Here is a 144,179-nt window from a genome sequence, read left to right on the forward strand (position 1 = left end):
CTGGTGTTTGCAAGTTCACACAACAATGTTGCAATTGAACTCTGAACTCTCAGTGCACCTCATATCCAGTGCATTCTTTCATTTAATGATTTTTTCTTGACCACTCAAAATACATCTTTCAAACAACTCATCCATGCACCCTAACTTTCTGTTTTCAGCAATCAAAATCCACCAATCACTGTTACTGCTTCATTAACACAGAAACTCCACAGTTTTTTTCATTTTAAACTCTTATTTTTCAACTGCCATTTCATTGCCACACTTCATCTGACTGCAGGAGAACCTTCTCTCACCATGTTTTCTGTCTGGATTGTTGGACATAGTTACATCTATTGGGCTCAGAGGTATGCTGAGAACAGAAATTTACCTAACCTCAATTTACAAGATGTGGAAATTAAGTGGTTTGGCCACGGAGGATTAAAATGTCACCAATTGATACCATTGGTGAAAACCTTTATGCATTTGCCAAAACCTGACCTGTTAATTGTGCACTGTGGAGGTAATGATTTGGGCACTTTGACTGGGGTAGGTCTGGAAATGCTTTTAAAGGACACCTTTGAGCAATTGATGGCACTTTTTCCTCAGACTGCCTTGGTATATTCAAATATATGCCAAAGACAGAAATGGAGGTGGTCAAACCAATTTTGTCCACAAATTGAGAAGTCGAGGAAGCATGTAAACAAATCTGTTTCAGCTTACATGAGAGACCATGGAATGGGCTCCGTGTACAACAATAACTTGCGTTACTACATGCAAGATATCTACAGAGGAGATGGAGTTCACTTCTCAGATGAGGGCAACAGAATTTTCATTCTGAATTTAAGACTGTGCATTGGTACCTACTTATAAGTACCTAAATGTACCATAAACCCAAAAGCTCTTCTCAGAGCTACCCTACATCTGATCACTCACAATTATTATTTTACTCTAACATTTTTCACTAATTTTCAACAAAGTACGCTCCCTGGGGCGCTACCCAGTACGCGAACCGGGAGCTAACCTCGCTAAATTTTTAAAAAAATCTTTTTTTTTCCGCACATATGGGCCTCCTCAGCCACCCTCAGAAAACCTAGGGGGTCAAGATAAGTCTACCGTGCCCCCTTCTACCCATTCTGAACATTATTTGCCCTCCATCTTGTATCTTAATTCGACCGAAACACAAAATGGTGGACTCCCGTAACGCTTAAGGTTCGCGAACCGGGGCGCTCGCCAGTTCGCGTACCGGGTCGCTCCCTGGGAAGCGCATCATCAAAAAAGGTGGGAAAGTAGTTTACAGAAAAGCGACTGGAGACAATTTCACCAAATATAGATTAGCTCATACTACATACCAATGCCTACCATTTTCACAAATTTGATTGAAATTCCATTTAACCATTTAGCCTGTAGACCTCTCTAAATACCCTGAGGTAAATTACTTCACAAAACACATCTGAAGTGTTGGAATTGACAACCAATTAAAATGTTACTTTCATTTTCTACTTTTTTTACCGGACATTTGATTGGTTATGTACCTGAATATATATAAAGGAAGAGAGAGAAACACAGCCATTTTGACTACTACTTCCTGAACTACATTGCAAGATCATTTTCACTCACAACTTAAACTTGTTTTTAGAAGGTGAGATATTATTTTATAAATTTGAAAACATTTTCAGATAGTTATATACTATCCCTCTGTAAGAGTTAGACATTGAGAAAGGCTTCTTTATTATAATTATGGATTGATTTAGGTTTCTGTGGTATAATTATGAATTTACTTAGGCTTCTTCACAGGCACTTTTTAATAGTACTACTTCACGCCTGAAACCATACAGTGCCCATAGATTACTTCTCTGTTATAAACTCACAAGTACCTGTCTGAACTTAAACCCAACAGTGCCCTATCTCTACTGATATATTTATTTTTTATGCAAATTACAGCAATAAAATGGAAGGTGAGCAGAATGTTTCCTTCGAAATTGTTCTGGAGAACAACACAGAAAAAGATATTGAGGACAATGATGACTCAGATTTCATGGATGAATCACGGGACCATGAATTAGTTCAATGTGTAGAATCTGTGGATCATTTACTTCATTATGATGACGGTCAAATGTGGGAACTTATGTTCACTCAACAAGAGGACATATCGGACAGTCAAATGCTAGACGTTCTATTAAATTTTGAAAAACAATCCGAAAAATAAAATTGTATGTAATATTAAAAAATTGTTTCAGTCTTTAATCATTTTTATATGTAATTCATAAACTAGTTAAATGTTAGAAATGTTATTAAATTTTGAAACACAATCACAATAATAAATAATTGCTTACAAAATAAAAAAATTAAAAAATAATCAACAAAACCAACAATCAATTAACATACAGTATTTGAAAAGTCTATCATTCTTTTTTCCTTATAGTACGCTGCCCAGAACGCTTCCCGGTTCGCGAACCGGGCGCTACCCACGCAAAAAAACAAATTTATTTTTTTATGTTTTTTTGCCCCGCGGGGCCCTTTTAAAGCCTCCACATTAAACCTAGGGGGTCAGGGAGGATCTACTATGCCCCCTTATGGTCATTTTCCCCTTTGTTTTGGCCTCCTCTTGTCTCTCAATCCTACCGAGAGACAAGATGGCGGCCGCTCCGGACTGTTTAGAATGTTGACAGACACCGGAGAGCCAATCAGCTTCGCTACGCGAAGTTCCGTTACGCGTAAAGTCCGCGAACCGGAGCGCTGCCCGGTCCGCTGTTACAGATATATATCTTTTTTTGAACGTTAATTTCTCAAAATCCACTGAAGCACATATATTGAGACCTAGCAAAGGCACATCGGGCTACCAGTCCCTACAATTTTGCCAAGTTTCGTGGAAATCCATTCAGCCGTTCGGGCTACAAGTGAGGCCAACCGCCCTATGGAAAACTCAATGTTAAAAACACGTTTTGGGACCCCCCTTTTTTCTCGGCCCCCCCTTGACGAACCCCCCCAAATTTCCAGGGGATGCTCAGAAACAAAATGTTCCATTTTCCAGAAAATTTCAGCCAATTCCGTCCACAAACGCCAAAGTTATTAGACATAGAATTTTCAAAAATCCCATAGGGAAAAAATCCTAACTATATATACCTACTGGCGACCGCCAGTAGGTAATACATATATTTCCACAGCGGTTCAGTTTTCCCGGCCAGTTCAGCGCTCGTTCTGGGTGCCACTCCCTCCGGCAGAACCACGCAGTTACATATCCCACATTTCCTTCGACTCGCAAAAGAATTGGGGCACACTCCTTCAGAAATTCCACAGCAGGGTTTTATTGCGATCTTTTTAACATGAAAGCGAGTGATCTTTCTTCCAAAGAAAAGCGCCGAGCCCCAATTTTCATTAAAGCTTTTATTCCATGTACAAAGCTTTGGCAAACACTGCACTTTGGGCAGTGTTTGCCAAAGCTTTGTACATGGAATAAAAGCTTTAATGAAAATTGGGGCTCAGCGCTTTTCTTTGGAAGAAAGGATTGCATGGTTCTGAATATTTAAGGTTTGCGGCCTTGCTGGAAGCCCGCCGCCACTAAGATGCAGAGGACATCGCGAAAAACGGTTTGAATATATGTATATATATATACTAGCTTACCCATCGTGCAATGCAGCGATCTCCGAAAAAAGGAAATTCAAGGAAACTCGTTATGATAACATTACAATTTACATTGTGTCATTTTTATAGAAACTTATTCATTTTAATATGGAAAACATTTCAAAGTGTTGTTTTAATTCTATTTATTTATTCGAAATGTTATGCCAGAAACCTTCCCGGGAGTGTACTCAACAACTTCCAAAAGTTTCCTGGCGATCGGATGAAGGCTGTTTTAATTCTATTTATTTATTCGAGTGCTTGTGGATACACAATATTTTGTTTTTCCGTCTGGTGCGTACATCAGTATTCAAAAGATTAGGAGGGCCCTGGGGGGCGGATATTTAAAAAAATGTTATGCCAGAAACCTTCACGGGAGTGTACTCAACAACTTCCTAAAGTTTCTTGGCGATCGGATGAATGGTGTTTGAATTATATTTATTTATTCGAGTTCTTGTGGATACACGATTTGTTGTTTTTCCGTCTGGTGCATACATCAATATTCGAAAGAATATGAGTGCCCTGGGGGGCTGATATTTAAAACAAAATTATGGCAGAAACCTTTGCGGCAGTGCACTCAACAACTTTCCAAAGTTTCATGGCGATCGGATGAATGGTGTAGTAATGCATAAAGGACAAACAGACAGACAGACATACATTCGTTTTTATATATATAGATGTGTGTGTATGTGTGTGTGTGTATATGTGTATTAACACAGTGAAATCCGCAGTTTATATAATGAAATCAAAACAACTAACATTTTAGCTCTAACGCGAGGTGGATTTTTAACCTGTGCACGCCAGAAAAAGCTTGTTTTGGGTGTGTAATTATATTGCTGCTGCTACGGGAGAATTCCGGATTGGGAATCTTTTTTAGGCCCTTATTGCTGCTGTTCATAAACATTGTTTTTAAAAATAATATTTTAGATCCCACTTACTTGCACCATAAAAACAACGAACATTTGCACTTTATTACCGGGAGGGAGGTAGCCCTACCGGTGCTTGTTCCCTTTAGTCAGCGCCATCTTGGGTCAGCGTGCTAGTTGTTGGCCGCTTAGCACACTCCTCCCTATTTAGGAAGGGTGATGCGGAAGGGTGATGCAAGCGCGTAGCGGGCGCTCCAATGGCGTGCCGGAGGCATGCCAGAGGCAAGCCCGTCTGCACCCGTCCGCACACCGGTCACGCACAGCACAAGTCATGCTGCCAATTTTACATCAGGAAGCAGGAGACTATGCTACTCTAAGGAACAACTGCTGTATATTGGTAAGAGGAATGACAGGGGGGATGATAAAATCATGGCTACAAATGCTAGTATTTCTGTAAACGTCCAGCCCCTCTTTGAATAAAAAATTTGATTGCTCAACAGCAGGTCTCTTGTGAAACACTACGAAGAAGTGTCAACCATAATAGAAAGCGCCGACTTGGATGCACTGTTCCTAACCGAAACGTGGACCACTACTGATACTACAGTATAACTAGGCTTCGCCTGCCCAGAAGGCTATAACATTTTTCATAAGCCAAGGCTATCGGGGAGGGGAGGGGGAGTTTGGGTGATCTTTAAACAGATCTGGGACTTCACTACACTACATATTGATGATGTTGAGGCAGCTGGTTGTACAGGCTACTGTCATCTCGCGCCTGGATTATGCCAGCTCTCTTCTGGTAGGGGCTAACCTGGCAGAAATTACCCGTTTACAACGGGTACAAAATGCTGCGGCCAGAGCAATTGTAGGCCTGCCCAGATTTTGCCCTGTGTCAAGTGTCCTCCGCTCCTTGCACTGGCTCCCAGTGAGGAAGCGAATTCATTTTAAAATCCTGTGTCTGGCCTTTAAAATTTTGAAAGGCATAGGCCCTCAAATTATGTCTAGCTTCCTGTCTTTGTATGTACCTACACGTACTCTTCGCTCTCAAGGCCAGGCTCTCGCTGTAGTCCCCAGATTCAGGCTCTGTCGGGCGGGCGGACGCTCCTTTAGTGTCAAAGCTGCAATCCTCTGGAATTCCCTCCCGGTTGAAATCCGCCTGTTGGAGGACCTTATGCTTTTCCGGAAGGCTATTAAGACTTTCTTGTTTTAAAATGTTCTCCAGTGGTCTTATGTTCAGTTTCTGTTATGTTGTGTCCTACCTTGTCATTGCGCCAGGACGCTCCTTCGCTGAAGCTGCTGTGCGCATAATAAAAATCAATAACATAACATAACATAACATAACATAACATTGCACTATTAGGTTTTTCACTACAAGAGGCAAGAGGAAAGATACTTCCAGGGATGATGTTATAGGCCCCCGGGCCTTACTACTCAATATCAAGCTCTGTTTGATACTCTTACTAACTTGACCTTAACCCACTCAAGGGTGATCATACTGGTGGACTTTAACCTCAGGGATGATGGGAATTTACGGTCTCACCTCGCAGATTTAATACATGTTTGTGAGAGCATTAATCGGTTCCAACTTGTGCATCAACTAACTCCCCAGGGAGGCCATACTCTGGATTTCCTGTTTGCAAATGACAGGTAGAGAGAGGTGATTGAGGTATTACCTCAACATTGGACTGATCATTTCCTATTCCGTTTTAAGATCACACTGCCTAGCTCAGCCAATAATAGTAATAAGGTAATAACATATCGGAAGGGTAGAGAATGGATCAAACTACTGAGAAATAGAGCATACCCGACCTTCCCAGTACAGAATCTCTTTGCTCCAACTAACTTGGTAGAGGAAAACTATCAAATGTACTGTAATCATATCATTAGCACATTAGATCAGGTCATTCCCATAAAAAGACTGAAGAATAGGAAGAAACCCTCGGCCCTTTGGTATAGCGAGGAGCTAAGACACATGCGGGGAAAGCGCAAACAAGCGGAGAGAAAATGGAGGAGGTCGATGCAGAAGCACATAAAAGAGAATTGAAACTGCTACAGGCCTCGTATAAAGAAGCCATCGCTAACTCTAAAGTGGAATATTATGCAAAAACTATTGCACACGTACCTAATAGTACAAGAACACTATTTCGTATTATAAAGGATTTAGCCAACCCTGCTTGAATGGCCAACAAGGTAACTGCAACACTGAAACTCTGTGATGATCTTTCTGCCCACTTTGAGGATAACATCAATAAGATTGTTGGGGGCCTGACTGTAGAAAACAACAGTGGTCTGGAGGAAAAAAAGGGGCCCTCTGAGACATCCGCTGTGAAGCAACAGACAGAGACATCGTCTAGCCATCAGCCGACTGCCTTAGAGCATTTTCAAACACTGACTGAGGACACATTTAATAGCCTTGCTCACGGTATGTCCTCAGGCTCCCCTTTAGACCCTGTTCCACTTGAGGTATGGAAGGAGTTCCAATTGGAACTTTTCCCATGGCTGCAAAAGATTTGTTGTCAGTCACTGGAAAGTGGAACTGTCCCTGAAGCCTGGAAACAGGCAGTGGTGCCTCTACTGCTTAAGAAGCCTTCACTGGACCCCACAAGCCCTTTGAGCTTTAGACCAATATCTCTTCTACCTTACCCAGTAAAAATCCTAGAGAGGGCTGTCAGCAAATCCCTGTCCTTATTTTTAGAAGAAAACCATCTACTTGATAAGGACCAATTCGGATTTTGACCAGGACACGGAACCGAGACGGCTTTTGTGACTGTTTTGGACAACTTGAGAATGCGTGCCGACAATGGTAATTCATCTGTACTAGTACTACTAGAAATGTCAGCCGCATTCGACACAGTGAACCATAGGATACTGCTTGAAAAATTAGAGAACATAGGAGTAAGAGGGCAGGCGCTGAAGTGGCTGCAATCATATTTGATGGGCAGACAACAGGCAGTGACCATCCCGCCTTTTACATCCTCCAAGACTGTTGTGTTCCATGGGGTGCCACAGGGCTCAGCAATAAGCCCCATTCTTTTCAACATCTATCTGCAGCCTTTGATTCCCATTATTAAGTCCTTTGGAATACATACGGTCAACTATGCAGATGACACACAATTGGTGTTCTCTATGGAAGGAAGTCAAGCAGTGTCGTTCGAAACGTTCCAGGCATGCATGCAACAGATATCCAACTGGCTCAGGACAAACTCCCTACACTTCAATGGTGGGAAAACGAAGGTTATAGACTGCTCCACGGCTAAAGTGCTGCGGCCTCTGCCATCTGAGTTTAGTTTTTCCCCAATGGACGAACCACTGGTCCCAGTGAAAGCGGTTCGTAACCTGGGAGTTTTAATTGATGACAATCTCCAAATGGAGTCACAAGCTAACAAGATAGTCAGCACTTGCTTCTGTTTGTTAAGAGCTCTGTGTCAGATCCTCCCACTTTTACCTAGTGTTACTAGACCCTTAGTAGTGAGGAGTATTGTTTTAAGTAGGTTGGACTACTGCAATTCGCTATTTTTGGGAGCACCACAATCAGTGCTACTGAAATTGCGGAGGATCCAGTGTATAGTGTAGTGTAGTTCCTATTATCCCAATAGGCTCTGCGCATTGCAATAATATCTTTAATAGTATAGACATAGGACAGAGGTTAACTAGGTCTTCTACTGTCGATATTAGACTTAAAGTTTTGTGTGTGCCAGCTAGCTCAGAGTTCACTAGAAACTTTCTCGAATAGGCAAGGAGGAGTTTAACCTCCCTGGATAGACAAGAAGGGATTTAGTTTCTGACAACCATAGAACATGACAACTTTGCTCTCCCTAATCAAGAGTATATCTCTAGAGTCCTGTGAAAACAAAAGACAACTATTTTACTCAGTCAGTACGTGCATACTTAGTTCCACCAGATTGTAGAGAAAGAAGAGATAGGCGTGTTCAATAAAAGGTGTTATTTATTGATCAGTCTCTTTTTCTCATACCAGAGAAATGAACCGCTACAATTGCAATACTTAAGGTTAAGTAGAATGCATACAACAAAAGCAGGATTATAAAATAATACTGTAAAAGCATTGATATGGTTTCTTAGCCATATGATACTTTAAAATGGATAAAAGATATACATACATATATACATTGACTAATCGTACTCAACTGGTGCTTCTAACTACGCCTACCCCGGTGTACCTGACCTGAGCCTAATACGAGGGAGGGAGTAAGTAAGTAGCAGTTTAAGTTAAGTTTGGTTTGCCAAGAATCTGACTCAAGAATTCTCTGTAAGGGGTTAGTCAGTTCAGTACCTGGGATTTAGAAGGTAGGAGGGCTGGTATCTCTTTCTCAGGACTCGGTATCCCAGTTACCCGCGAGGGCAAGCCGGAAACGCCGGAGGCTGGATTTCTCGGCAGGAGAAAAGACAGCGTCTCTCTCAGCGCGTCAAAAAGGAGGGGCAGCGTCCGTGGGCTTCCTGCATCAGCTGGGCTCTCCGGCAAGTAGCACTGCTCCAAGCTCATCACCACCGTGTGTTTGCTTAGGGCAGCGTCGGTATATTTATACCTGAAAGGTGCCGAGTTTGACGTAAGGATGGACATAAGACGTCAGTAAGAATGTCATAAGGACTGGTCGTTCTTACATTCTTTTCAGGAGTTCTCGAGCGAAATCAAAACAATAGCTGCGGGGGATTTCCCAGGTCTGCTGGAGGTTTGGTTTGTTTTGAGAACTGGGTGTGCTTTCTAGGGGGCTGGAGGAATAGTGCTTGCTTAATGTGACAGCATGCGCTATGACTTAATCTGAAAACGGGTTTCTGTGCCGTTGTATGGACACTAGTGAATTAATATCCGGGCAAGGGTCAGAAATAGGAGTATCAATATAGGTACCTAGATAAACACACTACACCCACTCCACGATTTTATGTACATATTTACTAACCTAAGCAATAGTAAACATAACTAACAGTGCATGTGTATACCGAACCACCTCAAAATACATTTTGTATTTAAAAAATGGCGTATGCGAAATACACGAAATGAGTATAGGTACTGTATGCATTCAAGCAGTGTAATCATTCAAAAAGGAGATGCACATTTTATATCAGCATGAATGATTGGCGAAATTACACATGAAATGGCTCTTAATACAGAAGAAAAATTGCGAGACCATCTAATCACATATAAATACAATTATTTGCATATAAGCTAGAGTTTGAGGTAATGTAATGTCTCTAGAGTTCCTAAGAATAGAAGTTCTGTTCTCTAGGAATAGTTTTACTTTAAGCAGAAGATAAGTGCCAAAAAGGTAAATATTTTGGATTCGGGAAAAAGTTTTCGCTTTTCCGGGGAGAAGAGAAAAATAGTTCACAGTCACTTTGTTTTCAAAAAGCTGAAGGCCAAATTCAGAGTTCAGGGAACGCTGTGTGCAATTTTGTTTAAAGTTATTCTCTCTGTTCTGGTGAAAACATCATTTCAGACAGAGTCTCGAAAAAAACAGTCTACAGCTTCTGCTGAAAGTTCGACTAGGTTGGAAAGTGTTGCTACCATGCAGTCATGTGCATGTTCGCTTTCAAGGATGGTTTGATCAGAACTGCTCACAGAAGGTCGTACCTGGTCGATGCTGCTTTCATCATGTACTTCACTACCCTTCAATCATAGTGGTGAAGTCTCCACGAATGCCGTCATCAGGATAGGTAGCCGCTGGGGACAGCACAATGCATGAGCCTTTACTGGACCCAACAAAGTATCTGCATCCAATGGTACTTCTGATTGTAGTGTAAGACAGGGATGTATGACGTTACAACGCATACTTTTACAACGCATACCGTTACAACGAATTTTATACAACGCAAAAACTTTTACAACGCATACCATTACAACGCATGTTTTTACAACGCAAATACCTTTACAACGCATACCATTACAACGTAAGTATTGGTAAGTATATAATATTTTTTTATTTTAAATTAATTGTAATTAATATAATTTAATTTAATGTAATTTAATTAATGTAATTTTTTTTTACCCTGTACCCCTGTACCCCAAAAAAACCCAAATTAACCCAGAACCCTAAAAATACCCCTGTACCCCAAAAACCCAAAACTGTCACTGAACCCTAAAAATACCCCTGTACCCCAAAAACCCCAAACTGTCCCTGAACCCTAAAAATACCCCTGTACCCCAAAAACCCAAAACTGACCCTGAACCCTAAAAATACCCCTTTACCCAAAAACTGAAAACTGACCCTGAACCCTAAAAATACCCCTTTACCCAAAAACTTAAAACTGACCCTGAACCCTAAAAATACCCCTTTACCCAAAAACTGAAAACTGACCCTGAACCCTAAAAATACCCCTTTGCCTAAAAACTGAAAACTGACCCTGAACCCTAAAAATACCCCTTTACCCAAAAACTGAAAACTGACCCTGAACCCTAAAAATACCCCTTTACCCAAAAACTGAAAACTGACCCTGAACCCTAAAAATACCCCTTTACCCAAAAACTGAAAACTTAAAAAAAAAATAAAAAAAAATATTAAATATAATTATATACTTACCAATACTTACGTTGTAATGGCATGCGTTGTAAAAGTACTTGCGTTGTAAAAACATGCGTTGTAATGGGATGCGTTGTAAAAGTTTTTGCGTTGTAAAAGTTTCGTTGTAATGGTAGTGCGTTGTAAAAGTTGCATTGTAAAGGTTGTTTCCCGTAAGACAGGTGTCCAACACGCATTCTTCGCCGCATAGCATGCACCTCAATACAGGCATAACACAATTCTGCCACATGGGTCTGAACGAAAGAAACCAGGTCATATTCAGATCTCTTAGCCGGGCTAGTCCAAGGACTTTAGTTATGCGGTCCCGGTAGCGTATAGCTAGGATCGTTTCGCCAATGTTGCTGGAGTCTTGTCTGTGACATGGTTTGCCATAACGAAGCAGGAGTAGCAAAAATATAATGCCTGCTACGAGTCCCAACAGGAGTGGAAGTCCGCCAAAGATGGAATGGACGAAATTTGGAAAAATACCCAGGACTGCTTTGAATGGGGTTAACAGTCCCGAAAAAACTGTCTTAAATACACTTGCGATACCACTTGTATCAGAAATATTTAAGATTTCGTTTAGCATTTCTGCGAAGTGTAGGGGGCAATTTGTTGATAACAATGCATGTATCTCACCCGTTGTCCTTGCAACTTGGAGATCATACGTTTCTTTTGATGACGTCAAATGGTTTGGCGTCTGTAGGAGCACAGTCTTCATTCTGCTTAAAGTATCAATTCGAATAGAAGAGATTTTCAAACTGGGCCATAACCTTCCCTCCCTGTCTGGGGTCTCATTCGGGAACAATACTCGCTCACAGCAAATGACCATGGAAGTCACGCTTACCAGATAAGGTTTTCCTGGCAGCAAGCCACAACATCTGTGATCTACAATTAGAATGTAACTCCCGTTAAAAAGTCTTTTAAAGAATGGTTCTATTTGTGTTGCAGGTGTGCCGAGTTGGTGACATGAAAGGTTATTTGAAGTTCCTTCACAGGCCCCATGCAAACTTATACCTTTACACAGAAGTATACCACTTAGTGATGTCTCACAATTATTACCACTAAGAAATACACTCTGTCCTTTATTACTATAACATGTGTGTGTATAAGGTAAGTTCCATGTCAACTTAATGTATCTTTTACCCAACCTTTCATACTGGCCTGCCTGTATATATTTTTGGGAGTATCGAAACTGGAAAGTCGTTATTGGAATAGTTATGATTCCGTGTATTATCCATTCAATGACAGGGCGTTCTGACATTGTCAATGGTAATCTCTCAAGTTTTTCAATGCTCAGAATTGTATAATCAGCACCCTTTTGTGCAAGCTGATTTGTGTATCAGTAAGGTTAAAGATACTGAATAATGACATTGTGTTGATTAAACGCCAAGGCACATAGCCTGAACGCAGATTTTGTAACGTCCAGCCAAGCTGTACAATAGAACGTAATTGGGACTGACCGTGTTGCAACATCAGTAAGTCTTGCTCTATTATATCGATTGCAGAAGATACAATACTGTCCAGTGAATATATTCTGGAAGACAGAGTCATTAACCCATTGTCCACAACATAAAGTGATTTTTCCAAATTAACACGGTCAATTTCCCGTATTTTCTCTGCTGTCTCAATTTGAGTTTCTTTCCAAGCTTCGTTGTAGGCTGCATATATAGAGGGCTGCATATATAGAGGCCGCTATAAAATGTTTTTGACGCTGTTTGCGTGGTCCCAAAATGAAATCACGCAAGTCAGCACCTTCTTTAAGTAAAGTCAAGTGTTGCTTAATTTCAACCAGTGTGGATGTATGTAGCCTTTCGAGGCAGAGTTTCCCTACACTGTAAGTAGTTACAATCCCTGGATGTTGTCTCTGGGAGTATCTAGGGTCTGGCCTGGTCAATGTGAACCCCTGGATTTGGTTCAGGAATCAATCTTGACAGTTATTTGTGTCTGTGGGCCAGATCAACCATTTTTTCCAATCAGGATGTGTTCTGTTTTGGTTTAAAATATGGGATACGTCTATTGCAACATTTGTAGTGCTATTACTGTCAGGTGTTGGCTTTGGAATAGACGGTTTGTTTAAGTCTTTAATTGTGGCTAGGCCAAGACAAGTTGTCTGTAGAATTGTATCATTCAAGAATATAATTTGTTCTGGGATCATGCAGGCTCTAAATAATGATTCTATACCTTGCACCTGCCAATCTCTTGTACCCCAGATTGTCTTTGTTTCAATATTTTTGTTCCAGAAATCAAAACCGAATGTTTTCATATTTTCAAAAAATGTTTCTGAATATATCAATTTTGTGTTTGTAAGCATAGTTTTCAATCCTGTCTTTTTTTAACAATTTGAAATAAAATGTTTCTGCATTACTTGTGTTAAAACCTGAGAAATAAGAAAACTTTTCATGAAATGTTTTTGAACTTCCTTTTGGTGGAGTTGCACAATGTTCCCATTGATTATAATTAAAAACATTTCTAGGTTGAGCAGATTTATGCAGATAATGGTGACCATAGTGGTTGTAACAATACATCTGGTCATAATTAGATGAACCCTGTAAATAATCATGCTCTGTAAATTTAGCTGACATCACTAGATCTAACATCATATCATTAATACTTTCAAAGTCCCAATCATCAGCGAATGTGCTTGGTTTTACAAAGTCACTCAATGAAATCTTGAATTGATGAGGATACTTCAGGAGCTCAACCGGACCATAGATTTCGTAATCCCAGGTCGATGGATACAACTCGGTTCTCCTTTTTACCAGCAAGGGGCGGTAATACTACTGATCTTGTCCCATTGACAGACAAGACAGGTACTGCTTTTCTGTAAGAAGGCCCAAATTCCTTCTTTACCGCGATCTTCTCTCTGACCAGATCCCGGATTTTTGGAATCCAGACAGGCCTTGCTGGGACAGGTGGTTTCTCTTCAGTGGTTGTTGGCTGTTGTTTCGACTTTATGGTGCTCAGGTCTTTTCTTGTTTCGTTTAAGTCCTGTAAAATAGCCAAACGATCTTTGATATCAAAGCATTTTTCTTTAACCACTGAAGTCTGACTATCGAGGTCCTGGATTAACATTCTAGTCCCAAACAATAGTTCGTACGGACTGAGACCTCTCAGAGAATTTCTTGGCAGATTATTAAGACTACGTTGGACACTTATTAGATGTTTGACCCACCCAGCTCCCGAACCTAATACCTTCGCCGTTATAGATTGCGCTATGCCTTGGTTTTTTCTTTACACCATCCCGTTTCCCTCAGGAAGGAAGTGAGAAGAGTCCCGCAATGTAATGCCCATTCCGGCCATGCCCCCCCTCCCAGCTCGAGAGCTAAAGGCAGGACATTGGTCAGAATGTAGCATGCTCCTAGCGTATATGCCATTATAGACTCGCAAATCTTTTTATAACAGTTCAGACGTCAGCCGAGTGCTGGGGTCTACATCTATAAGTGAAAATAGTCTCTACATGTTAATATGACGCATTATTCACACTGGGTGTTTTCTTTTTATTGTTTAATCCAATCTGGAGCGAAACGCCATGGTAATACACCGTCTCGGTCGCCACTGCGATCTCTGTTGCAGTCTGGGCAGTTTTTTACAAATATGTGATGTTCCAGGCTCATTCCTGGCCACCAGTATGTTGATTGTAATTCTTCCAGAGAATCCTTAAGCTTAAGGTGTCTAAGACCCTCACCCATATGTGCGTCTGCTATTAACAAGACTCTCCTGTTCGTGTTTGGAATCACTCTATCCCCCACTCCAGGGATTTGAGCAAAAGGAACGGAGTTTGCATCGATTATGTATGTATAATTGAGTGGCTAGTTGATGGGTAGCGCTGAGCAGTCGCCATTTGATGACGTTTTCACCGCCAGCATTGTTTCCCCGTCAATGTATTTTCCTGAACGCTTTTTTGTAGCTACGGAAGCCGATTTAGTTGCTTCCGCTGTGGCTGTCTTAGCCAATGAATTCCCTGCAACGTGAATGCCATCACGCTGATGACTCAGTGAGTTTATCACGTGAGTCTTTGGTAGTTCTTTCTGTAAAAGAACTACTTGTTCCCAAAGCGATTTTTGCTTGATTGTGGCACCTGTGTCATCTTTGTAAACGTTTTGAATCCATTTCTGTAAATCGTTATTGTATGATTTGACGCAGTAATACGAATCGCACACTATTAGTGTCGGTAATTCGCGATCGGCATTATCTAGCGCCATTTTTAACGCTATTATTTCAGTTTGTTGTTCTGAATTTTTTTCCACTGAGTGTGTTTTCGTAAACAGAGGTCTCAGTTTACCTCCGCGCCACACCTCTTTTATAATCTCGCATGTGGCGTTATATGCTTGCTCTCCCCACACAGAGGGTTGAGCATGTCCGTCTGTATATATTACACAGGCGTATTGTCGTATGGGCAGAATGTCGATTGGCAGAGGGTATTCTCTTTCATATTCTAGATTTTTTAATTTTTTCATGTTCGGTCCAAAGTAGTAATTTACTTTGTCTGTAGCAAGGGAATTTTCCCATTGTAACCATTTTGGATTTAATGCCACGGTAGTTAGATTACACGGGCGTGTTAATGCCTCAAAAGCTGATTCTGCTGTTACAACAGTAATCCGTCTGCCGTCAGCTTGGTCTTTTTCTCTTGCTACAACTGTTTGAACCGCATGAACAATGTTTTCCCTAATGCTGAATGTTTTTTCAGCTTCTGTGTACAAATGAGATTTATATGCTATTGGTACCGTTTCTCCCTCATTAGAGGTTAGGTATGTGAATCCGCATCTTCCTGGGATGACTCGAATCACAAGGTTGCGTGTGTTATCGCGTGTTTGCAATTTTGTTTTAACTAACATGTCTGTTTGTAAAGATCTCAAAATTTCTGTGTGTTTTTGAGTCCAATTGATTCTTTAAAAATCTGGTTTTATTAGTTCATAGAGAGGTTTAACCCTCTCTGCGTAATTTATAATGTAAGTTCTTCCGAAATTCAGGAAACCTAGAATTGATTGTAAGTTTTTCAGCGTTCTTGGTGCTTGGTTTACAGCACATTTCTCTCGGAAATTGTCTGCCAGGCTTTTGCCTTCACTTGATAGTTCATATCCTAAAAATAGGACAGTTGGATGGGCAATTCTTGACTTTTTGAAGTTGAATTTGTAACCCTCTGCTGCGAACCCAAGTATTATGGTGTTCACTCTTTTCAAGTGAGTATCCAAGTCATCATCTGTTAGATAGATGTCATCGACATAAGATAATGCCTCATCATCATATATTTGTAGTAACTCTGTTACTCTCGCTGAGAATAATCCTGGGCTGTTCTTGAACCCCTGTGGCAAACAACAGAAATTTTTCTGCGAGCCGTTTATTGAGAACGCAGTCAAATATCTGCTTTCTGGTGCTATATTTTGACAAAAGAATCCATTAGAAATGTCTAATGTTGTTTTGTATTTTTTGCGCACTATGCTATTCAATAGTGCTGCACTGTGTGAATTTTGTACTGCAAAGGTCTTGCAACATGAGTTTAAGTGTCTGTAGTCCAGAACAAGACGATATGAATCATCTGGCTTGGAGACAGGAAACAAAGGATTGTTCATTTGTGAGGTGCAAGTTTCAATCACCCCCTGGTATTCAAGTTGATCTAAGATCTCCCTGACCTGTTTTTTAGCTTCTTGCTTAATTGGGTACTGCCTCTGTGCAGTTGGTTGAGATTTTAACTGGATTTTGTGAGGAGGTGAGTCCTCATCCCATCCTACATGGTTTTTGTATAATGCAGGAGCTTGGGCTACTGCCCACTTTCTTGCAAGTGTATATTTTTTATGTATTGGAATGTGATTTTAGAAGGCAGGCATAATAATTTCTTCGCCATGAGAGCACTCCCTGACAAACTCCGGTGGCCAGTCTTTTTCAGCTAGAAGGATGTCATAACCCTTGGAGAGATTATCCCAAAATAGACCCCTTATTTTCATAGTCTTGTCTCCCTCTAAACGTAATGTTATGTCATATATTTTATGAGGTTTTCTAACTCTGGTATCTGCAGTTTCCACCTAAATGTATTCATTCGTGTCCACTGTCTCCAGATGATTCATCAGGATCTTGCGAGCTATGCTCACTTCTGCTGCGCTGTCTAGCATTGTCTGAGCCCACTCTCCGTTTTTCAGCTGAGTCCTCAGGATCCTCGGCATGTTTGATTACTTTGATGCTGGCTACCTTCTTCTTTGGCAATTGTAACTTTTTATTTTGATGAGCAGGTTCTTTGTCTTTGGACTTGACGTGCTCTTCCCTGTGTTCTGACCGTCCTCTTCTTTCCGATTTCTGTGAGGAAGTCTGAAAAGATCGAGAGGGACGTGTATCAATATCTTGATATCTATCAGGTTTCTTCAAATTATCCCTATTTCTAAGGTTGTATTTTTTTCTCGGAGGGCTCCCTCTGGGGAGACTTGTGTCCTTGATCCGGAGATCTTTCTCTCCGCCGAGGAGACCTTCCTCTGGTTTGGAATCTTTTTTCTTTGGGAGTGGATTGTTTATTTCCATCCCAGCTCTTTTTTGAAGTGTTTAGATTATTTTTAATAAATACCTTTTCATGATTTTCAATTAGTTGGGGTTTCACTGGTTTCCCACCCAAACTATCTCTTCCTAGTTCTTCATAGGATTTTTCTATGATTCTGGCAAGTTCAAATGGTTGGTCTGCTATATCTGTCTCTTGCAACCTTTGACGGATTGCCACATTTGCTGCTACCCCCTTTATGTTGGCTAGTAATATTGCTGAGACCTGCTTGAAATCTTTCAGTAATTTCATACCAAGAGTTAAAGCAGGTTCTGGATCGTATTCATTTTGAATTTGTTTTAGCACCTCTGGTATTACTTACATGGACGGAACACCATGTGTTTTTGTGTAAATGGAAGCAAAGACTGTGCCCCAAGTGTCACAGTCTTCCACATGTGGTGCGATCCCCATTGGAAGACAGATAGTCAGAATTCTGTGTTTCTCAATAGGGGTAGTATCCGGAAATACCGCCTCTATTTGAGTGATTTTTTGTGCTAACCAGAATGGAATTTGTTCCCGTTTAATGGGTACCTTACCTAGACAAGACTGTATGTTCTGTGGTGTGATTTTATTTGTGTTCCCCTGATGAGGGGTCAGCTGTGGAATTTGAATAGCTGTTTGGACTGTTGAAGTCCGCATTACATATTGGACTAATTGTCTGTGTATTTTAATCAGTTGTTTTAACTGTGTTAAAAGTTCTGGTATTGAAATTTTTTCAATGTCTGGATGCGGTGTGTAGCTGGCTAGAACCGGCCACGTTGCTCCTGGTCTACCTAGTGGACCGAGCCTGGTGATGTGATCATTATGTTTTAGGGCGCCATTAAACCAGAGCAGGTGCTCTTGGTATTTTAGTGGTATTTCCACCTCCTCGAAAGGAGTGTACTCATCCGGAGGTTCCTCTATCTTGTAATAGTGGAATTCCTTTGTTACAGCGTTTGCTGCTGGAAAGTTTATCCATGAATAGAATACCTCTGTCTGCCGATATTCATGTGCCTCAATTACGAATATGACTGTACCACCTCTTGATGTCAGTCCATTTTCTATAAGTTTAAGTGTTATAGTTTTTCTTATGCTGACCGGGATGAGTATTGCGTCCGGGTCAGTCTGCAGGAGACTTGTGTCATCCTTTAGGAGTTGAGCTGCTATTCTAGCCGCCTCCCTTTCTCCTTCGCTGTCTGACATTTTACTGACAGCAAGGTTTTTTTGTTTTTGTTGCAGATCAGGTTTCTATGGAAACAAAGATTAGGTGCACAATATTTTGGAACACTGTATCCTTCAACGGTGAATAAACCAAAAACCGTACACAGGAGTCTCCTCCTACTAAGTTTGGCGGATTTAACCTTTTACCCACTCCAGACGTCTTTGGAGTATTTATGGGAGAAAGGGTCTGTGTGGAATAGCACGACTGAGTTACTCTAATGCCTTGCGTTAGATTTATCGCCTTACCAAACCGTTGGGCGCCATGTAGTGTACTTCCTATTATCCCAATAGGCTCTGCGCATTGGAATAATATCTACAATAGTATAGACGTAGGACAGAGGTTAACTAGGTCTTCTGCTGTCGATATTAGACTTAAAGTTTTGTGTGTGCCAGCTAGCTCAGAGTTCATTAGAAACTTTCTCGAATAGGCAAGGAGGAGCTTAACCTCCCTGGATAGACAAGAAGGGATTTAGTTTCTGACAACCATAGAACATGACAACTTTGCTCTCCCTAATTAAGAGTATATCTCTAGAGTCGTGTGAAAACAAAAGACAACTATTTTACTCAGTCAGTTCGTGCATACTTAGTTCCACCAGATTGTAAAGAAAGAAGAGATAGGCGTGTTCAATAAAAGGTGTTATTTATTGATCAGTCTCTTTTTCTCATACAAGAGAAATGAACCGCTACAATTGCAATACTTAAGGTTAAGTAGAATGCATACAATAAAATCAGGATTATAAAATAATACTGTAAAAGCATTGATATGGTTTCTTAGCCATATGATACTTTAAAATGGATAAAAGATATACATACATACATACATTGACTAATCGTACTCAACTGGTGCTTCTAACTACACCTACCCCGGTGTACCTGACCTGAGCCTAATACGTGAGAGGGAGTAAGTAAGTAGCAGTTTAAGTTAAGTTTGGTTTGCCAAGAATCTGACTCAAGAATTCTCTGTAAGGGGTTAGTCAGTTCAGTACCTGGGATTTAGAAGGTAGGAGCTCTGGTATCTCTTTCTCAGGACTCGGTATCCCAGTTACCCGCGAGGGCAAGCCGGAAACGCCGGAGGCTGGATTTCTCTGCAGGAGAAAAGACAGCGTCTCTCTCAGCGTGTCAAAAGGGAGGGGCAGCCTCCGTGGGCTTCCTGCATCAGCTGGGCTCTCCGGCAAGTAGCGCTGCTCCAAGCTCATCACCACTGTGTGTTTGCTTAGGGCAGCGTCGGTATATTTATACCTGAAAGGTGCCGAGTTTGACGTAAGGATGGACATAAGACGTCAGTAAGAATGTCATAAGGACTGGTCGTTCTTACATTCTTTTCAGGAGTTCTCGAGCGAAATCAAAACAATAGCTGCGGGGGATTTCCCAGGTCTGCTGGAGGTTTGGTTTGTTTTGAGAACTCGGTGTGCTTTCTAGGGGGCTGGAGGAATAGTGCTTGCTTAATGTGACAGCATGTGCTATGACTTAATCTGAAAACATGTTTCTGTGCCGTTGTATGGACACTAGTGAATTAATATCCGGACAAGGGTCAGAAATAGGAGTATCAATATAGGTACCTAGATAAACACACTACAATAGCAGCCAAACTGTGCTTAAATAGGCAGAGCGGGTCTTCATCAAGGGCAGCACTAAAGGATCTACATTGGCTGCCCATTAAGGAGAGAATATTAATTAAATCTCTCTGCACTGTGTTTAAAGCATTTTATGGACTAGGCCCGATAGCCATGCAGGAAACATTCATCTGGTATAAGCCTGGGCGAATTCTCTGTTCTTCCAACGCATACTGCTAACCTCTGTCAGATTCAAGAAATCTAAGACGGGTGGTAGAGCCTTCGAGATAGTCGCATCATGAATGTGAAATACTCTCCCTCTGCATATTAGACAGATTAAGCTGTTACTCCCATTCAGAAAGAGTCTAAAGACATGGCCCTTCCCGAGGGTTGAGTAACTCGAGCTTTTGGAAATTGCGCATAGGATATTCCGTTTCCGCCTACTGTTAACAGAGCAAGGTGCAGGCCCAGAATACCTGCAGGGTGACAGCAGCACTATATAAGTTCCTATACTATACAATAAAATACAAATCTGAAGGACATTTTTCAAAATTATGTCATGAATAAGAGAATCAATGGTAGTCCAAAAATCAGCACATTACATAAAATAGTAAATACAATAAATGATATTGAGACATGTTGTAGGGTATCCAGATACCAAAAAAATAAACCCCAAACCGTCAATGTTTCCTAATTACATAAACTAATTACATAAGACTTGATATATGTTAATATAGGTCCTACCTTCTCCCTATATATTATACAGAACTTTCAGGTTTAAGAAGCAAGTTCTCCATTAAATATCTCCATAACTGATTAAACCATTGCTGGTGATTTTAAGCACACATATATCCGTTGAAGTAATATAATTCTAGTATAATTACCAAATATCAAAATTAGGATATGTAGAGTCTCGCTCGTTGTGTGCAATTTGTAGTCATTCCAGAAGAACTGCTAAATATACTATAACTAGTTTACAGTTATTAGAAGTACTCCCCCACAAAAAATAACATTACCTGGGGAGGAAGAAGCAACATAGATGGTTTGACGTCAAGTGCTCAAAAGCCCATAAGGCGTTAATGGCAGCCCTAAAAACTATCCTGAGAGATAGGATAGCGGTGGCCTCCCTAAGAAAGGAATATAAGGCCACAATTAACGGGAGAAAAAAGGACATAAAAAACACGGCTTGGGAAAAATTACTGTCCAGTGATGTACTTCGCGACAGTTCTCAGTTCTGGGCCACAGTCAACCAACCCTTCTTTTCAGATGTGGACAACTCAGTCCTGGATTGTGTTATCCCAGATGACAAGTGGCTTAGCCACTTTAGAGTGGTGTATGGTGACAAGGAATCTGGCGCCCTTAAGAAACCGTGGGCGGCCTTAGAGTGTGCTCCCTTATCTTTTAACTTAGCCGAGGTGTAGAGAGCAATCTTGGAGACTTCCAAGAATAAAGCCCCGTTGGGGTCCCGGACGATTTTTACAGCCATTTCCCAAAACTTTGGGCAGGGGTTCTAACCCATGTTTTCACAGCTGCAAATGGCAATGTCTTCCCTAGTAGTTGGTCTACTACAATCATTGTGCCAATCTTTAAAAGGGCCAACGGGACGATCCAGGGTGCTATAGGCCCATTTCCCTCCTAGACTCTGCAATAAAGATCTTAGGCAGAGTCTTACTATATAAACTTAGAGGAAACATCGAGAGGAGTGGAGGCTTATCAAACATTCAGTATGGCTTCAGGGAAAAGAGAGGCACCCTGGACCAGTGTTCCAACCTACATTTGTTAATATCTAAGTACACGGTTGCCAAGGAGGGGTCTTTGTTCCTGGCTTTCATGGACCTCTCCTCGGCATTCGACCTAGTGAACAGGTCGAAACTGTGGGCAGTCTTATTGGAGTCTGGGGTTGACAAACCGCTTGTGAACTTTATGGCATCTCTTCACCAGGAACTGTTTGCTACAGTGCGGGTTAACAAGGAGGGTAGGTGCACCAGCCGTTTTAAGTCGGAGAGAGGAGTCCGTCAGGGCTGCATCCTGGCCCCCCTCCTCTTTACCATCTACATAAATGGCCTGAGTAAACATCTGGAGGCAGTGGAGGGGGACGTTCCGCGTGTAGGAGAAGTCAGAATCCCGGCTCTCCTATACGCGGACGATGCAGTCCTGATAGCCCGTACCGGGCTGGGCCTTCAGTGTTTATTGGACTCATTTGGTGCCTTTATGGACCAACTGGATTTAAAAATTAACGTGAAGAAATCCCATACGATGGTGGTGGGCCACCACAGAAACAAGGGCAAACTTACACCCTTCTTCTGTAAGGGAGAGGTAGTGTCTAGGGTGACAGTTTTCCCCTATCTCGGGGTTACCTTTGATGAGAAGGGCTCGTGGGGACCCCAAATTAAGACAAAGAGCTTATCTTTGGCGAGAGCCTCCTCAGCCCTTATGGGGTTCGCAAACAGGTTAGGGGCCAGGCCCATGGAGGCACTTTTAAACATTTACAATTCCAAGTGCATTTCAATAGTCATGTATGGGTCCCCACTATGGGGGTATGTGTCACAGGAAAAAATTCAAACAGTGGAAAATAAGTTCCTGAGACTTTTTCTTTCTGTCCCCCAGTCCACCCCCACCTTTTCGATCCACGGGGAGGTGGGTTTAGACTATGTAACCGATAAACTTAGATTGGCTCCTTTAATATTCTGGTTGAAGACATGGCTTAATGATGAATTAACACTTAACCATGCTATTTTGTATGATGTTATGTCTCTGGACCATGCAAAGAGAATACCCTGGTTGGAGTATGTGAGACACACCTTTCTACTGCTAGGACGACCAGAATTATTTAATTCCCCTTCTTGTATCAGGAGGGAGGACATTAACTGGACCAAAATGCATTTTATGGATAAGGCTAGATTAGCTTGAGAGGAGCAAGAACTGATTAAACCAACTGTCAGATTACATTACATGTTATTAATTTCCCCCTCTCTTGAGCCCTACCTTAGAATTGTAACCAAGTCCTTCCACAGATACCTGTTAATTAAATTTAGATTTAATTTAATTCATTACTTTTTAGGTAGTTATCAATCCTGGAGCAAACCAGAAGGGGGCCCCCGTGTAAATGTGATGAATTCTCCAAACAGGACACCATGCATTTTATCATGTTTTGTGGTTTATATTCGGACTCTAGGAAAAAATACCTGATACCAATTTTAAGAGAAGCCGGCTTTGTTCAACTCAGGCCGGCTCTAGTTTACCTACAGTCCTTGGGCAGCACCCCCATCATATTTGGTGTAGCTAGTTTTTTAGTGGCGGCTTACAGAACAAAAACAAAAAATGTTGACACAGAGGGGCTTTCTATAGCTCTGTAGAGCCTCCACTTAAAACACTGGTTTGTATTGCATTTGTGTCCCATCACTGTATATAATGTCTTTGCCCGGATCTTTGTAAATTGATGAAATTTGTAATTTTGAATTTGTATGTACATGTTTTATGTCTTTTATGATTTTTAACAAATCGAATAAAGTGTATTTGACTGACATTACCAGATGTTTTCAGTACCCTTCGCTACGGGATCTCTGCTTGGGGATCCCGAAGGAGGGCAATCCCAAGCAGGGATTGACACATTTGACATCAGGGAGGGGGGAGTGGCCCCTTGGGCAATGGCTTTTACTTCCCCATTGATTTATGAGCATATTCAGCCTTTCTGTCCTACCTGGGGGAAGTTGGGGGCAGTAGCTCCCAATCTGTCCTCCCGGGGGCCAGAAAGCATAATAGACACCAGGGATTATTTATTTTTAATACTTAGAGGTAGGGACTGCCCTAAATGGCATTATAATGCCCCCACCCCTCCCAGAAATTGCCATAGTATGTCTGCTCCCCTGGTGCAGACAGAGGCAAAAGACCCAGATCAGCCCCCGGGGGGGCAGAAACCCCACATGCACCATGTCAATTAATATGCCATGAGTGAATAAATATGCATAAGCATAGTCAGTGTATGATCTGGGCACAAATTATGGTTGTCTAACTAGAATATAATTTGCGAATTTCAGTGTTGTTTTTGTTTTTTTAACTTACCTTCTTGTCTCATTCTAACTATAATGTCCCATTTATTATTGTTTTTTTAAGGTTACTGATATCTAGTGCCACAGGACCCCGTATTGTAATTGGTGGCTGTACTGTGAAGAAAAATGTTGTGGCAACCATTACAGGACTTGGGGACTCAGTCCCCCAAGTCCTTGAAATAACTTTTAAAATATATAGAAGGTGGCAGTGTACAGATACCCTAACCCTCTAGCTCTCATCGGAGGACCCAGAATGTCCACTCTGTGTGTTTCCATGGGACTCCCGTAGGGGTCCTGCAGTAGCAGAATAGAAATATTTAAAAAAAGAAAATGTGGGATGGGGGTCTGTGGCTATTTGGACACTCATGGGGGTGTTATCTGCCAGTGGGGCATTGGACACGGGGCCACACGGTAATGCTTTTTCAGAGATGTTTGCAAGTGGTCATTACCACAATGTAGTTATGTTTGAGGAAATGTTTCTATTGAAAAAGGATGTTTTGAATTGCCTAGAACATTTGATCCCATGCATGGATTTGAACAAAATTTGGCAATCTACTAAGTCAGTCAGCTAAGCTTTAGAAAGCCAAGCTCCGTGAAGATCTGTGCACAAAAAAAAAATAGTTGGGGAGGTGCATCAGTTTCCATTTTAGCTCTCATAGGTAATTTTGCAGAAAGATAGAGCAAAACCAGTTGAACAAATTTATACCAAAGTTGGCATAAATGTAGAACTTTTCTTAGAAAACATGCTTTTTTTTATTTGACGTAAATGAGTTCAATAGTTTTCTAAATATAAGCATTTGCAAAAATTGGACATTAAGGGTTAAAACATTGGAACATATCTTGTCAGTCAAAAAGTAATGTGTTAGTTTTCTCATAACGTTGGCACCCTTTGATAAATATGCCTTCAATCAATCAATCAATCAGGGGTTTATAAAGCGCACTACTCACCAGTGAGGGTCTCAAGGCACCTTAAATGTTGTAGGCAGTTAGGAGCATATTCACTAACTGGATTTTGTACTGTCTTTGGTAGTACTAAAATAGTACTACTAAAGAACTAAAACATGATATTCACAAACCTACAAGTGTAGTTCTCCACCTCCAACTCGCCTATTTTTTCTATGGGGAGATCCCCACACATGTAAGCTTACTAGTAGGGACCGGTCCAACCCCTGGGCGGTGGACCCGAGGGCCTAATTGTTTGGTCGCATTCCTCAATTTCCCTAAGGGGGCATGCATTACAGCCGTAAACCGGTAGTAATACATGCTCCCATAGGAATAAAGGAGGTGCCGTTCATCCCTGCACCCGGTGAGGTGCAGGGATTAACAAGGGGCACCATAGGTGCCCACTTGGTCCCCAACTGGAGATGGCGCACCCAAGGGGGCTCTGCTGGGGCCTCGCAAACACTCTGTCCAACATCGGCCCGGCATGGAAACAATGCCGGAAACCGTGCATCGTAATCCCAAAGGCAGAAAGGCCCGCCCTTTGGTGTTATGATCTGGTTCTGACCGGCCGATATGCTCCTTGAGCCCATCAGAAGCCAGCCCAAATGACCGGCTGGTTTAGTTTCCGACCGCCAGTATTGTAATGCAGCGGTCGGAAAGTAAACCGATGGGCCGATTACGATGGGGCCCGCAAGTCTCCGACCATCGGTTGGAGCATTTACGGGCTGCATCGTAATCGGCCCCTTAGTAGTACATGTGAGAGGTCCCGGCGGACGTCCTGGTAAATATGGAATACTTAATACTAAATGGGTGTGTTTTAGGGAGGAGTAAGAAGGGTTTAAGGAGGGATTTAGGAAGGGTCATGCATGAACCCAATTCCTCCACCTCAGAGCTGGAGTAATTCCTCACAGGGTCAACCATTTGTACTTCAACAGCCTCCCATGGAAAATAATGGAGGAAAGAACTTCAAATATAAACCTGTAAAAAATGTATTCATATTAAATTATTTAAAATAGTTACAAATATAGTGCTAAAATTATCTAGAAATAATATGTTTTTATTTAATTATAAAAAACTAAAGAAAAATTTAATGTAGAAATTAATGCATCAAGTATTTTTGTTAAAATATGATTACAATATTTTAAATAATTCTACGCTTCACTTTGAATATTTCCTATTGCATAGTAACAAATATTTTTACATAAGGTGGGAATTTATTTTTCCATTTAAATTTCAAAATAAATTTGCTATATGTTTAGATATTTAAACTAATTAAAGACTTAATTTAAAAAGTCAATTATTTTGTTCACCAATTAAAAAACATTTATCAAAATAATTTACAGTAATATTTAACATAAACCTTTTTACTAATTGCTTTGGTTAAATGGACTTTTTTTACTCTTCTCAATACTTTTACATAGATACCCTACACGTGGGGTGGAGATCGCCCTATAAAAAAGTGGGGACATTTAAAAAGTGTAGTAAACTTTGCAATAAATTAGTAAAATTATTTGTAATATTAACGTAAATTAACTGTATATATTAATTTTAATGAGAACAAAAGACAAAAGTGCAACAGTACAATTAACTTGATTCTGAATTAAATCTCAAATTAATTTGAATATATATCAAATTAAATTCAAAATATTTTCAAAAGTTAGAATTAAAAAATATTTTCCCAATCCCCAAAACATTATTGTCATGCATTAATAAATATGAAAAGTCATGTATATAATCACTTAAAAGCAATTTCATGATATAATAATCAGAGGTAATGTTGCATAAATATATACATTTGAAATAGGTCATGAAAATACTTTAGAATTGCATAATACATATGTTTTGTTTTTAGACATTAATATTAAATTATATGTATTTATATTTTTACCTATTTTAAAACATGTACAAATTTATTTGAACATTAGTTCCTGTGGGAGTTTAGTTTAAGTCTCTACCTCCATTATTTTCTATGGAAGGGTATTACAGTAGTTGTCCATATCTGGTGCAGTCCTCACTACTGTTTCTGTTTTTAGGATTAGTAAATTACACTTGTAAATTTAGCTCGACCCCCTTTTTCATGGATGGAGACATATGAGCCTGTTCTTTTCAGTAACTTTATACTCGGATATTGCAAATAGCCCAAAATAGTAGTTGCCCAAAAGTGTAAGAGTAGCTTACATGTGTAAATTACTTACAAATTTAAATTGCCTTTGTGATTAGCCCTGTTATTGCTCTCAGATTACTAGTGGAATTTTTCGAATGTGTGCGTATGCATTATGAGGGTCCCAGTTATAAATGAGATAGAACAAAACACTGTTCATGTGCTACTAAATTTGGAACTTTGTGATGAAGCTCCACAAAATCTGGAAGAAGCTAGGAAGCATGAATTTTCCATTGTAATGTCACATTTCTTGATAATCAATAAAGCGGTGATTGTTAAAGGTGGAGTCATTAAAATTGTATTTCGTTAGAACTTTGTTGCTGTTTGATCAAACAGTGTATTGTGTGACAAGTATTTAGCTCAGTGCAGGTATATTAGGTTTCGTGAAGATGTAATAGGAGGGCAAAGTTAAAGGGGGGAGTAAAAATATTTTTGATTTACTAATAACTTTGGTACCATCTGTATCTCTAAAGTCTCATACTTATAAAAGTGTTTTTTAAACTGCTGGGCCTTTTAAACATGGGAATCATTAACCCCTAATTCTTATGAGTGTAACTGTCGGTGTTCTCATTTATTAGTTAATCATTTAAAATGTGATACTCAATTACTCAATTAAACATCGACACAGTAACACTTGTTTTAGGGACACAATTAGTCTTCTAATATAGCGTAAATGAAAAAAAGGTGTTTTAAGCAGTACACCCTCTTAGCTGAATGACCTATAATATATTCAACAGCTTTTGCATTGACCAATTTGTAACAAAAAAAGTCTGGACTCAAAAAAACTATGGGCCTGATTCACAAATGTATGTTACACTTATGAGTAAGTTTATAGTATTTAGTAAATATGCGCAAACTTCAAGTGTATACTTACTACAAAAGTGTACGTAGCATGTCTAACCTCTAGAGTAATTTAATTGGCTTACTCTTGTGAGAGTGGGTGGTCAATTCCTAAACCCCTCCTTTAGCCTCCCTGCACCCCTTATTCCTCCCTAATCCCATCACATTGAACAGTAAGTCTTAGCTTTTTTCCACCTATTCCTCTGTGTCCCTCAGACGTTTACTACTAAAATCTATCCTTACATGTGTGGAGACTCCGCAGTTGGGGTGGAAAACTCCACCCAAAGAAGTATAAGCAAAGCTTACTCTATGTAATATGTTTTCTAGTAGTGCAAGCAGTGCAACAAAGTTGTTAGAATTGGGGTTTCTGGTTGTCAGAGTAAGCACCCTGTACAAGCAGGGACCACCACTCTAATCAGGTTAAGCTAGACACACGCTAGTAGCTTAGCACAGAGCAGTCAGGCTTATCTAAAGGGCAATGTGTTAAGTATTTGTGCAACATGCACACACACAGTAACACAATGAAAACACCACAAATATTCTCCACGCAGGGTTAGAAAATTAGATTAGAGGTTTATGAGTACAACAATACCAAAACAACAAAATTCGAATATGTAGAACAGGAGTTATGAATTTTTAAAGATTAAAGTAAAATATAGTGCTCAGAGTCATAAAGCGACAACTGGGGCCATCTGGTCACTCTAGACAGGGGTAAATCCAAAGTTCAGGCTGACCATGAGCTGGGATGGGGCAGTGAGCTAAATAACGGTGATGGATCAAGCCCTGATCTTTGGACTGGGTAAGAGGGGTCTGCTTAATTCAGACACTCTGTTCATCACCACCCCCTTTTCTGAATCGTTTTTGGCCACTATAGGTGTGGCAGGGTATACTCAGACATGAGTCCCTTGCTCACTGCTCCATCAGGATTCAAGCAAGCTGGGCCGACGAGGCTGAAATGCCAGAAACCGGTCCCCGGTAGCTTGTCTCCTTTCTGGTGAAGAATTGGCTTGGTAGTTTGGTCTGCCCTGTTCCCATGATGCACTGGGCCAGGGACAGACTGATTTGCATATAGCCAGGTTCTGAGCTGGGATGGGGCAGTGAGCTAAATAACAGTGATGGATCAAGCCCTGATCTTTGGACTGGGTAAGAGGGGTCTGCTTAATTCAGACACTCTGTTCATCACCACCCCCTTTTCTGAATCGTTTTTGGCCACTATAGGTGTGGCAGGGTATACTCAGACATGAGTCCCTTGCTCACTGCTCCATCAGGATTCAAGCAAGCCGGGCTGACGAGGCTGAAATGCCAGAAACCGGTCCCCGGTAGCTTGTCTCCTTTCTGGTGAAGAATTGGCTTGGTAGTTTGGTCTGCCATGTTCCCATGATGCACTGGGCCAGGGACAGACTAATTTGCATATAGCCAGGTTCTGAGCTGGGATGGGGCAGTGAGCTAAATAACGGTGATGGATCAAGCCCTGATCTTTGGACTGGGTAAGAGGGGTCTGCTTAATTCAGACACTCTGTTTATCACCACCCCCTTTTCTGAATCGTTTTTGGCCACTATAGGTGTGGCAGGGTATACTCAGACATGAGTCCCTTGCTCACTGCTCCATCAGGATTCAAGCAAGCCGGGCCGACGAGGCTGAAATGCCAGAAACCGGTCCCCGGTAGCTTGTCTCCTTTCTGGTGAAGAATTGGCTTGGTAGTTTGGTCTGCCCTGTTCCCATGATGCACTGGGCCAGGGACAGACTAATTTGCATATAGCCAGGTTCTGAGCTGGGATGGGGCAGTGAGCTAAATAACGGTGATGGATCAAGCCCTGATCTTTGGACTGGGTAAGAGGGGTCTGCTTAATTCAGACACTCTGTTCATCACCACCCCCTTTTCTGAATCGTTTTTGGCCACTATAGGTGTGGCAGGGTATACTCAGACATGAGTCCCTTGCTCACTGCTCCATCAGGATTCAAGCAAGCCGGGCCGACGAGGCTGAAATGCCAGAAACCGGTCCCCGGTAGCTTGTCTCCTTTCTGGTGAAGAATTGGCTTGGTAGTTTGGTCTGCCCTGTTCCCATGATGCACTGAGCCAGGGACAGACTAATTTGCATATAGCCAGGTTCTGAGCTGGGATGGGGCAGTGAGCTAAATAACAGTGATGGATCAAGCCCTGATCTTTGGACTGGGTAAGAGGGGTCTGCTTAATTCAGACACTCTGTTCATCACCACCCCCTTTTCTGAATCGTTTTTGGCCACTATAGGTGTGGCAGGGTATACTCAAACATGAGTCCCTTGCTCACTGCTCCATCAGGATTCAAGCAAGCCGGGCCGACGAGGCTGAAATGCCAGAAACCGGTCCCCGGTAGCTTGTCTCCTTTCTGGTGAAGAATTGGCTTGGTAGTTTGGTCTGCCCTGTTCCCATGATGCACTGGGCCAGGGACAGACTAATTTGCATATAGCCAGGTTCTGAGCTGGGATGGGGCAGTGAGCTAAATAACGGTGATGGATCAAGCCCTGATCTTTGGACTGGGTAAGAGGGGTCTGCTTAATTCAGACACTCTGTTTATCACCACCCCCTTTTCTGAATCGTTTTTGGCCACTATAGGTGTGGCAGGGTATACTCAGACATGAGTCCCTTGCTCACTGCTCCATCAGGATTCAAGCAAGCCGGGCTGACGAGGCTGAAATGCCAGAAACCGGTCCCCCGTAGCTTGTCTCCTTTCTGGTGAAGAATTGGCTTGGTAGTTTGGTCTGCCCTGTTCCCATGATGCACTGGGCCAGGGACAGACTAATTTGCATATAGCCAGGTTCTGAGCTGGGATGGGGCAGTGAGCTAAATAACGGTGATGGATCAAGCCCTGATCTTTGGACTGGGTAAGAGGGGTCTGCTTAATTCAGACACTCTGTTCATCACCTCCCCTTTTCTGAATCGTTGACCATGATGGAGGGCAGACCGGCTACAGGACTCATGCAGGTCCCACTGAAAAAGTACCTTGGATGGAGGAAGCGTGGACATGGAAGGTTCGATGCAAGGAGTCAAGGAGGCGCTGCACCGTTGTTGTTTCTGTGGATGGAGGTGATGCATCAGTTCCGATCCACGCAGATAGCAACATTTCATCTATGAACCTCTTTACTATGCAGGCAATGTATCCCCGTCGAGCGACCCAGTCCGTCATCGAGCCGTGCAGTCTGGCGGAGCAATGTCATTCATAAGGCACTGCATCGACATCGAAGGGCAATGTGTCGGTTCCGATCAGCGCAAAGTGGTCGATGCATCGGTTTTGTTGGACATGCACAGAAGAAATCACCTTTCAAGGACTCAAAGATGGCAGAGTCCAGGTGCGGTTGCAGGATTGCAAGAAGTCTTTGCTCTGTCCTCATCCTCGGCTCCACTCCCTCAGCATGGGACAACTCCTGGTTATTTACACACCCAGGGAGCTGCCGCGAAACCCGCCAACCACGCACGCAACCTGGGGTTCATCCTGGACTCAGCGCTCTCTATGACCCAACAAGTCAACACTGTGTCCTCCTCCTGCTTCAACACCCTCCGCATGCTCCGCAGGATCTACAGATGGATCCCCACCGAAACCAGAAGAACGGTCATACAAGCACTCGTCAGCAGACTGGACTATGGCAACGCCCTCTACGCAGGAACCACGGTTACACTTCAGAAGAGACTTCAACGCATACAGAACAACTCCGCACGCCTCATCCTCGGACTCCAGCGCCACAGCCACATCACCACCCACCTGAGAGACCTGCACTGGCTCCTGGTCAACAAGAGGATCACCTTCAAGCTCCTCACCCACGCTCACAAAGCACTACACAATGCCGGAACAGCATATCTCAACAAGCGTCTGTCCGTCTACGCCCCGAAACGCCAGCTCCGCTCCACCGACCTCGCCTTTGCCACTGTCCCACGCATCCGTTGAATGACCACTGGCTGCAGATCATTCTCCCACCTCGCCGCCAAGACATGGAACACCCTTCCTGACCACCTGCAATTGACCGAGGACCTGCTGACCTTCAGGAGACTTCTCAAGACCTGGCTATTCGATCAGTAGCTGCTTCCTCCCTCCCCTCAGTGCCGTGAGACCCTTACGGGTGAGTAGTGCACTTTACAAATGGCTAATATATTGATTGATTTGCTGGCCCTGAAACCTCAGAACAGGGGTAAAGCCAGCAGCCCCTTGGAGTCACTCTGGATTCATGTGTAAGTGTCAGCTCCCCCTCTTTTCGTGCCCGGGAAGAACCTATCAGAATGCAGATGAATGTAGATGAGCTCTCTGACACACCTACCCTTCCTGTGTTTGTGTCTGTCTAGTGGGAATGCACACAGTGTAGCTGCCACTCACCCAAGACGTGTATTGGAGACAGGCTGCAAGGCTCGCAGAGCAGTAAGAGCAGCGAAATGTCTCCTTTCTAAAAGTCTCTAACTAAATAGGGTTCGCCCCAGATCAGTAAGGCCAGGCCGTAATATACTAAACATCAAAAAAAGTGCCAGTACTGACATTCATCACACCACTTACATATTGAGATCATACACCGGAATTAATATGAATTTATTCAAAAATCTTTTTTTCAATATAATTTTTTGATGACATTTTTCAATTTTGTAAAGATACTTGATTCATTTTTTGGAAACATAGTAATACACAGTAACCACACAAATACAAAAATGTACCACATAAAGTATATCACACAGACAAATTACATAACACACATAACAGTATAGTACAATAAATATTTGTGCGCTCTAGTTCTGTACTACTAGAAGTACAATGTTACAAAAACGCCCTTAAAGTCTACCTTTATTAAGGATATTTATCCTATTTTTTATTAGGGACAGTAGCCAAATCGTGACGCTACCAAGCTCTTAAACAGTTTTTTTTAAAATTCAATATTAATTGTACATGAGCAACAGTGGTAATACATGTACAGAACACTTATTCGGCTGAAAGAAAAGCTGTCAACGTGTTTCGAACCCTGACAAGTTTCGTTAAGGGTTCTCCTCAGGACACAGAACAACAATGAGCTCAATATAATATCCACAGTGGATTAATCCATATTTGAATATCTTCTAGACTGCTAAAATTTCCAAAATGGCCAGATGAAAGTCAAAATACTAAATTTTTAATTTGCGTGCGTTGCTTTGCGGGCTCCAAGTAGAGTACCATAGAGTCCGATGCTTCGCAGGCTCCGAGTAGAGTTCCGGAGAGGCATTGCAGTTGAATCGTAGTCTGTCGCCGCCAGAGAAACAAAGTTTGAAACAGATAGGATCAAATCTTGTGGATTAATAAATTGAGTATTTCAACTTCATTAACATTCCAACAAATCCAGCGCTTTTGTCGACTGTGCTGCTTTTAAAACATCAAATGATTGTAAATGTAAGTTTTTTAATTCATTTAGTTTGAATTCAAAAGGCTACTTTGTCTGGAAGTAAGATGTCTTCTGACACCATCTCCTACTGGCAATACATTGTGAATGTAACTATTGTGCTCTACTCTGTTACGTCACTCTATTTTTCAAAAGTGTTGGGAAAAACACAAACTAATGCTCTGACCTTTGAAATCTATAAGCGACAATGCAACAATTGTCATGAACGCACAGCCTCACTTAATGTTTAATTAGCAGGCATGGTTTGACCTATAATCAATTAATCTACCCGAGATTAGGGCCTGAATAGAAATGGGCAAAAGACTCACTGGTATTTAAATCTCACCATGTTCTAGACCTCAAAGAATTGATTCTATTCACCTATACTCTTGGGAATGGTCACCAAGCAATCACAAGAAACCAAGTTAACATCTTGATGGCAAATTATACCCTTTGAAAGGGTTCCCAAGAACATTGTAAAGGAAGAATGGAACTGCCCACCAGGCACCATCAGGAAGGCCTGTGCTGCCACAGAGATTCACCTAAATAGTTTTTCTTTTGAGAAAATCTCCCCAAAGGGCCTGCCAGCATGAGCCAGAGAAACATCTCCAGTGTGTGCGCTCCTGCCATGTCTTGCCAGCATACTTGCCAACCCTACCAGTTTAGGGGTTAGGCTACTGCTTTTGTAGATTGTAGGATCGAGACTTTCACTTCTACTTAGTGTCAAGTGATTATCCTCCAGTGTAGTATGTAATGTTGGTGCAGCCACAGTAATAGGTAAGGAAGTAACAAGTCTCATCATAAATGGTTGCGGTGTTCCCTTTGTAAGTAGTCTGCACTTAATGTATGTCAGGTGTATTACATTGCACTGCATTATCGTGTAGGTCAGATTATCCTATTCCCCCATTATACACTCATCCATATAGCTCCTTGATGCATCGTCCCTACTGCTTGTAGTAGGATTTAAATCGTCAGTGGAATTCTTAAATGAACTGCTCCTATACTTGGGTTTGACTCCACTACTGACAGTTACCTTTTGTCAGTCCACTTCTTCCAGACTAGGTAATACATTAAAAAGTTTGTGAATGAGTATGCCGTATCTTACATTAGGAGTTACTAGTGGGACCTCCCTACTTTGTTTGCCATAGTCAAAATAACTGGGTTTATAAAAATATCCTAATGGAACAATATTAATATGTTGTGCTGAGATCTAACTATTTCCAGCCCTGCTCAAAATAGACTGAATAGGTTGCAGAGTTTTAAAATTTAATATAACACAATCGCCAACCAAATCCTTTGCCCCCTCCATATCCAGCTCATTCTTCTTGACATTTTAAACTCTAAGAAGAGTCTATCAGTTAGGCCAGTCTTAGTTCCAAACCAGGATAACAATTTATTTCTCAGACTCTCACAGGTTTCGACCATCCCCTGTCGCAGCCTGGGGACATTAGCTAGTACCACTGTGTAAGGGGTTGCCGCTGGTGGTAAATCTATGTACTTCACCTGGTTTTCATGGCTCCGGCTTCTTTCATCACCTTAGGCCCCTCTGCTTGTTTAACTATAGTCCCGCTGTGAGTAATTCGTTTGAGATCAATCAATCAATCAATGCATTTATAGAGCGCGCTACTCACCCGTGAGGGTCTCAAGGCGCTGATGGGGTGTGGGGGTTTGGTGCTACTGCTCGAATAGCCAGGTCTTGAGATGTTTCCTGAAGGTGAGGTGGTCCTGGGTCAGTCGTAGGTGTGCAGGGAGGGAGTTCCATGTTTTGGCTGCCAGGTAGGAGAACGATCTTCCTCCGGTGGTGGATCTGCAAAACCGTGGGATGGTGGCGAGGGCGAGGCTGGCGGAACGGAGCTGGCGGATGGGAGTGTGGAACGAGAGGCGGTTGTTGAGGTATTCGGGGCCCATGTCATGGAGCGCTTTGTGTGCGTGGGTGAGTAGCCTGAACGTGATCCTCTTGCTGATGGGGAGCCAGTGCAGGTTTCTCAGGTGGGCGGATATGTGGCTGTAGCGAGGGATGCCGAGGATGAGTCGTGCGGAGGCGTTCTGTATGCGTTGTAATCGTTTCTGGAGTTTGGCGGTGGTTCCTGCGTATGGGCGTTTCCGTAGTCCAGTCGGCTGGTGACGAGGGCCTGGGTGACAGTCTTTCTGGTTTCGGTGGAGATCCATATGAAGATTTTTCGGAGCATGCGCAGGATGTTAAAGCAAGAGGACGAGATGGCATTGACTTGCTTGGTCATTGAGGAGGAGTCCAGGATGAATCCCAGGTTGCGAGCGTGGTCCGAGGGTGTCGGCATGGAGCCCAGTGCCGTGGGCCACCAGGAGTCGTCCCAGGCGGATGGGGATTGTCCGAGGATGAGGACTTCCGTCTTGTCTGAGATCAGCTTCACGCGGCTGAGCTCCATCCATTCTGTGACGTCTTTCATTTCTTCCTGGAGGTTGTTTTTGGCGGTGGCTGGGTCTTTGGTGAGAGAGAGTATCAGCTGTGTGTCGTCGGCGTAGGACATGATGTTGATGTTGTGTTTGCGTGCGGTGGCGGCGGGGGGGTCATGTATATATTGAAGAGGGTTGGGCTGAGCGAGGAGCCTTGGGGGACGCCGCATATGATCTGCGTGGCTGCTGAGCGGAAGGGAGGTCGGTGGACTCTCTGGGTTCTGCCGGAGAGGAATGAGGTGATCCAGTCCAGGGCCTTTCCTTGGATCCCAGTGTTGAAGAGGCGGGTTATTAGGGTGCAGTGGCATACGGTATCAAAGGCTGCCGAGAGGTCCAGGAGGATGAGAGCGGTTGTTTCTCCGTTGTCCATCATGGTCCTGATGTCATCGGTGGCCGCGATGAGGGCAGTCTCGGTGCTGTGGTTGGCTCGAAATTCGGACTGGGACGGGTCGAGCGAGTTGTTTGCCTCGCGGAATGCAGTCAGCTGTTTATTGATGGTCTTCTCGATGACTTTAGCCGGGAAGGGAAGAAGAGAAATGGGGCGGAGGATTTTGAGGTCTTTGGGGTCTGCCGTGGGTTTCTCCAGAAGGGGGTTGATTTCTGTGTGCTTCCAGCTCTCAGGGAAGGTGGCTGACGTGAAGGAGTTGTTAATGAAGTTCCGGAGGTGGGGTGCGATGATGATGTCGGCTTTGTTGAAGATATGATGGGGGCATGGGTCCGAGGGGGAGCCCGAGTGGATGGTGTTCATGACGTGGGTGGTGTTTTCGGTGCTGATGCGGGTCCAGGTGCTGAGGGTGGTGGTGGGGGTCGTTGGTTCGGTGATTGGAGGCGGAGTCTGGGGTCCGAAGCTGTCGTGTATAACAGAGGTCTTGTGATGGTGTGATGTCGCTGTTGCTGACGCTGGGGTTGGAGAGCTCTTTGACGATGCTGAAGAGTTCCTTACTGTTGTGGGTGTTGTTTTCTAGTCGCTCTTTGAACGATGCCCTTTTGGTGGTGCGGATCAGCTGGTGGTGTTCGCGTGTGGCGTTCTTGAGGGCTGTCAGGTTTTCTGTTGTCCGTATGTGGCACCAGGTTTTTTTGAGGGTTCGGCAGGATTTCTTTGATTTTTTGGGGGCGTCTGTGAACCATGATGTTTTCCTGTTGCCGGTCTTGTTTGGGGGTTCTTCAGTGGGACGAGGTCGTCCGCGCAGTAGGTGATCTGCCGTGCGAGGTTCTGGGCTGCTTCGTTGGTGTTCGTGGTGTCGGCTGGCGGGTTCTGGTTTAGTGATGAGAGGAGCTGGTCTGTGGTGATTTTGCTCCAGCATCTTCGGGGGATTTGTCGTGTGCAGTGGTGCGATGTATTCTTTTCGAAGGTGAAGTGGATGCATCTGTGGTCGGTCCAGTGTAGTACGTTGGAGAGGCTAAAGGAGACGTGGTTGCTGGCGGTGAAGATGGGGTCGAGCGTGTGGCCGGCGAGGGGGTGGAGGTGTTCACAAGTTGTTTGAGTCCGAGGTTGGCGAGGTTGTCGAGCATGGTGGAGGTGCTGTTGTCGTTGTTTTTCTCCAGATGGAAGTTCAGGTCCCTAGGAGGATGTATTCTGGTGAGGCTAGGGCGTGTGGGCTGATGAAGTCAGCGATGGTTTCGCTGAATTGTGTGCACGGGCCCGGGGATCTGTAGATGAGCGTTCATCTAATGGTGGTCTTGGGGTCGGTGTGAATCTGGAAGTGTAGGTGTTCGGCGGTGGAGAGTGTGTCTTCGATATTGGTTGTGATGTTGATGGTGTTCCTGTAGACGATGGCGATTCCTCCTCCGGTTTGGTTGACGCGGTCCTACCGGGTGATTTTGTAGCCGTCCGGGATGGCTATGGCTATGGCGATGTCAGGGGCCGAGGAAGCGTTCATCCAGGTTTCCGTGAGGAAGGCGAAGTCCGGTGCTGTTGTGTCGAGGAGGTCCCAGAGTTCGACGGCGTGTTTGTGGACGGAGCGGGTGTTGAGGAGGATGTATTTGAGATTGTAGTTGCTTTTGCTGCTGTGTTTGGTTGGCCGGGGCAGGTTCAAAGGCATGTAAATTTGCAGGCTTTGCAGGTGAAGGGTCCGTGGGTTCGTTTCGGGCTGGCTCGGTAGCAGGCGGGTGGGTGTCCGGTGTTGAGTGCGTTGAGGGTGGCGGAGTCATATCTCAGTCGGGTACTCTGGGTGCGGCGGGGGTCAGGGGTTCTGGCGTTGGGCACGGTCCAGGCGCGGACGGGCGCAGACTGGCTTGCCTTTGGTGCGCTAGCGGCGCGCTAGCTGCACGGTGGCTGCCCGGCCTCCATATGAGGGGCTGTGGGAGGGAGGAGCAGCTGGGAGGCGGGAGCGGGGTGGCGAATGGGACATTGGGGGGTGGCGCCGCCGGGACGCAGCGGCGGAAAAAGGTGGCACGGAGGGGAAACGGGGAAGGGGGGCAGGGAGGCACAGAAAAGCGAAGGGGGACAACAGTGATCAGGGGCACAGAATGCAAAAAACGGGGGAGATGGGGCACAAGGGCACAGAAAAACGAAGGGAAACAACAGTGATCAGGGGCACAGAAAGCAAAAAACGGGGGAGATGGGGTACAAGGGCACAGAAAAACGAAAGGAAACAACAGTGATCAGGGGCACAGAATGCAAAAAAGGGGGGAGATGGGGCACAAGGGCACAGAAAAACGAAGGGAAACAACAGTGATCAGGGGCACAGAATGCATAAAACGGGGGAGATGGGGCACAAGGGCACAGAAAAACGAAGGGAAACAACAGTGATCAGGCGCACAGAATGCAAAAAACGGGGGAGATAGGGCACAAGGGCACAGAGAAACTAAGGGAAACAACAGTGATCAGGGGCACAGAATGCAAAAAACGGGGGAGATGGGGCACAAGGGCACAGAAAAACAAGGGAGACAACAGTGATCAGGCACAGAAGGACCTACTCAGGCAGCAGCGAGAGCACTCGCGGGGCAGTGCCACAGGAGGACCGTGTGGCGGCTGGGGGGCGACCTACCTGCTGAGATGAGTCCCCATGATTCTATTACCAGTTATCGGATACACACTTAGGGTATGGATGTTTGGCTGAATACTGGGATTGGGATTGGTACTCGCCCTGTAGGCACTCTAGGCGTCATTGGAATCAGATAAAGACTCATGTTTATTATAACATTTAGACAGTACATCTTCTATTGCCCCCAATCTTCCACTCAGATTATTTAAAGTCTCCCTAAGGTAACAATCAAGGGCGTCCAATTTATTTTTCACTTGTAATACTTCGTTCTGTGCACGTAGAACCTCTCATTATACTGCTTTTTAAAAACCCAAGCAGGATTCTGCCTTTGCTTTTTTTTAAAATATATTTTTATTAGGTTTTATCCCAATTTTTTATGCAAGGAATGTAGAAGAAGCAAAACAAACATTAATACACAATAATAAATACATAGCCATGTATTGACACCCAATCAGCATCCAAGAGGATACGTGCAATAAAGAGAAAGAAAAAAAAAAGAGTGATCAAAACATATACAATATTACTTAAATCCAATCAGCAACAGGTGTCCAAATCTTCGCTCACATAGCTCTCTTTCTTCTTCCTTTAGTTTTATATATAGCAATTTCTAAATTATACATTACTAATAAGCAAGCACGCCAGCTGAAAAAAGAGGGCGGATCCGGATTGATCCAATCATTTGTTATGCATGCACGTATCACAGCCATACATATGAATACAAAATATTGCATACCATCCGATCTTAGTTGGGCGGATACTTCTGAACTAACACCAATCATAACTAATTCACCAGTTATAGTTACTGGTACTCCCGTTATTAGTTTTAAAAATTGCTCAATTGAAACAAATAATACAGATAACTTAGGGCACAAAAAAACAAATGTATTTCATCAGCAGCGTATTGACCACACCTATTACATTTAATCCCAACTGTAGTGCTCCATTTAGATACTTTTCTCGGGGTCTCACGCATCCTCCCTGTCAGAAGTACCAGATTTGCTAACCTCAATGATTCAGCAATATTAACTTCTTCGACACCTAACTTAGTTGCCCAAGTAAGCTGGCGACTCTCGAGATCATCTGGTAATGCTGTAACAAGACAAGAATAATATTGTCCAATAGAGGTCTTTTTCCCCATACTTTCAACAAGGGGAAATTTCCTCAATTGCTGTTCTAGTCCAGGCGCCAAAGACTGCAAAAAACTAAGAATCTGAAGAAACTTAAAAAAGTCATGCCTTGCTAAACCATACTTCTTTTGCAGCTCGCTGAACGAGGCTAGATGACCATCTTGCAACAGATCACCCAGGCAAAGAATCCCCTTACGCATCCACCTACTAGCGATTTGATCTCGAAAAATGTAAGGTAATATCTCAGATGCGGTAAAAGGAGTATACATATTTAATTTCGGAATCCCCATCAGTCGTTTGGTCAATCTCCATACCAAGTAAGCTGCATTTAGAATTTTAAATCTTGTTTTTTTGAAGTAGCTAGGTTCAATTATTGAAACCAAGCAGCCCTTGATTGTTTCACCCATACCGAATTCAAAAATGGAAGTGGCATGACATGGCAAGATCCGAGCTCTGCCTCCCACTACTAACGGACTTATATATTGCAGTGCTGCAGCAACATAATAATATAAAAAATACGGTATACCCCAGCCACCTCGCTCTTTCGGCAGCACCAGTTTTTTATACGCTCTTCGTTGCCTCTTATAACCCCACAGAAATCTGGATGAAATCCTTTCTAGTTTTCTAAAACATATAGTGGGAAATGTAATAGGAATTGTACGAAACATGTACAAAAATTTGGGCAATACCAACATTTTTAAAACATTCGCTCTGCCATGCAGAGATAAGTGCAGATGGTCTAATCTCTCTAATGTTGCATTAACTTTTGTCAAGACCACATTTATATTTACTTCAGGAATATTGCAGCCGAGTCGCTAACATTTTGGAGTATAGTTTGCTATCAGCATTTATAAGTGATACAGGCCTGTATGAAGAGGGCATCCGAGGTGGTTTATCTTTTTTTACAAAAATAGTGACTACAGAGTCCCGCCAAGAGGGTGGCGCATTCCCCTTTTGGCCTTCCAAAATAACTGCCAAGAGTTCTTCCTTGAGTACAGACCGGAAAACCTTAAAAAATTCTAGAGGGATGCCGTCAGGGCCAACATTACCAACATCCAATGATGTCAGGGCAGCTTCAACCTCATCCCATATAATAGCAGTATCCAGTTCATCCCTCTCATCAGCTGTTAGTAAGGACATTGCCATACCTGCCCTAAAATCTAGTAAATTATCTTTGCCACTGCTTATCTCCTCCTCAGCATACAGCTTACTGTAGAATTGGCGGAAGACCTCCAATACTTCTACCGGTTTGTCATAAATTCGTCCTGTATTATCCTGTATACTGTCTATCCTATTCATCACCTCTCTCTGCCGTAGCCTTTTTGCCAATATTCGCCCCAAATTCTCACCCACCTCATTCATCTCTGCTCTATAAATTGCATTTTTGGCAGCTAAAATTCTGATAGAGGCTCGTCTTCTGAGAAAATAAGTCCCTCATAATTGAGTCAGCATCTTGTCCACTGGCTATCGCCGACATAAGTAGGATTTCGATATCCCGAAGTTTTTTCGACTCAGCGGCAAATGTTTCACAAATTCTTCGTTGTTTATTAATTGAAAAGCTTAAAGTTTCTCCTCGTACCCCGGACTTAAAAGCATCCCACACCATAGGGATAGAGGCAGAGCTATGGTTAATTTGAAAGAATTCGGCAATCCATCTCCCCATATATTCAATATATTGTAAATCAAGTAACAATCCGCGCTCAAAAGTCCAGGTACTCGGGGAAGAGGTAAAGTTGACTTCTAACTCTAGAATAATCAGATTATGATCACCAATTATTTTGGCAAAGATATCAAACTTGCCGTTATTAACTAGACCAGTAGTAATAAAAAAATAGTCTAAGTGAAAATGTTTTCCGGGGACGGGATGAGCATTAAAGAAGGTACCATCCCGTCTCCTAAGGATAACGACAATGTCCACCGTGACCCAGCCTCAGATAAAAATGGATTGCCTTTAGAGTTTTCTTCAGCTGTCGCGCCTCGTGCTGGGAGCAGGAATGTTAATGCTAGTAACAATGCTAGTGAGGTGTCATCAAGGACTGCCTTAATTCTTATATCCCAGCCCGGAAGCTGCCATGCTAATGTCAATATCGATAATGATACTGCAATAGAGGGGGACATGGGAATCCGCTCTAGGGAAAATATATCACTTTCTGGCACATCAGAGGCTGTATCTGAACTTCAGGAAAAGAAACTATCAGCAGACTTTAACGGTAATAAAAACCTGCATAGTGTCCGGCCTACGACCGAAGCAATGATTGAGGTGGACTCTGGAGACTCTGCTGGTCAATTTTATTCAATGTCCGATCTTTCTAATACATCAGACTTTGAGAGCACAGAAGGGGATTGGCCAGATGATAAAAGCTTAACAAGTTCCGCTCTTTTGGAGGATGAAGAAAGCAGCATATCGGCATTAGGTGGGGGAAGCACAATATGTAAGGTCAGAGAAGAAGGGGCGGTACCCGGCTCCCTCTCTAGAGGACATCCAGAAAATGAAGGGTCTCCTATATTGGGCCCTTTCTCTATTGAACTTGAGTCAGCTGAACTGGCTACAACCGAACCCGGGAGCAAGCCTTCTGCTTCTTTATTAGAGGAGCATGGGTATACGCAGATCACTTTAGCCACTATTTATAATGCAGTGATGCTTCATCGGGAGGAGACGAGAGCGGAAGCCTTGCGAATGCAAGGAGCAGTCCGGAAGCTGCAAAATACTGTACGCAGAGTGATTAGAGCTTCTAATGAGATGTTTGCTCGAATTGGCGAGGCGGAAGTCAGAATCTCCTCATTGGAGGATGAGATGGTCCAACAGAAAGCAGAAGTTTCTTCTTTGAGTGCTCTTAGAGATGACATTAACTGGAAGCTCGTCGACCTTGAAAATCGGTCAAGAAGGAACAATTTGCGTGTTCTTGGTATCCCTGAAGGAATTGAAGGCAGTGACATTAGACAATTTATTCAGGAGCTGTTTTCAGAAGCCTTCCCTGAGCTGACTCAATGGAAATGGGAGGTTGAGCTACAACAAGTGCATCGATTCCCCTTTCATAAACGAAATAGCACTAGTCAATCAGATGGGAAACCTAGAGCTATATTAATTTGTTTAAACAATTTTCTGGCACGTGAAGCTCTATATGATTTAGCCAGGCCAGATCGTAAAAGAAAGGGTAAAGGGATAGATTTCTTTGTACGCCCTGACTACTGTCAGACCACTGTGCAACAGAGGTGGCACTTGAGACAACTTATACCTTTGTTCCAAGCCAAGGGAGCCCAGGCATATTTGCTGAACCCCTCAAAGTTAAAAATTATTTATAAGGAGAAAACACAGTTTTTTGTCTCTGATATTTCTGCTGAAGATTTTTTAGGAACAATTTAAAGGTAAATCACATGTGTGTCATTAAGAGTACAGGAATTGTGTGGCTGTGTTTTCTTTTTTCTTTTCTTTTGATCTTCAGCCAGTGGGGGAAGGGTTGGTCGGGGGAGAGCAATTTAGCCTTTCTCTCCATCACTAATGGGGACTATCCAGTTCCTTTGCCTAATTTGGGTGGGTGAGGGTGTGTTTCTGGGTAGGAAGGGTGGGGAGGGTTGGCGGGTGTGTGGGGCAAGAAATAGTAGAAAAGAGGTTCTAAATATAAGATGCAACCAAAATCTATTGAATAAAAACTGTAAAAGTTTATACTTTTGTTTAACAGCTTTACGTAGCAATGTTTTTGAAATGGATGTATGACGTTACAATGCATGCTTTTACCACGCATGCTGTTACAACGCAAGTATTACACCGCAAACCTTTACAACGCATTACACTTGGGGGTGCGGGATAGTGAATAGTTTAATTTACTATTCCAACTCCAGTCCCCGTGGACACTAGGGAAGGTGTTGGATAGTAAATTAAAACTATTCCCTATCCTAGAGTGCCCCCCCAGTGTAATGCGTTGTAAAGGGGTTCGTTGTAATACTTGTGTTGTAACAGCACTGCGTAGTAAAAGTTTCGTTGTAAAGGATGTTTTCCTGTTGAAATTTATGATTTAGCTCTGTCAAGTCAGTTTGCTTTTGAGAATGGGTAGAATACGTTTTTGCTCTTCGAATATTTGTGGGCTAAATGAGAAAAAAAAAAGAGGAATAATGGCTCAATTACTCAGATCTATGCGAGTTGATTTATTATGTGTACAGGAGACCTATATTCCTTGGAACAATAGAAGTTGGCTTAAAGATCTGGGTATGGAGCTAATTGGACAAGTAACTAGGCCAAGGGGGGTAACTGTTCTGAAAAGATTTGGCTGGGGGAAATGTAAGCGTGTAAAAGAAGATGCCTTTGATCGCTGGGTCATTATAGAGCTGTTTGTGGAAGGTTCCTCATGGACAATATGTACAATCTATGGTCCCAACCTAGATGATTCAGCTATGTTGAACCATCGTAGTATTGAGCTGGCGGCCTGGCCCTCACCCTTGATTTATGTGGGGATTTTAATCTTCATTTGGAAGGGAAGGCAGATATATCTAGTGATTATTTGTATCAAGGGAAGAAAAATAAAGTCTTTAAGGCGACTCGAGAGTTAATTAAAGAGTTTGGTTTATGTGATGTTGGCCATGCAAAAGGGATGGGAACCCCAGGAAGTACTTTTTTCTCTATCCCTCACCAGGATTCTGCCTTTGCACGGTGAAAAAGATTCACATAAGCTCCTCCTTTAGATTCACATAAGCAGTAAAAAAGATTCATAAGCTTTCCTAAGAAAGAGAAGCGGGATCACAGAGCATTATGGAAAGACTGCAGGCAGGAGGCAGGTGAGAGGAAAGAGACATACATTGGGTCTAAATGCAGAAGCAAGAAAAAAAGCATAAACACATACCATTGTGGAATGTAAAGTATGATGTCTGTCTGTAGCTTTCAAGTGGCCACATTTCTAAGGTTATACCGTTTTTGACCATAATTATGATGCCTTCTGGGGTTTCAACATAGCCTTTACATTGCCAGCATGAACTGAATAATCTAAACACTCACACTGGCTAAAACACAGAATTGGCTCACGGTATCTCATGACATGGGTTTACTTCCAGCTATCCATGAATGCGACATCACAGGAAGTGACCTTACTGGAAGTGACATCACAAGAAGAGACATCAGATATTAAGACCGCACACATATGTTTATCAGTACATTTAAGTGCATTAAGAGATTTAACCAATAAGATTTGGCGTCGGGGTTGTGCCAAAAACATGGCGCAATCCAGACGCAAAATCTTGGCCACAACAAATAGATTTATTTTTTTAAACCCCACCACAAAGAAATTGGCAACACGGAGTAGCATGGTAGTAGACCTGTTCTGATTAATTGGTTGCAAAGTCTACATTTCAAAATATTTGATTTTCTTAAGGCATCTCCTGCTTAGGTGCCCAGTAAATCTCAGGGAATAGTAATAATGGTGAGAACTCTGGAGTTTAACACATTTGTTGGTGAGATATGTGTTTTGTGAAGTCCTAGATTTGAATCAAAGTAGTATGAGGTTAATGTGCCTCCTGCAAAGCACATCATGTAACATGCAGATGATAGATTTTTATTTTATGTAGATTGTAAAGAGGGTTACTGCTTTTAACACAGATATCCTTTTTGTTACCTGCAGTTCATAAATTGTAATCCTTGTAATGAGCACAGCATGCTGTGAAGGACATGTGACTCCAACACCTTGTAACCCTGTCTCATGTAACTCATCTTGTACACTGATTTTTACATGTACATGAGTTATTTTCAATGTATGAAGGGTGTGTCACATAAACTACTCCGACACCCTGCATTGGGTTTCGTAGCGCTATAAAAGAAATAAAATAGTGATATTGAAATTGTTATTTGTGTAAATACCGAGATGGGCCAATGCAAATGACATTCTTACAGTGCATGCATCTCTTATATACAGGGACTGAACAAAGGCAAATGTTGCCTCTCTTAAGTTCCTGTGAAGAGATAACAAGCTGTGAGCTCCATGGCATTTACATTTAAGTGTGAGGTTTCAGGCCACCTCCAGTCAGGATATTCAACCCAAACAAAAGGAGGCCTGATGTCCCCTTCAATTTGGCCCAGCTGGAGGTAAAAAAAAGGCTCCCTCCCTGCCTGCACGTTGCTGCTGGGAATGGAAAGCAGACAACGTACAGGCACTGCCGAACATGACCAGTGTCTGAAAATTACACCAGGACAAGTTCAGGATATTTCTGTGGGGCCAAAGTTCTTGGTAGGGGGGACAGCATCCACCCTGTGAAAAAAGTTTGTGGACTCCGTGTACCTGGGTGTACCCCCAACTTGTGCCCTGCTTCAAAGTACCTACATGTGCCTAGGGTCGGTAAATTAAATGCTACTAGTAGGCCTCATGTCATGTCACAATGCAAGATCATATCGTCAATTGCAGCTTGCTTAGTAAATCACCTCCTCACAATCCTTGACACTCACAGCATGTCAAACTGGCAATTTCCATGTTATAGCGACCGGCTTCTATACCCAATAGGCGCCTTGGCTACATAGCTTCTTGGTGCACTATAACACTGTTTTCCAAGCAACAGTAATTTTAGGCACTTTCAACCTTTCAGCACTTATCTGATTATAGCAATTACTAATTAGCTTGCACAGCAGACACCACCAGGAGGTCATCTTTTATTTCTCCTCAACCTGTCTTCTAATATCCTTTTGTTTTCTGCCTTCCTTACCATTTCTCTTTTGTTCGGCAGTGCATTATTTCAGGCTTTTATAATACCCGTCCTGATGATGATCCTAGTATTTTAAATGGGATCAAAACGGCGTGGACTTGTTTAAATAGTATGCATGTTAATCCACTGTGTTAAAACAAGTGCAGTAACTGTTTAATTGAAAGCTTGTCCTTATTATTTGTATTGGCCATAAGCTACTTTTGTTTTGCCTGAAATGTTTGTGTCCATATGTAATTGTTTTGTGTTTTTGGAGGATGCAGGACTGTGTCCAACTCTATTACAGTGCTCTTATTTTGTTTATAGTTTGTTTGATTCATTAAATTGGTTGTCCGGCTGGACATCCATACTAATATTATAAAGAGAGAGCCCAAACCTTTGAGGCGGGTAATCTCAGTAACCACAGCACCAATCACAACACCCAATACAGTGTTGGAAAGGGCAGTTGCAGCAGAGGGACATAGGCTATGCAGACGGCCACCATATTCATTTTTTTATTAATTGTTTTTATTAACCTTTCAAGAAACAGTGGTGTTCATCACAATCATACAGTGCAAGACATACAATTGTACCGTAGGACACCATATACATTTAAAAGGTAAAAGAACTGTGCCAGCAAAGTAGTCCCTTGTGAGCGTGTCTGCGTTGTGCTGTGGGTGTGGGCTGGGGGCGTGACTAATGCTGGAGGTATGTGGTACGGCCATCACATCGTGGGCTGTGGGCGTGTGCTGGGGACGTGACAAATGCTGGGGGCGTGACAAACGCTGGGGGCATGTGTCCGCTCTTCATGCCATGTGAGTCGTACATACAAGCGCCAATTATGTTGCTGCGCAGCATCAAGGGGCACGCTGGGGGCGTGACACGCTGGGGGCGTGAGAAACGCTGGGGGCGTGTGTCCAGCCTTCATGCCATGTGAACGCAATTGCGCCGCATCAAGGGGAACGCTGGGGGCGTGAGAAACGTTGGGGGCGTGTGCTACGTTCCGCCCTTCATGCCATGTGGGTCGTACATTAATCAGAAGATCGTCTGCTGTGGCCCTGTGCTGGGGGCATGATAAACGCGTTCAGCTGGAGGCCTGGTAAGTAACATTACTGCAGCCTCTCCTGCGCGCTGTTACTGAACTCTCTCATTCAACAAAATTAGACGCGCCTGCTACCATCAACCAGGGCTCTAGCCAGGCTCAGGCAGCGGATCAGTACACTAATTACACGTGCCTGATAACATCAACCAGGGCTGCAGCTGGGCCTCAAGCGGGGGGAACACGTGCCTGCTAACATCAAACAGGCCTGCATCTGGGCCTCAAGCGGGTGAACGCGCAAATGAGCGTGTCTGCGGGGACAATTACTGCAGCCTCTCCTACTCGCTGTCACTGAACTGTCTCATTAAACGGATTTACCCGCGGCTGATAACTCTCTCATTCAACGACATTACACGCGCCTGCTAACATCAACCAGGGCTGTAGCCGGGTTCATGCGGCGGATCACTACAACAATTACACGCGCCTGCTAACATCAACCAGGGCTGCAGCTGGCCCTTCTCCGTCCCTATTCTAATGAAACGAAAAATGTTGTCTACCGCGAGATTTTTAAATAAATTGCCCTTGCCAAATACACACATTACACACATTCTATTTCATACCCGGACAACGTCGGGACAGGCTGCTAGTCATCAATATAGCTCTGAATCTAGTCTATTTTTAACGCAACTTTATTGTGTTCTTTAAGGACCTTTATTTTAGTAACTAATTGATACCCAAGGTCCTTTTCTACCTTGTGGGTTCCCTTGTTTGATTTAAAAATATACTAGTAGGCCTGCAGCACCTTTTGTGCCACCCTCCGGAGGAGCCCTTTAAACATGTCTCAAGCCTGTCATTGCAGCCTGTGTATGCAGTTTTAATCTGTCATTTCAGCATGGCAAAATTAACCTTTTGTCAGACCTAAACCTTTCTTTTTAAAACACATATGTCACCTCTAAAGTAGGGGCCCTTCACAGCCCAGAGGGCAGAGTTCAGTGTAATTAAAAAAATGGGCATGTACTTTTAAATTCTACATGTCCTGGTAGTAAAAAATTATTAAATACATTTTTCACTACCTCAAGGCCTACCTCTCCCATAGGATAGCATTGGATTACCTTAATACATTTAATAAATGCTAACTTTCAATTGGGAGCAAGTAGACAGGGTAGATTAGGTGTCTAAAGAATGGTAATTAAAATACCTCTTTAATGGTAAAATCAGATTTTAAGTACCAATTCTAGAAATGCCACTTTTATAAAGTTGGCTTTTTCTTGTCCCAACCATTTGGTGTCTGCAGCCTGTTCCTGGCTCACATGACTAGGTGTACCCGACAGTTGGTCTTTCTATATTGCACCCGGACAGTGAGAGAAAGGGAAACTAGGTGTTGGCAGACTGGGTGTCATGATTAGCTCAGAATCAGTCCTAACCCTAAGGCATTTTGACTTCCCTTAACAAATAGAGCATTCTTGGTGTGCAGGCGTATAGGTGTGTGGTGACATCCCGAAGACAAGTGGATATCTGCTGCAATCTCTGTGTCCTATATGGTCTCCAGAAAAAAACACCATTGTGTGTACAAGTATGTGTGGCCCACTTGCAGGAACCTTGCTTTTGCTTGTGCTATGTGTGCAGAAATCTTGCCTTAGCCTGTGTTTGTTTGTATCCTCGTCGTATAGAGTGCACTACAGGCAAATTGAATAGTAACATTAGTGCACAACTAACTTTGGGGTTTGCAGTCTAGTTGTTTTACAGTCATGCGGCAACGGCCTTAATAACATCGCAGCCGCCATCTTGGAACCGGCAAGGCTATTTAAGTTGATCCAGCATGTGGTTCAGCACTCGTGGTTAGTGCCTGTCTGCTGGCAGCGGTCATCTACAGAAGCCATCTGAATCATGGTAAACCTTCTTCTAGACTCCAGCGCTCTTAAAAGGATTAAGACTGCAACAAAGCCTAGTTTGTATTTGTGGATGGCAACATTAGCTATAAGGCATGACACAGCTATAAGGAAAAGCACATTTTACCCAGGGCATGATTATTACACATGTTATTGAAAGTCAGACTGACAGTGGCAACAATTGAAATATACATAATTGTGAACTACTAACTGCATAAGTATTGAAAGGAATCAAGCTACAAAAATGATTTACACCGCAAGAGCTTCTTTTTGTTGAATGTGGTACCCATAAAACAACTGACTAAGCAGCTTGATAAGTGTGGAGATCTGACAACCAATTCATAGACATTATAAGATTAAGTTATAATCACAGAAGAAACTAAAAAAAGCAACCTCATCTACACAAATGCCAAAACTTGTATATTGGTGTGATATGCAGCACCTTTAATACCATACAGGTAAGTGCATGGTACTTATGACATCAGTTCAGTATTGTTTTCTGATCCTTTTGGTCATCTTCTTGCTATTTGTTGCTGTTCCAGGTCTCCCTCCCCACAGTACCCTCCCCCAAATCCCTTCCCCTTATCCGCCCACTCCAAACCTCTGTTGTCTATTATCACAGAATCCGTGCTGCCAGAAGGTGGGCATTTGAGGAACACGCTCCTGACAGAGGGCCACTCTGACTTAACTATGGGGAGGAGCTGTCACCTACCATACTTACAAATCACAAAGGCTCTGCCTGAGCACTTTCCCAAAGGGTTTATAACAAGTTGTTTTCAAGCTGGGGCCAGAACAGAGAGAAAGGGGATGCTTGATACCTCAGGGAGGTGAAAGCCTCTACAAACCTCTCCTACTTCAGTGCACAGACTCAGAAGACTCAGACTCAGAAGAAGGGCAGCTGTGTTGCTCTGCTGCAAGAAGGACTGCCACTCTGCTGCCCTGCTGTCCTGTCCTCATTCTGTCATGTGTCCAAGTTAGGCCGATTAGGAATTAGTCCTATTTCTACATGTGCACAGTCTTTTCCTAAGGGTTGCCTACTCTTTGCCACATCAACCTTTGGCATACATTTGCATTCGTGACTCTTAGACTAGTTTCTTGGAAACACTGGCCTTGCTGACATGGAACACTTTGTGAGCTCACTATCACACTGTGTTGACATGAGGGAAATGGTCCTCATATGCATGCTCACAAATGTGTTTATTATATTACAATTTCAGCCAGAAGTAAGCTAACCATGTTATATATATAACCGTTTGTTACCTGAGCTAATCAGAGGAGACACTTCTTCTGACTTCGAGGGGTCCCTGTATGCCGAAACTTTCACCTTGCAGCTGACCGACATCTCTGTGTGGGGTGTCCAGCTCGTGAACAAGAAGGGGTCTTACACTCTTACCCATCAGATAATGGGGTTTGATCATCCAGGAGAGGTCTTCTTGGCAAATCATACATCTACACCCTAGATACGTAGATATGGGTTTTATTTTGTCGGAGTGGGCTACATATTTGTACTGTTGTATTTATATGCATATATAAGTTGTGTCAACAAAATGGTCAAGCTATTTACTTTTTTAACCGTTCTGACCTTCGGTATAACTGCTGTCTGATTCTGTCTATTAATCATTGCAGTCCACATATATTCTATGCAAGAATTACTAGAGTTCAATAAATATTGAAAAAGCCCCTCTTGTGTATTCTTCATATATTTCTCTGAGCAAAAGAGAGCACGAGTAACTGAGCGAAAAGTTGGAAATCTGTCACCACGGTTCCTGAGGGAATAGAGCTGTCAAGTTCCTTGGTTGCCAGAACTGCCCCCCCCCCCCATTTAGGGTTGGGGGATAAAGATGGCACTACGAGTTAGCTGGTCTAAGGGACAACATATCATGCGGGTGCATGGAATCGGTCTGGCACCATCCAAACTTTATGTTGCCTCCAAATGCACAGTTCCTACTGATTGGTGGAAACTACACAAATTTCCTGAGTAAGAAGGACTGGACCTCCAAATTTAACCCAGGACCATCAGAGTGACTCCAAGGCTAGGTGGCTGACCTCCTGATCAGAAGCCTCAAAAATGCATCCAACTCATTTCCACATTAGTACCCATACAGATGACACCACAACAAAACAACAACAACTCCACTATTGAATTCAAGGGCATTTGGCATACTATTTGATTGACACTGGTCCCACTCCCAGTGTGTGTGTGATGCTGATAATGGACTACCAACAATTACGTCCATTACCAAAATTGAACCGTTCAACAATAAAACCTATGCCCATGGCATTATTCTCACACATTAACCTTCATCATCAGGGTTGTTCACCACAACAACTCTATCCTAGCATGGTTGTTTGTGACCTGAGCCAAGGTAAACACATTGATTAACTGCAGTGCTGCAAAGTCATTCAAACTGGTAGCCTTTGCATTCAACATAGAGCAACAGTCTCTCACACAAATGCTGGAAGATTTTGTGAAAGTGTTCCAAGGCATTGGGCACCTCAGAAAGAAAGTTGTTGAACTTCATAGAGACCCCACCATACAACCAGAAGCCCTTTGCCATAGAAGAACCCGGGCCCACATACATGTCGAGACAAATGTGAGCTAGAACACTTAGAAACTGCAGTGATCATTGAAAAGGTAGATGTCCCAACCCTATGAGTATCTCATATTCTGGTGACACACAAACCAAACCAAGCAGGAGCTGTCCATAAACGTGTAGACTAGACATGTGACTGTCTAACAAAGCAGTCAAGATGGAATGCCATCTAACACCCACTGTTGCTGATATAAATACCTGACTTAATGGAGTCAAATAGTATTCAAAGATCAATCTGAAATCTGGACTTCACCAAATCAGGCTCAGCAAGGATCCTGATAGATCACAACATTGTCAATGCACGTAGGTCCCCGACGTTATCACTGACTGAATTTTGACATATTGAGTGCTGCTGAAGTTTTTCAAATTTGCATACAGCACTAAATGTCAGATATCCTAGGCATTGCCACAACAACCATTGATCAATATAATATTGGTGCCAAACCCTACTAGATAGGATCAAATGGAGGGGACTCACACTCCATTGTGAGAAATGTGAATTTCTCAAAAACAATATTGAGTTCCATGAATACTGGTTCTCCGAGAAGGGAGTGTCTCTTGACCCAAAGAAGGTGCATGACATTCAACAGATCTGCATCTCCACCAATGTGTCTGAAGTCTGTAATTTTATAGTTATAGTCATCTACTGCAGAAGGTCTATGCAAAACCTTACCAGGTTAACCAAGCCTCTACACAACTTTCTCCATATATAGCCGCCATGGGTATTGGGGCTGGAAAAACAACACGTTTTTGACAACATAAAAGCTACATTGTCTTGCAGAAATCATGATGAAATATTATGACCCCTCCAAACAGACTGAACTGGTCATAGAGGCTAGTCTCACGGGACTCAGGGTTGTACAAATTCAGCAATAACACAATGAAATATGGGCTAACGTCACCTATACTCCACAAAGCTATTGTGGTCCTGAGGATATGTCAGAATTTCCACTTATTTTTGTATGGCAATGAGTTCAATGTGTGCACGGATTACAAATTCAGAGTGTCTCTCTCCGGGTGATCTAAGACCAATCCCCCTCACCTTGAACCAAAAAGTGGATCTTACAACTCCAAGAGTATTTATTTGATATTTTATATCAACTTTGCTGTAGCAACCCATTGGCACTACAGAGCCACAACCACTGCCAAGCAGGAGACAGCCAAGGAAACTGAAGAGTATGTACACTTTGCGGTTGACTGTGTTAGACCATAGTTAAAATAGGTTGTGTTTCTAACACACCAATGATTCTGACTAGTCAGTTGAGCCATCATCAGTGACAACTGGTGGTCCATTTTGAGACAGCAGCCAAACAAAACATCTCAGGCTCGAAAACAGATTGAAGCGTTGTACCACATTCACAGTGAGTTAATTATAGGGGAGGAAGAGATGATTATGAGAGGCAACTGCGTTGTCATCCCGATACAACTAGCGCCCATCCTTCTACACACTTTCCATCACACTCATCAGAGAGTCGTCAAGACCAAAATGTGGCTCAGACAGAATGTCTGGTTTCTATGATCCCGATATGCTCATAGAGAAGCGCAAGCGTTGGGCAATCTGACCCTCTTGCACCAGTCATTTCAAAGACAGCCCTGAAACACCATGTACCCAGCTGAGCAATGACTTCACCACTTTATCTGGGTGTCTCCACCTCCTTGTAGTGATAGATATGTTTAGAAAGCACCCCAAGATGGAGGTAATCCTTTCCACGTCATCTGACAAACTGATAACAAAGCTTAAAAAAATATTTGCTACACCAGGTCTTCTCTGGGATCGATATTGGGCCACCATTCTAAAGCCAAGAAACACCTGTGTGTTTCCAGTCCCTGGGTGTGAAGCCCTGAAAGATTATACCAAAGTGGCACCAGGCAAATGGGAAGGTAGAAATATTCATGAGAAGTTTAATAAGGTCATCCGTATTGTAGAACTTAGAAATGAACATGTAGAGTGGGTAATAAACCAGTTTCTTCTGAATTACTGTGTTAGACCTGTCAGCCTTAGGGAGGTATTCCCCCAAATATTTTGCCTTCACACCTACTATTATTGATGATCTTGTTTTTACTGGTCTTAAGTCTCTGCACAATTTACCATTGCTAAAAAAGTGCTTAAGTGCATGTGCTCGTTACTTAAACACGGTAACTCGGGCTTATCCCCAATTGGCATATTTAATTTACTTGTATGTCCCTAGTAAAGAGGTTGTACATGTGCCAAGGACATGTAAATTAAACGCTACTGGTGTGCCAGCAGCACTGATCGTGTCACCCACTTAGGCCGCCTTTAAACATGTCTTTGGTATGCCAGTGCAGCCTGTGTGTGCAGTTTTAAAGTGCCATTTTGATCTGGAAAAATACACTTTCTGCCGGGCCTAAACCTTCCTTTTTAATATATGTAAGTCACCTCAAGTATAGTAGGCCCTAAACAACCCACAGAACATATTTTCTAGACCTGTCAGCCTTACAAACCCCCAGATGTTTTGTTTTGCCTTCCTCCTCCATTTTTCCTGCTCTTGCAGGCTTTAGGCTTCTGCACACTTTACCAATGCTAACCATCGCTAAAGTGCTTGTGCTCTCACCTTTAATCATGGTAATATTGACTTATCCCCAGCTGCCTGAACCACTAGCTGTGCCACCCACTTAAGTAGCACGTTGAACATGTCTCTGTGTGCAGTTTTAAAATGCCATTTTGATATGGCAAAATAAACCTTTTTCCATTCTCAAAACCTCCTTTTTGCATATAAATCACCACTAGGGTAGGCCCTGGACAGCCCAGAAAGCAGGGTGCTATGTATTTAAAAAGTAGGTCAAGTACTATTAAGCATTACATGTCCTGGTATTAAACTCTTACATTCATTTTTTACTACTGCAAGGCCTATATCTACCATGGGATAACATTGCAGTTGCCTTATTACATTTTTTAAGTGTCATTTTCAAATGCGAGAGAAACCAGTTCAAGTTTGGTGTCTCTAAATCACAATTTAAAATCCAAACTTATGGTGAAGTTGGATTTTAAATTGCCATTCTGAAAATGCTACTTTTAGAAAGTTTTCTGACACTAAGGATTTAGGTCCTTAACCATGAAGTCAGCTGGACCATCAATTAAATGTGTACAAAAAAATTGCCAACTTCACCTTACTTGACACCTCCCAATTGAGGAAAACAAACCAGTATTACTATATGGTCTGTTTGGTATATTTACTTAATACCTTTTTGCTTTTTATTTCATTATATTCAAAAAAGTTTAGGTACAAAAAAGACACTTAAATACATTCAACAATTCCAACATAAATTTTCAAACCAAATTACATTCCACATTGCATATATAAACACCACATAAATTACATTACATATATAAACACCATATTCATTTGGATCAACAATTAGACTCACATAAATGATATCTAACTAAACAAAGGACAAAGTGAACATTTAGATACTATTATTAAACAAGTAGCAAATTAATGCATATTAAATTTGTCAAAGCCATTAAATGTGCTGCAAAAAATGCATTCCTGATTCAAAAGCCGACGCGTTTCGAACCCATTCCTGTCACTTTATGGGTTCTCATCAGGGCTCTGTCTCTTTAATTTATCTACAGGATATATGTAAAAAAGAAAAAATGAAATTCTATTTTAGTATTTGAATAGAATTCTTGTCAATCACCTCTCTACCACTCGCGAAATGACGAAACCACTACCTGAATCGTTGCTGGTCGTATGTTCTACAATGGAAGGAGTGGTCCTCGTGTTCCTACAAATTATTCAAAGACAAACGGGGGAAAGTTCTATCACCCGTGTGCACTCATTTTATATAAATGTTTCCGCATTGCTTCTAAATCGGTAAGGCATACCTGCTTTCTTTAAATGCGCGGTACCGCGCTGTATTCAAAAAAACATCTTGTTTTACTTCGCAATTGCAGTGTTCCCCTCCGTCGCTGGTCTCCTGTGATTACACGGAAACACAAATTAAGTGTCTGATGCATGTAGCTTAGTATCTATTCGCATAAATGTATCACGCATCTTACCTCTTTGTTGTGTATGCCGAGTATAAATCTGCTGTGTCCATTGGCCTCGCGGCCATCTTGTAACGTGTTATTTATATGCATGCCTACAATAGATGGGGGCCATCTTGGATCGGACTAGTTTCCAAGTTTGATGGGGGCCATCTTGGAACGGACTAATTTCCAAGTTTGCTAGTGTGTTGTCTTGCTGTACCCACTTTTTATTATTCAGTATTCCAGTAATGCCCCATACTTTTCAATGTACATATGGCAGTCTACAGAAGTTAATTTATCAGATTAGTTCGGGGGTCAGTCATTCATTATAATAGCGAAACCTCAGACAATGTATTTAGCCTGGTTAAAGCGCTGTTAAATTTCAAAATCAGATAGGCCTCTTTATGCAGAAGTAGCTTTTCTGAGTCAATGGGACATTTTAACTGATTTACAGTGTACAAGACCGGCCATTTAAAATCTGTCTCCCCATGTTGCTTATCAATAAAGTGTTCAACCATAGGGGCTGATATCACCTTGTTTTTAATGCGTTACCTGTGCTGTGTTATTCTCACATTTATTTGTTGATTAGTCTTCCCTATGTAAATGTTTGGATAGGGACATGTGACTACGTACACAACATTTTTTGTTCGACAATTGGAAAAGCCATCATGTTTCCATTTGATGTTATTATGTTCGAATTCCTTCCCCGAGGACCACTCCTTCCATTGTATAAAATAAATCCGAGACGTGCAGCACCCCGCGCATGAAGGCGCTGAAGTAAAAAGAGGTATGCCTTTAAAATCGCCTTTATGGGAGAACTAGCAGACAAACAAACTTAGTGGAAAAACTTATATTAAATTAAATGTTTCCATTCCTTCACAGTTATCGTAATTATTACGACAAAATCGATAAGGGTGCAAACACGAAGATAAAGATCGTAAAAGGTAGGCTGTGTAGCAATGCTTTTGCATACGAACTCCCGAGCTCGCAAAGAAAATAAAAATCCTGATAATGATACTTTACATTATAGATAAAGAAACACACGATCTAGAAAGTGAATACTAGAACATACGACCAGCAACGATTCAGGTAGTGGTTTCGTCATTTCGCGAATGGTGGAGAGGTGATTGACAAGAATTCTATTCAAATACTAAAATAGAATTTCATTTTTTCTTTTTTACATATATCATGTAGATAAATAAAAGAGACAGAGCCCTGATGAGAACCCATAAAATGACAGGAATGGGTTCGAAACGCGTCGGCTTTTGAATCAGGAATGCATTAATTTGCAGCACATTTAATGACTTTGATAAATTTAATATGCATTAATTTGCTACTTGTTTAATAATAGTATCTGCATCTGCACTGCTTTTAAAAATCGATCTTACCTGAACTCAGTAGCGCCTGCCTAACGCGCCGAGCAGCCCTCCTGACTTCCCCTGATACAGCGGAACCTAGCGCTGACACAGGGAAAACACCCAAACCGCCATCGCGGCTCGAAGGCGTAGACACGCCCATTACGAGGCCACGCCCACCCCCCATGCCACAAAATGTGTCGGCCATACCAGCGCAGCGGACGAGCACAGCGGGAGCGCCGTATGCGCGCCGAAGGCGCGCCTAAGGCAAGCCCGTCTGCGCCCGTCCGCGCACGGCCGGGCCCAGGGCCAGAAACCCTGCCGGACCAAGCTTCCCCTAAGGTAAGCTATTCGCGCCGGGACCTCCTCAGTCTCAGACCCATTATTGACACCGCCTGCAACTATGTTCATGATCTCGACGGACCATTTACCAGCTGCACACGCTGCCGCCCATCTCAGCTCAAACTTCCCAGCCGACCTACCATGCCCTCAGCTCTTAAATTGGCCACCTTGAACTGTCGCTCACTCCCTAGGCATGCACTGCTAATTAATCATCTAATAGAAGACCACGAGCTCGACATTCTGTTCCTCTCGGAAACGTGGCTTACTGATCATTCGGATTCAGACGTTGTTCTAGCTATTCCCCCGGGCTTCCTTATTCAGTCCCAACCTCGTCCATCTGGTAGAGGAGGAGGCTTGGCCATCCTCCACCGGGACTATCTCTCCTGTAGAACCAACGACGCGCATATCCTGGATTCCGAAAGCCTTCATTTCACTATCCAGTTAGCACCGACTAACTCACTGTCAGGCCTCCTAGTTTATCGCCCCCCTGGCCATTCGGGCCCTTTTTCCAGCGCTCTCCTGGAGGTTATAGCTTCTCAGGCCCACTCCACTACCAACTTCTCGATACTAGGGGACCTTAACATTCATTTCGACGACCCCCTAGACACAGGGGCAGCCGACTTGATTGCTGAACTGGCGGCCTTCGGTCTCCACCTCTCAAATTCCGGAGCCACACACACTAAAGGTCATTTGCTTGACCCGGTGTTCACCAACATCCCTACCCTTCAAGCCAAAGAGTCCCTCCCCCTCCCATGGACGGACCACTTCATGGTCCCTCTCCGCCTACCAGGAGCCTTCAAGAAACTCCACAAACCCACCACCTATACCAGGGACAGGGCATGGTCCAGACTCTCCACAGAGGATTGGACCAGAACCCTGAAATCTGCTACCCCTACCTCCTCGGAAGACCCGGTCACCGCAGACAGTAAATTCAGGGAGTGGATCGCCACGTCATTGGACTCCATCCTCCCTATAAAAACCTGTGAGGATAAAAACGGGAAACTAGGATCTGCCCCATGGTACACCCCGGAACTCCGGACTCTCCGCAAAAACTGCAAAAAAGCAGAGCGGCTATGGAGGAAAGACTGGCAGCACGCCAGCAAGGAAGCCTATCAGAGGTCGGTAAGAATCTATAAATCAACCCTGAAGCTCACTAAAGCCTCTCACTATGATACGAGAATAAAAAACTCCACCAACTCGGCAAGGGAATCCTTTCTCATTGCCAAAGAGTTATTGAAAATACCAGCTTCACCCTCCTCCAATACACCCCCGGCAGACAGAAGTAACGAACTGGCTACCTACTTTAACGCAAAAATCGTCCGCATTCTAGTTTCCCTCCCCCCTCCCTGCCTGCCGAACCACATGGATAATGAGGCATCCACCAACCGCACAGGAAGCAGCTTGCTTCCTCAGCTGACTGCTTTTAGGGCAGTAACACGGAACGAGGTTGACACAACCATGGCCAAAATGAAAAGCGGTTCCCCTTTGGATCCCGCCCCCATCAAATTCCTTAAAACAGTAGCCCCTGTCATCGTGCCCACGATCACGGAGCTCATAAACATCTCGCTCTCTCAAGGCTCGGTCCCCCCCAGCTGGAAGAGTGCAGTAGTTAAGGCACTCCTAAAAAAACCCCAGCTGGACCCGGCCGACATGGCGAACTACCGGCCAATTTCACTCCTCCCTTGCATCAGCTAAATGGCCGAGAAACTGGTCAATGGGCAACTGTCACAGTTTCTAGAAGCAAATAACCTCTTACGGCAGTCCCAAACTGGGTTTCGCCCGGGCCATGGCACAGACACCGCCCTTCTCGCCGTCATCGAGGAGGCAAGGTGCATTCTGGATTCAGGAGGGTCAGTGGCAGTGATCCTCCTGGATCTCAGCGCAGCCTTCGACACAGTTAACCATCGTGTCTTACTCCATCGGCTAGCTGCGGCAGGGATCGCAGGTTCGGCGCTCACGTGGATAGAATCCTTCCTCTCAGGGCGCTCGTTCAAGGTATGGCACGGCAACTTCCACTCTGCCACCCTCCCCTTCACGAGCGGGGTCCCCCAGGGGTCATCACTAAGCCCCACTCTATTTAATGCTTACATGGCTCCTCTGGAAGATGTGGTCACCCCCTTCGGGATCAAAATAGTGAGCTACGCGGACGACACGCAACTGGTCGTCCCACTCTCCCAACTGGACAACTATCCGGACAATTTGCCGAACTGCCTCAAGGAAATTCACAACTGGATGTGCGAGTCATCGCTTAAACTAAACGGGTCAAAGACTGAAGTCATGCTTCTGGGCAAGCAATGGACCACCATCCCCCCATCGGTCTGACCAGACGTGTTTGGGGAAATTCCCACCCCGAAACAAGAAATTAAGACCTTAGGAGTCTGGCTAGAACCCGAGCTGTCGATGAAAACCCAAGCATCCAAAACAGCAGGTACCTGCTTTGGTCTCATGCGCTCTATCCGCAGGATCCTCCCACTACTTCCGCCCCTATCCAGGAAACTCCTGGTCCAAGGTCTGATCCTTGCGCGGCTGGACTACAGCAATATGGTATATCTGGGAGCTCCAGAAGCTACCATGGCTAAACTCCAGCGCACGCAGAACGCAGCCGCCCGGTTACTTATGAACCTCCCTTCCAGAGTATCAGCCAAACCAGCAATTAAGGCCCTCCACTGGCTTCCAATACGTCAAAGGGTCGAATTCAAGGCCCTGTGCACTGCACACAAACTGCTTAATGGTCTTGGCCCTGCTATTCTGAGAGACCTGGTTACCCCTTACAAGGCCCCCAGGTCCCTTCGCTCGGATAATGAGTGTCTGGCCAACGTCCCCAGATACAGGAAGACACGTACCGGCGGCCGACGCTTTTCTGTTAAAGTATCCTCCGGGTGGAATTCACTTCCCCGCCCCCTGCGGCTGGAACCCAGTCATCTGATTTTCAGGAAAAAACTGAAAACGCTGCTATTCCCAAAATAAAGTCCCCTCTTTTTTCCCCTCTGGTCTCCACAAATGTTATAGCGCGGGGATGCCTCCGGGTCACCAGGCGCTCTACAAATCGCTAAATAATAAATAATAATAATAATAATCTAAATGTTCACTTTGTCCTTTGTTTAGTTAGATATCATTTATGTGAGTCTAATTGTTGATCCAAATGAATATGGTGTTTATATATGTAATGTAATTTATGTGGTGTTTATATATGCAATGTGGAATGTAATTTGCTTTGAAAATTTATGTTGGAATTGTTGAATGTATTTAAGTGTCTTTTTTGTACCTAAACTTTTTTGAATATAATGAAATAAAAAGCAAAACGGTATTAAGTAAATATACCAAACAGACCATATAGGAATACTGGTTTGTTTTCCTCAATTGGGAGGTGTCAAGTAAGGTGAAGTTGGAATTTTTTTTGTACACTTTTAGAAAGTTGGCATTTTCCTGCCTTACCCATTCATTGACTGTAGCCTGTCTCTGGTCACACGACTGGGTGTAGCTGACAGTTGGGGTTTGTGTATTCCTCCTAGACAGCCACACACATTAGGGAACATAGCTGTGACTGGATGTGGCATCACTGGCAGGATGGAAGGGAAGTGCTGGGCACAGCCCCTCTTACTCCTGAATAGTCTGTGACCTATCTCCACACAAAGGGGCTGCATACCCCCTGTAGTTTGGAGCCAGGACAGGGAAGGCAAGATGCCTAGGGACCTCAAAAGGAAACCTCTTGAAGCTTCCCCCCACTTCAAAGGAACAACTGGGTATACATTCTGGACCTCATACACAATCACTTCAGTGCACTTCTGGAACTGTGAATATTCTGCCAGTTAGAATGACTGTGGTGCTGCTGAAAGACTGCCACTCTGCTGGACTGCACTCTGCTGGACCCCTGCTTTTCTGTGCAAACCTGGTGGCTACTGCCCTCTTGCCTTGAACCCAGAACCTAGTGTGCCTCCAATGGCTAGTTGACTGGCGTCCTGATCAGAAGACTGGACTCTGCTATCTGTGGTTTTACCCTGCTAATTTGTGACACTCCTGGACCCTTGGAAGTGGGCTTAAGGTGCTTTGCCAGCCTCTGTGGTTCCAGGGCAACCAACACATCCCCTCTGCTGCCTGGCACAACCAAGAGCAGAACCACCACATCTCTACTGCTGCTTGGACTGGACGCTGCTGCAGCCCACATCGCCTTTGGGGCCACCACTGCACTACTGCATGATGCATCCTTGGTGCAGGCCCTCACATCGCTAGTCGACGGCAGCCTCGACGATGATGCCGGACTCTGCATTGCAGGCTCCTTGGAACTTACACAATGCCCTGCCTGTGCGAAATATTCTTGACTCTGGTCTTCGCAAAGCCAGCCCTCATCCATAAGATTCTCGACACAACAGGACCTTGCACTGTAGTCTTGCCGCATCTCACAACCAACGCATCACTTCAATTGAGCGACGCATCTTTGAAGTGGATCCATGCAATGCTCCTTAAACTGGGTGTTAAGGTAATTTTTATTCAGCATGCCTAACTGGGTCCCTGTAGCTGGCCTGTGCTTTATGGAGGTTGGCCTGAACTTCAGACTTTGTCCCGGTATAGCACGACCATATAGCTCTGGTTCTTCTAAATCACTTTAGCTATCTTTAGCTATCATTTAGTCGGTTCAGGCCAATTCTCTTGGAATACTCCAGGAATGCCATCCTGAAATACAAACTTGGGTCCCCCCTGAACGACTGCCTACTGATGCTGCTTGAAGAGGCCGTGGACATCATCAACCCGGTGATCAACCCCATTTTTCATCTTTTTCTTTCCTTGAGGGGTTGTGCCTTATGCCTGGAAACTTGCTAAACTGGTACTTTGCTCAAGATGATTGCATTAGACCCAAGCATCTTCTCCAACTACAGGCCCATTTCTTTGCTCTCTGCCTTTACAAAAATGCTGGAAAAGCTAGTCAACACTCAGCTTGGAGAACATCTTGACGAGGGCAAACTGCTACATCTCGGCCAATCTGTTTTTCATCCCCGTCACAGCACAGAATCAGCCGTGCTTGAAATATTTGACCATAATAAATGAATGTTGGATTCAAGGGAAAATGTAGCCTTGATCCTTCTCGACTTGTCTGCTGCATTTGACACTGTCCCACACTTTGTCCTCCAGCACCGTCTTTATGCTCCAGCTGTGGGAAGCTCTATATTGGATTGGTGCAAGTCATTCATGACTGACAGAGGCCAATCAGTCCTAGTCAGGCAGACTAGGACAGTTAACCAAGAGGTCCTGCAGGGCTTGTCATTGACTCCTCCCCTTTCTAACATCTTTATGGCCCCCTTGGTTTCTCCTGTCAACCCATTTGGTTGTAAAATAATTTCCTACGCTGATGACACTCAGCAGCTCTTTGCCTGCGAGGGTCTGCTGGCCTCTATCACAGCTCCTTTCTCCCACTACATGTGTGCTGTCTTTGACTGGATGGAGAACAGTTAACTCAGATGCAATGCAGAGAAGATGGAGATTATCTCTTTTGTATTTCGTGCTTCCAACTTGTGGGAAGAGCTTTGGCCCCCTCTGTTGCCAACCCCCCGGCCCCTTCCCTAGTGCTTAAAATCGTAGGGGTGAAGCTGGACAATACCCTCTCTATGAGGGCTTAGAACTCTGCAGTGGTAGGTCTATGCTTTGCCCTGCTCTGGACTATTGAGAAATGTCCCCCCCCTCCTGCAAGAAGATTATTGACTCATGCCTTGGTCACTTTGTGCCTGGATTAAGACAATGTTCTGTACTTAGGGGCAGCTGAAGCCCAGGTGAAGCACCCGCAGGTAATACAAAATGCAGCATTCAGGCTGCTTCTTCGTCTATCTAGACGAGATTAAACAGCAGTCACATTTAGAGTTGTGTATTGGTTGCCTGTCAAGAAAAGGAATCTATTCAAGCCCTAGTGATGGTTCCCAAAGCAGTGCTTCTCTTCAGCCCTGGTTATTTTGCGAAGAGATTCACTCGGTGTACACTGCCTCTGTCTAACTCCTGGTTAGCCCTCACTTTGAGTGTGTCAAAAGAGGCGGTAAGGTCTTCTCTTTCCTGGCTGCTAAGGCTTGGAATGAGCTCCCCAACACAAAGCCCAGGTATGCAACCCCTCAGCTGGGCACTCTACAAATGCCTTGGAGTAGCTGTGCACTCTACAAATGCCCCCATTTATTAATTTAATACTGTTATGGGCTCCTTTTTGTGGTGTGTTACTACATTGTGTTACTCTGTGCACAAATACTTTACATATTGCCTCTGAGTTAAGCCTGCCTGCTCTATGCCAAGCTACCCAAGGTTTGAGCAAAGGTTAATTCATGGTTTGCTTGTAATTTCACACTCTGAAAAATTATTGTTGCTGCTTGAGGAGAAGAAACCTAGATTGTAACAGGATTTAAAAAGTAGGGCATGTACTTTTAAATTGTGCATGTCCTTGTAGCTAGAATCTCTTAAACTCATTGTTCACTACTGCAAGGCCTGCTTTCTACCAATGCATAACATTGGAGTTACATTATTACATTTAATAAGCTAATAACTTCAAAATGGAAACAGGTACCCAGTTCATGTTTGGTGTCTTTATAATTGTAACGGTAATGAAAAATCCTATCTTATGGTAAAGTCAGATTTAAAATTAGAATTTTGAAAATGCCACTTTTAGAAAGTTAGCATTTTCCTGCCTTAGTCATTTAAGGCCAGATGTAGGTGGCCCAATACCGGTCAGTAACGGCTGAAATTACCGAATTTCGTCCGTTACCGACCGGTATTGGGCATTTGGGATGTAGGGGAGGATTCGGTAAATATCGAATCGGTATTCAGTTCATGTTTGGTGTCCTCCGGAATTTCTCCAGACACCCCTGAGTCAGCCAAATATTGAGGTTCTCTCTCTCTCTGCTTAATTTGAGCCAGTGGCTTCCAGTGCTTGGCACCAGTGCCTAATTGTCAGTACCTGCTCTAGTGACAGTCTACAACATGGTGATGCTGTCTAACTGTATGTAGAGCACAACAACTGTGTTAAATAAGTCAATATACATTTAAAAAAAGAACAATACCTGCCACCCACACCATTATTAAAGCATGTTATTGTTTGTAGTTGTGTTAGTGCTGCAAAATCGGTTTCATCGGTTTCATTGCTTCCTTTTGACTAACCTGCATTGAGTAGTTTACCATTCATGTACATAACAATACTCCAATTATTTGATTGTAATCTTTTCTCATGGGAATGGTTAATTAATTGTATGCAACCTTTGTGCATAACCGTCTACATTGTCTTCTGATTGAATCCTCCGTATGTAGTTCTCTGCTATTCATGCAAAGAACATCTCCACTCTACCGTCCCAACTATGTGGTTTCTGTACTTGATCATGGTGATTAATGTCATGTGCACGTTGTGGCTAAACCTCAGTAACTGTTGTTATTCAACTAATTGTTACTCCTTGTTAAAATACCTCCCTTGGCGCTTCCAGTTATCATAAGTTCCGTTCCCTGCACCATTACATACACGCTGTGCCAACCGCCTCACTCTCCTGGACATAGTCCTTGTCCGTCTTTCTTCCGATCTTGGCAGACAGCGGGTTGTCTGCTTTCACTTTTCATTGAGCATCACGATAACCGGCTAACTCTGAGTCGGGCAATCTCTTAGATGCCTGCGCACGGTTCCGGTTTGTTCACTACTTAAGCCCATGTGCATGTCGGTTCTGTGTTACCGACCACCGGCAAACAGACTGTGCAGATTTGCTGGAAGCACGTATCCACTGTGCACCGCGGAATGACATTGCTTCTTAGGTAAGAAAAAGGCTATACACCATTCTTAAGCACACACATCCCTGACACACGGGGCTCTTCGTGGATGCTAACAATCCGGTTCCTTTCATTATAGGAATCATTTTACACAAACCTTAAAAGTGGACACCCTGCCACATGCTGGCCCGCATTCCTCATTAGTCACGATTCAGTGACTTCACTCCGGTAAGATTCTCAGTTACTAAGCCTCTAATTCCTTGAGTTGCCTTACTGCGTGCGAGCACGACAACATGCTCCCCTTGTTCCTCTCTCTCCTAAGAGTTCCAACCTAAATCTGGACCTACTTCTCCTCTTCCTCATGGTGATCGCAAGTTCACACCCTCAACAGGGGTAAATGTCCCCACTGATCCACATGTGGATAATTACCAGAGGAGCCCTTATCTTTTTAACTTTTAACTATTCTTCTTTTCCTTTTACACCACCCGAACCCAGCTGGGTCTCTCTGTGAGTATCTCTTTTTTTACTTCACTCACGGTTGGCACTAACTTCTTCACTAGAACTGCACGGTTGACAATCCGGGTGTTTCCATTCCCTTGCTAACATGTTCTACCACTAGTGCGCTGCTACTAGGTCCCCATACTTACCTTACACATGTTTTCACTATTTTCCCAGATGTCCCCAGTATCATACATAGGTCCTGATGAGACCCCACATTCTTGAGAGGGCCGAAACGCAGTCTACATTATCGATGAAAACAAACCACTGACACAGCACTTATTATTGTATAAAGTTGCTGCATATGTTGTGAAAATTTCAGATATGGTCGTTTTCGGTAGTAAAAATCTGTGAAACCTTGTAAATATTGTCACATTGTGTCACTCAACTGTTAGGTTCATCTTACACTTGGGACACTTTTTCACAAATGCCTTCCTTTTTTGTGTATTTTTTGTATATGATGTGAATAATACAAACATATGTGTACAACAAAACCCTTGGTGTGTTTGGTCCCTCTCTCTATGGAATGTATGACATTACAATGCATGCTTTCACAATGCATGCCATTACAACGCATTTTTTACAGCGCAAATACCATTACAACGAATGTTTCTACAACACATACAATTACTACGCGAAGTAACTTAAAAGCATTAAAAGTACCATTGCAACGAAAAACAATACAACGCATACCATTACAACGCATATAAAAAAAAATGTTTAAACGTTTTTTTGTAAAATAACTCCTGGGACGGGATGTAGGGAGAATAGGGGTTTTGGGTGGGGAAGTGTATTAAAATGTGGAAAGCAACTGAACACATATTTGTGATGAAACGTGAATTTTTTCAAAATTAATACTCGGATACTAAAATTAATACTCGAGTATTAATTGAGTAACAAACAGTATTAAAAATAACAAACGAAACCATTTAAAAAAGAGAAAATAATATAGAAACTAAAATAATTCACATTCACCTAACTCAACCGGAAAATAGTTATTAAAACATAAACAGAGGCGCCATTTTAAAACCAAAGGAAAAACAAGTCCTACAACAGTTTTCATGACCTAAACACTAACCCACTGAAAACAAAATGGAGGAGTAAACACTGTGGAATCGATAAAACACTAAGGGGCCTATTAGGATGACCGGCGGACTTTGTCCGCCCGTCATCCTACCGGGGTTTGGGACCCCCCGCATAAGGGCGGGGGTCCCGTGGGGGGTATTAGGATGTGCCCGCCACAGTGGCGTGCACATCCTGCATTTTTAGCAAAAAATGGTGGCTACTGCCCTCTTGCCTTGAAAATGCATTAATGCATTTGCATAGACAAAGCGGCAGGCACCGCGCGGTGCCTGCCGCTTTATTTATGCAAATGCAGGGGGCACATGGGGGGTACCACAGGTACCCCCCATGTGCACCCCCCACCTCTCCTTCACTCTGGGGGCCCGCAGGGGGCCCCCAGAATGAAGACCGCATGCCTTTCTGTGGTGGTAGTCGCCACGGAAAGGCATCTCAACAAGCCAATCATAATATGGCTGGCAGTGTCTGATAGACACCGCCACCATATTAAACGTTTTCCGCCCCGGTCGCAAGGCGACCGGGGCGGAAAAGCGGCGCGGTCACTCCCGCCATCCTAATATGGCCGGGGGGAATATAGGTGCGGATGGCGGGTGGATTGCCCCCGCTAGGCTGGAGGTGGCTACCGCCAGCCTCGCAGGGGCAATCAGCCCGCCATCCTAATGGGCCCCCAAGTTTTAAAGATTTAAAATAAAATTCTCAAATCAAACGATTCAGAAAAATACACGTTTTAAAATGATACTTTTACCTAAATTATGGTAACACTCACAAAAAGCTATAAATAGTAGTCAGACACCATTTTGAAGTCAGTGGTCAATGGACTACCAGTGAGAGCAGACGGATTTTCAGCACACTCCTACGTTTACCGGAAAACGAGAACTCAACAAATGGCATACTTCAACTCAGCAAAATACAAGTAAGTATAACACATAGAAATCAAAATTATATCATTTAAAAAAATAACTTAATATAATTTAAAAAAATTAATTCATTACATTTTACAGTTTTCAACACACTTGAAAATCGAAACAAGAAATTTGAAAATACTGATATTCATTTTTCGATATTACTTGTAAGCACATTTTTTTAAAGAAATATTTGTAAAAAAGTATGTCAAACCAAATAATTCTTTCTAATTTAAATAAATCGATGAAAAGAATAATATCAAGCACGTATGTATGTTTTTTAGAAACTCATTAAAAAATGGTTATTTTAAATAAAAATAAAAATGATAAAGTCAAAATTTTTATTTTTACTAAAAAACGTAAATAAATTTAGTAAGCTCAACCGTCTAATTTTTTCGAATGTTCAGCTTACTAAAACATTTTTTCTGAAGTAATCATTTTTTAATAAAAGATTGAAGAAAGGAGTCGAACGATATAAAAATACATCTTTTTTAAAGGTGAAGAAACAGATCTGTGAATAAATAATTTTAATAAAAAATGTATGTTATATAAAAACTAATTTTAATATTTGCAAAACTATTTTTTAAACTGCTGAAAAACGATAGTATCATACAAATTGAAAAAAACAATGACATTACATTTTATATCACAATTTATAACCTCTGAATATCCATGTACGAACGATAATATTTTTTTTACCAAAAAATAGAGTATTAATAAATAGAAATTAGACAGTTGTCCTTTATCCCTAAACAGCTAAATACAAAGAAATAGCAACTTCAAAAAGAGAAACCAATAACAATCTGAACACCATCAAGTTCTCAAAACAAAACCAACCGAAAGTCATTCAAATTAAACAAAAGGTAAATAATAAAGTAAAATGTACAAATTAACAATTAACCTCTTTTGATTCCTCATACAGTCAGCTCTAAAAACAAAAAGCACAGAAAACAAACATTTTCTTTTTTAATTTAGAAACAGCTGAAGGAATTCAAAGATCATCCAAGCAAAAGGAAGACCACCTACGAACATCAACGGAAAGAAGTAATCAAGTTATAAAAAGGTAAACAGGAAATACATGCTATTTTGCAACACAGTGTAAAAGTACTAATTACTATCCAAACTCAAATGGAATTTAAAAGTAGGGTAAGTGCTGGATTGTGCAGAAGTATTAGGTACTAATCTAACTCCAATGGGCTATTAAAATAAGGTAAGTGAAGGATAATGCAAGTGTATTAATGATTATTGCTACTCCACAGAGGTGATGAAGTAGGGTAAGTGCTGGCTAACGCAGCTGTATAACTTTCAATTTTAACTCCACAGGGGTATTGAAAAAGGGTAAGTGCTGGATAGTGTAGGGGTATACCTAAATATTCTTACTCCAGGGGAGGTGTTGACGTAGGATAAATGCAGGATAGTGCTGCTGTATTACTTACTATTCTAACTCCAGTGGGGTATTAATGAAGGGTAAGTACTAGATACTGCTGTAGTATAACTTTCTATTCTAACTTCAGGAAGGTGTTAGGCTAAGTGCTGGATAGTGCTGGTGTAATATTTAGTATTCTAATTCCAGGGACGTGTTGATGCAGGGTAAGTACTGGACAGTGCAGGGGAGTAACTGAACTCTGAATATCCATGTAGTATCGAAAATATTTTTATTACCAAGAAAAAAAGTTTTATTAATTTGAAAATAAACAGTTTTTTAACTCTTGTATCCCAAAACAGATTCCTTCATAGAAATCGCAACTTGAAAAATAGAAACCAAAAACAAGCTGAAAACCATCTTCTTCTAATTAAGAAACCATCCACATCTCATCCAAATTAAAAAAACAGGTAAATAGTAATGTAAAATATACAAAGATATCAATTAACCACTTTAAAATCCTCATAGAGTTATCTCTCAATTAAAAAAGGGACACCAAACTTACAATTTCATTTTTAAATTGTAAACAGATCTACGAATTTAAAGATCATCAAAGCAAAAACAAGATCAACAAAGTACATATACAGAAAGAAGCGAACAAGTTATAAAAAGGTAAACAGGATATACATTTTTTTAAATTACTAGTGTTAACAAACTAATTACTATCCAAACTCTAAGGAGATGTAAAAGTAGGGTAAATGCTGGATTGTGCAGTTGTATAACTTACTATTCTAACTCCAGAGGGGTGATAAGGTTGGGTAAGTGATGTATAGTGCATGTATATAAATTACTATTCTAACTCCAGGGGGGTGTAAAAGTAGGGTAAGTGCTGGATAGTGCAGGTGTATAACTTACTATTCTAACTCCAAGGGGGTTTTAAGGTAGGGTAAGTGCTGGATAGTACAGGTGTACAACTTACGATTCTAACTCCAGTGTTGTGTAGAAGTAAGGTAAGTGCTGGATAGTGCAGATGTATCACTTACTATTTTAACTCCTGGGGGGTGTTGAGGTAGGGTAAGTGCTGGATAGTGTAGGTGTATAAGATACTATTCTAACTCCAAGGGTGTAGATCTAGGGTAAGTGCTGGATAGTGCAGATGTATAATTTACTATTCTAACTCCAGAGGGGTGTTGATTTAGGGTACGTGCTGGATAGTGCTGGTATATAACTTACTATTCTAACTCCAGGGGGGTGTTGGAGTAGGGTAAGTGCTGGATAGTGCAGGTACAAACCTTACTATTTTAACTCCAGGGGGGTGTTGAAGTAGGGTAAGTGTTGGATAGTGCTGGTGCATAACTTATTTCTCTAACTCCAGGGGGGTGTAGAAATAGGGTAAGTGCTGGATAGTGCAGGTGTATAACTTACTATTCTAACTCCAGGGGAGTGTTGAGGTAGGGTAAGTGCTGGATAGTGCAGGTGTATAAGTTACAATTCTAACTCCAAGGGGGTGTACATTTAGGATAAGTGCTGGATAGTGCAGATGTATCACTTACTATTCTAACTCCAGGGGGTGTTGAGTTAGGGTAAGTGCTGGATAGTGCAGGTGTATAAGTTACTATTCTAACTCCAAGGGGGTGTAGATCTATTGTAACTGCTGGATAGTGCAGATGTATCACTTAGTATTCTAACTCCAGAGGGGTGTTGTTTTAAGGTAAGTGCTGGATAGTGCTGGTGTATAACTTACTATTCTAACTCCAGGGGGGTGTTGAAGTAGGGTAAGTGCTGGATAGTGCATGTGTACAACTTACTATTCTAACTCCAGTGTTGTATAGAAGTAAGGTAAGTGTTGGATAGTGCAGGTGTATCACTTACTATTCTAACTCCAGGGAGGTGTTGAGGTAGGGTAAGTGCTTGATAGTGCAGGTGTATAAGTTACTATTCTAACTCCAAGGGGGTGTAAATGTAGGGTAAGTGCTGGATGGTGCATATGTATCACTTACTATTATAACTCCAGGGGGGTGTTGAGGTAGGGTAAGTGCTGGATAGTGCAGGTGTATAATTTACTATTCTAACTCCAAGGGGGTGTAGATCTAGGGTAAGTGCTGGATAGTGCCGATGTATAACTTACTATTCTAACTCCAGAGGGGTGTTGATTTAAGGTAAGCGCTGGATAGTGCTGGTGTATAACTTACTATTCTAACTCCAGGGGGGTGTTGAAGTAGGGTAAGTGCTGGATAGTGCAGGTGTATAACTTATTATTCTAACACCAGTGTTGTGTTGAAGTAGGGTAAGTGCTGGAAAGTGCAGGTGTATAATTTAATATTCTAACTCCAGTGTTGTGTTGAAGTAAGGTAAGTGCTGGATAGTGCAGGTGAATAACTTACTATTCTAACACCAGTGTTGTGTTGAAGTAGGGTAAGTGCTGGATAGTGCAGGTGTATAACTTAGTATTCTAACTCCAGTGTTGTGTTGTAGTAAGGTAAGTGCTGAACAGTGCAGGTGAATAACTTACTATTCTAACTCCAAGGGGATATTAAAGTAGGGTAAATGCCGGTTAATGCAGCTGTATAAAGTACACATTTTTTCTAAACCTTTTTTTTTCATTTCAGATAATGTCGTCCGAAAAAACAGCCAAATATATAAGATCAAACAAAGGAAACCGACTGTTAAAACATGCATGGTACATATATTGCAAGGAGAGAATTACTGAACCAAAAAGACATTGGAGGTGTGTGCAATATTACTCTAGCCATTGCAAAGGCAGAGCGGTTACACTATGTGACACAGTTGTTAAAGCAACTGAACATAACCACTCTGCCTCTGCAATGGACATAGAGGTAAGAGAAACAATTAACGAAATGAAGGATATTGCAAGCACCTCCAATGAATCTTCTGGTTCAATTTTAAGGGAGGTTGGTCAGGATGTCCCTACTCATGTAGCTAGCAGTATGCTAATCATACCTAATCTGAGACAAATTATTCAAAGAAAAAAACAGGCAAGTAACCCACAAAGAACTACTCCTCAAACCTATTCTGACATTCAAATACTCCTGAACTCACTCTTTCTATATCAAACAAACCTTTCATCCTACATGTCAAGTTATAGAATGGTGAAATTTGGATGATGGATGGGACATTTAAAAGCACGCCCCATCCATTCACTCAAATTTACACTATTCATGCAAAAATCAATGACACAGTTGTCCCCTTAGTGTACAGTTTGCTACCTTACAAACAATCCATAACGTACACTGAACTTTTGACAGTGATTAAATCAAAAACATCAAAAAAAAGTCCTAGGAAAATAATATTAGATTTTGAATTTGCAATGATAAATGTTATTACAAAAACGTACACGGATACCCAAATTCAGGGATGTTTTTTCCATTTTTCCGAGGCATTTTGGCGTAAATTACAAACAATATCCCTAGTTGTGGATTATGCATCAGATAGAATACTGCAATTCGAATTAAAAAAACTAACTGCACTTTGCTTTGTTCCTCCTGATAGTGTAGACGAGTACTACACTGCAATTACAAAATCCGAATATTACACAGCAAAAGAGAAAAAATTGGCACCCTTACTAAATTATTTTGAGGACACATGGATTGGGCATCTAAGCAGGTCGGATCGGAGGAGGAAACCACGTTTCCATGTGGAGTGGTGGAACTGCTACACGAGCTGCTTAGAAGGAGAAGCAAAGACAAACAATGCCATAGAGGGAAGGCACAACTCCTTCAATCACACAATTGGAAAACCTCACCCTAACTTTTGTCATTTTTGGGAAACTTTGAGGAAGGAGCAAAGTTTCCAAGAAATGAGAATGTCACAAGCATTAACAGGTAGTCTAAACCCACGAATTTCTAAAAGATCAAAAGAAATGTCTGAAAGACTATTGGGTACCTTACAACAATTTTCGTTGTGTGTGGCTTTAGACTACCTAGATAATGTTGCTCACATACTACATTATTAACTCTTCCTTCCCACTTACTTTCCTGTTTTGTCCTAAATTAAGTAAACAATCCAAATAAATTGACATTTTTTCTAAACATTTTTTTCAAATTTAAAAGTCGTGTCACCTTACTTCAGATGTCTTCTTTTTTCTTTTCTTTTCTCTGTAAATCCAAACCAAATCCATGAATTTTTTAATCCATCCCCAAATCCACTCCAGTGCAAAAAAAACCAATAATGAATACTTCAATGAAAATAAGCATTCCCTTACGAAAACGAAACCATTCTCAAAAGAATTTATTCAAAAGTAAAAAAGACCTTTTTGAAAAGATCGATTCAGAGTATTCCCCCCCAAAAAATCTTCTCCTATTTCAAACGATTTCAAAATCCGACTGCCAATAAAAAATCTTCTATAATTCCAAACAATTTTGATTTCCAAATCCAAAAGTAACATCGATCCATCTTCTTTATTCAAATTTCTTTTCCAATCTTGAAAATCCACAAACCAAAGAATCTCACAAAAATTTCTCAGCTTAAAAGATCCCCAAAAATATGTACAAAATCAAAAATTTTGTCTCCATAACAAATCCAATACTTCGAAATCGATCTTCTTCTTGGTCCGGTCTTTGCAAATCATTTTTTTTTTCAAAAAATTCATTCATATAAACTTTTTATAAGTACAATATGCATTACTTATATTTACAAATTACAATTTTATTTTTCAAACTATTAACAGGTGACCCGACAACGGCATACTCTAACTACACGATCGGTGACATGCTAAAAGAGTGATAATTACATAAACATTTAAATACAGTATTCCTCCTTATTCTCTCCTTGCAATATATATATCTAAAAACATCAAACTGTTCGTAAAAAAAGATATTAAAGTTTCCCACCTGAGCGCAGCTCTCCTTGCTTCTGCTCTGTCCATCGACGCTCCTCAAAATGGCCGCGATGAAGCACGTCTACGCGTATACGTCATCCGGAGCTGTGAAGAGAAAAAAAGCACTATTTATTTCCAATTTACTGTAATATTCAATATATGTATTAACACATTTATTTTATATTTAATACAAACATATTTCATTTTTTCTAAAAATATGTTAATAATGATAGAAATATTTCTTTATTTAAAAAATATGTTTATGAATAAAATATTACTAAAACAGCCTTGCATTACGTTAATATTATTACTAAATATTTAAAATACACTTAATGTAATGTTGTTAATATTAACTAAATAATGTTCTTACTCTACACTACTCCCATTTGCTTCTCATCTGTCCCGCATCAGTCTTCTTATGATCTTGAAAATGATACACGCGGAGAACACTTAGCCTGCTATGGAAATAAATAAAGGACAATACTTTACATTGAAGTCAATGGAAATGCGTGAGAAAATATGTTCTTTTATTTTTTTTAAATCTTTTTCCCTTATCAATTTTTTCAAAAATATTTAAAAAAAAATAAAATGAAACATCAGTAATCTTAAACTTATTTTAAAAAATATATATTTTTGTAATTCTTTTTTATAAAAATATATTTTTTTAAATAAATTATAACTAAATATTACTTGTGAATTAATTTAACTACTAAGAAGTACTAGTTAGTAACTGGAATATTAATTTTAAACCCAAATACTCTCTAATTTTTTTATTTTAATTTAAAATAGTTAGTAACAGGAGTAATAATTTTAATAAATAACAATAATATATTTTTTGAAAATCAATTCAACTACTAAGAAGTACTAGTTAGTAACAGGAGTATTCATTTTAATTCTAAATAGTATCTATTTTTTTTTAAATAGTTAGTAACAGAAGTGTTTATTTTAAATCCAAATACTAAATCATTTTTCAAATTTATTTTTAAAATGGTTAGTAGCAGGAGTATTAATTTTAAATCAAAATTCTATTTAATTTTTTGTTTTTAATTTCAAATAGTAACAAGAGTATTAATTTTAAATCCAAATACTATCTAATTTTTTTTAATGTAAAATATTTAGTAACAGGAGTTTTAATTTTAAATTTATTTTAATAAATAACAATAATTAATTTTTTGATAATTAATTTTACTACTAAGAAGTACTAGTTAGTAACAGGTGTATTAATTTTAAATCCAAAAACGATCTATTTTTTTTTAACTAGTTAGTACCAGGAGTATTAATTTTAAATCCAATAACTATCTAATTTTTTTAATTTACTTTAAAATAGTTAGTAACAGGAGTATTAATTTTATATCAACATACTATTTAATTTATTAAATATAATATATTATAAATATTTTCAAAATAAAAAAAAACAATTAAAATCAAAATACTTACTTTGTAATAGCATGCGTTGTAATAGCATCTGCGTTGTAATGGCACGCGCTGTAAAAGCATGCGTTGTAAAGGCACTTGCGTTGTAATTGATTCGTTGTAAAGGTAGTGCGTTTAAAAAGTTGCGTTGTAATGGATGTTCCTCCTCTCTATGACATCAGTATAACCCTTCTAAGGCGATTGTGCACCAGTATATTTATATGTAGATATATACTATTCCACGGGAACCATTGTTTTCTTGTTATATTGTCCGAGCTGGCAGGGACAGCAAGTGGTACAGCCTGCAGTGGCCACCTGAGAAGGACCCTGGCACTTACTATTTGTTACAAATTAAGCACTGCTCTCACTGTCTCTTCCTCCATTCCTACTAGTTTCAACAAACTAGTTTCAGTTCATGATATGTGTTTTGTTTCTAAAGTTTGGGAGGAATGTTATGTCGTTTGTTCAACTGAGACTCCCCCCTGCACTCGACGCAGCAGTTAGTATCTCCCACTCGGCGCATCATTGTGTGCATAGAGATGCGATTCATCGGAGAAGGGCACAGATCTTAAGAACTGCACAGTGTGCATGGGTGAGTTTTATTAGTATGCCATTCAGCGCTTGACTTGTCATGACCTAGGCAACACAACAAGGGGCATATATAGATTTCCAGACAGACCTGTAAATCTTTAAGTGGGACGTGCTTTGAAAGTTGTTCTGCAGAAAACTCTTCACCCTGGAAGAGATGAGCAGACAATTCTGAAGACTGAAAAAAGAAACAAAACATATGTATACATTTTTCAAAGCTTCTAACCTTATGTATATGGTTGGGAAGCAAGATTCCTTTAAAATATATTTTTTGTGCCCTTTTCATTTTTATGGAAAACAAATTTTCATGAAAAGTCTTTACTTCTCCTACACCCTACGTGAAAAAAATGGACCTGTAGTTCATTTTACCAACTTAGAGGCCTATTAGGATGGCGGACGGAAACGTGTTCCGTCCGCCATGGTCGCGGCAAAAATACTCCCGACCGCTCCGCGGATAATCCGCGGTAGCGATTAATATATTTCTGTCATCAAACACTGACCGCGGCGGACGGATCACATTAAACACAGACCGCGGCGGACGGATCACATGAAAGACCGCCGCTAGCGGACGGTACCACAGAAACACCCTCCGCCGCGGACGCATTCACCGCGGAAACAGGCCCAAGCGCCGCCAGACCTGCGGAGGGTCCGGCCGCACGATTAGGATAACCCCGCCATCCCAACGGAACTCACCACCTTCCTCGACCGCCGCGGAAAAAAAGCTTCGACAAACGGAGCATGACTGCGGAAGGACCAAACGAATATCACCCCTGCCGTCAAACCGATTAAAAAATGGCGGACGTAAGTAAATAGAAAACACACAAAACAGGACATACACCCACCTGAAACACCCACCCCCAACAACTACACGCCCCAATGACACCCCCCCAGCACAAACAAGAGTACCCAAGTCACCACACCCACAGAACACCTGACTGGCAACAACCATTAGGACACAACAATCACACAGAGTAGAAAATGAATCCCTCCCATTACCACAATCCTTTGCATCACAGCACAGCTGGAAGAAAGAGGCAGAATAGCACAAACAGCAGACACACACAAAATGTAAATGTAAATGTAAATGTAATTTGTACTTGTAAAGCGAACTAATACCCCAACTGGCGTGTCCTGGCGCTGTAACGCATACCACTGTGGAACCCTTCCTGGCTTTTCCCTGTGAAATGTCCACTCCTGGGCACCCCCAACGTGAAGCCAGGCATCCCAGCGCTGTTGGGGCCGTTGTGGAGATTAAGCAAGCTATTGCCCAGAGTTGCAGATTGGGACCCATGATTAGAATAGGCACCGAGGCGAGAATAATCAGGTCAGAAGAAATTGAGCCCAAGACCCGTCGAGGCGGGAATTGAACCCTGGTCCTGGACCAGACCTCTGCATCAGGGGCTGCCGCTCTAACCATCGAGCCACACTTCTCCACCAAACACACATACAACCTGCACACCAACACACCCACCACACAAACCCCCACAACACCATCCCTACATACCACACACCTGCACACCCCACCAACACCTTGCACATCACACATCATGGCACCCAAGAAAAACCCCAAGTTCACAGAGAGGGAGTTGAAGGTCATGGTGGATGAAATCATCCGTTTCGAACCACATCTGTTCGGTACCCTAGTCCAGCAGACCACCTTGGCAACCAAAACCAACATGTGGGACAGGATAGTGACCAGAGTGAATGCTTCAGGGACCGTGCCACGCACCAAACACGAGATCCAGAGGCGGTGGCACGACCTCAAGACAAGGGTGAAAGGCATCAGGGCCAAGAACCACCTGCGGGCACAACACACTGGCGGCGGCAATCCCCCCGGAGTCTATACTATTTGCCGAATGGGAGGAGAAGGTGCTGGGCATACTGCACCCTGAGAGCCTGGAAGGAATAGAAGAGGGACTTGAGGCTGGTAAGTACAAACCAATGACCACTATCACACTGTCATGGTCTGCCTTGCACAACTGCCAAGACACATCTCCCAGGCTCCAATCCATGCATGTGGACCACACAGTCACCCAAATGTGAAGTCCTGGGCTCAAATGCACCCACCATGACCAACCACAAATGTTGCCTCCTACGTTCCCAGGCTTGCATGTTGTCAAAGCAGCCAACACCACAACTCCCAACAGGCCCCAATGTCTACATGGAGGGTGGGGGTGGGTGGGGGGCTGTATCCAGCACTACAACTCCTAACAGGCCCCCATGTCTACAGGGAGGGTGGGTGGGGTGGGTGAGAGACCAGCACTACAACTCCCAACAGGCCCCCATGTCTACAGGGAGGGTGGGGGTGGGTGGGTTGGGTGAGAGACCAGCACTACAACTCCCAACAGGCCCCCATGTCTACAGGGAGGGTGGGTCCAGCACTACAACTCCCAACAGGCCCCCATGTCTACAGGGAGGGTGGGAGTGGGTGGGGTGGTGGGTCCAGCACTACAACTCCCAACAGGCCCCCATGTCTACAGGGAGGGTGGGGGTGGGTGGGTGGGTGAGAGACCAGCACTACAACTCCCAACAGGCCCCCATGTCTACAGGGAGGATGGGGGTGGGTGGGTGGGTGAGAGACCAGCACTATAACTCCCAACAGGCCCCCATGTCTACAGGGAGGGTGGGGGTGGGTGGGTGGGTTGAGAGACCAGCACTACAACTCCCAACAGGCCCCCATGTCTACAGGGAGGGTGGGGGTGGGTGGGTGGGTGAGAGACCAGCACTCCAACTCCCAACAGGCCCCCATGTCTACAGGGAGGGTGGGGGTGGGTGGGGTTTTGGGTCCAGCACTCTAACTCCCAACAGGCCCCCATGTCCCATCCCAGAGCAAGAAGGAGTCTGCCCACCATTTGCTGACCAGTGCATCTCCTCCTTCAAACCTACAGGTATGTAGCCATCTTCACAGGGGCACCATCCAATAGCAGGACCGGACCACACATATCCAAGTATTGTCTCCCCACCTACACACCACCACAATGCCCAGTACTGTCTACCACACCAACATGATGACACCAACAACCATGTCCTGATTCCATAGTAATTTGTAATGTAACAACAACAAACCTGTCATGTCCACAGCATTGATTCTTAAATTCTTGTCCCACAGGTGATCGCAACTTGACAGGCAAAACCAGCAACCGCCAGCACCAGTCGCCCCCCTCACAGCCAGGACTTTCCGGTGAAGATTCCATCGACACCTCGGGTGCAGAGGACGATGCTGTCCCAAGCACACTCCCAGGGCCATCAGGCTCCCAGGACATCCCTGCCTCCACCACCTTGGCCAGTGTCACAACACCAACACCTGCCATTGTGAGCTGTGCAGCTACCACCACCACCACCAACACCACCACTCTTGCCTGTGCCACCCTGCCTGGCCCATCCTCCGATGATGGGCCATCAACATCTCAGGCTAGCAGGGAGAGTGGACGGGAGAGGACACAGGTGAGGCCACAGCTCACAAACAGGAGTGCAGGTGCTAGGCGAGGTCGGGAACAAGACCCAGCCCATCCTGGGACCGAGACCCTGGAGGCCATCGCCAGAGTCCAAGCCTCCTATAAGCGGTCGCAGGCACAGGCGGATCGGGCACACCAAGACTCGCTACAGAACTGCCAGCTGTTGCGGTCGATGGACAACCGCATGGGCCAAATTGTTGACCTCATGGGGCAGCAAACAGCTCTTTGGAGGGAGTGGTTATCCCGTGCCACACCACCTCCCCCTCCCCCAAGTGCCCAGCGGGACAGGGCACCAACACCACCGCCACTGACAGGGAAGTCGTCCCTGAACAACCTGCCCCCACAGCTGGCTCCGCTCCGGCTCCAAGACTTAGGGTCCGCCCGAGGCTGGATCCAGCTGAGAGCAGTGGCAATGCACCATCCACCCGCTCGAAGAGGGGCCGCCACTGACTTCACCCTTCCTTGAGCCTGGCATTCACTCTGCGAACTATCTTGCCGAACAATGCCAAGCATTGGCACAGGTCTGTTGGACGAGGTGTACATCACACAATGTCCCCACAGTGTTTTCATCTAACATGACCTTCAACTCACACTTCCCCCCCAACACCTATTTGTAAATATACACTAACAGTAATCCACACCCTGTATATAAACACCATGTAAACACTCAATGCTGTGTGACCTCCATGTTTTAAACACAGGTTTGTCTTAGTAGTTGTCATTACCAGGTGCAGGGATCAATGTTCTTGAGAATCATGCCTCTGTGGGAGTGACCTAGGGATAATGAGAGAACAACAAGCACAGGTCTGGAAACTGAATCACACCCATCACACCACACCGTACTGCAACATCCCACAAACCACACTCACCACTAATTAAGCGGATCACAGGACACACATCAGGGAGCATTGCATGTACACCATCCCCCACACCCATTTATTTATTTATTTTATTTTTATCATTTGTAGAGCGCCTGACTCACCCCACATGGGGTATCTCCGCGCTATGAATGTAGCCGGTATAGAAACTGGGGATTTTAACAAAAGAGTATAGTCTTCAGTTTTTTACAAAAGCTGAGATAGTTGGTGCAGAGGCGAATGTCCAATGGGAGCTTGTTCCAGTATTGTGGTGCCAGCTGGGAGAATGATTTACCTCCCAATCTGGTTTGTTTGATTCGAGGGACGGTGAGGAGAACATTTGCGAACAGAACATACCAGAACAGGCAGCATTCACACACCACACCCACACCCACACATCACCAGCAAACATACATCACGCATCGACCAGCAGCACAAGAGGTAGTTACTCACATTCAAGGAAAGTAGGGAGCAATGAGCTGACGCCTCTGGTCCACACCTTCTTCCTCCCCACTATCCTCATCACTGGACATGGGTGGTATATGAGGCGGAGCAACCTGTTGGTCTGCAGGGTCCATGTTCAGTTCAATATCATTGCGTAAGGGCAGGTTGTGGAGCATGCAGCAGGCAATCACTATTTTGCATACTTTGCCGGGTGAGTATGGCACGGCCCCTCCGGTTTTATCCAGGCAGCGAAACCTAGACTTTAGCAGTCCAAATGTACGTTCCACCACCCGACGTGTCCTCCAATGGGCCTCATTATAGCACATTTCACCTGGGGTAGTAGGATTCCGTACGGGGCTTAGCAGCCACGGGCGGTTTGGGTACGCAGTGTCGCCTAGGTGGGGGGATGACAGACACATACATCATTACCAGGATTGGTGGGAACAGCATGGCACACATACAACACAGTAGTCATCACAGCATACTCACCTACAAGCCACGCACGTTCTTGACGCAGATTAGCCATCAGTTGAGGGACAATGCTGCTCCGCAGGATGTGGGAGTCATGTGCGGACCCGGGAAATCTGGCACACACATGGGAGATGATGTTGTTAGCCAGGCACACCACTTGCACATTGATAGAATGGTAGTGCTTCCGATTGCGATAGACGGGTTCACGTGCCTGGGGTGGAATCAGACCAATATGTGTGCCATTAATGGAACCCACTACGTGTGGGATCTGGCCCAGGGCATAGAAGTCACCTTTCACTGCAGCCAGCTCTGCCGGACGTGGAAAATAGATGTAATCATCCTTGTAACGCATCATGGCATCCAGCACATCCCGCAGTACCATGCTGAACATGGATTGGGACATCCCACCGGCATTACCAACTGTGTACTGGAAAGTGCCTGTCGCGAAGAAGTGAAGTGCCGCCACCACCTTTGCTGTGGGTGTAATTGCTCCTGGATATGTCCTGCGTGGCTGCAGATGAGGTGCCAATTGGGCTACAAGGTCCTGCAATCTCCGTCGGTCAAGCCGGAATTTGCGGATTACATCCTCTTCAACCATGTCCTCCAGCACAGTGTATGGTTGATGCACATTTGGAGCCCTCCTGTGTGGGAGTAGATGGGAGCAGATGTCAATTGACCAACACCGCACAGCTGTGCCACACTATCACATCTTGACCAACACAATACAAATAATACATGTTGCAGACACTGATTGTATGTGTGACATGACCGAAATATAAGGCACTACAGCTAACTACACACACAATGTTCACCCACAAACAACATCCTGTGTGCAAACATGTCCAATGTTACGTGCACACATGTTGAAAGAACAGCCAACATCACATGACTGAGGGCCCAAGTGTGGACAAGCGTCCCCACAGACACACAAGGACGTGCACACACAACACGAACATGGAACACACCCTTCTTGTCCTCATACACCCATGACCCCACCTACAATGCTGTTTATCCTCACATGACAGGCATGGGCATACAACAGGCGACACGCATACGCATACACAGAATGCATGTATACCCCCATCATTGCTACTTGCACACACAAACCACACACTCACGACAGCTTCAGAATGTAGGTGCACAGCCTTGATGTACTGTGTAGATGTGTACAAATAGAAACGTGTGACCTCAAAACGAAGATGTCAACACATAGCCATGCACATCTGACGCAACTTGGGCTCACATCACTGGCCTTTGTTAACCACTGGCAAGGTCAATAGTATGACCACACATGCAGCTAATGGACATAAATGAGACACGTGTACACAGGCCATTGACATGACATAATGATTCTTGACGCATTCCGGACATGTCCTGACACACATGTACAACTATGAACATTACATGTGTGCGGAGACATGCAGTGTGTGTGTACACACGCCATCCGGGTACGCCTTCCCCCAACACAGAAGATGATCCTTGATACTGCAATTGTGCACAACATTTGCTGCATGGTAAAGGACCATCACGGTCACACCCCGCCAACCGCATGTGCGTACTACCGCGACGGTGCATCTTTTGAAAATCATCACTCACTGGCATCGCAATGGCGGAGCACGCATTCCGCGGGGGCGGGGTAGGCTAACACATACATTTGAATGTGCAAGTTGAAATGGCAGTTGGTATCCCCCCTTTCAGTCACATAGCAGCACCCACCGCAGCCCACCGGGTGCGGGCGGTCACCCACCGCCGGGCGCGGGCGGTCACCCACCACCGGGTGGGTGGTGGGTGACCACCCTGTGTATTGATGTTACCCTGGCATGGATGGCCATGGCCGGTCACCCACCGCCGGCCATGGCCGGTCAACCACTGCCGGCCATTGCCGGTCACCCACCGCCGGCCATGTCCGGTCACCCACCACCGGCCATGTCCGGTCACCCACCGCCGGCCATGGCCGGTCATCCACTGCCGGCCATGGCCTGTCACCCACCGCTGGGTACGGGAGGTCGCCCACCGCTGGGTGCGGGCGGTCACCCACCACCGGGTGCGGGCGGTGGGTGACCGGACATGGCCGTCCATGCCAGGGTAACATCCATACACAGGGCGGTCACCCACCGCCAGCACCCGGCGGTGGGTGACTGCCCGCACCTCGCGGTGGGTGACCGCCCGCACCCAGCGGTGGGTGACCGGCCAGGGCCATCCATGCCAGGGTAACATCAATACACACGGCGGTCACCCACCGCCCGCACCCAGCGGTGGGTGACTAGCCAGGGCCATCCATGCCAGGGTAACATCAATACACAAGGCGGTCACCCACCGCCAGCACCCGGCGGTGGGTGACCACCTGCACCCGGCGGTGGGTGACCGGCCAGGGCCATCCATGCCAGGGTAACATCAATACACAGGGCGGTCACCCACCGCCCGCACCCAGCGGTGGGTGACTGGCTAGGGCCGGCGGTGGGTGACCGGCCATGGCCGGTGGTGGGTGACTGGCCATGGCCATCCATGCCAGGGTAACATCAATACACAGGGCGGTCACCCACCGCCAGCACCCGGTGGTGGGTGACTGCACGCACCCGGCGGTGGGTGACCGCCCGCACTCAGCGGTGGGTGACCGGCCAGGGCCATCCATGCCAGGGTAACATCAATACACAGGGCGGTCACACACTGCCCGCACCCAGCGGTGGGTGTCCGGCCAGGGCCATCCATGCCAGGGTAACATCAATACACAGGGCAGTCACCCACTGCCCGCACCCAGCGGTGGGTGACCGGCCAGGGCCGGCGGTGGGTGACCGGCCATGGCCAGCGGTGGGTGAACCAGCCATGGCCATCCATGCCAGGGTAACATCAATACACAGGGCGGTCACACACCACCAGCACCCGGCAGTGGGTGACCACCCGCACCCGGCAGTGGGTGACCACCCGTACCCGGCGGTCTGCGGTGGGTGCTGCAATGTGACTGAAAGGGGGGTACCAACTGCCATTTCAACTTGCACATTCAAATGTATGTGTTAGCCTGCCCCGCCCCCGCGGAATGCGTGCTCCGCCATTGCGACGCCAGTGTGTGATTAATTTCAAATGATGCACCATCGCGGTAGCGCGTATATGCGGTTGCCGGTGTGTGACCGTGACGGTCCTTGCACATGTAGCCAATGGAAACAGGTAACACGGGCGCGTAAGCGATTTCAAAAATAGCAGAAGCCGTGCACCGCCACAGCAGGGCCAGTCATTGGCTCATTTTGAATGAGGCAGCCCGGGAAAATCAATTGCTGCAGACGTGTGCCACTGATATCAGCTTAGGGCCCTATAAATGTGTGAATTTCAGCAGCACACATTCACTGCTTCCAGCCACTGCTGCCTGCACCCATCACCTCTACCTGCTGCTGCTGAGCAATCCACCAACTGCTGCCTGCACCCATCACCTCTACCTGCTGCTGCTGAGCAATCCACCAACTGCTGCTGTTGTGCCACAGTCCTGGACCTTGCCATGCCGAGAGTGCGAGAGATCCGGTCTCATCCCTTCACCGCAGCGGAGCTGGATGTCCTTGTGGACAGTGTGCTCCGCCACTATGAACGGCTCTACGGTGCCCCCGGACAGGTGGTAAGTGCAGTGGGGGACATGTTGGTGTGCATGAGGTGGTCACTGACTCCTGGCTTCTGCAATCTTGGCGGTGTGCTGTGGGACCTTCACATGTGTTATACTGTGCATGGCTGCTGAAAGGTACGTGTTGCTCCTATCTGTGTGAATGGCCAACTGTCCACTGACTTCTCCCTCTTGTCTCCCATCATGGTAGGTCAAGCTGCACCTTCGCAAGGCCGTGTGGAGGACCATAGCACGTGATGTAAGGGCAGTGGGGGTGTGCAATAGACGACACACCTACTGCCACAAGCGCTGGGACGACATCTCCATGCTCAGCAAGAATGTGGCGGAGATGACACTAGGGCTGATTCCAAGATCATCCCGGCTTGCACGACGCACCATGACCCCTCTAATGCTCCGTATCATAGCTGTGACGCATCCTGACCTGTCCGCCCGGTTGAGAGGGGAGCAGCAGCAAACTAGCGGTAAGCACACTGAATGTGTTTGTGACTTGTGAGTGCATGCATGTATTGCTGCTCAGACACAGTAGTGACATCCGTAGTGTGTATGTTGTGCTGCAGTTGCATGTCGGTGCCATTAGCGGAGTGAGCGTTAGCATCCATGTCAGCCATGTGGATATACCAGTTGCATTGTAGTGCAGGGGCCCAGTACATGCCGTTGAGGTCTATGGTCCCATGGCATCACATGTGTGGTGGTCTACATGCACTTGCCCTGTTTGTTTGAAGTACATATTTCACAGGCACCCCAGGTTCTTTGACAAGAGGATGTCTGGTAGGGGTGGTTCGTGTGCAGGATGGGTGCTACATGTTGGTCAGCCGTCAAGGAAGTTTTGATTTTGTAACTTTCAGTACATGAGTGTGGCACTTAGGTATACCTCTTTTCTCTCTCTTTCAGCTTTGGCCAAGGGCACTGACCCACAAACGACGGAGCTCAGTGGTGGCAATGCATCCGGATCCGAGATCACACATACGCAGACTGATACTGAAGAGAGCAGCCCCGGAGAGGGGGACAGAACTGTCCCTGAGGACTCACATGTGGAGACACCATCGTCCTCATCTTCAGACAGTGGTGGTGAGTCAGCACTGTTGGTAGACACAGGAAGTGGGCAATCTACACCTTCAGTCGGTACACAGCACACAGAGCCCACACTGCCACCAACTGCAACAAGTACTGCTGGTGCTCGCCAGAGTAGGGGGAGCAGAGTGGCCTTCGGTGCAGGCACCGCAGCCCCTGCCCCTGTGACACTAAGTGCCCTTTGTGCTGAGGCGGTTAATCTGCTGCGACAGCTGTGTGTAGGGCAGACCAACATGATCATGCATTCCTAGACCACGATAGGAAGTTGGGGCAGGTGGTACCATTCATGGAGGGGATGTTGCTGGTCTCCACAGAACAGTTCAGTCATTATCCAACACAGTGTCTGCAGCCATTCAACAGTCGCATGGACAAGGTTCTACTTCAGTTCCCCCATCCACACCACTTGATGTCTCAGGGGAGAGTGACATTTCTGACCAGGCCTCATTTTCTGGGTATTGCACTAGAAGCAGCCACAGGCAGCAAGGCAGGGCACGGAGGGCACAGGCACCCTCCCCTAGGACAGGGAAATCTTTCACAGAACACGACATCAGCTACCCTGGAGTTGACACACAGGATCCTCAAGGGGTGTTGGGGGACAGGGATTCACATGTAACACAGGCATCCCCCTCAACTCCCAAGGCCAGGGACACTCCCAAGGACAAGGACACTACAAAGGAAAGGGCACCTCCCAAGGCCAAGGACACTCCCAAGGACAAGGACACTTCAAAGGACAGGGCACCTCCCAAGGTCAGGCACACTCCCAAGGCCAAGGACACTTCAAAGGAAAGGGCACCTCCCAAGGCCAGGGACACTCCCAAGGACAAGGACACTTCAAAGGACAGGGCACCTCCCAAGGACAGGGACACTCCCAAGGACAAGGACACTTCAAAGGACAGGGCACCTCCCAAGGCCAGGGACACTCCCAAGGACAAGGACACTTCAAAGGAAAGGGCACCTCCCAAGGCCAGGGACACTCCCAGGGACAAGGACACTTCAAAGGACAGGGCACCTCCCAAGGCCAGGGACACTCCCAAGGACAGGGACACTTCAAAGGACAGGGACACTACAATGGACAGGGACACTACAAAGGACAAGCCAACTCCCAGGGACAGAGCACCGCCCACGGATAAGGCACATTCCAGAGACAGGACACCTCCTACGTCCAAGGCACCTCCCAGGGCCAAGGGTTCTCCCATGGACACGAGCTCCACCAAGGACAGGCATACATCACCCCTGCGTCCCCTGAGGCTGGTGTTGGTGAAGGAACGTAAAACACATGTGTTAGCGGTGGAGTCCCTATTCCCAGCCACACCCCGCTGAAGCAGAGGAAGGAGTACACTGTTGTTGCATCCCCCATTACACATGATGCAGAGGGCAGAAGGCAGGGCCACAGCAAACTTCAAGCAGGGTCCAGCACGTCCCCAGAGAGCAGACCCCCACCAGCACATGATCCACCTTTGGTGGGTGACGTTTCTGATGAGGCCACACCACTTACCAGTCCAGTCATGTCCAGTGTGCCCTTACATATCCCAAAGAAATGGAGACACACACCAGTGACACCTGACCACCCCAATGTCGCTCCAGTACAGCTGTCCCCAGCTCCCAGAGCCACCCTGCCTCCTGGCCCATACAGCCCTGTGGCTCATCATTTCAGTGGTCCTAGTGGGTCAGCTGCAGTTCACTCTCATGTGTCAGATAGTGGCACTGTGTCTGTTATTCGCTGTCATGCCTCATGTAGTAGCACTGTGTCAGTTGGGCCCTCTCCTGTTTCAGGTACTGCCACTGTGTGTGTCTGCCACTCTCATGTCTCAGATGCTGGCATGGTATTTGTTGGTCACTGTACCGGGACATGTCCTGGCAGTGTGTCTGGGTCTATGGCTCATGTGTCAGTCACTAGATCTGTGGCTGTGCCTCACACTCCTGTAGCCGGTGCTGGCAGTGTGTCTGGGTCTATGGCTCATGTGTCAGTCACTAGAGCTGTGGCTGTGTCTCACACTCCTGTATCTGGGTCTATGGCTCATGTGTCAGTCACTAGAGCTGTGGCTGTGTCTCACACTCCTGTATCTGGTGCTGGCAGTGTGTCTGGGTCTATGGCTCATGTGTCAGTCACTACATCTGTGGCTGTGTCTCACACTCCTGTTTCTGGTGCTGGCAGTGCATCTGGGTCTATGGCTCATGTGTCAGTCACTAGAGCTGTGGCTGTGTCTCACACTCCTGTTTCTGGTGCTGTCAGTGTGTCTGGGTCTATGGCTCATGTGTCAGTCACTAGAGCTGTGGCTGTATCTCCCAACCCTGTATCAGATCCTGCCACTGTGTCCGAGGCTACTAGGTCAAGCAGTCCACCAGATTCTGTGCTGTAAGCTGTAGGTCCCATCACTCACATGTCATTGTACTTGGTTTCTAGATTGTCCATTGTAACCACCCTTGCAATATTAATGTCCATGGGACGGGGCGCTTGACACACGTCCTTGTGCTGCATCAGATGTACCTGTTCTGTTATGAACACTGCCCTGTTGCTGTTATGATACTGCATTGTGCCCTCTCATGTGCTGCCTCTGATGTACCTGTTCTGTGCCTTGCCATGGACTGCTGATGCACTTAGCCACTCTCATGTGCTGCCTCTGATGTACCTGCTCTGCGCCATGGACTGTTGATGCACTTATCCCCTCTCATGTGCTGCCTCAGATGTACCTGCTCTGTGCCATGGACTGTTGATGCTCTGTGCCCCTCTCATGTGCTGCCTCAGATGTACCTGTGCCTTGCCATGGACTGTTGATGCTCTGTGCCACTCTCATGTACTGCCTCAGATGTACCTGTTCTGTGCCTTGCCATGGACTGCTGATGCACTTAGCCCCTCTCATGTGCTGCCTCTGATGTACCTGCTCTGTGCCATGGACTGTTGATGCACTTAGCCCCTCTCATGTGCTGCCTCAGATGTACCTGCTCTGTGCCGTGGACTGTTGATGCACTGTGCCCCTCTCATGTGCTGCCTCAGATGTACCTGCTCTATGTCATGGACTGTTGATGCACTTAGCCCCTCTCATGTGCTGCCTCAGATGTACCTGCTCTGTGCCATGGACTGTTGATGCTCTGTGCCCCTCTCATGTGCTGCCTCAGATGTACCTGTGCCTTGCCTTGGACTGTTGATGGTCTGTGCCCCTCTCATGTGCTGCCTCAGATGTACCTGTTCTGTGCCTTGCCATGGACTGCTGATGCACTTAGCCCCTCTCATGTGCTGCCTCTGATGTACCTGCTCTGTGCCATGGACTGTTGATGCACTTAGCCCCTCTCATGTGCTGCCTCAGATGTACCTGTTCTGTTCTATCCAGTGCCCATGCTCCTGGCTACTCTAGGAGTCAACCACTAATATGTGCAATAAAGCAAGTTAAGCTCCCACTTCCTAAGAATGTCTGGGTCCGTGCTTGGGGGCGAGTGGACCCCGACAATTTATCCGCCTTACTCACCGCTTCCTGCCCCTCCCTACAAGGTTTATCTACTCTCTCCCAGGTTACGTCCATTGATCAGTGGCTTTCTTCAGGTTGCGACTCCATTGCCCCCCTGAAGCGGGTCACCTCAAAGCGGGAGAAGGATGCAAACCTATGGTTCAATGAAGATCTCAAGACCACTAAATTAGCGGTACGCCGAGCGGAGCGTACCTGGAGGAGAAACTACTGCCCCTCACTTCGATTGGAGTTCATTAACATCTTGACTCAATATAAAAAGGCTATCTTGGCGGCTAAAACAGCCTATTTCTCCGCTAAAGTTCTCGCAGCTGAGAACCAATCGAGGGAAATTTTCTCGATTGTGCATAACCTGGCATTCTCCGACAGAACTACCCTGAAGCCCACCCCTTCCCAGGAACTTTCTCATTCCCTAAATAACTTTTTCATCCAGAAAATTGCCACCATCAAAGCTAACATTCCTCTTCCTTCTCCTACTTTTGTAGATCCTCAGTGTCCTCCCCCCAAGGGACAACTCGGTGCCCTTCCTCCCCTGACCAAGGAATCCCTGGCTTCGATAATCCCCCTTGTTAAATCTGGCTCCCCCCTAGACCCTTGTCCTGCTCACATCCTCCGTCACATTTTTATCACTTGTCCAGACCCCCTCCTTCACCTCCTTAATAGCTCTCTTTCTCAGGGTGTCGTACCCATTTCACTTAAAACAGCAGTCATTGTCCCCATCTTGAAGAAGCCGGGCGCAGACCCCTCAGTTCCCGCCAGCTATCGCCCCATCTCCCTCCTGCCATTCGTGGCAAAAGTGCTCGAGCGCCATGTCACCTGCGCTTTGAGCTCTTTCGTGGAGGTGTATGGGGTTCTAGCCCCCCGCCAGGCTGGTTTCCGCCCGCACACTCTACGGAGTCCGTGGTACTTTCGGTCCTTGACAACCTCAGGGAGGGAATGGACACTAACCAGACCCAGGCTTTGGTCCTCCTCGATCTATCAGCCGCCTTTGACACGGTTGATCACACCATCTTATTATCCCGTGTCAAGGCGGCGGGGATCGGGGGTACCCCCCTGGTATGGTTATCCTCCTTCCTGAGGGACCGCACCCAGGCGGTTCGCCTGGGTGATTTTTCTGCGGACTTCCGGAAAGTTCAGTGCGGGGTTCTCCAAGGTTCTTCCCTTTCACCCCTTTTGTTTAACCTCTACATCGCCCCTCTTATTTTTTCACTGCAGCAAATGGAGGTCAACGTATTTAATTACGCGGATGACCTCCAACTCATTTTCAATCTGTCCTCTTCCCCTGCTTCTGCTCTTAATTTCCAATCTATTATGATTTATATCCGGGACTGGATGAACCACAACCATCTGAAACTCAACCCAGACAAGACCGAGCTGGTGTTGACGCGTGGTTCATCCAGTCCCTGGTCTTCTTTGTTTTGGCCCCCTTCCCTAGGTTCTCCACCTGTCCCCTCCACCTCAGCAAAAACATTAGGCATTAAACTCAATTCCCAGCTCACCCTTCACTCCCAGGTTAGTTCTGTGTTGTCTTCTTCTTTTCTTTCACTGCGCATTATATGCAAGGTGTCCCGTTTCTTTTCTTTTGACGCTCTGAAATTGATCACCCTGGCAATGGTCATCTCCCGCCTGGATTACGGCAACGCCCTATATGCAAGTATACCTGCATATAGCTTAAGGCGTTTGCAGCAGATCCAGAACCAGGCGGCACGCCTGGTGTTTAATTTGCCAAAGTTCCATCACGTCACTCCCCTCCTCAAGTCTTTACATTGGCTCCCAGTACGTGAACGTGTCCAGTTCAAGCTTGCCTCCATCACCTTCCAAGCACGACTGGGCACGGCACCGGCTTTTATCTCACCTGAGATTATTCCCTATGTACCTACTAGGGAACTGCGTTCATCCACTAAATCCCTTCTCACAGTCCCGCGGTTCCGGAGGAAGAAATGGGGAGGATCGAAGTTTGCGACCCTTGCTCCACTCATTTGGAATTCTCTCCCTTCAGAGCTTAGAGCCTTAACTCTCTACCCGCAATTTCGGAAACAGCTCAAAGCTCATTTGCTTACTAAATCTTTTAATTAGTATATTAGTAGTCCTGATTCCTTTTAACTTAGTTTCCGCCACTCTCGCCCTGATATCTGTTAATTTGTAGCGCCATGAAACCGCTGGTGAACGTGCGCTAAATAAATAATTTTAAACTCAAACTCAAACAATGGATTCCAAATGTCTTGATACCTGCAAGGGGAAACATCCTTTACGACGCAACTTTTACCACGCAGTACCTTTACAACGCAGGATTTACAACGCAAGTCATTACAACGACTTGCGCTGGAGGGCGCTGTAGGATAGGTAATAGTTTAATTTACTATCCAAAACCTTCCCTACTATCCACGGGGACTGGGGTTGGAATAGTAAATTAAACTATTCACTACCCAGCGCCCCCCAATGCAAGTCGTTGTAACGACTTGCATTGTAAAACCTGCTTTGGAAAGGCATGCGTGGTAACAGCATGCGTTGTAACGACATACATCCGCTGTAAGAATATAAAAATGCACACATAGCAATGAAAAGCCACTCTCACAGAAGACAAATCATTTGCAATATTGCAAAATAGTCTTTTTGTACAGAGATACATTATTGGTACATTATAGGTATGTTCAAATAATTTGTAATTCCCTCTTATCAGTGCAAATAAACAATTTTTCTATTCATAAGGTTACACATTTATAAAGACACCAAGAAGTGCCTTCTCTTACATTAATGTATAGCGCGTGTGCATTTGATATTGGAGGGGAAGTTTTGTCTCAGGACTATGATGACTTGCAAAGGTCAAGCAGGCCTTCCATTGATACACTGCCTGTGATCTCGCAGCTACCAGAAGCACATCAGTCTTTTTGTCTGCATAATGACATCACAGCTGCAACCCTGCTATTGTCCCCTGGGCATATGGTGAACTACCAAATCCTGCACTATTGCCCACCAACATATTTCCCCAGGCTGTGGACTCTGCCCATGGTGGCATTGTGATTGGAGAAGATGTTGATATGTTCTCTAGATTTTCTATCGACAAAGAGGTTGGTCTTCTAGACCCCTATGGCACTAAGGATTCAGTCCATGTGCCAACCTGAATCAGAGAAACAGTTGTGCTGCAACAATTCCACAACCCATTGAGCCCCAGTTGAGCGAGATGTGCTTCAGGCAACAATCAATCCCATGAGACTTTGCAGGATAATGGGAGAAACTCCCAAACCTTCTTTCATTAAGGACTACATTAAATTAAATTACAATCCTAGTCTAATGCACACTATATGAGTAGTAACCAGAATGAAGACAATTACAAGGGCAGCACAAGTATTTACCAAAACCGTAATTAGGAGGAACCACCCCAACATGATTGGCATTGTAAGTCTATAGCAACAATACACTCATTCTGCTAGTTCTAAGCACTAATCCAATTCTAGCACAGCAGAAAATAAAACCTATTTCATGTTTCAGAGATGGTATATTCCCATAAAACTGTTTGAACAATAGAGTTCTATGTTTAATAAAATAGCAAGGTCTGCTACTCTCATCTCACAAAGCCAGCTGCACTGATAAATTAGCAGGTAAAGGATAAGCACCTCCAGTCCCAGTATCCTTCAATTGGGGCTGGAGATATGATTCTGTACGACCTGTCCAAATGTCGCCTAGCATGCAGATTCCCCTCTGCCCTTCACAGGCATTCTCATTGTGTCACCACCATCACATACTATTCAGGTGGTGTCAATTGTTTGCAAATCTTTGATAAATATATATAATCCACTCACTCAGTCTTTCTACTTCCATTTAGTTGCCTACGATGGATACTCATCAATCAATTATTCAGAACAATTCTACAGTGGATCTCAAATGGGTGGGACCTCGCTTATGAAGTTGTGATGTGTCCCCTGTTATTGCTGCATTTATATATTCAGGTAAGACAACTAGTATGGTTGTAATTATGGTAACTTGGTAAGAAATAAATTAACTGATACTGTTTTTATCTAGATAGTTCAGACTCTCAACACAATATAACCTAGGTCATCTCAGCATGGCAGCATTCCCCATAATGGTCATGATAGTTAGAAAAGTATAAGCCTATACTCTGTAACTAAGTGCTACTATATCTGAAGTTTTAAATTACAAGCACATAAACAGGCTGCGGAAAACTACTTGAAGGCAGCAGTGCAAAGTAAAAGTGAAATAAACTACTTCAATCATGAATCTAGATTATAAAAAATATTCCCCCCCTTTATTTATTTACAAAGCAACCCACACTCTCCACGCAAACAACATGCCCACTCCTCTCCCAAACAAAACTGACCCTAGCTCCAAAACTCAAAATGTTAATCAAAGTCTCAAGAGTCCCATGCCCAACTCCCTTCCCACCCTCTCTACCCCATCCCAACTAACAACAAATCCCTCTCACCAAAACCGAATATTAAAAAAGGGTTAGAAGAGGGTATTATGGATGTCAGTATGGAGCTGGTCCATGCTCTGCTCAATTGAGGTGAGCCGGCACTCAAAAGTCTCCAGCCGCTGCTGGATGCGGTGCAGTAATGGCCTGTTACCATTCTGGTGGGGGGCAGCAACAGTTGGCTGGCAGTGGCGCCAGCATTGGGATGGCCGGGATACTAGAGGCGGAGGGGGACCGGCTGCACTGGTGCCTGGGAGCTGAGCATTGATCTCCTTCTCTTCCAAGAACACCAGCCACCAGTTTTCAGGCTGGATACGATCCAGTCTCTGACGCCGGAAACGGGCTCCTCTCTCCTGCCTGTCAGGTGGTCTGGCTGGACCAGCAGGAGCAGCTATATTGAGAAAAACAAAAAAAGACAAATTGTAAATAATGCTCTTTGCAAACAATTACAAATTACAATTACAAACAGTGTGGCACAGTGGAGGTACACTGCTGGTCCTAGGGCCATTGGAATTTATTTGATGTGATGATTATGATTAGAAGAATCACGAGGCCAAATTGAGGTTTTCTCTTACCCACACATGTTGCCAAACATAAAAAGCAGTGACTGTGTGGCAGAAAAGTAACAGACAGACTGGCAGAGAATAACATCACAGGATTAAAAAACAGTGATTGGATTATTTTGTTCTTTTAAAATCTTTACAAGTAACTATAATAAACAGAGTCAGACACTTTCATTTGAAAAATAAATCACTTCTCATTGATGAGTACGGCATCATGCACTATTATGGAGTACAAGTTGTGTGTGGTGGTAAAATAAGGAAGCCATGATCATTGCTAGCCAGTGCCTCTGCTAGTTTGCTACTGGCTGCAGCTGTAGTTGACAATTAGCTCATTCTAATCGCCATGCTCATTACCAAATGCATTTCTTTTTCCACCCTGCCTCCATAGAGGCTGATGAATAAGAAATAAGATACTACATCAGTTACACACCTCATGTATGAAATACGAATATTAATAAATTATCCTGTCTGCCGTAAGTATAGGTTGAGGAAAATTAATCTAATGGACTGCACTACAGGCAAATTAACAGATTATATAGATTTTATTTGGCACACTCAACAAGGTGTATCCCATATGCCAAACTTCATATCAATCAGTTATTTTATCTTCGTGCACTCTATATCAACAACTTTTGAATTAAACTTATGCCAGTTCCTTTGGGCTGCTACATCCATTGCACTGTGTCCTACAGTGCCTAGTGTCAAATTTTGAACGATGTGGGTCCGGTGCACCAAACCATAGGATGTGTGCGATTCTATGTGAAACAATTCATATATATGCCCAAAGGAACTGGCATAAATTTCATTCAAAAGTTGTTGATATGGAGTGCACAGAGATAAAATAACTCTGATGTATATACCGTTGTCCACCGCATCTCCCAGTGCACCAACAAAAATGCAGTTTGATGACATAGCCCAGATTACTACCAATAAAGCAGAAACATTAGCCTTCTCATCTGAGGCGGCTAAAGAAATCTACGGTCTGATACATGAAACCAGAGCTTTCAGCCCACAAACCAACACAGCAACGCAGTTACTCAAACAACTGGAATACATAAGCAAAAGAGAGATCAATCAAAGGCTCCATGTCACTACGTTAACACACTATCATAAAAACAAAAGAATTCCCAGAGGATTGAGAATCGCTCTAAAACCTATGTTGTGCAGAAACAATAAAGCCTTCATTGAGAGGTGCTATCAAATTTTAAACACTCGATCTGATTTTACTAATTGTAGAGGAGTTGTTGAGCATTCTGAAAAGCCTTGAGGAAGAATTGATTGGAATAAAAAAAGAATTGGAAAAACACGAGAATCTCCAAGAAACACTTGACGACATAAAGCAAAAAGTGGAAAGATATGCTAAGGAAGTGCACGAACGAAAAGTAAGAAAATATCGTAGAGACACGATTGATTATAAATTAAAAGAAGTTTATACTTGGGCGGAGGTATACAACCAAAAGAAATGGCAACAACCAAGAACCGATAACAGTTCTTCACAAGAGAGCGTAGTTTCAGATTCTGATCTAGCTCAGACCAGAGCGCCAATAGCCAGCACTTCAACACTACAAGCTAAAAATCTGATAGCCACTAAAGCTCAAAAGGTGTCTTTTTTTATCAACAAGCCCGGCAGCCAACAACGCTCCACAACAAGAAGGACAAGGAGGGGACAAAGAAACAGAAGAAGAAAGGAAAATGCGAACAACCAGGAGCAAGACCAAGACAACCTTGTTATGAACATCTCAAGTAAACAACTCACAAAGGCACAAATGCTCTTGTTGAAGAAAGGTACATCATTTGCTCCGGTCTATAAAAACAATCTACAAGAAACGGAAATATCCTTGTTTAAATTCTTGAGATCATTGAGATTGAAATACTTTTTCAGCACAATTCAACTTCCTAGTAACAATGAGGAAACAAGAAATGTTAAAATATTCAAAACCAAGAGCAACTTCTGTTCCCCTGTATCCCACAAAACGATCGACGCCTTCTAGAGAACAATTTCAATGGAAATTATTCAAATCAACTTTTCCAGAGACACCCAACGTAACTTTTCTAAAACTGATTGGAGTACCCTTAAAGGATTGCTATAAGATCCAGCATTAACTTTCCAGAGAGAGGACAAGGGAGGTGCCCTTGTCGTGATGGATACGGAATTTTATGTCACTAGCGTCGCCAAACATCTATCTGATGAAAGCACATATATGCAGTTGGAAAATATTAGATCACGCTTTACTCATGGAATGGATCAACGACCAAACTAACAAATTTCTAGACATCAAATACCCTCGAAGACCTCAACTATATATATTCCCAAAGGTGCATAAAAACATCAGCACACCACCTTTTAGACCTATAGTTTCAGCTTGTGGCTTTATTTCAGAACCCATCGGAAAATATGTTGATTGGTTTTTACAACCTCTGGTTCAAAAATGGGTAACCTACATCAAAGACACCACATCTTTCTTGAATATCTTAACATCCATTGATACTGATCACATAAAGGACTGGTGGCTATGCACAGTGGATGTTACCGCTTTGTATACAGCAATACCCCACAACGAAGGCTTAGAAGCCCTAGAATGGTGCTTGCCAAACAACAACGTAGAAGATGTGAATAAGGTATTTTTATTAGAATTAATGCACTTCGCATTATATCACAGCTATTTCCAGTGGCAAGACACATTTTATGGCCAATGCAACGGTACATCAATGGGTTTTGCAGGGGCCTGTCCTATGCAAATATCTATATGGCTAATTTTGAAAAACAGTACATTCTACAGAATCCAGAGTGGACCAACAATCTTGTATTATTCAAAAGGTATATAGATTACATATTCATCATCTGGAGAGGCAATGTAAACACGTTTAAAAAGAATAATGAACTGTTGAACTCACACCATGAACGCATTAAGTTCACTCATACAGTGGACCAACAACGAATATAATTTCTTGATGTACTGGTAGTAATAGAACAAAACACCATTAAAACCAGAGTACACACAAAAACAACGGACCGTAATACCTGTTTGCATTTTCAAAGTTTCAACCAAGAATCATTAAAGACACATTTACCATTTTCACAATTTATCAGACTCAAACGCATCACCTCTGATCCAACTGAAGTAACACCGATAATCAAGAATCAAGCTTCAAAATACCTCAGACGAGGTTACCCCAAAGATATAATTGAGGAATCTATTAAAAAAGTAAATCTACTGAACAGAGAATCGTTGTTAGCACCGAAAACTTTCAAAGAAAAATCACCCACTGTTTGTGTTCTGAAATACTCCACACAAGCCAACAAAATCAAAAGAATAATCAAGAAACAGTGGGCATTGATTAATTCAGAACCAGATCTTAAGCATCTGTTTGATGAAAAAATTACCTTCGCATTCCAACGTTCCAAAAACCTTAAAGAATTTTTAAACACAAAGAAACCTAAGAAAACCATTCAAAAAGGAATGCAAAGACGTGAAAACTGCGTACATTGCAATAACGTCATGGTAGGCAATGTATTCACAAACCCAATGAAAGGCAATAAAATACCACTCCATCACTCCAGTACATGTGTTACAAAGAATGTTGTATATGCCTTCAAATGTGCCATGTGGCAAGATATATGTTGGTCAAACCGAGAGGAAAATTAAGATCAGGATGACCGAACATAAAAGTAATATAAGAACAAACAACATTAAATCAACTGTAGCAGCACACTTGCATGAATCGGCTCATCAAATATCCCAAATGAAACCCACCGTGTTAGAAGCAGTAGAACAGCGATGCGATATTGATCCGCATAGACAATTACTAAGGGCGGAATTTTTTTTGATAAAAATATTGAATTCCTTACAGCCACACGGAATGAATGATCGTGTTGAATTTGCCTGTTTTTTGTAAAGAACATGTGAAACACTTGAACTATGCTCTGCACAACTTATATACACAATGACCAGCATGGAGTTATTTTTACTTGTTTTCTTGATTGTATGCTTAATAATTTCCAATGTAACTAAATGATTGTTATCATGAAGGTATAAGAATGAGTACATTGCCCTCATCAATGCATATGTAAATATGGCAATATAACACACATGTTTCCTTTGGCAACTGTTCTGCTGTTCAACACTCACATCAGGCGTACTATCTTGCACTTGCTAATCGCACATGTAAGGGTTGTTTGCAATAGGCAACACCAGTTGTCTTTAATTTTGCGTTACTCGAGTATTATGATTGGGTCATGAACATCACGTGACTAGAAGTCGCTATGGAACAACCCACCCTAATCACATGTACAAGGAATATTCAGAATCGCGCCCTCATCGCATTTCATTACTCATGATAGGTCCATTAAATCATGTGACCTGAAGCTGCCATGTAAGAATTTACCCCGATCACGTGTACAGGGAACATCCTAAATCGCTTTGCGATTGCGTGAAAGTTTATTTCATACTTCTGAGAATGTTATGCAGGAAGTAAAAGCAGTTGAGCTTGAACAGGATACACGCCAGTTATCATATCGGAAGATGTAAGGAAACATGCATCTGCTTCCTTTTTACCAACGGCGTTATAGGACAGCCTTCATTCGCTGCTATAACTAAAACCTTGCACTCCGAAAACACGCATAAATGCATTTACCGAGCAGTTCGACGCTAGTCTCAACCTACTTATGCACCGAATGAGGCTCTGTTAGACACGCATCTTCTAGCTTCTTTAAATGACCCAGAGTTAACGTTAAGCTTCAGACCCACTTTTTCAGATACGATGCGCGTAAATTTTAATGGACCGAGATCGGATACCTCAGTTAGCGTGCTGGTACACAATAGTGCAGTACAAAAGGGGGTGGTAATGGACAGAGCATCTGAACCAATCAAACACTCACACCCAGTCACAGGATCTGGGTTTAATCCATCACCGTTCTTTAGCCCACTCTGCCACCCCAGTTCAGACATGCCCATATGCAAATCAGTCTGACCCTGTGCCTCATGGGAACAGTCCAGCCCGAAATGCCAAGCCATGCCTTCCCTGGACCGGAAACAAGCTTCCTAGGACCAGTTTCTGGCATTACAGCCGTCTTCAGCCAGGCTTGCTTGAATCCAGTGGCAAAGTGAGCAAGGGACTCACGTCTGAGCATACCCTGCCAACTTATGGCAAATAAAGCGGTACAAAAGGGGGTGGTAATGGACAGAGCATCTGAACCAATCAAACACTCACACCCAGTCAACAGATCTGGGTTTAATCCATCACCGTTCTTTAGCCCACTCTGCCACCCCAGTTCAGAAATGGCCATATGCAAATCAGTCTGACCCTGTGCCTCATGGGAACAATCCAGCCCGAACTGCCAAGCCATGCCTTCCCTGGACCGGAAACAAGCTTCCTAGGACCAATTTCTGGCATTACAGCCATCTTCATCCAGGCTTGCTTGAATCCAGTGGCAAAGTGAGCAAGGGACTCACGTCTGAGCATACTCTGCCAACTTATGGTGAACAAAGCGGTATAAAAGGGGGTGGTAATGGATGGAGCATCTGAACCAATCAAACACTCACACCCAGTCAACAGATCTGGGTTTAATCCATCACCGTTCTTTAGCCCACTCTGCCACCCCAGTTCAGACATGGCCATATGCAAATCAGTCTGACCCTGTGCCTCGTGGGAACAGTCCAGCCCGAACTGCAAAGCCATGCCTTCCCTGGACCGGAAACAAGCTTCCTAGGACCGGTTTCTGGCATTACAGCCGTCTTCAGCCAGGCTTGCTTGAATTCAGTGGCAAAGTGAGCATCGTACTCACGTCTGAGCATACCCTGCCAACTTATGGCGAACAAAGCGGTACAAAAGGGGGTGGTAATGGACGGAGCATCTGAACCAATCAAACACTCACACCCAGTCTATAGATCTGGGTTTAATCCATCACCGTTCTTTATCCCACTCTGCCACCCCAGTTCAGACTTGGCCATATGCAAATCAGTCTGACCCTGTGCCTCATGGGAACAGTCCAACCCGAACTGCCAAGCCATGCCTTCCCTGGACTGGAAACAAGCTTCCTAGGACCAGTTTCTGGCATTACAGCCGTCTTCAGCCAGGCTTGCTTGAATACAGTGGCAAAGTGAGCAAGGGACTCACGTCTGAGCATACCCTGCCAACTAATTGCGAACAAAGCGGTACAAAAGGGGGTGGTAATGGACGGAGCATCTGAACCAATCAAACACTCACACCCAGTCAAGAGATCTGGGTTTAATCCATCACCGTTCCATAGCCCACTCTGCCACCCCAGTTCAGACATGGCCATATGCAAATCAGTCTGACCCTGTGCCTCATGGGAACAGTTCAGCCCGAAATGACAAGCCATGCCTTCCCTGGACCGGAAACAAGCTTCCTAGGACCGATTTCTGGCATTACAGCCGTCTTCAGCCAGGCTTGCTTGAATCCAGTGGCAAAGTGAGCAAGGGACTCACGTCTGAGCATACCCTGCCAACTTATGGCGAACAAAGCAGTACAAAAGGGGGTGATAATGGACGGAGCATCTGAACCAATCAAACACTCACACCCAGTCAACAGATCTGGGTTTAATCCATCACCGTTCTTTAGCCCACTCTGCCACCCCAGTTCAGACATGGCCATATGCAAATCAGTCTGACCCTGTGCCTCATGGGAACAGTCCAGCCCGAACAGCCAAGCCATGCCTTCCCTGGACCGGAAACAAGCTTCCTAGGACCGATTTCTGGCATTACAGCCGTCTTCAGCCAGGCTTGCTTGAATCCAGTGGCAAAGTGAGCAAGGGACTCACGTCTGAGCAAGCACTGCCAACTTATGGCGAACAAAGCGGTACAAAAGGGGGTGGTAATGGACGGAGCATCTGAACCAATCAAACACTCACACTCAGTCAAAAGATCTGGGTTTGATCCATCACCGTTCTTTAGCCCACTCTGCCACCCCAGTTCAGACTTGGCCATATGGTATAAATCCCTGAATATCCCCTCTGCAGCTCAGGACCGACGACCCAGAACACAGGAACGACGAGAACAGAACGAAAAGAAAAGAAAAGACAGAAAAAGATAGTACCTTCAAACGAAACTAGGCTACAGCGCATCATCCGACGCCTGGTCTGGGAGAAGTGGTGGACTCGGAAGACCCCGGGCAGAGACGGCACCGGTTGACACGTGGGGGCGATTGGCGATGCAGGCAGAGAGCGGAAGACTCCTTGAGCGTTGCGGGCAGGGTCCGATCCAGGAGAAGGCTGGGGCGCCGTAAATACGGACGGGGACCGAGCACAGCAGTGAAGAGGTGCAGGAAGAATCAAGGTACAGGCAACCCCGCTCCGGCAGTGCAGCCCCCCCCGCCCACTACCTACACTACCTACCCTAGCCCCCGCACCGCTGAAGAGAGAGCCCGTAGCGCGAGGAACAGGAGAAGAGAGAAAAGTCCTCAGTCCGCCCCGCCTGACCTTAAGATGGCGGCCATTGCAGACAAATAACAAGATAATAAGAGGCTTTTGGCACTAATATCCGCACCCTTGTGTAGGAAAGCGGAACTCCGCAAGTATGTGTGCAACAAATAAGGTCACAGCAATTTAATTAATTCATTAAGGAGAGCCAGGGAAACGGAACCAATCGACAAGGGAAGCTGGACTAGATAAAGTAGTGGAAAGAGAGAAAGTCTTCCCTGCCCGCAGAAGAAAGATCATAACGGCAGCCATCTTACAATGAGTAGCTTTTCTACACTCAACCCAGAGCAGAACTAAGGTTAGCCAGCTAATTCATTAAGCACTCTGGAACAACAACTATTAATGAGTTAAATGAAGAATAATTATGGGAAAGAGAAGCTATTCAGCAAATCTATAACTACACACTACTAGATCTGGTAAGGAAGGCCAAAAACAGCACTAAAGAGCATCAGAAGTGGCTCTACCTGAAATAAAACTGAGAAAGAGTCACCATAATATTTGCAAAGCGGACTGCGTCTACCGATCCCCCTAACTCTCCGTCCCTTCATGCTTTCAATAAACTTGCCCAGGAGGATGCTCTCAGACTACTCATTCACTGCAAGTCTGGCGCACCCACTGACCCCGTTCCGGCCAAAACTATGGGTGAATTGGCTCCCCTGCTAGCCGACCCGTTCCTCTCCATCTGGAATGCCTCTTTGCACCATGGCTTTTTCCCTACCACCTGGAAGGAAGCCTTGGTGATCCCAATTCTAAAAAAGGCAGATGCCGATCCCACTGTATTTTCCAACTACCGCCCTATATCCCTCCTCCCCAAACCTGCTAAGGTTCTGGAAAAAGCCGTGCAGCTGCAACTCACGGAGTACCTGGAGAACAACTTACTATTGCACGACTCGCAATCTGGATTTCGGGCGGGATACAGTACGGAGACGGCTCTGCTGGAGGTCTCGGAGACCATTCGAGAGTGCGTGGACAGAGGCGAGGAGGCCATGCTGGTCCTCCTCGACCTGTCCGCGGCATTCGATACGGTATCCCACTCCATCCTCCTTGACCGACTACGGCAGATGGGCATTGGCGGCACTGCCATCAGCTGGATCGAGTCCTTCCTCTCTGGAAGAAGCCAAAGAGTGCTGTTGCGGCCCTTTAGATCGGAGGAAAAACCCTTATCTTGCGGGGTGCCACAGGGCTCGGCCCTCAGCCCTCTGTTTTTTAACATATATCTTGCCCCTTTGGCCGGCGTGGTGGAGTCCTATGGAGTCAGGGTGGTCTCTTATGCTGATGACACTCAGCTAGTGTTCTCCTTTAGGGGCCACTCTGACTCCGCGTTCTCCAACTTCCGTCGGTGTCTTAACAACATCAGTGATTGGATGTCTGAAAACCATCTAAGACTCAACGCTGACAAAACAGAGGTGCTGTTTTTTAACCAGAAAAATTCCATCCCCTCCTCCTGGTGGTGGCCCACGGCATTAGATCCCGCTCCCTCTCCCGTCCATTCGGCCCGCAACCTGGGCTTCCATTTCAATGACTCTCTATCTTGTAAGACCCAGATTCAAAAAGTGACCTCGGCTTGCTTCCTAAAGCTACGCATGATCCGGAAAATCCTTCCCTATCTCCCTTTGGATTCCCGCCGGACAGTCACCCACGCTCTCATTACGCCCCACCTGGACTATGCTAATAGTCTTTATGCCGGAGCTCCCCAATACCTGACTGACCGGCTTCAGATTGTCCAGAATGCGGCAGCTAGGCTGATTGGTAATATTTCTTATCGTCAGTCAGTTGCCGCATATCGTAGGGAACTGCACTGGCTTCCTGTGGCTAGCCGAATTCAGTTTAAGATCCTCACTCTGACTCATCGAGCCATTAATGATCGCGGACCAAACTATCTAAAAAAACGAGTCTTAATATCCCGGTCCATCAGATCTCTAAGATCCAATGACCTATGCCTTCTGATCTCTCCCCGCTTCAGACTTTCCAGAATGGGTGGCAGAGGATTCAGCGTCATTGCTGCAAAATTATGGAACTCCCTGCCAGTCGATCTCAGATTCTGCTCCTCTGAATCTGTCTTCCGGGCCAGACTCAAAACCTGGCTCTTTTCTAGACTCTGATCTTCTTGTCATTTCCCCTGTCTGTTCCCTTTTTCCCCTCTGAGACTCAGGTTCCAGCGCCGGGACACCCCTCCGGGGGTAGCTGTGCGCTTTATAAGCTACATAAAATAAAATAAATAAAATAAAATAAAAACGGAGCTAAAATGAGCGAAAGATACCTAGAGGCTGCTGGCTTGGACGCCCAGAGTATAAAATACCCCCATAATTTAACCAAAAATGCAGCTAAGAAGTTCAAACACGACTCCCTAAGGAAAAATCCGGACATACTATTCGCAGACCTATACTTCAATGGGACGAATGGTACGAAAATGAATGACCTCATATTCTACACAAATAGAACAGCTAAATGGCGCAATGCCTTCACCAGGATGCTTACCATAAAAACTACGAAAAACATCCCTCATGGCACAAAAATGTCAACTTCACCATCGGAAAGATGCAGAGCTGAACTTAACATCACGATATATAAATCTGGAATGGTGCTGATACAAGCAGCAAATCGAGATCTAGAGAGATTTGCCAAGATTTTCCAATCGGTAAAACACTCACTGGAAGACCCGAGTCACCAACTTCTCCTGACCCCACCAGTAGACACCCTAGACATTCACGATATCACCATCAGAGGCGCCAATAGACCCAGGAACCGGCATGGTCAAAGCCCTAACCAGGTAGCTTTATCTGAACTAGTATTGTCAATACCGGAGATCGCGGTTGAAAGAACTGAGAGGCCTACCCATCAGGCAAACAAAGAACAATATCAGCTACAAAGAGAAGAGTCGTCCCTACTCCCAAACTATGAGGTCCTTCACGTAGAGCATACATCGGCACTGAATGTAGTACCATATGACAACCAGGAATTGGATGAGACAGAAGACTTCAGCCTTCCTATATCCTATACCCTCTCTAGCACCATACCTGCGTTGCACACACCTCCACCCACAAATGAACCCCCAACAACACAGGACTTTGCTAGCACCTTCAACCTTCCTATACTTCTCGCTAGTACAATTACAGAGACATGCAGACCTTCACCCACAAACGCTCTTCTAGCAACTCAGAACTTATCCAGCACCGGCGACACATCCAATAGTTACGGAACCGACAATCAAAAAGAGGAAAGAAAGAAAATGGCAGCGGAATTGAGAACTGATCCGAAAAGGAGAAGGGTAGTGCGGACAAACAGATCTGCCATCCCTAAGAGATCACATCAGAACAAGAAGGACATTAATCAGCTTCAGAAACTAGGGAGCAAGCTAACCCAAGCCACTATTAATACCTTACAGGCGATAGAGAAAATTGAAGAGATGACGGTGAACATTCACTCTAAAGTCACGAATATCCAAAACCTAGTACATTCTTTTCAAAGAAAGAGTAACGGGATGGAATTGCCCTTAAAACATAGAGACAACCGACCAGACAGGACAAAATCACTATCTAAAGAGGAAACTCTGGCCTTAATCCAAACATATGATCTATCGGACCACAAGGGAGAGAAAAAAATCAAAACAATACCACTAGACTATAACAGAACATCAAGAAAAAATGATAGAACATCCAACCCCCACAACTTACGACACATACAGCTAACACCTAACGAAGCCGAAAATGCGAACCCTAGTAACAAAGAAAAACCTCTGACCTGTCTTCTAATCAACTGTAGATCGGCAACCAAACATGCATCGGACATAGCAGACCTCATCATCAACAAGGACATTGACCTGGCAATCCTTACAGAAACATGGCTTACGGAATCTTCATCCCCAACCATGGATCTTTTAGTACCACCGCAATTCAAAATTTTGAGACTCGATAGACACAGAAAGCTAGGGGGAGGGATAGCCTGTATTCATCGATCTGACATTGAGGTCAAACAAATTCAGGCCGACCCGCTAGAATCCTGTGAGTATCTAGGTCTTAACATAAGATCAACCAACATTCAACGATGCAACTTGCATACATTTTACCACCCACCAGGAGACAACGCAAAGTTTACAGAAGAGTTAATGGAGATCATAACAGCCAACTCTAACAACGATGCCAATAACATATTTCTAGGAGATTTCAACCTTCACTGGGAGGACTGCAATGACAAACTGGTCAACACGCTTAAAGGTTTCCTCATTGAACTAAACCTCACACAAGCGTGCACACTACCCACACACTCAAAAGGAGCGCCGTTAGACTGGATTATATCAAGAAATAAAGATGCATCAATCTGCGCCATAACGCCATGTGACTGGTCTGATCATCACGCCATAACATTCGTGATACCCACTATGGGAAAAGGCAGGATCAGACAACCTTTTAAGGCCAAAAAATGGACTCGAGACACAAAAGAAGCAAATATGGAGCTACTGGTCGAAAGCTGCGAAAGAGACTTAAAGCCACCTAACAACCTAGAGAACGTCAACGAGCTGACGGATCACTACATAGCAGCGGTCGAAAATATCGTCAATAACACCATGCCATTAAAATTGAAAAGAATCTCAGAGAAGACTAAAAATCCGTGGTTTGACGAAGCACTAAACGAAGAAAGACGCAAATTGAGAATGGCCGAAAGAAAATGGAGGCAACACCCGTCAGCCACTGAACTGGAAGCACTCAGAAAAATCAGGAACCAATATAATAAAAAGATCATCAGCTCTAAAAAGGAATTTATAAGATCAGAACTGGATAATGCCAAAAACAGACCACGAAAACTCTTTGAAATCCTAAAGGAGCAATCAAACAAACTAGCCAAATCAGTGGAAGAAAACTCAAAAACACCTCTAAGCTGTGATGAATTTTCCACATTTTTCACAGAAAAGGCCAAATCACTCTACAACGGATTGCACTAAGGCAAAATATAAGGCAAGTTGGGAATCATTCGAACTGTACGACCAGCACATTATTGCCAAGATGCTCTCAGAAATCAAACCAATCAACCACAACCAAGACCCCCTGCCTGCAAAATGCGTAAAAGAAATCAACCACATCCTGATTCCGATATGGACCGAAATAATAAATGCTTCACTTTCACAAGGGATCCTCCCCGACTGCCTAAAAACAGGTCAAGTTGTTCCCATAATCAAAAAACCCACAGCAGATACATCAGTCCCAAACAATTTCCGCCCAGTGACCAACATCCCTTTACTGGCCAAGCTGACTGAGAAATGTGTGCAGAACCAACTGAGCCAACACATCACCAAATTCTCCTTGCTAGATGATTGCCAATCAGGATTCAGAGCAGGGCACAGCACGGAAACGGCGATCCTCCATATTATTGATGATGCGCTACAGGCCCTTGACCAAAATCAAGCATGCTTATAGGTTCTCCTTGACCTGTCTTCGGCATTTGACACGGTAAACCATGAAGCATTACTGACCAGGCTACGGGACAGGATGGGATTGTCGGGAATTGTGCTGAAATGGTTCGAATGCTTTTTACAGAACAGAACGCAGCGCTTCCTGGTTAACCAATCAATCTCACTTCCATGCCCTATCTCAATAGGAGTCCCTCAAGGATGGACACTATCCCCAGATCTTTTTAACCTATACGTCGAACCACTCACAGAAATTCTCCAAAAGTCTCAATTATCCTATCACATGTATGCTGACGACACGCAAATATACTTAAAGATCGCATCCCTAAAAGACTTGGAACTAATGAATGAGACACTAAAAATGGCTCTTCAATGGTTAACTACAAACCATCTGAAGCTGAACGCACATAAAACAGAGTTCCTACTAATCTCACCACCAAGGAACAATACAGAAATAAAGGAATGGACGAAAGTCGTGATTGCGCTAAACTGCACCCCAACCCTGGTCAACTCAGCTAAATCACTAGGAATCACCTTAGACGAGAATCTAGACATGAAAGCCCACATTAACTCAATGGCGAAAAGTGCCCGCTTTCACTTGAACTACTTAAGAAAATTGAAACCTTTCATCTCAGAGGCGGACCTCAAACTGGCAATCCAATCCTTAGTTATCTCGAGGATTGAATATGGCTGCACCACCTTAGCGGGCTTACCAAAAATGTCTACGGCACCACTAAAAGCCTGCCTTAACGCTGCGGCTAGACTTATCACCGGAACCAGGAAATATGATCATATATCCCCGCACCTGAAAGCATTAAACTGGCTACCTTATGAAGCCAGAATCCAAATGAGGATAGCATATATCACACACAGAGCGCTACACGACAACACCCCAAGGTATCTAGCCAAGAAAATTCAACTGTCCGGTGGCAACCGACCAGCTAGGAGTGCTAAGGAGCTGCTGCTACGGCCAGCCATCTTCCGAAAGAAAAAAACCTATGACAGAGTGTTCTCAGGAGCTGCCCCCAGAATATGGAACTCACTCCCTCCAAATATCAGGAAGATCCAGAATCTGGTAACATTCAAGCGGGAAGTGAAGAGCCTGCTGATGAATAGATACATTACGTAGTGAAGATCACTGTTCACGGTTCTGATATACTACTGCCCTAGTACAGTACTTGTATGGCACGAATAAGGGAAGCATAACCAATACTATAAAGAACACGTATTCTATGATATGAGAACAATCTAAAGACCACCACTAATGGTTATTTTGACTGAACGTGAGAACAACACCATATACGAACATATACCTAGCTACCTCATATTTGTTATATATACCTGTTTTTGTTATAAGTTTTAACCATAGCATATTTTAACGCGAACGTCACATGTGTTACGAATATATAGGTGTTGTACTTTAACTGTTTTTATATATGTTAACCCTCTACCTCTCCTATGTTAAGCGCTCTGATACCCACGGGTCTTGTTCGCGCTATACAAAACTTTATAATAAATAAATAAACAAAACAGTCTGACCCTGTGCCTCATGGGAACAGTCCAGCCCGAACTGCCAAGCCATGCCTTCCCTGGAATAGTGATTCCTTTGAACCGCTTGTTATTTTTGTACATGTCATCACAAATCTGAATACTTTGTTGAATGATAGGCTGATTTTGCTTCATGTATCTTTCTTTTATAGACCCATGAGGAAGGGTCTTCCACTAGACCCGAAATGCATTGGGTTATGTAAAATTGTTGGATTAAACAGCGTGTTATGAAATTTCACCATGAAGTAATGGAGAATTGAATAAATGAATTCATTGACTGAACACAGCCAAATGGATTACGGTTTTGTTTAATAAGGAGAAAACGTATAGAAACAAATTGTTTCACATAGGATCGCGCACATCCTATGTTTCGGTGCACCGGACCCACATTGTTCAAAACTTGATATCAAATCATGCACTTACTCCCACTTTACTCTGTGGCCGCGTCCGCCACCATGTTTTCCAACAAATTCATGTGATGGGCAAGAACATAGGAAAGGGAACTTGGTTTTCTCTACTGCAGGGGGTAGGGTAGGGGGTTTACACAGGTAGGTTCGAGCTTTTTTTCTATATAATAGAGGGGCCCTTGGGAGAACATGGCGGCCGTGAGCCAGGCGCCATTAGGGGAAGCACAATGGAACCGTGCTAGGAGAGCAGCCGGTAAAACAGCACAATATTTGTACCGTACGGATGCCAGAGATGCCGACCCCTTAATCGGTGGCAAGAGGGGGGGACATCAGAGAACAGGCCGCTGCATAGTAGGACATCCGGAACACGTGGTAGGGGGCAGCGATGGAGCTCCGAAGCTGCAGGGAAGCTGGCATCAGGATTAGGGGCAGAGTCAGAACAAGTCAAGGCTGTCTGAAGTTGAGGAGGCAAATGGATACCGGACAACTATAGTGGGAGCACTGAAGCAGAGTGAGCCGGGTGAGAGGGTGAGCCACCCACAGGAGGTCAGGTCAGGTGGTTCCTACCCCCCGCATATGGAGAAAGGTATTGCCAAGGAAGGTGAGGCTGGAGATAAACCCTCCAGGTACACCTTGAGAACTTAGAACACTGGAGGGGGTAAGGCGAGCTTTTTATCTATTCCATCAGCATCAGACTCCCTTATAGGGATAGCAGAGGAAGTAAAAGACACTGCTAAGGGGAGGCGAGGTCTGCAAGTATGAGTGAGCCTTCAGAGTAGGAGAGCAGACACATGTCCATCAAAAATAGCGGGAATCAAAAAACACTACAAGCATACCTATTAAAATCACACCGTCACTCAAATTATTCTTTCGTGTCCTACCAAGTATGCAGAAGGCCGGCTCCGGGAGGGCAGTTCCTAAAAATGTAGGAGCAGATGCATGCAGTAGGGGTCTTAACTGTGAGGAACTTGCAAGCAGTCTAAGCAGTGGTACAAGCATACCTGACAGGTCCTCACAACAGAACAAACCCAACCTTAATTCTGCAGTAACTCAAGAAGATGCTGTTACAGTCCCCATTAGTAACAGGTTCTATGCGTTGGCACTGACGGCTGTTCCAGGAGAGTCGGAACAATTTAAAAATGGCCATAGTCAGAGAAGCATGAAAGTGGAAGAAATTGAGGTGACCCAGGGAAATTCCGAGGACTCACAGGCAAGCATCCTATTGGGTTTGAAAAACTAAATTAAGTACCGTTTTGAAGTCTCAGAAGGGAATCATGTAGACATACAAGCCTCCTGCTTGGAGATAACACAAAAACTAGATCAGGTTACCCTTCACACTAAGATGATAGAAGAATACATGGTAACAGGAAACAAGACATGACAAAGAATGAATCTGAGATTACTAAATTAGCCAAGCAATACCAACGTTTAAGGAAAGATCTCGAGAGACTGGAAAACCATTTTCGAAGGAATAATCTGAGATTTCTGAATATCCCAGAAGCCAAGGAGGGATTGGATGTGAAGGCCTTTATAATTAGGCTGCTACGGAATACGATTTTGAAGGATAAGTAAGATATAAACTTTGAGCAGGAAATCCAAAGAGCGCACATGGAGCCCTTTTACCGCAACCCCCAAAGAGTTAAACCTAGGAACATCCTCGTGAATTTCCTCTCTTATACTATCAAAGAGGAAATTCTTTGCGGCGCTCTAAAAAATGGTCCATATTCAGTAAATGGCTACTCATTGATAATCAGGTCAGATTTATGTAAATCCACAGAACAGAGGCAATTTCTGCTCAGTTGAAGATGTTGAGTCACTAATAAATACTATAAAAAAGAGGTGAGACATGAAAAAGTGACTAACAGATGATTAACGTAATTTGGTTCCGGCTAAACGTGATAGTATGCTCTCTCCTTATCTTAGTGCTAGCTGAAGGTCCCTTAAATGGTGTGCCCATGAGGCATTTTTATGCCTAAAAAGAAAGGGAGGGTTCCCCAGGGTAGGTTCAGGGGGGAGGGGCAGGGTGGTGGCGTGGAGGCCGGAACACAGGTGGGGAGCAGTGGGTTAAACAAAAAAGTCATTGGAATCATTGAGTCAGGAGACCTTTATTGAGCCAGTGATGAAGCAGGAAGAGGAATTTGAGAGGAAGTATAATGGGCCAACATTCATGTACTCACATATAATGTGAATAGTCTTAGGTCAAATCCCAGACAGAGGGTAGTGTTGAGGTATCTGGAAGAAAGTCAGGCGCAAATCATGGTTTTACAGGAGGCACATTTGCTAGCAAGTGAGACTAAGTATTTGTTTGGCAGGTGTGGGTGGGTTCAGAATTTTGCAGTCTCTGACCAAGCACAATGCTGCAAGGGTGTCGCAGTTTTAATCAGAAGAGGCAGTGGGATTGACCTTAAGTTCTGAAGTACGGATATCTCCGGTTGATGGGTCTTAGCAGGTATGAAATGGGTAGATAGTGAATTTATATGTGTCAGTTTCTATGGACCTAATGAGGAAGACCCAAAGTACATTATAGAGTTGGAACAGAGATTAGTTGATATATCAGCCCCAGTGATTGTGGGGGGGGGGGCTTTAATATCCTGTTAGATCCTGTACCGGGCCGATCTACACGGAGGGTTAGTGCCCCGGTGTCTAGAATGAGACATGTCTTGAAAAGCTTGATGCAGGATCTTGGGTTAGTAGATGCTTGGAGGCATATGAGAGGGAAGGCGAGAGGGTATACCTACAACAGTAAAAAATATTGCCACTTTTCTAGACTGGACTATTTTCTGGTTGAAAGATGTTTAGCGTCCAATATTAAAAAGATTATTCACCATCCAGCCCACATTTTTGATAATTCAGTATTTATTATGACATTACAGGCCCCTGGACTGCACCCCAATAGGAGGTGGACAATAAAACGTGCCCTTTTCTTAGATGATGAGGTGGTGCTTGCCTTGGAAAAGTCTGCATCAGAATACTTTATGATCAATAAAGACACTGCCGCCCCGGGAATAGTGTGGGATGCTTTTAAAGCATATATATGGGGTTTTTTAAAGAGTCTCGGATGTGCTAAAGGTAGAGATGAGAAGCCTGAATTAGTGAGTATGGAAAGAGAAGTGAGTAACCTTGAGGCAGCTTTGCAATCTATAAATGAGGGAGAAGAAAGGGAGGGGATGGTAAGGAGATTAGAAGAGGCCCAATTGAATTATAAGATGAGGCTGGAGTCAAAGTGTAAGGCAAGGTGGCAGGCAGCGAACGTGAGGGATTTCGAATATGGAGAAAAAGCAGGGGCACTATTGGCCTGGAAGGTCAGGGTCGAAAGAACCAGAAATGACATCAATGAGCTGAGGGGGCCCTAAGGGGAGGTTTTAGACAATTGCGAAGAAATGCAGACTCACATAGTAGCACTCTTCTCACAGCTTTATAGGGAAGACACTATTCCCGAACCCCTACAGCTTAAAGATTGGCTGAGGGCAATTGGTCTCCATATATTGACAGGCAAAGAGGAGAAAACGATGGGAGCTCTAATTACCCAGGAAGAGATCAGGGGGGCAATTAAGAGAACAAAGAATGGGAAGGCCGCTGGCTTCGATACCATCCCCTCAGAAGGTTATACATTATTAATAGAGGAAGTCCTCCCAGGAAAGAAGCATCCATAGTCCTGATCTTAAAACCAGCTAAAGACCCCGGGAAAGCTGAGTCATACCGACCGATCTCCCGGCTGAATGCGGACTACAAGATCTTTGTCAGCATTCTAGCAGGGAGGTTGGCTAAACTGGCTCCCCAACTTATCACTGTTGATCAAAAAGGATTTATTCCTGGGAGGCAGATACACAAATTGACCTAGCAATTAATTGGTAGCATAGACCTGGCCACATCAAGGTCGGTACCCTTGGCGGTAGTTACATTGGATGCCGCCAAGTCTTTCGACTGTGTTTGTTGAGGCTATTTATGGAAAGTATTGGAGGTTATGGTATTTAGGCCACGCTTTATAACAAGACTAAAAGCTTTATATGATCGTAAAACAGCTGAAATTCTTCACAATGATTCTCTCACTAAGACTTTCCTGATTTTTAGAGGCACGCGACAGTGGTGCCCCATCTCGCCATTATTGTTCAATATTTATATCGAACCATTCGCCCAGATACTGCGTCGGGACAATCAGGTAATTGCTTTCAGTGCAGGTGCATATAAAACGAAAATTGTGTTATATGCGGAAGATCTTGTAATCTTCATGGCAGATCCGGTTTTAACTATTCCCAGAGGGGAATTTTTAGCTAAAGAGTTTGGGGCACTATCCCGATATTTGGTCAACTCGAAAACTGGGATACTGTGTTGGAATGTTCCAGATTGGAAGGGAGATGTTCAGAGAGAGACTAGATATCTGGGAATCAACATCATTATCTCATTGAAGGGAATTCCTCAGCTCAATTTAGAGACGATAGCGAAAGAAATTGACAAATCACTCGCCAGGTGGAAGAATCTCCCGTTGTCATTGTATGGGAGAGTAAATTTAATTAAAATGGTGTTATCACCCAAGCTGACATATCTTTTTAATTGTATCCCTCTGACGTGTCCCAAAGGTATGATTGATAAACTACAGGGGAAATTGGTTAGCTTTGTCTGGGCATCTAGAGGATCTAGGCTCGCCTGGAAGAAATTGAGGCATAAGTTGGAGAAGGGCAGGTTGGCTCTTCCTGATTTAAGACTATATTGCATGGCTTTCCAGTTGAAAAACTGCAGAATCCTCTTAGGCAAACTGGGGCCCTTGGTATGGGGTTGGCTATTGGAGGAAATGGTAAAGGAGTGGGGTTCTAAAGGGTTTCTCTACAAGTTTGGGGCAAGGAAATTCTTCAAAAAAGTTAGACTGAAGACACTGAAGGAAGCACTTACTCTATGGTTAGGGGTAAGGAAGATACTTGGAACCAGTTATTTCTCAGACTTCTCACCAATCTGGTATTCACTAGGAGCTCCAGAGTGCTTTCAAGATTGGTTAAGTATCACATTGAGGAGGGCAGGAATTGGAGGATCTCCTGATGATGCAGGAAGTGGTGCCATAGGACATCTTGTTGGCAAAAACGGGTGATTCCCTCTCAAGATTCAAATATCTGCAGTTGCTATCTTGGGTGGAGGCTAATAGAAGGGAGATTGGTGGAGCGTGGGAATTTGAAACAGAATTACAGAATGAGGCCCCTAGAAGGAAGGATGTCGCCGATTGGTATTGGACTCTGTTGCTCTCGGAAGAAAATAAGCTAAAACCCCTATATGTGATCTGGGAAGGGGCAAATCAGATGACGGCGCCTCAGAGAATTTGGCAGCTTTCATTTAAACTACTTTATAAGGTGGTTAAACCAGCCAATCTGAAAAGAAATCACTTCTTTACAGTTAACATGCTTTATTGGACTCCGCCCCAGCAAATTGTAAAATTGATATCAGCTCTACCTCCAAGATGCCATAGATGCGGTGCTATGTGCCGACGATCTACACATGTGTTTTTAATGCCCCCTATTCCCGGAGTAGCGGCACACGGTCGAGAAAGTAATTAATGACATTTTGCAGGCCAACATAAAATGAGCTTAACACTGATACTGATGGGGCTGGAAGACCAGCCTACTGCATCCCTATCGGCACAAAAACGGGATCTATTTTTTTAATATTATTCTCCTTGCCAGGAGAGAGATCAGCAAGAGATGGACAGACCCCATTCCACCTCGTGGTCTTAATTGGCTCCAAGCAGTTAAAACTACCTGCAAAATGGATACAGGAATTGAGGGTGGTCCACGCAGTAAGATCTGGGACGATTATTTGAGCTAGAGTGGAATAGTAAGAACTTAACTTTGTCGTCCTATGATTACATCTGCGTGGAACCAGTAACCAGGTAACTGGATGAACTGTATTGCCGGGCTAGATGTTTAATTGCAAATTGCCTGAGGTAGTACAGGTTGGGTACCACCTCAGGGTGGTGATATGAGGACAATTTTTTTAATGTATATATTATATAATAGAGGGGCCACTACACTGATCATCGATTCATCATTTTTGGCTAAATCAATCGCCGTTCAATTCAAAAGGGAAAAATCTGAGCAAGTGTAAATTAATCTGTTATGGGAAACCATGATATATGTTATGAAATCACTTCACGTGGATATTGCATGATTAAATGTAGATCGGCGTATGCTAAGAACCACCCATCCACCCTTTCACTCATATACCATTTCCTTTCTTTTATGTTGCCTTCTGTTCTTTCATGTCTCCCTCCAGGGCTGCAGCCCGGGGGGCTATCGAGGCCCGGGTCCCTCTTTATTTCATTGTGGCCCCCCTAACAACAGGACCGGCTGTCCGTTATCAGATCCAATAAGTCCATGGCCTGGTGTACACGCCAGTTTCAGCCTTCCTTATCCACAAGATATTTAATACACACAAGTGAAATGTTGCAGCAGCAGTCTATTTTCACGAATAGCTGGCTGCTGTAACATTTCAAATGTATGCCAGTTCCTCCTTTCTCTGTTACTTCAGCTGTGCATGTCTAGCATGTGTACCTTAAGCCCTGAGCCCGCTCATATAAACATGTGTGTGCCCTAGTTAATGTGCGTTACACACCAAGCGGGGCAGGGCCTTCCCAAACCAAAGAGGAGAGCTGGGGAGCTGCTTGCGGACAAACAGACGATTTGGAAATTGGTATACTGCACGGAGTGCTGCACACGCTTTGTGCTTTAACTGCAAGTCTTGGTGGGCCCCACAGAGGTTTTCTCTAACTGCAGCATCAAGCAGTGAGTTAGTTTACTTTTTTGTGCTAATTAAAAGGGTCATATAGGCCTTGCAGAGAGTAGAGGTAACTGGCCCCAAATCAGTGTCAGATAAACTATTTACATCATACTTGTTAATGGATTAAAATACTGCTGCAGAAACAAAATTGAGAGGATTATTTTTTGGGGAGATGAATAAGAATTTTTATTTCAGCTATTCATGGGGTGATGTTGAGTGAAGAACTCCGTGTTGTTTTGCTGAGTTCTGTTTTGCTAGCGTTTCCACATATAATTAAACTGTTCTTGGTGTATATCAAAACTGTAATACAGTTTGCTATCACTGGCATTTTCGAAACTTTTCCATCATTATGTTCCATGACAGAAATGGTATATAGCTTAAGTTTGTTTAAAGGAAGCATTATTTATTTTCCCAATCATGCTTTTAAAGTAACCACACTTACCCAATTTCTGACATGAAACTAGAGAATGGTAAAGTTCTGAAAAATTCCACAATCAAAGCAAACTGTAAAATAGTGTTGACGGGCATCAGGCAACATATTTATTACATTAGCCATAACACATTTGAGAAGCCTCCAAGTCATAAGCTGGAATATACTACCTCGGTCTTCGATCCTCCAGAGGTTGATACATTTAGCCCCTATATATTTGGAAGCCATGCTATCTGGTTTGTGTAGAGTTAGAGATGACAAAATTGCACTACCCAGCTCTGTACCAAAGCAAGCTCTTTATTGTCAAAAGAAAATACCCTCTGTAAAATTTGAACATGCGTGAGAGGTTTATGGGCTCACTAACACTGCAAAACACCTGTATAGCGTTGGCCATGAAATAATGTTGGCCATTTTTGGGTTATGGTGCGCTTCTAGGACTGCAATGGTGATACATGGGCACGCAAGGTCGAAGAATCTTTCCATGTGTGGCAGTAGTAAATAATTATACAGTTTAATAAAAAAAATAAAAAGCTTGTATTTCAGACCAAAATTCTATTTTGCATTATGAAAGCATTCACCTTGTGATTTTCATAACTGAATTTATTATTCTAAAATTAATTATTCTAAAATTAATTATAGGGCTGTATTGCGTAGCAATATTCATGTATTTCCATAAACTGAAAAACGTATGTCTGGGTAAAAAATGGAAAGTTACACAAATATATATAAATAACAGTATTTGCTTGATAATGGCTATTGCTGTCTGCAGCTCTACTCTTTCTGGACCCCGAAATGTGGGCAATATTTATTTTTCTACCTCCTACCTCAAAGAATATTTTGAGTTATACAATGTGACTAGGAGGAGCAGTAAACAAACATACTAAGACAATGGTTGGCCATGTGAAAGTCATTCTCTTAGACTGGCTGTATTATATATGGCATTTTAGACCTCAGGCACATTGTGCTACACATGTATCACTTTACCCCAAGTTTTTAGGGCGAGTAAACCCCGAGCACAACTATGGTGGGTCAGTCACACCAATTGCTTGTCACCCTGAAACTGCTGGTATAGTTTGGGAGTCTAGCTTTGTTGATTTTTGTAAGAACAGTGGTGTACAAAACTCCATTTGGTGTGTGTTTTGTGAAAACATAAGGAGGTAAATATCCTCATAAGCTGAACAGGATGTCAGGCTTGTTTGCTATATTTGCTCCATCCAATTCAGGGTCCATATTTATCTCTCATCACTTTCAAAGATAGCCACCATTACTTGTAGGTGACCTTCCTACTGCACCGGAAACAATATGGTTCACTTGCAGAGCTCATTTACTTTGCTAGAGGTTGCTTTGTGATCTGGTCAAGGCATGATGTCATGTGCGTATTGTAAGCCTGCCTGCAGAGCTGGTAACTTTTAGTTAGATTAAGAGTAACAAAAGACGGGCTGACTCTGAGTGCCAAGGCAAGGGTGTGTGTGAACATGCTCCTGCTCGACTCTACCTATATAGCCTGTTATCATCAAAGACTACTGAAGTGGTCAACCCTTTCAGTGTCACCGGGCCCTGTTGCCGACAACTGACATCATCTGAGGAGAGTATGTGTGCTCTGCTCTATTTCTGTAGTGAGTAAAGTCCACCAGTGACAGCCAAATTCCTTCTTACTCTGCCTGTGAGCTGTCTGGGCCACCAGGACAACAGGAGATACACATGGATATGCAGTCAGGCAATTCACAGATTTATCTTGATCATAACCTCACCCAGCAAGGGTGTGTCCACTCCGAAAACTTGACTACCTAGTTTGCAGCTGAGTCAGTGCATCTGGGACTGGAGCTGGATGGACACCTCTACCAAAATGTCTGGACCAGATCCAGGACTACCTTATTATGAGTGAAATTACCTGCTGCCCACAACCAGCTGCAGTGAGAGGGGAGAATAAATGCTTATGAATTAATGCCTGATGGGTTTCACATTCCTATTTTGGGCCTATTCTTGTTCGGTTATGTTAAGTTTTATCCTCCACCCAATGCCTCTCTTGATTCTACCTTTGATTTAACCTGCTAATCAGCATTGCAAACTAGCAAGGATTGTATTGTTTGTATGTGTCACACAGGATTGACTTTTTACACTGCCAGCACTAGCACTCATTTTTGGGGCATGGTGTGCAATATTCATCATTAGATTTTAACCCAGATCAAGAAAGAGAAAGGCAGAATTGGGAAAATGAAGCAGGAAGACAAATATAGAATACCAGGACAAAAGAAAAAGGCAGTAATGCCAAAGAAGCAGTAACACTGAGATAAAGAGGCGCTAAGCGTACAATGGTGGAGGAAGAGGCATGAGGTTGAATCACAACTAGCAACCTGGTATTCAGCAGCCTCAGCTTTCAGCAGCCCAGACGGCTGGCTTCCAAGAAAAACATTGCCCCCCTGCACTTATTTTGTTAACAATATACACAGCTGATAAAGAAATACTAACTGAAACACTTTCACAAAATGTGTCTAGTCTCGCACATGGATTCCTTGCTTTTAATGAATTCATTTTGAATTTCGGTGTTGTTCTTTAATATCATTGGTGGAAGGTATTAATCTGGCACTGCCAGCTATAGACAAGCTATGTTACGTAAAGCAGATCCACTTGATGAAATAAGAGAGCCTCCTCAGACACCACCTCTTCCCAGCCACCGGCTGCTTTATTATGGACAAGCAATAACACTTGTGTTAGGATTACCTCTTGAATAACAATAACATGAAGAAGACATTGCTTGTTAGTAGTTAATGGCCAGTGGGATTCACATTAAAGTCAATATTTCTGTGAGTGAGCATCTTCCCTGATTGGTGCATACATGATGGATTATGTTAGTGCCATTTGGTAGCACATGATCTGCTAGAAAATTTACCCATTCGCTCAATTTATTAACCCATTTTTTATTAACACTTTTTCATGGTGGAACTCCCAACAACCGACAGTCATCTCCTGAGGTCCGTTCTCACTTACTATTGGCACCAAAACCAGGCAAATCTCATAAAGCTTCTAAATGTATGTCCTCTTTAATGTCACCTGGCAACGGGGTGTGTGTTTTCCTCTGTTTTAGCCCCCCCGCCTTAGAATGGCATTACAGCTTTTGGTACTTATAAGGGTCTCTGTTTCTTGGACCGGCAAATCAGGGCTGATGCTTTTTATAACCGATTGGTGAGAAGCCCAGTGAAGCAAGGTAAGTTAAATGAGAAAGACAAGTGGTGACATTGACCTTGAAAAGCATGTGGGAGCTACTGAACATAAGGGAAGGAAGGCTATGTGTTAACAAGAAAGAAAATATGGAGAAACAAGTGAAGGGGAGATAGATGTAAAGAAGCTGATAGAGAGTAACATTCTTTCATTGGTCAAACGGGGACAGTGTTTGTGCCAAGTGGTTGTATTAATCACATTATATTTGAGCATACAATACCTTTAGGTAGGCAGTCTTCTGACTTTATCATTTTTTTGCGTAAGGAGGTATTTTTAGAGCCAATGAGAGTCTGCTAAGATCTTTCATGAGTTTGAATCTCTGGTAGGCCAACTCAGCCTCTTATCCTTCTGAGACCAATAGATTGACTACCATTAATGTGAATACAATTAATGTCTGTCATTTACAATCAGCATTACTGTGCTTGCTATGTCATTCAACTTTGTTCATCCCTAAAATGGCTTGCCAGACTGGTAACCCAGTACTCTAATACATACACAGCAAGAACTTGTGTTGAATCACTGTCTCACAGACTCAAGCCTTTGGGTCCACCTAGCCATTTCTCCTTCCCCTGTCGATAAAAGGAGCACAAATGAGATGAGTAACAATACATAGTTGCCATCATTGCCAATGCACCACACCACAGGCAGCGATCAAGCGCTTTACAGAATAAACATGTTGTTCTATTAAATATATTTATCTGCCCTATCCTGATTTTCATTTCTGCTTCCTGAGGATCTCAGAGTGTCCTTCTATATCACAGTGGACATTCGCTTTTATAGTGCCCTTTCTGCATTTTTCTCCTATCACTCCAAATGTGTGACATTGTGCAGAACCGCCTTGGCTGTGCAGGTCCTCGGAGTGACACTCAAAACAACTGCACATCTGATGGGCTAGTGGTCCAGGGTCGAACTGTCACAATTGAACCATTTGTATTCTTTGGAACACTGAGGCACTAATGGTCTGTAAAAGAGAAGACTCCAGAAAACATGTCAGACAGCTCTCCACAGCACTCCAAAGCCAAAGACGGGACTCGTGCCACACGAGTGTAACTGAGAAGCCAGAGCCTATAAAGAATCTAATTATGTGATTCAAGCCATGTGGCGATAGGCTGTATTAAAAGCATTAATCTGTCAGTCGCAGTATAACTGTGAGGTAGGGCCTGCCAGGCAGTGGGAGACAAGTGGAGGAAAGTGATCCAGAAGGCAGCTACAGGGAGACATGGTGGCAAAGTGAGTATATAAACAAGGTTGAATGCTGCTGGTGTGTGTGCTTGTGTATGTTAGAAAGTGCATAAGTGTGTGTTTGCATTGTGTACATGCTTGAGGAAGAATATGTAATTTGTCCACCACTCACAACCAGATGATTTCACTCCTGTTGTAATGGTAAGTCTAATATACAGGTGGTGATTCTTTGCTTATTGTGGGAATCTATGGCATGATGATGCCTACCCATTTTATTATGCTGACCTTGGCCGTAATGTAGTGAAGGTAATTTTTGTCATATTATGGGCACACAATGCATGACAATCATATAACAAGGGCCTAGATATATTATGACCATCCTTTGCATGACATACTGTCAAATGGACACCTTAGGTACAATCTATCCATTTGTAGTACTAGTACTTGAACATGTTTGATGACATTCACACCAAACACACATTTCCTGAAAATAAAAAACATGAAGGATGTAAATTATTTTTTTAACTACTGATAACTTGTTTGGGGGAACTGAGACTATTTTTCTAAAGCTAAAAGCTTGCAATTATTGGTGTCTCCTTTCTTCAGAATAATCATGAAGGTTGTAAAGGGTACCGGCATGGTTGTTTGAGGACTTGCAATATTTGATCAGTTTGGGATCTTTATAGACCTGTTCATTGATGCTCACTGATAAGGTACTATCACATACACTGGAACCCGCAGGAGCTGGCACTGGTGTGTATCAATTCCAAAAACGTTTGTCTATTATGGTTAGGTCATATATAGAACTGATATCGAACCATAAAAAGTGTACACTGATGTTTTTGGCTATAATTGTTTTAAAACATATATTTTACTCTTGGATTCCTTAAAGTACTAACTCCTGGCCTATAAATTTGCCTGTTAACTCTATTCCATTTTCATGAATGTTAATTGCTGATTGTGCCTCTGAATGTGTCACTCCCTAAATGTTTTCAAACAATAATTAGGTTAGAGGGTATATCACCAAATCACCTGCAAATCTGTATTTAAGTTGTATACCATTTTAACTAATGTGACCGAATTCTATGAGCTTTGTGATTTTCCATATGCTTCAGTTTATTATGAAAGTGTATTGAAGAAATACGTCCAAACCTATTGTAAAGTTGCCTGTTAAGCTGATCAAATTTTGACTCATTTTACTGGCAAAATGTGAGATGTGCACATCTTGGGACAGTCATCACCTATTACTTTGGGGATTTGATACCGCTATCTTTGAACTGTGTTCAGGGGAACACGCTACCATTTGCACAGGAGTGCTTACCTGACGACCATTGTCCTGTCCTGCGTTGCTGGAGCCCTGAGCCTGTCCTCCCTGTTACTGACGTTGCTCCTTGCCGCACCCGCTGCGCGGGTGCTGCTGCGTGGCTCTCTCTTTGGGAGAGCGTGCCTGGTGGACTTTGCAGGCTGAGAGGCGGTGAGACATCGACAGGGGTGAAGCGCGGCAGGGACTCGCTCTTCCAGAAGTCCCTGCGTGGCCTACCAACATCCGGCCAGCGCCCCCTGCTAGTCCCGCCCACCGCCCGGCAGTGAGAGTGTTTAAAGAGCCTCCATCCCGGGGAACAAGCGGGAACACGCTACCATTTGCACAGGAGTGCTTACCTGACGACCATTGTCCTGTCCTGCGTTGCTGGAGCCCTGAGCCTGTCCTCCCTGTTACGGACGTTGCTCCTTGCCGCACCCGCTGCGCGGGTGCCACTGCGTGGCTCTCTCTTTGGGAGAGCGTGCCTGGTGGACTTTGCAGGCTGTGAGGCGGTGAGACATCGACAGGGGTGAAGCGCGGCAGGGACTCGCTCTTCCAGGAGTCCCTGCGTGACCTACCAACATCCGGCCAGCGCCCCCAGCTAGTCCCGCCCACCGCCCTCTTTACTGGCTACTTAAGGTAGAGCGGAGATCGCTCCGCGGGACGCGAGCTGGACGCCCGGAGCTAAGCCCGGGCAAAGGGCGGGCCCTCTGTGGCCCTCAGAGGCCTGAGGAGCCTGGCCTGGGCCAGGAACTCTGCATCATCTGTATGCCACAACGGGGATCGATCAACAGAACTGTAAGCATTTGCCTTTAGACTCATACCATAACTCTGCAACAAGAGGTTTGAGGACTTTATTCTCTATTGACTATAACTCACCGCCTGGATATGGAATGCCGAGAGACTCGTAGCATGACTGCTGGGGTTAAGAAATTAACCGGTACTCTTGATGATTTTATAATTCGTACAAATTGTCTGATTGATCAGGGGATAGTTTTGATGAGTAGACGGGTGTCGCAGGATCTGGCCTCGGCGAAAAGGTCATCCTTAGGCCATATCCCCCAGGCACGTACACCCGACACCCTAGAACGTGGTAACACCTCAGAGAGATTTAGTATTCTCTCAAATTCGGGGGGACTCTCTACATTTAATCCCATATCAGATACCATTGTGCCCAGTGACCGTATTTCAAACGTGGATGTGCAACCCATATGCATTGATACAAATGCAAGAGGTCAGAAAGAGGGGGCAATACCAAAAAATAGTGCTAAGTTGCTTTCTGTCAATTCCACTAAGGTATTAGTACATGCACCTAGCCAACCGATTATCGGTAATAACATAGATGCTGTGAGTGGGGAACCATCAACAAGAGCTAACGACTTGGAGGCCACACATTCAGTGGCAGGGCACCTGTCCCTGAGCATGTTGGAGGATTCGTTAGTGGATGACAGCTTGGCCGACATCCTAGGAGTAAGCGGGGAGAACCTGGAGATTGTGAGGGAGTTAAATCAGGAGAACCCAGGAGAACCCAGGAGAACTTCCGTGAATGTCATTGAGGCCATAAAGGCCTTACTGGCACCCCTGGAGGCAAGGCTGCGGCGCATTGAACTTGTGTTAAAAGATGTCCACGTCAACACAAGTATTCCAGGTCCAACTAGCAATATGGCTCCTACTGTGAAAAATAGCAATCACATCTCTTCTGTGGCAGGGACGAAGGCTAACACAGGGAAAAAAACATCGTTAAAAAAACCAAATAGCGATTCCACCTTGGCAGGACCAAACACCAACACACCTGTCATCATACCTGGCCCTACAAACATTCCCACCCCTGCCAAACCAAGGATAACACCCCAGGTTACATTTAAGGATCAGACCCCACAGACTACACAGACCACCCCAATCCCCAAACAGGTTTCTTCTAACCCAGAAAAGTCTGAATCTCGCAAAAATATTCATCTCCCCTTAGAGGCCGCCCCTTATGTAGTGGTCCTTACTGGGATAACTGAACTAAACCCTCCTCATGTGGAATCTTTCCAAGCCTTGAAGAACAAAGTGTGCCACTGGTTATCAAATAACTTTCCATTACCAATGAACATGCCTAGCAATATCTTAATGGTGGAAAGAGCCCCCTGGGTGGGTGGAAATAGTAAGAGACTACCAGGGGACTGCATAGTGGTTACCTTTGAAAATCGACAGGTAGTGGATTACATTTGTAGTAGGCCACCTTCCCATCAAGCTGGCACAGTCATCGCCAGACCTCTCGCTTATTTTTATCAGTCAAATGAGCGGGTCAATAAAAGATGGAGTTGGTTGAAAGGCCAGAATGATCACAGAGGAAGGAGTAGGTTTACCCCACCCTGGGAAATGAATAATCACTGTTGGGGCGGAGAAGTTGACGGGGGGTGGAACACGGTACAGGGCAGAGGCGGTAGACCAACACAAGTGGGTTTCGGGGGTGCACAATTTAATGGTTACCGCAATAACTATCTGCAGCCGGTTAACTGTCAAGATCAAATATTTTATACCCCTACGGTCAACCGTTATGCATGCTTAGCCAATTTAGGATGGGCAGATTGACAAGGAGAGGGACCCATGGCAAAGGACCTCGTAACCCCACCCCGGGTCAGACTACCAGAGGCCAATATTATCACCAATACACAAGGCCCGATTAATTCTTCTAGCACATTGCCTGTAGTGAATGACCCTGGTATTAATGTTGGAAATATTGCATCTTTACCCGTAGACATTAACGCAAGAAGGGTGGGGGAGTGTCTACTTGCCACATGGAACATTGCTGGGTTAAAAAATAAAATTGACGACCCTATTTGGCGGAATCTTGTAGGCAGTATGGATATCATTGCAATACAGGAAACTTGGGACACACGTAACGCTTTGACATTAGACGGTTTTACGACCTTTCATTGTCCGGCAGTTCCCTCTACCCGGGGACGGGCGCGGGGTGGACTGATTACGTTGATCTCTGCCAGAATACCAGGAACCTATAAAAAAATAGCTACGGGTAGCCCGTACTGCTTGGCAGTACATATCTTATGTAAAGGCAAGCACAATGTTCTGGTGGTAAACTTTTATAATTCTTATGATAGAATAGAACCAACCAGCAACTTAAAAATGCTCAACCTCTTTTTTTTAAACTTTAAAGAGTCATTTGAGGCAGAGTGCCTTATTTTCCTACTGGGAGATTTTAACATCCACGAGTGCCCGGATAAATGTACTTCTAATGTGTTTTTGGGCCCCACTTTGAGCATTCAGACCAGGGTTCCCTTTTGGAAACCCTGTTGGCAGAAAATGGGATTACTTCACCCAGTAGGGATGGTGAGGAGATCCCCACTTTTGAGGGACATGGTAGTGGGTCAATCATTGATTTTATTTTTATTAGTAGTAGTATTCATGGCCACATTATTAGTTATTCGGTTTTAAGGTCACATTTTAGCGACCACAATCCAGTTCTGTTAATGGTAAAAAACGTCATTAAAATGACGATGGCTAAGACAAACCTGGTGGATAAAAATGACATCCGGCCCACAGATCAAGCACGCAGAATTAGATGGAGTAAGATAGTGCCCAGTGAGTTTCTGCTTAACCTTCGCAATAGTAGTGGGGTGGAGCTGGATTTATGTATGAATCCCGATGCCGGAGACAGTGAAGTATTGGAGGCATACCAAAAAGTGTGCTATGAGATTACTACTAACCTGACCAGCATTGGCAAAAGCACACACTGTGCGAGGGTAGGCTGGTTCGATAATAATTGTTCATCAGCTAATAAAAACTTGAAACTGGCCCTTAAAACCAGCCCAGTGGATAAGCAGCTTGTTGCCACGCTCAGGAAAAAGTATAAGGAAGCTGTGGCCAAGAGGCGCAGAGAGATTAGAGAGGACGCATGGGCAGAGCTAACATCTACTGACGTTCTAAAAAATAGTGCAAAGTTTTGGGCTGTGGTGAATCAGTCCTACTTCTCCGATTCTGAAAATAATGAACTGGACTGTGGTATTCAGGAGGACAAGTGGTTACACCATTTTAAGTCAGTCTATGAGAGTGAGATTCCCGGGGATGAGGCATCGACCACCTTTAGGAGGCTCCCCTATACGCTGATAGTTCAGGAATGCGAGGTGGCCGATGCAATTGGGAAAATGACTAGTAACAAGGCCCCCGGACCGGATGGTGTTCCTTCCGATCTTTTTAAATCAAACATAGCATTCTGGTCCAAGATCTTAACCAATGTTTTTAACAGAATTTTGAGTATTGGCATTCCAGAGACATGGTCTCAGTCAGTGATTGTGCCGATCTATAAGAAGGGCGACAGAGGTGACCCGGGAAATTATCGCCCCATTTCCCTTATTGATTCCGCCGTAAAGGTTCTTGGGAGAGTAGTACTGTGCAAGCTGACTGATTGGTTAGAAGAAACCAATACTCTTTCTTCCCTTCAGTATGGCTTCAGAAAAGGGCGAGGTACCATAGATCAGAGCCTGAACCTGCAACTACTTATAGGGAAGTATACACAAGCTAAGAAAGGTAACTTATATATAGCGTTTATGGACCTATCCTCGGCGTTTGACCGAGTCAATAGGTCCAAGCTCTGGGGCCAACTTTTAAGAATTGGTATAGACGCTAATATTGTATACTTCCTGGCTGACCTCCACAGGGATCTTACAGCCTCTGTGAGGTATGACCGCAAAGGCAATAGCACTGGTAAGATCAATATCTCTAACGGCGTTAGACAAGGGTCCATCTTAGCGCCTTTATTATTTACTCTGTACATCAATGACTTGGGGATGACCTTAAACACATCGAGTAAAGATATCCCCATGGTTGGGGATCTTCACTTGCCAGCATTATTATATGCAGATGATGCTGCTTCGCTGGCTCGTACTGCAGTGGGTCTCCAACGCCTATTAAATTCTTTTTATATTTTTATGCTTTCCTTAGATCTTAGCATGAATTATGGTAAATCACACGTAATGGTTGTGAGCCACAAAAGCAGGCCAGAGAGAAACATGAAGGTTCTACATTGCAATGGGCATAGATTGTCAAGGGTGTCCAGATTTTCCTACCTGGGGGTTGTTTTTGATCAATGTTTAACTTGGATCCCCCAGTTGCAGGAGAAGAAAAAAGTCTTCTTACGTTCAATTTTTGCGGTCTTGGGGTTTTCCCATAAACTAGGGGTTAAACCCTTGGAGGCGGTATTGCAGGTGTATAACGCTAAATGTATATCCATTGCAATGTACGGCGCAGACCTGTGGGGATACAAACCAGCCAAGACCCTCCAGGTAGTAGAGGACAATTTCCTTAAATCAATCTTGTCCTTACCGAGATCCACGGCCGGTTATATTGTGCACCAGGAATGTGGTATAGATTACTTGGAGGACCGCATTGCTATGGCCCCTTTATTGAAGTGGATTTCTGTATGGTTGAACCCAGAATTGACAGTAAACCATAAAATCCTTATCGATTGCTTAGCACTGGACCATTGGGACCATATTCCTTGGTTGAAATATGTCCACCTCTTATCAATCAAGTTGGGACGCCCTGAGATGTTCACTAATCCATCCCATCTGGTTAAGGGTGGTGTCAACTGGGTAAAAAATGCCTTTCTGGAAATCAGAAGGATGGACAGAGAATATTTGGAATTGGTAAAGCCCACAGTAAGAACGCACCAGTTGATTGTGACGTCAGGGTGTCAGCTGGAACTCTACTTAAAAGTGGTAAACATCTCAAACCACAGATTTCTTCTAACTAAATTCCGGCTGAATAAAATCCACCTACTGATCAGTGGCCGCCCTGGCTGGACAAACTCAAATGATCTGGGGCTATGTAATTGTGACGGGCTTTCCCTTATGGACACTGCCCATTTTATGTTCTTTTGTAAACACTTCACCGCCCTTAGGAAAAAGTTTATTGTACCTTTATTAAAGGGTAAAGGGTTCTACCAAGTGAAACCTGCGTTGTTATTTCTCCAGTTATTACCAAGTGTCTCGGAAATTTACAATATTGCTAAATTTTTGACAATTGTAACAAGATTAAGCAAAAAAATTAATTGGGCAAAGTAACATCATAATGCACGCAACTCTTTTTTTAACTGGTTGTATAGATATGATTGTTATTAAAATTTAATTATGAAATGTTCTTTTTAATGCAAAAACATATTTATATCACTTTTAACTTGACCTTGTGTATTGTTTATTGTCAATCCTTGGTCCTTTTTAATTATATAATCTGTTGCTTTTTTGGACCAATTTGCATGTTTTTTGTATACTTTTGTGGTTTATGCTTGAAACCGAATAAAGTATTTTTTTTTTTACTTGACTTGACCAGAATGCTTCAAACCATTTCCCGCCCTTTTTCCCCTCAAACCAAATCAAACTGCAAATTTCTAAATATCATTGTTAGTACCAACGCCACCGCCTCTGAACGCTTCCTCCTCCTTACTGGGGGCCGTGCCCCCCAAAAGATATACTCCTGGCTATGGCCCTCTTTCCCTCAAGCCATTAAAGCGCATTATGTGAGATTTTGCTGCATTTGCATATAGAAGAGTCCTTAATAACTCAACCACCTCTGCGGCTGGTAAAGCTGGGGGCTGGAGGGGGTTCCACCACACAGTCATTTTTGATGATGAAAAACGCCATGGCACTAGCTAGTGAGCATAGTAATTGCAAGAAATATGTGACCTACCAGCCCATCTCTGCTGCCCCTTCTCCCCCTGCAAGAACTGAGCCGTCGCCGTCTCCTGCTGCAGCGGCACTGGAGCTGGCATCACTGATGTTCTGTGTGGCTAGAATATAAAGCAATACACATGGTTTTCTTTAGATCCCAGGTGCGCAACCCGAAATACAACAGCAATCAAGCAATGCAGCACTACAGCTCAGTTAGAACGTATTTCTCAAAATATCACTCTGGGCATTTAATTTGGTTTTTTAAGCAGCACTTCCGCCCCCGTAACACAGGCGCCTGCTTTTTACCACTTTAACCCTGCATTATCTTGTGTCTGTTTCAACCTCACAAGTAAAATGGATTTAGAATTGATTAGCAAATTAGGTCATGTAATTTCCAGGTAGCACATAATCCTGTGCTAATGGGCTGAAGCTGACAACAGCACATCAGTGTTACATGTCATCTGTACTAGAGCCACCTGATGGGTTGTTTTCAAAAGCCTGTTTTATTAACAACACCACCACCATCAATACCATCACCTCCACCAATACCACCACCACCAATACCACCACCACCACCAATACCATCACCACCAACAATACCACCACCACCACCACCACTAATATCACCACCACCAATACCACCACCAATACCACAACCATCAATACCTCCACCAACACCACTGCCACCACCACCACCACCAATATCACCACCACCATCACCACTAATACCACTACAACCAACACCAGCACTAATACCACAACCAGCAGTACCACCAGCAATACCACCAATACCACCACCACCCACCACCACCAATACCACCACCAATACCACCACCACCACCAATGCCACCACCAATACCAATACCTATACCACCACCACCAATACCACAACCACCAATACCACCACCACCAGTACCAATACCAGCACCACCACCAATACCACCAACACCACTACCACCAATACAACCACCACCAATATACCACCACCAATACCGCCACCACCAATACTAATACCACCACCACTAACACCACTACCACCAATACCAGTACAACCACCACCACCAATACCAATACCACCACCACCACCAATACCACCAATGCCTCCACCACCAACAATACCACCACCACCACCACCAATACCAATAACACCACCTCAGCACCTCTCTCTCACTAGAAATAGCAGGGGCACTGTACAAGGCCAGAGATGCAGCCGAGACCATCCCTAGTCCCTAAGCAGCCTAACAACTATTGGCCAATCTCTCCTCTTCCTCTCTTCAGGAAGGTTTTAGAGTCATTGGTCAACAAACAACTCACCAATCACCTAGAGAGCAATACTTTGCTGGATCCCTCTCATTCTAGGTTTCGGGCTTCCCATAGCAAGAAACTGCCTTATTGGAAATAGTAGACAATATAAGACTCTCCCTCAACGGCAGACAATCTGCCATCCTGGTCCTTCTCGACCTGTCGGCTGCCTTCAACACCATCTTCCACAGCACTCTTTTGAATCATCTGCCGGAGATGGGTTTTTGGGGGCACCGCTCTGAACTGGCTCAGGAGCTACCTGACCGATCGTACTTCTAAAGTTCAAATGGGCACTTTCCCCTCCAGCAGCCAACTCATAGATAAGGATGTCCCCCAGGGCTCCATTTTGAGCCCTACCCTCTTCAATCTGTATGTGTCACCTCTAGTTTACGTAATTTCAACCCCCGGCTTTGAAACAGTGTGGTATGCTGACGATTCTCAGCTACTAATCACTCTCGGACCAGACCCAACCGAGACCAAACGCCGATTCAGGCAGTGTATGTCTGACACACAGTGCTGGATGTTAAACAATCATCTGCAACTCAATGCCATTAAAACCAAAATCATTATTTGCGACAATGCACAAACCTTGTGGTCAAGTGACTGGTGGGCTCTAAATCTAGGCATATGTCGCTCACCTAAGGCGGCAGTCTGCAACCTAGGAGTGCTGATTGACAATCAACTTTCCATGTCAGATCATGTCAATCATGTGGCTTGCATCTTCTACTGACTAATGCGCAGCCTCCGTAAGGTCTTTAAATGGTTCCCATTGTCACCTCACATGCCACTGATGCAAGGATTAATCATCAACTGGCTGGTGTTAGACCTGGCACCATTGGCGTGGGTCTCCCTTCCATTTTTGCTGTGCCTCAGATGTTTTTGCTGGTGTTAGATGCTTTAGGCACTGTACCACTGCTGTCCAGTGCCACAATGTGAGTGCTCCTTACTGTAAATTGATGTATTGATTAGTGGTTCCATGATTGGATGTTTGGTTTACTTGTCAGACCCTAGTACAGTGCACTGAGTGTGCCCAGGGCGTGTAAAACCAAATGCTGCTAGTGGGCTTGCAGCACTGGTTGTGCCACCCACAGAAGTGGTCTTGTAAAATGTGTCTAAGGTCTGTCATTGCAGAGCCTGCGTGCAGTCTGGTACTGTCATGCTGACTGGGCAAGTGCACCCACTTGCAAGTCCCTAAACCTTCCCTTTTCTTCATATAAGTCACCCCTATGGTAGGCCCAAGGGCAGGATGCATTGTAAGTATAAGGTAGGACAAGCTCTGATGTGTGTGGCATGTCCTAATAGTGAATTACAGCCATTTTCGTTTTTCACTATTTCAAGGCTACCTGTTCTTCATAGGCCAGAATGGGCTGTTAGAATTGTTACACTTTATAATCATCAAAGGCTCAGAGAACATGGTAGAAATTCGAGTTTAGTATGCCTGGACTCAGAATAATAAAGTACATCTTTTAGTGAAGTTTATTTTATTATTCCGTGTCTGCAAATACCACTTTTAGAAAGTAGGTATTTGCTTGCCTAACCATTTGAGCGTTCCTCTGCGAGGTTGTGTATTCCTTGTCTGGGTTTGTGTGTGACAGGGTTGGGAAATTCCAGGATACCGGCTGGTGCAGCCCGGTGGTGAATAGAGAGATCTGCATCTAGATGGGAGGGTGGAGTTGCACCTGGGACCTGAATAGGGCTGGGCCTTCCCTCTACAATGCTGGCTCCACCCCCTGTGGTGCGTCTGATGTCTCTGCCCTGCACACTGAAAGAAGAGAAGGAAGACTGTCAACAAAGTGCTCCAGGACTGTACTTGCCTTCCACAATGCTGGCTCCACCTCCTGTGGGGCGTCTGATGTGCCTGTCCTTCACTGTGAAAGGAAAGGAGAAGTCTGGAAAACAGAGTGCTTCAGAACTGGCTTGAACTGGGCAAAGGCCCCGCTCCCCTCAGAGAACAAAGGATTTAGGGGTATAAGTATTGGGACCCTGAGCCCAAGAAATTAGATCAATTCTGGACTTACAAGACGAAACCTCTGCTAAGGAGAAGGAACCTGAAGAAACTGAGGAGAGACTATTCCCTAGCTGAAGTGCTGCTTGGGGGATTGGCCTGCAGTGGTTGTCTGACTGCCAAAGAGAGGAGAAAGAACTTTGGACTTTTTTTTCAACTTGTGCAAAGATCTCCAAGGACTTGGAAGATAGCTTGCCCCCTGACCGAAGTCCCAGGACCAGTGGACTTCATCAGCCTTTGTGAATTGCTGTTGGAAACAAGTGGCTAGGTACAATTTCAATTTCAATTTATTTATTATGTTTTGGCTCTCAAAAGAGGGCCACATAAAATACATAATAGAAATACATAAATGCAGATATATTTGAATACAAAGAAAATCCATAGACAATTTACAACAATTAACAACATGCAAGATAATCAGCAGCAACACCTCCATATTTCATTAATAAATAGCTAAAAAACCTTTAAAAAAGTTAAAAATTTGGAAGCAAAACATTTCATTAGGAGGGAAATACAAAGCCTGCCAAAAGATATTCACATTAAGGATACCCAATTGAAGACAAATCGACTTTAACCATTTCAGTCGCAAAAAGCACAGTGCAGGGCATAAGAATAATACATGAGTTCGATCCTGTACGGCCATCTTACATAGGTCACATAACGAAGACGATCCATACCATTTTGATAGAAGAAGATTTAAAGGTAATAAATCATGTCTTAAAAGAAACCATAGTCTTCGAACTCCATGTGGAATATTCCATGTCACATACGGTTGAGCAAGCTTTAAGGAAAAATTATTAAGACGGAGATCACATCCCCTCTTTTCTTGAAGGGCATTCTTATCTAATTTAAAACAGAGTTTCCATGAAGCCTGTTTCAGCACGGATTTTAGCTGAGTCGGGGAATTTGAAAAAAGAGTACTTTCATCCAACTCTAAGAGAGTCACAGCTTTTCTAAAATTCCTAACTATTTGAGAAAACTCTTTAAAGTTGCCCAATAATTCTCCTTTAAGGAGAGCTCTCAATGATCCCGGTTCGCCTCTGGCCAAACTGGCCACCCATCTAACTAAAGCACATAATCCCTGAACCCAGCTACTCCTAAGACCGAATTCAAGCCTACATGCGGCCAGCGAACAGGCTGTGTTAAGAGTAGATAGAGATCTCAATACTTTTCCTTCAACTGTGTGACAAAAACCCCAATGCTTCAACTCTACAAGTTCTATTCCATATAGTAGCGTTGCAGGAATTTTTGCCTTAAACACCTCCAATAAGCAAGCAAAATGTCTTTTCCCTGTAGCACAGTAAAGGGAACACAAACCTCTGCCATGTGCAAGGGCTTTACGAGAGTTATAATCTATATGGGGCTTCTCGCTCATATTGGCCGAAATTATTTTACCTAAAAAAGTGTAAGATTTAACTACCTCTAATTTTTGACCACCAATGGACCATCCGAAGTTTTCTGACCTAGATTTCTTCTTTCCTGAAATGCACATCATTTTACTTTTTGACGCATTTATCCTCATAAAATGGGACTCAGCGAATAGATGTAAAGCCTGCAGACGATTATCCAAACCCTTGGGTGTTAGGTCAAGTATGAGGATATCGTCTGCATACATCAAACAGGAGATAGTAGAGCCCCCCACAACCGGGGCAATGCCCGCACAAGCAGACAGAGAAGCTGGGAGGTCAGCAATGTACAGGGAGAACAATAGTGGGGCCAAAAGGCAACCCTGTTTAAGTCCGTTTAAGGATGGAATTGGTTGTGAGAGACCCCTCTCTCCGCCTTGCAGCACACGACACCAGGTATCCGTATGTAATGACCGTACAAGATCCAATAAATGAGACGGCATACCCAATGCTGCTAATTTTCTCCACAGCGTAAAACGATCCACTTTGTCGAACGCCATGGAGAAATCGATAAAAGCAGCAAACACCTCCCCCCTCGAACATGTATGTATTTGTCCGAGATCACCTGAAGGGCGGTGAGGTTATCTAGTGTGCCGTGCCCTTTGCGGAAGCCTGTCTGTTCCAATGGTAAGATGTTATTTATTTCAACCCAATCATTAATTAATATTAAAAGACATTTTGCAAAGACTTTTCCGATTGAGTCAAGAAGGGCTATCAAACGGTAATTCATAGGTTTGTCCCTATCTCCCTTCTTAAATAATGGGACCAGTATGCTTCCCCTCCATGAAGCAGGCACCACTTTAGAGATGAAGCAAGATCTAAACAATGGAAAAAGTATCTTGCTCCATAGAGTCGGATCCTGCTTCAAAACAGATATGGGTAACTCATCAGGTCCCATAGCTCCCGAGGAGCGCATGTTTTTAATAGCCATTTCAATTGTTTTCTCCGAGGGGAAATCAATAGGGAGCTCAACTTCTCGCCCAAACCTACTATCCTCTGACATTGTGCCATTCCCATCATATAACTTTGAAATAAAAGAAGTCCATACCTCTTCAGAAATGGGGATAGGAAGGGGGCTAGCTCTTACTCCACATCCCTTACCAATTATAGACCAAAATTCTCTAGCCTTACCATGCACAACCGCTTCCCTTAGATTTATCCACAGTGAGTCCTCTTTTTCTTTTTTAAGTTTTATTCTTAGTCTACTTCTCCTTTTCAGCAGGGATATTTTATTTGCTAATTCACTAGATCTACATAAAAATTGCTCCCGCACTAATTTGTTTATTTCCTTATTTAGGCGGAGCATTGCACTAGGATAGTAAAACTTTTTCTTTGGTAGACTAGAATTTTTTGCAACCGAGGTAATCTCCCTCATAAATTTTTCAAAGCAAATAATTTCAAAACCCAGCCAATCACTTAGTTCTAGTATGGTTTTATGGAGAATAAACTGCACACCCTTCTTGGCACTTGGATTCCAAAAGCATCTACCCGAGTTTTTATGGAAATTAACTTCTTTATTATTAAATGACCAGGTGTCAGTGGGAGGCGGGTGTAAAGAGATGCTTATACTAATTACATTGTGGTCACTCAATGCTGTTGGGAATACCATAAGATCCTGGACCAGCGAGAAAAAACCATAATCAGAAATCGCATATTCCAGAATTGACTCGCTATTAGAAGACCTATGAGTGAATTTAGCAGGGAAATCAGAGGGAAGCCTACCATTTAGGATAAGCCCCTCCACCGCAAACAGTTCTTCCAACAATATCTTCCCTCTTTTGTTAGTTTTTATTTTATCTGGGAAGAGTAATTGTGGAATCAGGTAGGCCTCTTCTTTAGGTCTATTTCTAAATAAATCTATACTTGAATTAGATACTTTACAATTCAGATCCCCAACTAATATAATTTCAGGGGATGGAAAAACCTCTTTAATCTGTTTAATATAGAGAAACACTTGCTTCAATAAAATATTAAAACATTCTTCAGGGGGGATGTAAGCATTAATAATTACGACCGAGTGCTTATTACCAATACTATCAAAATTATCTATTGTAATTGCTTGAAAAAGATTACTTGAATCTACATAATGGGAAAATTTCCACTGCAAACTATTAGACAAAAAGCAAGCAATTCCCCCTTTTGCATGCCCTTTCTTTGAAGGGGAGGCAGCAGCCTCAAGCACAAAGTAGTCTTTCCCTGCACATAGATTATTTACACACCATGTTTCTTGGATGCAAATCACACTAGCCTCCAGAGAAAACAAAAACTCTAGTTTCTCTGGGCTATTATGTATCCCTGCTGCATTCCAAGATATAATTTTCAAATTATTGTTAAAGATGCTGAAACAATTTGGGGTTGTCTGTGATTTTATTAGACAAAGCACCGGGGAGCCAATTCCACCGTTGATTGTCCTCTAGAAGGAGCGCATTCTGATTAAACGGAGAAGGCAAAACCTGGGAAACCAGACGTTTGCCTTTTGAAACCCAAATCTTTAGGTCATTGAAAGAAGGAAGGGTCCCCTCTTGCCCATTGCCCTGTTGAACGAACCCATTTTGTGGTAAAGTAGTCTTTCCTAAAGAGAATATAGGTAAAACATCAATTCCTCTACATTGGAAGTTCTCGACCTGTTGTAGTATAAGGTTTACAATAATTTTAGAATAGAATTTCACCCTTATACTAGACACATTGTCACCACCTAACAGGGTAACCAAATCAATATCGCTCGATTGAATAAGTTTTAAGGACTCAAAATCTTTGAAACAATTGAGCAACCATGACCTATTTAAATGCAGGTCAGAATCAAACAATGGTAAAAAGTCCACAATTAAGGTATCAACATAAATGTTTGATTCCTTTATCATCGAATCTCGGGAACGTACAACAAAATCTTCTGGTAACAAGAAAGGAGAAGCTCGAGGGTTAAGAGACCCTGATACCACCGGAATAGGTCCTATTATCTCTGTTGTTGGAGGAAAAATCAACCTTCCTCCCTCGTCATGGGGAAGGACTCCTAAAGGAACGGGAGATCCATTAGAAGGGACCTCCTCTCCAAAGGCAGAGGCAAGAGTAACAACATCCGGACTCAGGGACCCAGTTATGGTCTCAATAACAATTTCATTGTTACCAGCTAAAGCAATAGGATCATGGAAGATTATTTGCCTCTGTCTTTTCTTCCTGTATTTACGCACAGGTTTCCTTTTTTTCCCTTTGTTCTTTTTAGGACTATCACTTTTTTTCTCATTTTCTTTTACTTTATCTCCGTCCTGAAACCCTTTTTTTTCCGGCGCAAAAATTGGAAATAGCTCAGTTCCAGTTTTCGCGTTTGGAGCAATCATACTTTCATCCTCTATTTCGAGGTCAGAAACCTTTACACAATTAAACGCGGAAGAAATAGGTATTCCAGTAGGCTAATTTTCTTGAACTACCACTGGAATATTTGTGCCAGCATTTACCGCAGAAGCTTTACCATCCTCCTTTGCCCCACGGGAATCCACCTTAAAAGCAGGATCAGAAACCTTTTCCGGAATTTTTTGCAACATAGCATGCAATATTTTTGTAACTGAATCCAGAATGCAATCCGACAAATTTGCCCAATAATGACAGTATAGAAGCCAATAAGTGTTCCAGTGCAATCAAGGATTCAGAAATAGGTTTTTCATCTTTATGATACCCAGAAGGGGCAAGTGGACAAATGCCTGACAAATTAAGCATATGGCTCCTGGAGTCATTAAGTGAGGAGGGCATATCTTGAGAATTTATGGAGGGAGTACTACTGTACAACAATAGACCAGAGGGAGTAGCTCCTACTGTGGACTCAATATCCTCTGGTAGTTTCAGGATACCACCATCCAAATAGCGCCCACAAAGCTCTAGGTCAATACTTGACATAGAAGAATCACCCTTAGTACCCACCACAGGACACAGACCTCCAATCGGAGTATTAGGCACAGTAGCTTTAAGAGCTGATGTCATATTATTATATTGCTCTCCCTCAGAGTTTGGTACAGAATACCTACTGTCACTATTTGTTTCGGAGTACACAAGGAAATTCTTCCCAGCAGGCCCTGCATGGGTAGAGTCCATCACAACCACAGAGGAATCTATTTTATCTTCCACCCCTGCAGGCTCCACAGATGGAGCAATATCAGAGCCTACAGTACCATCGGCAGGCAAAACCTTATCAATGGGTTTTTCCCACAATTTCAAAAGCTGACTTTGTCCCTTCAATAGAAAGTTATTAGTAGACTTATTTCTCAGGGGGTTGGATCTTGTCTTTACGCAAGACCTTCCCCCCAATAATCTTCCAGATCGAAGTTTCTTTGCCGTCATCCTTAGCAAAAACCGAAATGAGCAGTTAAGACTTAAAAACCTCAAAAAAGAAAAAGGAAAATAAACATAAAATATACAATTAAAATTGGTCCATAATAATACTGAAACAATGAAGGTGTGTCTGGAGAAATAATCCTGCCGGAGATAGTGTCAGAAACCGTCAGTTTATACGATATAAGGTGCAACTACAAAGCAAATAGCTTTGAATGTTCGATTGTACAATGTCAATAACTTGGCCCAGCCCAGCCTACCTCAGTCACCGAGGACCACAGAGGGCCCGCCCTTTGTCCGGGCTTAGCCCGGCGTGTCCCGCGCGCGTCCTCGCGGGACGAGGGACCTGATGGTGCTTTATGCGCCTCCTGGCGCGCTGGATACACGCGTCGTCAATTCCCCTGAAGGCTGCTGGGAATTGAAGTTCGACCGGCGGAGCCAAGCCCGGCCGGTCGATTGCAGCAAGGGTGGGGCGGAGCCAAGCCCGGCCGGTCAGCAGCAGGAGGGTTATGGCGGAGCCAAGCCCAGCCGGTCAACAGCAGAAGGGGTGTGGCGGAGCCAAGCCCGGCCGGTCAGCTGCAGAAGGGGTATGGTGGAGCCAAGCCCGGCCGCTGCACAAGAAGGTAAGATGCCTCGAGACGTCTGGCAGGGAAGAACAAAAGTAGAAACAAGTGGCTACAGAGGCAGGGAGCTGTGACCGACTCTCACAACCGGCCCGGTGTCCTGTAGACACCGCACCAAGCAACATCCACCTCGAACAAGGCAAGCTCTGCGCTCACCGACTCTGTCAACGAGCCGTAGCCTGCACCGCGACTGGAAGGACACCGTGACGTGCAACGCCTCGCTACACCGAATCGAACTGGTCTGACAGACACGGTCACTGCTGCTGACTTTGAATCCTGTGACCGCACTGGAGTTGGGCACCGCCTCACAAGCTTTGCGACGCACCGCCCGACTCGCACAGCTGTCCGGACTGATCGACGCCAGCTCCCGAACTCCGGCTCTGTCACCGCACCGTAAATCTGGAAGCACCGCAACCAGCAGCGTCCACCTCGAACAACGCAAGCTCTGACCTCACCAACTCTGTCTTGACGCCGTCAACGAGCCGTAGCCTGCACCACGACTGAAAGGACACCGTGACCTGCAACGCTTTCTTTATCTACACCGCGACAGACCCCGGAACCGGCTCTCACATCCGTGCTGGAAGCCTCAAGGAAAAGGTACTGTGACTGAGTCTGTCAACATTTGAGTGGGTCCTGACCGCCGCGGTCCACTGGATTTGTTAGACTCTGTGTTCTTTTCAGCAATGCTGTAGCCGGACAAGGCTACCGACTCGCACAGAACCTTGAATTAAGCCTTTTTAACCTGAACTCTTGAAACTTAATAGTACTGTGGATTCTTTTTGTCGTTTATGGGTCTTGTGATAACTCTATATAAAGTATACTTATTTTTGATATAGAAACCTGTGTGGTGTCCATTTGTAGTGTTGTCACTGGGTTACTGTATGTGGTCAAAGCTGCTTAACTTACATCTAAAACAAAAGAGGTTTTTACAGTTGTAGTTGGGTGCACTGCCAGTTTGCACGCGTTCAATTATGATCATTAGGGTGTCTAAGGTGCTTCACGGCGAGTGGACAAACCTGAACCACTCTCTAGAGTAGAAAAAACTACTACTAATTACTTTGCAGATTGCCGAAGCACTCTAATGTGAGTAATAGAATTGTCCAGTTAGACTTCACAAAATTACAAACACCAATTCTGACAGAAGTAACAAGATATCCAAAAGATGAGTAAATCCTGGAGTCTTTAATGGGGATTACAGCCAGCCGACACGTGTTTCATCGCCTTCGCGATTCATCAGGGCTGAAACAAACAAATAGGTAGCGTCTAGCATATTTTGTGAGCACAAACAGTTACATACAAGGCCATAGTATCTGGCCGTTATGTCACATTCAATACAACTTCCTCCTGCAGTGGACATATAGTGAGTGTATCATTTCACACGTATTGTCTCGCTCGTGCCACCACAACACATCCGTGTCGGAATTCCGGTGTATACTACCGATTATCCATAATGACGTGCCTATATGTGATAGTGATGGTAATGGACATGTGCGGGGACGAGATCACCGTTGCATCTCTGAAAAACAAGCAATGACACATGCTCTATATTTATGGCTAAAGTGTCCTAATCGTGTACGGCTCTTGCATCATCCATGCTAGTCATTTTGTGAAAATCGTGAGAGACAAGTGTCATTTCAAAAGCATACCTAGAAGGCCGTATCGACGTCAGAAGGTCTGTATGTATTAAAGAAAAGAAAGAAAAACCCGAAAAAATCTCATCACTACCTATAATTCCGGTAATATTCAGGCAAAATGTCACCAAATGAGACTGTTAGCCACTAATTGTGCGCCAGCTTACCACTCAGCTGGTGATAATTCCGACCCAGCCGGGCCCTTGAATAATACTACTGGTAGTAGTGCGTCCAGCAGTGATCAGTATCTCTGTTTCTATAACAAAGTGAAATAATTTATGTTTTATTCAAAGTCGAAGAAAATAGTCAATTTCTGTTCACTCAGACTTCAAATGACCTTCTCACTGGAGTCCTGGTATTTACAATCCAAGATTTAATTATAAACTGATATATTAACGGGTAATTCTCTGTATTCTACTTCAACCTAAACCTATGATCCAGCGCACTATCATTATCTAGCGTAGTACGTAATACACATATATTGCTCATCCACTTACATGGGTGAAGATTCAAAACATTTGATAAAGGGCTCGGAGGTGACCCGATATAGTCGTTCTGGTTTGCGATTTTCGTTATCAATTGATATTACTGTTAAAGAGATAACACATATGTTACTTTCTAACATAAGTCATCATACCGCTATTCAACACTATGTAATTGTTTATCCAAGATTTACCTATGTCTTTTACTTCAAGGATACCGGTTGCGGTTCCAAATTGCGATGTACTTCACACTGGAGGGGAACGAGTAATGATATTGTTTAGATTCAAAATTGCAACTTGTACCTCTAAACTCGAAGACCGTCGCGCCCCTAACTCACCCGTGTTCGGCGTCTTCAGCGAGTATGGCGGGTTCACCTCCTTCGCGCTCAGTTCCTGTTTGGACACGTGATTTTGTGTGCAACGACGTATATGCGTGCTTCCACGTGACGTATTTGGAAGACTAGACCGCGTTTAGTGCTAGTCTTAGCCGAGCATATTGCACGGCCTCTCATATGGACAATTACCCGTGTAGTTTACGATGAAAATTGAATATCGCGACGTATTGTCTGGTGAACATTCTGTATACGTAAATACATATCGTATTTCTAGAAGAGTAAAACGAACAATCGCGATAAGTGGATCGTAATCCAAATAACGAAAAATATGACCATCGAGTATGTAAAAGAAAATGTAAATAGACGCTCCAATTTGAGAATGCGTATGACGTCTGGAAAGTTCAAATATCACGGATTTTTGACTAATGTCAATATATAGCGTGACATTAGTTTCCATAAATAACTAGTGATGGTGGAGTGCACACCGTGAATACTTCAAACTATTTAAATATGTGAAAAGCCCAATCATACTGTGACTATTTAACTTTTCACATTTTAGCTATTTAACATTTTTTCAGTATCTAAATTGTGGCTTTAAAATCTCATAACATTATTCATATGTACAGGAGAGAACATTCCAGCATTCGGAGAGATTGAAGTATAGATGAAATCATTGAAGTATAGACGAAATCATACAGGTCTGCAGTGAATTACAGTATCCTAAAACATTAAACATTACTCAGATTATGTGGATCAAACAGTATATATTACTAGTCACCCAGAAAAAATTGCATCTCTTGGTCATAATTTAATCCTGACTGTACCGATTTCAAACGCATAATCCAAGTCGCCTCAGTACGTCTTAATTTTAATTCTCGGTTTCCACCTCTTATTGCCACTGGTATGGTTTCAATTCCAAAAAATTGTACATTTTTGTTTTGTTGCTCTTTTTGGCATGAGGCTACATGCAAAGCCACTGGATATTTAGGGTCACAATTTACAATCGCTCTTATATGTTCCATCATTCTTTCCTTCAATGGTCTAATTGTGCTTCCTACGTAATACTTGCCACATTCACATTCAATAATGTAGATTACAAATTTGGTTGTACAATTAATGTTGCTCTTGATGGTATAACATACGTCATCAGGGCCTGTGAAATTTGTTGTTCCATGTTTGGCCCATTTGCACATACTGCAGAACCCGCATTTATGAAAACCCAGACCTCGTTGTGTTAGCCAATCAGTACTCCTCATATCACGGGGTACTGTGGGACTCAACTTGTTTCTTAATGTGTTACCTCTTCTAAATGAGATTTGTGGTCTCTCTGTAATGTACTTGGTCAGTGTTTTTTCGGATTTTAATAAACTCCAATGTTTGGTTAAACTTTTTCTTAAGTCCAGATGGAGTGAGTTGAAATCCGTGACCATTCTTATGTATTCCTTATTGTCTGAATTCGGCTTCTTTCTAGTGGTGAGGGTGTCTATTCTCCTCACTCTTTTAATCCTTTTTTCAGCTTTTCTAATGGTGTTATATGTATAACCCCTTGTTAGAAATCTTTCTTTCATGCTGTCAATGCATCTCCTGAATTCACAGTCCTCACTACAGTTTCTTCTTGCCCGAATGAATTCGCCAAAGGGTATGGCGTTAATCTGGTGTGAGGGGTGTGAGCTCGAAGCATGCAAGATTGCATTGCACGCTGTCGACTTTCTGAACAATCTACTGTGCAGACAGTTGGAAGAGATATAGAACTCGATATCTAAAAATTCTATATTCGTTTTGCTCCACTTCATGGTGAAGTTGATCTTCCATGTATTGTCATTCAGGTATTTGAAGAAATTACGTAAATGCTCCTCTGAGCCGGCCCAAATGAGGATGCAGTCGTCAATATATCGACCCCAAAATATTATGGAGTCGATATATTGAGCACCCTTTGTGCCCCAAATCAGATCTGCTTCCAGTGCCCCCATGAATAGATTCGCAAACGAGGGTGATATCTTAGAGCCCATGGCTACACCTTGTTTTTGTCGGTACCAGTTCTTGTCACACATAAAATAGTTATTTTTGAGGACCAATTCTATCATTCTTGATAGCATCTCAGTATGTTTCCAGAGTGTAGCTGGCCTGTTATATAGGATTTTGTTAATGGCCTCGATACCCAGCTCTGTGTTGATGCTGGTGTAAAGTGACACCACGTCCAATGTTACTAAAAGAAAATCATCTTGCCATTCCATGTCTGCTAGTGTACTAAGGATGTGTTTTGAATCCTGTATGTAGGACGGCAAGTTTTTAACTAGCGGACCTAGATACAGATCCACGTATTCTGCTATCCTTTCCGTTGGGCCCCCTATGCCCGAAACAATAGGTCTCCCTGGTGGAAATGGGAGTTCCTTGTGAATCTTGGGTAAGGTGTATAGCCATGGATATGTGGGTCTAAAAACTTTCAAATATAGGTATTCTTCCTCGTTTAATAAACCTGATTGTTTCCATTTTAACAAATGTGAATTAATTTCTATTGTTAAGGGACCAATGGGGTTATACGTGAGGCGTTCGTAGCATATTTCATCCTGTAATTGTTGAGAAATTTCTAATTGGTAGTCTATGCGATCCATAATCACTACGTTCCCTCCCTTATCTGCCTCTCGTATGATGATAGTATTGTCGTTCATGAGTGTGTTAAGCGCTACTCTTTGTCCCTTACTGAGGTTGTCCTTATATTTAAACATTCTGTCCTTGCGTAGACGGTTCAGTTTGTCAAGATCATCTAGCACACGCTTATGAAAATTGTCTATGGCATTGCCACCAGGTAGTGTAGGAATCCATTTGGATTTGGACTTTAGTCCACTAACAATGCTGAAATCAGATTCTATATCCAACTCCTCTAGCAGTCTATCCATCTCTAGAGGAGAATCCTCCATGTCAGTCAATGATAAGAGAAGATGAGTTGCATGC

The sequence above is a fragment of the Lissotriton helveticus genome, chromosome 6 (assembly GCF_964261635.1).
Source record: "Lissotriton helveticus chromosome 6, aLisHel1.1, whole genome shotgun sequence".
NCBI classification, from domain to species: domain Eukaryota; kingdom Metazoa; phylum Chordata; class Amphibia; order Caudata; family Salamandridae; genus Lissotriton; species Lissotriton helveticus.